The sequence below is a fragment of the Pinus tabuliformis genome, chromosome 7 (genome assembly GCF_031772625.1).
Source record: "Pinus tabuliformis cultivar Carrire ecotype Pingquan chromosome 7, CPIR1, whole genome shotgun sequence".
NCBI lineage: Eukaryota > Viridiplantae > Streptophyta > Pinopsida > Pinales > Pinaceae > Pinus > Pinus tabuliformis.
This window is the reverse complement of record NC_142293.1, coordinates 358,991,845-359,136,023: the sequence shown is the minus strand read 5'-3', so window position 1 is coordinate 359,136,023 and position 144,179 is coordinate 358,991,845. Positions and strand designations below refer to the sequence as shown.

Here is a 144,179-nt window from a genome sequence, read left to right as displayed (position 1 = left end):
TTGTTACTTTTACCAGTTAGATCACTTATGTTTAAAACACAAAATGAACAATAGGAATCAATTTTTTCATTAATATAATATTTACAATGAATCAAGTACAATTTATATTGGGCTCCAACCATAGATGAAGCCACCGATCTTCAAACTCCCAGGCTCCAACCTATTGCCAAGCACCAACTTGGACTTTTTGTGAGGCTTCAATCTTTAGGGCACCAACCCTGTCTTGTCAAGGCACCAACCTTGGATTTAGGAGCACCAACTCCAAGGACACCAATCCTTCCAATTCTAAGGCACAAACCCCAAGGGCTCTGACCCTATCTTTCAAGGCACCGACCTTGTTTGTTCGAAGCTCCAACATTCAGGGCACCAACCCTCTGGGCTCCAACCCACTGCTGTATTTTGTCTAGATATGTTTGATAGTAATTCTTTTCTCCCAAAATCTTCTTCATTGAATTGTGTCAATCTACAATTTCACTGTAGTCTCCATGCTACATCATTAATGACAACCTTGTCTCATAGAAGGTACCACAATTGCTCTTCATTATACCCAAGAAAAATCTCCAAGTCACATCGTGATGACTAATACATCATGGTCTTCAATAGTCTCCACACAACTTCAATGTGTCTACAATGAAATGCACTAAGCTCTGCACACAGGCAACTCTTTGTTTCAACCCTCTGTCCTAACTGTCATAGTAAACTACTTCAGGAGTGAGGCTTTAGGAGTAAATGCTTCAAGAATGACTTCTTTAGAGGAGTGACTGTAGCGGTTTCATATTGTGCATTCAATTAAAAACAACACTGTTAATACTCAGATAATCTTCTTAGATCTGTAGAGCATCCTTTTGAACTGTTATCTGAATCACTATCAAACACAGGTCTGAGTCTTTCAATAAATAACCCAGTCAATAGAATGTTTGACCTTCGGCTTCCTTCTTCTTCCATTGGACCTTCGGCTTCCTTCTTCACTCGATCGACCTTCGGCTTCCACTTTCATTCGCTCGACCTTTGGCTTCCTTTCTTATGCTACTTCATGTTCATGAGTTGTGAATTGTCCTTCTTCTCTGTGATAGATGCTCGAGATCAATGCTTGAGATGAAGTTTTTAACTTGTATATATATGAGTCTCATAAATACCCAAGAGACATGTTTATTGGAGGAGAGGTCGACTTATGATGTCGCATATTAAAATTATATCAAAGAGGCCCTTTTTTTTAATATTCATCCAATAGACTTATTATTTACGAAAAATAAAATAGGAGAGGCTATACCCACATGGAGGTCCCACATCCACATCATCACCTTAATCGCAATTGTAACTTCATGAAAATTGGAGTTATTCCTTTAATCCTGCAACTGCAATTTTCAGAGGTTTGTACATAACATAGTGATTCCACTACTACCGATGGAGCGGATGTGATATGATTTTAAGTAGTTGTTAATAAACCCATCGGGTCCACAACCTTATCGCAATCAGCGGTTTGACATCCCTTAGAAACTAGCGATATTGCAGATGCAATATTGTATAAAGTCATGTTATAGTGGTGCAGCGGGTCCGCAATATTATATTGCAATCAGAGGTTTTACCGTGACATTTATGACCTGCAATATGAAAGTTCATACGATGGATGCGATATAGTATTAAGGTGTATTATAATGGAACCATTGGGTCTACAGTACATATCGCAATTGAAGTTTTAATGCGACATCCCGTTAAGACTTGTGATATGAAAGTTTCGATGAGGCGAACACGATATAACATAACATTGTATTCTAATGGAGTAGTCGGGTCTACATATCAAATCACAATCAGGGGTTTTGTGCGGTGGCATATAATAGAACCCGTCAATATGATATGTTAACTCCTCCGTTTATGCACTGTGAACTTTTAAAAGGTTTCCATGGTTTATTCCTTCCTCTAATATTGCTCCTACTCTTGGCATATGTGATAGATCTACTTTGTCTTGGCTTGTCACTCTTATGGCTTCTCCTCACTCCTATGACTTCCGATACACTGCTCTGATAGCTCTTCTTCTGATAGCACTTCTATGATGGCTTCTGATATCTTTCCTCCCCGGTTCCACTGTTTCTATTATGTCTGTATTCAATCCTTGGATCCTCCATGAGCAATATCAGGATAATGAGCATGAATGGGCAACCTCACATGTCACAAGAATTTTCCATCACAAACATTGCCATATTGAAATCAATGACAACCTAGATTAACAATCTCCCCCTTTGTCATTGATGGCAATATTCTTTTCCTTTCAACATTCTCTCCCCCTTTGACATCAATGGAAAACGGGGCGCTCAAGGACTTCCCCTATCAAACTGCTTCTGTTCTTTATGAATAGTAGATCTTCATGGGTATGTTACTCCCCCTATCATGGTTCTCTTCTTTTTACTCAAGATAGAAGGATTGTTGCCTCGTCATCAACTAGCACATTATCCCTTCTTTATGTCCCAAAAACTACTTTATCATGGCTTCAACGATGCTTAAAGATGCTCCATTTCAATGCTTCCAAATAGACTCCAAATGTTCAACTCCAAGTTTTTATGCTTCTGCAATCTGAATTTTTTTGTCTTCATAGTCAGAATTAAGGAGACTTTATAGTCTGAATCAAGAGAAGATGCCACTGAAATTGCTATCTTTCTTCATATCCAAGTTCATTTGTATCTTTGTGCTTCTCCTTAAGTTACTGAGCTATATTCGATTGCACAACATTCTCCTTTCTATAGTCCTTTTGATGAGTCATCTTTTCCTTGTGTTCTTGTAAAAGTCTCTGCAAGTTATCTCTACTAGCAGATTTGACATCCATTCTGTGACTGTCTTTTGAATTATTTTTACCGATTGACAACTTTTTGCTATGCTTCAGTTTTTTCAGATGCTGCCAATTTCTCTTGCTTCAAGCTTCATTCCCAGATGTATCTGTTTTTTTCAAGGTTGCCTCTATTTATGTCTATAATTTACCTGTTCTCATATCAAATCCTTGAGTCGAAATATTCAACTTCTGTAATAACAACAACATAGTTATTCGCTTATTAGCATTAGATGGCCTTTTGTTGCTCCAATTTCTGTTTAGAAATCAAGTGGAAAATATTTTTAAAAACAGTCCATTGGATAGATAAGATATCATGTTCTTTCAAAGGAGTGTTCCTGAGAAATGATCTATCAAAGAATGATTGTTAATATAGCTCATCAAGGATTTCATAAGGATCCATTCATGAATAACTTCTGCAAGAAATCCTAATCAACATAAGCTCCCCTTAATTGTATGCTTTTGGCAGAAACCTATCATCAATCACTCAGAATATCAAGGATATCTTCATCAAGTCAACAACATGTGTTGTTGGCTGGAGAGTTCAGGAGATTTTCGGATTGTATTTGCTTTCTTCTCCATACTTGTGTAACTTTCTTCTCTGGCATGGTTCTAGATTGTGTAGGTTCCCAAGTCAAGTTACACCCACATGACATATGTCTAATGTTATGACACTTGAAGAACTCTGTGTTGTTCATGAATAAGAATTCATGACTTCTTCTTGCAAAATTGCTTCTCAAAGATTGTTGGGGACCATAATATTTATCTTTGTGATATGCGCTACAATCTTTTGCCATGTGTCCAAAGTTTGTACAAGCAGAACAATAACCAAGAATAAACTTTGGTACCTGAGAGATGGAGATTTCCTTGATGTACTTCTGAAGTCTTTCTTCCTTGAGATCCTTTGATGATAATTATTTCTTCTCGCATCCTTGACATCATTTGCATTTCTTCTTGGAATAGGATTTCCTTCATTGTTGCCTTGACTCTTATCCTTGCCTTTGTTGGAATTGGGAGCATCAACATTTCTTTCTGACTTCCTCACATCCTTTTTGTTTGAAGCATTATCATTCTTGCTTGAGGATTCTCCTTTATAGCCAAGACCTGATTTATAAAATGGGTATATTTGATGGTTGAGCATGTCATCCAAGGCTTGAGATCTTTTCAAGAATTTGTCCATCCCTTCAACCTTTTTTTTGAGGAAGACAATCTCTTCTTTCAATCTTTCACAATCATTATTCTTCTTAGCAAGTTGTTTCTCAAACTCTTCCTTGATACGTATTGAGTTTTAAGGGAGATGATTTTTGATTTCATTCTGAAGATTTCTTCATTTTCCTTAGCTAGATTTCTCCCAATTTCTTCCCTCTGTTCTCCCCTTCTAAATCTCTGTTCCTTGGTTTTTATCCGATTCCTTGGCGGTGGACTCTCTTCCACCAACAATGCACCGCTTAGTTTGCTGGTGACACCTCCCATGTCACGTATCACCTCACTTATCTCTTTTAAAGGTCACGTATATATATGTTTTATGATTTAATAATTCACATTATGTTTTATTAAAGTACTCCTTTTAATATAAACATTATAAATTTATACTTAGTACCCCTTTTAATTAATTTCATATATATATATATTTTAATTATCTTATTAATATAATTTTTATTAATAATGAATATATATAAGTTATGTAGTCCTCTTTTAAAATTTACCCATACATTAAGCAATATGGGTGTTGATGGATGAGTAGAGCCTCTATTCGAAGAAGTTTCATGGTATTTAGTACTTATAGTTAATTTAGTATATAAATACTAGTGCGGTGTATGTAACACAAGCATAAGTAGCTATCATATGCATGCATCGTATGCCTGCTATTATTCTTGTGTTCTCTATATTTATAGATAGGTCATTACAACGGGTTTGCAATATTATATCACAATCAGAGGTTTTACTGTGACATTTATGACTTGCAATATGAAAGTTCATACAGTGGATGCAATATAATATTAAGGTGTATTATAATGGAACCATCAGGTTCGTAGTACATATCGCAATCGGCATTTTAATGTGACATCCCGTTAAGACTTGTGATATGAAAGTTTTGATGATGTGGACGTGATATAACATAACAGTTTATTCTAATGGAGCGGTTGGGTCCGCATATCAAATCGTAATTGAGGTTTTTGTGTGGTGGCATATAATAGAACCCGTTGATATGATATGTTAACTCCTTCGGTTTATGCGCTGTGAAATTTTAAAAGGTTTCAACGGTTTATTCCTTCCTTTAATATTGCTCTTACTCTTGGCATATGTGATAGATCTGCTTTGTCTTGACTTGTTGCTCTTGTGGCTTCTCTTCACTCCTATGACTTCCGATACATTGCTCCGAAAGCTCTTCTTCCAATAATGCTTCTATGATGGCTTCTGATATCTTTCCTTCCCGATTCCACTGTTTCTATTATGTTTGTATTCAATCCTTGGATCCTCCATGAGCAGTATCATGATCAATGAGCATAAATGGGCAACCTCACATGTCACAAGAATTTGCCATCACAAACACTACCATATTGACGTCAATGACAACCTATATTAACAGTTTATTGATATATTTGTAAAATTATTCAAATTTATAATGATTGTATATATACTCTCTATATAATGTTGGCAATTTTTAAGGTAAAATAATTTTATATTGTAAAATTTGGGCGAATCATTTTTATAAAAAATGGAAATTTGTGAAAAAAATCATGGAAAATTAGACCACTTGCGAATATTAGCCCCTAAAATTTTCCATGGGCTCAAGCGATGAAGGAGAGACAAAGCACTTCACTTAGACAAGCCAAACTAGGGCATACTAGACCTAGAGTTTGAGTAATAGAGTGGAAAAAGGAATGTCCCATGGTCAAGGTGTGAAGAAAAGGTTCCCAACAATGAGTATTAGCACAACAAAAGCACATGAAACGTTCGATAAGCCCTCATGTTGAAGCTTTAACCAAACTAAGGTTTTATCATAGGTAAAATAACTAGGGAAAGAGAAATTATGGATGAAAATGGAATTGCCACCAAGAGAAATGATTTGAGGAAATCACTACGAGTCCTTTTATTGAAACCTTCCAATACCAAAAATTCCCCTTCCTAGCTAATTTTCACAAAGCATAATTGGGCCGCTTGGCCTTAAGAGGGCCAAATTAGAGAAATGAAAGAGAGAAATTTAACTTGTGGACAAAAGATGACTTAATTACCAACAATACATGGGTAGTGTCTATTTCTAGGGTTTATGGAGTCTATGGATTCTTAAGAATGGCTAAAACATGCAAAGGATTAAGGAAATTATGATGCCCTAGCAAAAGAACCCTAACTATTACTTTTGTGAGGGATCAAAATTCACATGGGAGAGCTAATGCAACATTCGCCATAGGGATTTTCATTCACATATCATACAATGAGTAATGCATGCAATAATGAGACCCATCATCCATGCCATTGATATTCAACAAATTAGGGTACAAAATAAAAACATATATCATCAATTTATTCCATACACTAGATATAAAATTAGAAATTTTCAATAATAAAGCACTTACAAGACAATATGCATGAACAATCCGGTTATTGATCTAAGGTAATGAGCCCAAGTATCACAACAAGATTGTTGAGGCTCCCAAGGCTACCAAATTTAGTTATCAACCCAAGGTTCATATAAACTTAAGAGGTGTTAGTGTTGTATGAACAATAGCTCAAGTTCTACTCATGCCGCCTTCAAGCAATGGACCATATCAATGCATGCAAAGACAACTTTTCTAGCTAGCTAAAGGAAGGGAATTGCATGAAAAATAAAGTTCCATTCCATCTGCAAGAATGAAAACGATTGCTCTACCTGAAGACATGGAAAATGTCATTCATAAAATGTAAATTCTAACCCTAGTTGCAGGAATGTAAAGGCTATGCTAATTGCATGAAGGAAAGGTACTTGGCTATTTGCATAATGTAAAGCTTGTGCTACTTGCATATCAACAAGCTTTTCCTAAACAAGGAAAATATAAAAGAAATGTTATTAGCATCTAGTCTAAACACATCTAGATAATAAAAGGAAAACCAAGTATGAAAGATAATACAATAAGTAAGATACTTATCTTTGGAAAATGGTGATGGCTCGCTCTTAATCCAATCTTGAGGGATACCTATAACATTAACAAAACCATTCAACAATGTTTTTCCAAAGCATGTTAAACCTATAAGCACTAAGCATCAAGATTAAAAAACAATTCAAAAACTTAGAGTAGAAGGATATAGTCCCTAGAAGTCCCTGGAAAATAAGTATTCTACATTAGATTCTTCCTTCTTGTTCTTCTTAGGTGGTCCTTCATCAACAACATTTGCATGTTCCCTTTCTCTCTTCTTATTTCTCGAATTCTCAAGACAATCACTTTTATAGTGACCCATATTGTGACAATTGTAGCATTAAATTTTAGATAGGTCTATCTTCCTTCTAAACCCTTTGGAATTCTTGAATGATCCTTTTTTCTTGTGATGAGTGGAATAGGCATTTGAAACTTTCTCTTCTTCATTGTCTTTGCTGCTAACTAGAGAAATTCTTTCCTTTTTACTGCAAGCATTCCATAATTGTACAAATGTAGAAGTATCCTTCCAGATCTTTTCTTCTCTAAACTTTGCTTTCTCTGCTTCACTTGATTCATATATAGGCTTCTTTAATTTTCCTTTGACTAGATCCAAATTTTTATTCTTCACGAGGATGAGATATATCCTCTTTTTCCATGCCCTGTAATTGGAGGCTCCTTCTGAATTATTTTCTCCCTTCAATGAGTTAGACATGGTTCTTGAAGATAGTAGGCTTCTCTCCTTATATGATCCCTTTTCTTGAGGACCCTTATTCAAATTCTTAAGACTCCTTATTCTTTTTTCAATAGATCTTCAGGCTGCCTTATTTCTTCTTCTTCACCTTAGCTCTAATACCATGTTGGAAAATCAGAAAGGCATAAATATTTTCTTTGTGTTGATAATTACTTGTGTGATATGGTCTTATTAACTTTCTTGTGAGGCTTATTTTATCTTAGTTCATCAATAAATTACCAAAACTATAGCACAAATATCAAAGACACCATATGTAGGCGGAAAACCATGGAAAAACCTCTATCTAGGGGGAAACCCAGTCAACAACTCTTCCTTAATAACTTCACAAGATAATCAGAAACTCTTGACCTAGACACAAAATTCCTCCACACCAAGTCAACCCTTTCTTCCTTCTGTAGATGATAGCCCTATCAACAATAACTTCGACCTAACATCAATAACTTGCAACAACAACATAACTTCGATTTAGCATAACTTCAACCTAGCTGCAACCCAGCAAAATCTTCGACCCAACAGTTAGCCCAACAACAACTTCAACCCAACAAAATCTTCGTCCTTCTAGCAAATATCCTAGTAAATTCACATGAGTGAGAGAGAGACAAACCCAGAAACTTCAAACTTCCTTCTTCCAACAACTTCACAGTTTTTCTGCTCTTCTTCTTGGATATAGAACTTGAGTGAGAGTGAGTGCTCCAAATGAATTCGAAATGCTTGTATATATACCCTTTTGGTGAGGTCCAATTACCCTATTTGAGGTCGACTTGATCTCCTTGAGGCCGACTTGGTGTGGAGGTGACAAATGACTTACTTAACTCAATAATAAAACTTTTTACATGATTCAAAATCCCAAGTTTTATGGCCTAAATCTACCCCAGGCTGAGAAAGGCAGGTCTAGGGTAACATCAAACGACGCTTAACCTGGTAGCTAGCCCTACCAGGTCGGGAGAGGGCTCTATCCTTTTCAATCTCAGGAAAATATAGAAAATGAGGCTTGAGATGACTGATGTAAAGACTAATTTTAGGCTAGGTATATGATCAGAGGAGTTTGATTGATTTTAATGTTGGTTTGTTGGATCAAATGTGAAAGGAAGATTTGGGTTCGGGGAATGAACTCAGTCTTGCAGAGGTTTCTGTGGGGCGAGGTAGGCCAATGGTTTAGTACTTTAAATCGAGTGAAATGGAGAATCTTAAGACTGGTGAGGAGTTGGAGAGGGCATGAAAGTATCAGGAATCCTCTTCAAACTGTTGAAAACATATAAAACTAAACAAAACCTATGGTAGAGCACTACAAATCAATGAATTCCACCTTTGTACTTGATTCATTTAGGTAAGCTGAAAAGAGAGAGATGATGTCATACATAAACACATGTAAACTTGAATCATAGAAGGAAAAACAATACTAAATCACCTTGCCACAAGAATCCCACAAAATGCTCCAAACCCTAGTCTATTCCTTTGCCAAACTGCAGAGATGAATGTACAATAATGCTCAAAGCATTCACAAGAGTCCAACCTTTACAAATGAATGAAAAAGTACTAGATATAGGCAACAAAAAACTCATGCTAGCATTTATGGGTCGAAATCATGAGTTTAGGAGTTGCTTCAACAAGATCTAAACTAAGCACTGGAAAGTAGGCAGTGAAAAAACTTGCCTCTAAAACCTAGGAAACTGATTCATTCAGTTCAAAACTACCTTTTCATGATGTATCTAACTCCATGAGTGAATTTTCAACATTTTTACATCAAATTACATCAATTTACATCATGAGTTTGACTAGAGAGAGAGAGAAAAAGTCAAACTGAGAAGAAACTAGACAAAAAATAGAGCTTTTTGGCAAAAATGGCAATTTTCCATCTTGTGCACCGCGCCTCTTTCCTTGTGCGAAGTGCCTTTTTTGCAACTGATTTTGGAGGCCTTCTTGTGAAAAAAATTTACTCCAAGTGGGCTTGTTGGAAAGGTATGTCTGTCTACTTTCTAGAACAAATGAAATTTCTGAATTTGGTGTCCATTTTCCCCTCCAAAAGGGAGTTCTCCCAACACTGCTTCTTGTGTGGCCAAAAAGGGGCAGAGAGGGCATTTTTGAGGTGTTTTTTACCCTTTTGGAGGCCCAAAACTTGACAAAAATTTCTAGTAATTTTTAGGTATGCATGATTTTTCATGAGGAATCCAAAAATTTAGATTTTTCCTCCAGAGGAGGTCTGTAGCAAAAGTGAGCCCCGGGTGGCGCTATGCACCAAGCAGAAAAACCTATTTTTTCCTCCAAAAATTAAAAATTGTCAAAAAGTGTACCAAATTTCTTGAAATTTGGGATAAGTGACCTACATCAAGTACTATGTTGGGCTAAGTAAGCTTCAGCCAAGATCTTGAGCTTATGTTGCTCTTTCTTCCTCCTCAAAGTTTTCCTCAACTTGGCCTTTAAGGTCCTTATCCTCGCTTTGCAAATTTTGTTTCTTTCCAAATAGTGATAGGCCATGTGCCTCAACATATTTTTCTCCTTATTTTCTTTCTCAAGAAGCTTCTCCAACTGCATGTTTTCCCTCTCAAGCCAAGACTCCCGATCAGTTTCAATCTCTTGCTCTAGCGATGTCAACTTGAATTTCCTCCTCTTGGCTGCTTGTCAATTTTCCCTTATGTTTTGTAGCTCCATGATTGTCTGCTGGTCTTCCAACTGCTTATTCCTTTGCTCAAGGTAGTTTATGATCCACTTAGCTCTTTCAAGATTAAGAGATAAGCCATGAACGTTAGCTTCTTTTTCCTTGATGATCTCTTTGAGTTTTGAGCTTTGGGAGCTCAAATTAGTGTCTTCATCTTGAATGAGAATGAAATCTCTCTCTTGACCTTCAAAATGCCCCTCATCATGCACTGGTTGTTTCCCTTTGTCGTGTACCTGCTTTGCTGAAGAAGAAGGCAAAGCCCCTTTCACCCCAGGTGAAGATAACATTTGCCTATGATCTGATGACGGAAACGAGACCCCTTCCACCCCAGGTGGAGATAGTACTCATTTGGTTGCTGCAAATAATCTCCTTGTGCCCTTCTAATAAGTGAAAAATACTGGCACACTGGTGGTTTAAGTCTCATGCACCTCTTGTTGATTTGAAGGCCCTCTTGCCTCATGAAATACTGATGGGGTCACTTGAGGACTTGTGAAAATGTCATGTGAAATGAAATCATCCCATGAGAAATTTAGCAAGCTCAACTGATGCAAAACCACAATCTTTATCAATGCAAAGTGATAGATATATTTATACTGCTGATGAGGAGGTTTCCTTTACACAAATGTGGTCATTTTCTCAATATTTCTGCAAATGGAATAGGGTATGTTCATCATCCTCACTCTAGTGAAATGCATCAATAGTCTAACATGATAAGTGTATAAGCGAGAAAATATACCTTCACAGCTCAAGTATTTGATTATGAGCTTCATGAGTGGGGCATATGTGTCCTGTAGGTATTTGAAAGGGAAGACCCTAGTGATTTTCTTCTGATAGCCAACCTTGATATAAGGCTCATAATACTCTTTGTCCACCAACTTTCCTTTGTTCCACTATTCACCCACATTCGGAATACCTGTTTCATCAGCTATAGTTTCAGGTTTCAAAGTGAATGTAACACTTGCCAAATTGACCTGGGTATCGTGAAGATGGAGAACAAAAATTCTGGCAAGCTCATGGTGGTATTTGACTCTTTCCACCATCTCACAAAACTAGTAGCAAGATTGGTGTTTGAAACATGCTACAACAAGAGGACTAGCCAATAGCTCTGTAAGTGTAGTGGGCTCCTCCCAGATGTGTTTTCCTCTCTTGTGTGGTTTTCTTGGTGCATGAATTTCTTGGGAGGAATCACTCACTGTTTCCTCATCTCTTTCATAAGCTGAATCTATTTCCCTATTTGCACTGTTTGTTGTGAAATGATGAGTATGAAGAGATTTTATATTAATAATAGGTGTTTGTTGTTTAATGAATGGGATTGATGAGTGGGATAGTGAATGAGGGATTTTTATGCTAGTTGTAAGGTTTTTGGGAAGTGAAAAGGGTTTGGGTATAGTGGGATAGGATGAATGTGAATGAGAGTGGGGTAAGGGATATGAAATGAGGGGAGTGTAGTGGAGGAATGTGAAAATGATTGCAGGGGAAAAACAACAAAAAATTACAACTTTCAAAACCCTAGACAATTTTTTTTAATACACTGTGCAACAAACTAGGGTTTGAATTTGCACCTATCTAAACACCATCAAGGAGGATGAAAACTCTTGCAAAGTCACTTAGGGATGATTTACTTACTTGTAAAATGGTATGGGCAAAGTTTTGGAGCTTTGGCACGATTGATTGGATGAAATTTAGGCTTGGAAGGCAGGTGCGCTGCACCTAGACACAGGTGCGCCGCACTCAACACATCTGACACACCCTTGAAATTTCTAGTGTAAAATCTACACTCTATGTGGCGCGCCGACCAGGTGCGCCGCGCCCAGTAAGCTTTCACAGTTTTTGCTGTGATTTCTCCTTCTTTGCCTCAAAAACACGACTTGGCTTATTCACTCTCTCTTTGGCACACAAATGAAGTTTATAACGCATGGGAAAATTTACATACAAGTGAATTTGATTTTTCATTTACAAAAAACCCACTCTCTAATGTTGGTTTTTCACTTTGGCTTTTAAAACACTGTTTTGGTAGTTTAAGTTGCTTTTTGACTTTTGATGCACTAATGCTTTGAATTTCTTGTCTCTTTTGCAAGAGCTACAATGTAGGATCTTGGCAAGGTCACCAAGGCTACATTTCCGGACTTATTACATATAGGAAGAATAAAATTACATGAAATTTTACGCATAAAACAATAAAACTCTATTTTTCCTCAAAACAGGGTTTTGAGGAAAAGTCAATCACTGAGCATGTGATTATTGAATTTTTTTATTTTGAAACCTTGTTTGACCTCCTCATGTGCCTCCTGACCATTATTGAGATTTTGGAAGAATTTGATGACAAAACCCTAGACCTAATGAGACCTAAAACCCTAAAAATGGTTTTTGCAAGTGTAAAGACAGAAAATGATTGTAAATGACCTAAATTTGTGAAAATAGGCCAGTATGTAAAGATCATGAGGGAAAATTGATAAAGAGAAACTACCATAAGATGAACCATGACCTAATGGAGTGCAGCTGATCAGATGAGACACCTAAAAATGCAATGCAACAAGAGAATTTTGATCACTCATGGAGGGATGAAGATACCGACACTAACATTGGCTCCAATGGGAATGGTAGCTCCTTGGAGGTGCCAAGAACTACAGATCTCTAGAAAGCAGATAGTTCCTTCTTCCATTGGACTATGGAGTCAATAACTTCAACAAATTAAACCAATATGTAGACTCAAAACTAACTCAAAACTGAACTGACTAAAACAAAAAATGACTCAAGACTGACTTAACTGAAACAAGTACTTACAAAGATTTTAAATGGCAACAGACCATCGATATTTGAGGGCTTCAAATCATGATGACAACCACCTGCCTACTAATGAAATATGTACAATCATGTGAAGTGGGCCTTCCAATGTAACCAATCTAGCAGATGGCTACATACTGAAATTTTGCTCTCATTTTCCCCGAGCAGGCAGAATGATGTACATGTAGGCAACTCACCATAACAATTGAAACCAAGGCTTATGCTAACGAACCAGGCAACATTCATCTTCTCTAATGCTTGCAAAAGAATGCCGAAGGGATCTTGAAAATCCTGAAGCACTAGCTTGTCTTGAGATCCAACAGCAAAAATACAAGTACTCCCTTCATTATGATCTGAAAGAAGAGTTGGTTGTTGATAGATAGAAAGGCATAGAGTAGTGTAAGCTTTTTCTATCTGAGTGCTAGCTGTAAATTCCTCGACCATGAGAAATTCTAACTTGAATTATGGCGTATTGTCTCTCTCAGGCTCATATTCCTCAATTTCATGGTCAAAGCCATTCCTAAACAGAAAACATTCTTCAATATTATAAAACATGATAGCCTTATCATTTTCAAAAGTAGAAGAAGCTTCACCAACACCTTCTTGACCATGTGCACACTGTAGACCTGCATTAGCTTTGGCTGTAACATGACCTCTCAGGAGTTGATCTATCTCATCTTCAGACAGAGGAAATAATACTTTTTGTTTTCTTTTGCTCAAACGGTGATTGTCTTCTTGAAATAACATTTCAAAACATGAAAAATGTGAATGACATTCCTCAATTCCCTGATCTTATGAAATTTGAAAGCATTGTTGATCATATTCATATTACATGGCAATCAAATTATCATTTACCACTGAGTTATCGAAAGAAGATTTTTCACTTACTTGAACAAAGATCTCATCTTGTTTTTCATAAAATGACTGGATTACCTCCTCATGAAGGCTTTGTTCTAATGAAATGAGAACACTTGGGTCAATAACTCTGTCTTCTTCATTCCAGATGATCTCAACAGCAGAGCTCTCCTTCATGGGATTCAGAACAAGGTACTCTTGATCATCACGATCTGAATCTAGATCTAAAATAGCTGACTTGACTTTATCACATTCTAAAATTGAAACTTGACTTTCCTGCATATTGTTTTCTTCTATGGACAGATATGATATAAGAACTTCTCTTTCATCATTTTCCATTGTACTAAAATCTTGAACCTACTGCAAAGTTTCCTGAGCATCTTGACAAGTATCCTCTAAGTTGTCTTTATGCTACTGAAATGGATTTTCATACAGAGCCTCCATGATCTCATTGTCCATGAAATCATCATCTTCATAAACTTTCTCAAGACTTTCAATAAAACAATAAGCATGTCTGCAACAGTTCTGAACTAAATTTAAGCATGGATAAGATTCTTTATACCTGTCAAAGAACATGGTATGAAAATCTTTCAAACAGTAAATACAAGCAGGTGGCAAACTTTCATACGAAGATCGGGCTTCACCTTCCAGAGTGGCCATGAATATCTTCATCAGGCAGTCTTCAGGAAAATCAACCTTCAACTTGCGAATATGAATGTGAAATCTAACCAGATGTAAAGCAGCATCATTCTTATAATCATCTTTAAACATAGGCAAATTCCTTTGCCAATCTACCTTTGGAATTTTATTTGGAAAACCTGGAATGTGATCTCAGTTCATGGGAGCATACCTTCGATCCAGCGAAACCATTTTGATAATAATGAATCCACCAAGAAATTCTTTAGGCTACAGATTCTTGAAGAGTAGAGTCGCCATAAAAAGTACGAACCTTGATTTTCTTCGACACTGGACTTTCTAAGTGAACAATTTCAGCCTTCCGGTGTCTGATCTTTGTTCACCATCAACAATCAGATCTAAACTTGATAGATTTTGCTGAGGAACATAAAACTACGTTCCCCAGTACAATCACCAATATGTTATGGCATGAATCTACCTCAGTTTGAGAAAGGTAGGTCTAGGGTAACATCAAACCATGTTTAACCTGATAGCTAGCCCTACCAGGTCGGAAGAGGGCTCTCTCCTTGTCAAAGCTCAGGAAAATATAGAAAATGAGGCTTGAGATGACTGATGTAATGACTAATTTTAGGGTAGGTATATGCTTAGAGGGGTTTGATTGATTTTAATGTTGGTTTGCTAGATCAAATGTGAAAGGAAGATTTGGGTTTGGGGAATGGACTCAGTCTTCCAGAGGTTTCTGTGGGGCGAGGTAGGCCAATGGTTTAGTACTTTAAATTGATTGAAATGGAGAGTCTTAAGTATGTTGAGGAGTTGGAGAGGGCATGAAAGTATTAGGAATCCTCTTCAAATTGTTGAAAACATATAAAACTAAACAAAACCTAGGGTAGAGCACTGCAAATCAACGAATTCCACCTTTGTACTTGATTCATTTACTTAAGCTGAAAAGAGAGAGATGATGGCCTACATAAACACATGTAAAATTGAATCACAAAAGGAAAAACAATACTAAATCACCTTGCCACAAGAATCCCACAAAATGTTGTAATCCCTAGTCTATTCCTTTGCCAAACTGTAGAGATGAATGTACAATAATGCTCAAAGCATTCACAAGAGTCCAACCTTTACAAATGAAAGTACTAGATATAGGCAAAAAAAAATTCATACTAGCCTTTAGGGGTCGAATTCACTTGTTTAGGAGCTATTTCAACAAGATCTAAACTAAGAACTTAAAAGTAGGCAGTGAAACAACTTACCTCTAAAACCTAGGAAACTGATTCATTTAGTTCAAAACTACCTTTTCATGATGTATCTACCTCCATGAGTGAATTTCCAACATTTTTACATCAAATTCCACCAAATTACATCAATTTACATCATGAGTTTGACGACAAGGAGAGAAAAGTTCAAACTGAGAAAAAACTAGGCAAAAAATAGAGTTTTTGGCAAAAATGGCAATTTTCTATCTTGTGCGTCGTGCCTCCTTCCCTGTGTGTAGCGCCTTTTGCAGCTGATTTTGGAGGCCTTCCAGTGCAAAATTTTTTCTATAAGTGGGCCTGTTAGAAATTTTTGTATGTCTACTTTCTAGAACAAGTTAAATTTCTGAATTTGGTGTCCATTTGCCGCTCCAAAAGTGAGTTCTCCCAACACTTCTTCCTGTGTGGCCAAAAATGGGCAGAGGGGGCATTTTGAGCTGTTTTTGACCCTTTTGGAGCCCAAAACTTGACAAAACTTTCTAGTATTTTTGGATATGCATGAATTTTCATGAGGAATCCCAAAATGTAGATTTTTCCTCCAGAGGAGGCCCTTAGCAAAAGCGAGCGCCGGGTGGCGCTACGCATCAGGCAGAAAAACCTGTTTTTTCCTCCAAAAATTCAAAATTGTCAAAAAGTGTGCCAAATTTCTTGAAATTTGGGATACGTGACCTACCTCAAGTACTATGTTGGGCTAAGGAAGCTTCAGCCAAGATCTTGAGCTTATATTTCTCTTTCTTCCTTGTCAAAGTTTTCCTCGACTTGGCCTTTAAGGTCCTTATCCTCATTTTGCAAATCTTGTTTTCTTGAAAATAGTGATAGGCCATGTGCCTTCACATCTTTTTCTCCTTATTTTCTCAAGTAGCTTCTTCAAGTGCATGTTTTCCCTCTCAAGCGAAGACTGCCAATCAGTTTCAATCTCTTGCTCTAGCGGTGTCAACTTGACTTTCCTCCTCTTGGCTGCTTGCCAGTTTTCCCTTATGTTTTGTAGCTCCATGATTGTCTGCTGGTCTTCCAACTACTTATTCCTTTGATCAAGGTAGTTTATGATCCACTTAGCTCTTTCAAGATTAAGAGATAATTCATGAATGTCAGCTTCTTTCTCCTTGATGATCTCCTTGAGTCTTGAGCTTTTGAAGCCCAAATCAGTGTCCTCATCCTGAATGAGAATGAAATCTCTCTCTTGACCTTCAGAAGGCCCCTCATCATGAACTGGTTGTTTCCCTTTGTCCTGTACCTACTTTGCTAAAGAAGAAGGCAAAGCCCCTTTCACCCCGGGTGAAGATAACATTTGCCTATGATCTGACGATGGAAACGAGACCCCTTCCACCCCAGGTAGAGATAGTACTCGTTTGGCTGCTGCAAATAATATCCTTGTGCCCTTTTGATAAGTGAAAAATACTGGCACACTGGTGGTTTGAGTCTCATGCACCTCTTGCTGATTTAAAGGCCCTCTTGCCTCATGAAATACTGATGGGGTCACTTGAGGACTTGTGAAAATGTCATGTGAAATGAAATCATCCCATGAGACATTTAGCAAGCTCAGCTGATGCAAAACCACAATCTTGATCAATGCAAAGTGATAGATGTTGTTATACTACTGATGAGGAGGTTTCCTTTGCACGAATGTGGTCATTTTCTCAATATTTCTACAAATGAAATAGGGGATGTTCATCATCCTCGCTCTAGTGAAATGCTTCAATAGTCTAACATGATAAGTTTATAAGCGAGAAAATATGCCTTCACAGCTGAAGTATTTGATTATGAGCTTCATGAGTGGGGCATATGTGTCCTGTAGGTATCTGAAAGGGAAGACCCTAGTGATTTGCTTCTGATAGCCAGCCTTGATATAAGGCTCATAATGCTCTTTGTCCACCAATTGTCCTTTGTTCCATTGTTCACCCACATTCGGAATACCTGTTTCATCAGTTATAGTTTCAGGTGTCAAAGTGAATGTAACACGTACCAAATTGACCTGGGTATTGTGAAGATGGAGAACAAAAAGTCTGGCAAGCTCATGGTGGTATTTGAATCTTTCCACCATCTCACAAAACTAGTAGCAAGACTGGTGTTTGAAACATGCTACAGCAAGAGGACAAGCCAATAGCTCTGTAAGTGTAGTGGGCTCCTCCCGAATGTGTTTTCCTCTCTTGTGTGGTTTTCTTGGTGCATGAATTTCTTGGGAGGAATCACTCACTATTTCCTCATCTCTTTCATAAGCTGAATCTGTTTCCATATTTGCACTGTTTGTTGTGAAATGATGAGTATGAAGAGATTTTATATTAAGAATAGGTGTTTGCTGTTTAATGAATGGGATTGATGAGTGGGAGATTGAATGAGGGATTTTGATGCTGGTTGTAAGGTTTTTTGGAAGTGAAAAGGGTTTGGGTATAGTGGGATAGGATGAATGTGAATGAGAGTGGGGTAAGGGATATGAAATGAGGGGAGTGTAGTGGAGGAATGTGAAAATGATTGCAAGGGAGCAACAACAAAAAATTACAAATTTCAAAACCCTAGACAATTTTTTTAATACACTGTGCAACAAACTAGGGTTTGAATTTGCACCTATCTAAACACCATCAAGGAGGATGAAAACTCTTGCAAAGGCACTTAGGGATAATTTACTTACTTGTAAAATGGTATGGGAAAAGTTTTGGAGCTTTGGCACGATTGATTGGATGAAATTTGGGCTTGGAGGGTAGGTGCGCCACACCGAGACATAGGTGTGCCACACTCAACAAGTGCGATGCGCCCTTGAAATTTCCAGTGTAAAATCTACACTTTGTGCGGCGCGCCAACCAGGTGCACCGTGCCACAACCCAAGTGCGCCGCGCCTAGTAAGCTTTCACAGTTTTTGCTGCGATTTCTCCTTCTTTGCCTCAAAAATGTGACTTGGCTTGTTCACTCTCTCTTTGGTACACAAATGAAGTTTATAACGCAAGGAAAAATTTACATACAAGTGACTTTGATTTTTCATTTACAAAAAACCCACTTTCTAATGTTGGTTTTTCTCTTTGGCTTTTAAAACTCTGTTTTGGTAGTTTGACTTGGTTTTTGACTTTTGATGGACTAATTCTTTGAATTTCTTGTCTCTTTTGCAAGAGCTAGAGTGCAAGAGCTTGGCAAGGTCACCAGGGCTACATTTCTGGACTTATTACACATAGGAAGAATAAAATTACATGAAATTTTACACATAAAACAATAAAACTCTATTGAAAAATTAATCATTGAGCATGTGATTATTGAAATTTTTTTATTCTGAAACATTGTTTGACCTCCTCATGTGCCTGCTGACCATTATTGAGATTTTGGAAGAATATGATGAGAAAACCCTAGACCTAAAACCCTAAAAATGGTTTTTGCAAGTGTAAAGACAGAAAATGACTGTAAATGACCTAAATTTGTGAAAATAGGCCAGCGGGTAAAGATCATGAGGGAAAATTGATAAAGAACCACTACCATCAAATGAACCATGGCCTAATGGAATGCAGTTGATCAGATGAGACACCTAAAAATGCAATGCAACAAGAGAATTTTGATCACTCGTGGAGGGATGAAGATACCGACACTAACATTGGCTCCAATGGGGATTGTAGCTCCTTGGAGGTGCCAAGAACTACAGATATCTGGAAAGCAGACAGTGCCTTCTTTTATTGGGCTATGGAGTCAATAACTTCAACAAATTAAACCAATATGTAGACTCCTGAACTGACTAAAAAAAAATGACTTAAGACTGACTTAACTGACACAAGTACTTACAAAGCTTTTCAATGGCAACAGACCATCGAGATTTGAGGGCTTCAAATCATGATGACAACCACTTGCCTAATAATGAAATATGTACAATCATGCGAAGTGGGCCTTCCAATATAACCAATCCAGCAGATGGCTACATACTGAAATTCTGCTCTAATTTTCCCCGAGCACGCAAAATGATGTACATGTAGGCAACTCACCATAACAATTGAAACCAAGGCTTATGCTAACGAATAAGGCAAAATTCATCTTCTCTAATGCTTGCAAAAGAATGCCGAAGGGATCTTGAAAATCCTAAAGCACTAGCTTGTCTTGAGATCCAACAACAAAAATACAAGTACTCCCCTCATTATGATCTGAAAGAAGAGTTGGTTGTTGATTGATAGGAAGGCATAGAGCAGTGTAAGCTTTTTCTATCTGACTATCTAAGTGCTAGCTATAAATTCCTCGACCATGAGAAATTCTAACTTGAATTATGGCATATTGTCTCTCTCAGGCTCATATTCCTCAATTTCATGGTCTAAGCCATTCCTAAACAGAAAACATTCTTCAAGATTATCAAGCATGACAGCCTTATCGTTTTCAAAAGTAGAAGAAGCTTCACCAACACCTTCTTGACCATGTGCACACTATAGACCTGCATTAGCTTGGGCTGTAACATGACCTTTCAGGAGTTGATCTATCTCATCTTCAGACAGAGGAGATAATACTTTTTGTTTTCTTTTGCTCAAACAGTGATTGTCTTCTTGAAATAACATTTCAAAACATGAAAAACCTGAATGACAGTCCTCAATTCCCTGATCTTCTGAAATTTGAAAACATTGTTGATCATATTCATATGACATGGCAATTAAATTATCATTTACCACTGAGTTATCGAAAGAAGATTTTTCACTTACTTGAACAAAGATCTCATCTTGTTTTTCATAAAATGACTGGACTATCTCCTCATGAAGGCTTTGTTCTAATGAAATGAGAACACTTGGGTCAATAACTATGTCTTCTTCATTCTAGATGATCTCAACAGCAGAGCTCTCCTTCATGGGATTCAGAACAAGGTACTCTTGATCATCACGATCTGAATCTAGATCTGAAATAGCTGACTCGACTTTATCACATTCAAAAATTGAAACTTGACTTTCCTGCATACTGTTTTCTTCTATGGAGAGATCTGATATAAGACCTTCTCTTTCATCATTTTCCATTGTACTAAAATCTTGATCCTACTGCAAAGTTTCCTAAGCATCTTGACAAGTATCCTCTAAGTTCTCTTTATGCTGCTGAAATGGATTTTCGTACAGAGCCTCCATGATCTCATTGTCCATGAAATCATCATCTTCAGAAACTTTCTCAAGACTTTCAATAAAATAATAAGCATGTCTGCAACAGTTCTAAACTAAAGTTAAGGATGGATAAGATTTTGTATACCTTTCAAAGAACATGGTATGAAAATCTTTCAAATATTAAATACAAGCAGGTGGCAAACTTTCATACCAAGATCGGGCTTCACCTTCCAGAGTGGCCATGAATATCTTCATCACACAGTCTTCAGGAAAATCAACCTTCAAATTGCGAATATGAATGTGGAATCTAACCAGATGTAAAGCAGCATCTTTCCTATCATCATCTTTGAACATAAGAAAATTCCTTTGACAATCTACCTTTGGAATTTTATTTGGAAAACCTGGAATGTGATCTCGGTTCATGGGAGAATACCTTCGATCCAGCGAAACCATTTTGATAATAATGAATCCACCAAGAAATTCTTCAGGCTACTGATTCTTGAAGAGTAGAGTCGCCATAAAAAGTCTGAACCTTAGGATGGAGTCGCCAGGTGAACGATTTCAGCCTTCCTGTGTCTGATCGTTGTTCACCATCAACAATCAGATCTAAACTTGATAGATTTTGTTGAGTAACATAAAACTACGTTCCCCAGTACGGTCGCCAATATTTTATGGCCTGAATCTACCTCAGGTTGAGAAAGGCAGGTCTAGGGTAACATCAAACCACGTTTAACCTGGTAGCTAGCCCAACCAGGTCGGGAGAGGGCTCTCTCCTTGTCAATCTCAGGAAAATATAGCAAATGAGGCTTGAGATGACTGATTTAAAGAATAATTTTAGGCTAGGTATATGCTCAGAGGAGTTTGATTGATTTTAATGTTGGTTTGCTAGATCAAATGTGAAAGGCAGATTTGGGTCTGGGGAATGGACTCAGTCTTGCAGAGGTTTCTGTGGGACGAGGTAGGCCAATGGTTTAGTACTTTAAATTGAGTGAAATGGAGAGTCTTAAGACTAGTGAGGAGTTGGAGACGGCATGAAAGTATCAGGAATCCTCTTCAAACTGTTGAAAACATATAAAACTAAACAAAACCTAGGGTAGAGCACTGCAAATCAATGAATTCCACCTTTGTACTTGATTCATTTAGTTAAGCTGAAAAGAGAGAGATGATGGCATACATAAACACATGTAAACTTGAATCAAAGAAGGAAAAACAATACTATATCACCTTGCCACAAGAATTGCACAAAATGCTGCAAACCCTGGTCTATTCCTTTTCCGAACTGCAGAGATGAATGTACAATAATGCTCAAAGCATTCACAAGAGTCCAACCTTTACAAATGACTGAAAAAGTACTAGATATAGGAAAAAAACAACTCATGCTAGCCTTTAGGGGTCAAATTCATGCTGTGAAACAACTTGCCTCTAAAACCTAGGAAACTGATTCATTCAGTTCAAAACTACCTTTTCATGATGTATCTACCTCCACGAGTGAATTTTAAACATTTTTACATCAGGTTCCATCAAATTACATCAATTTACATCATGACTTTGACCAGAGAGAGAGAAAAAGTCAAACTGAGAAAAAACTAGGTGAAAAACAGAGTTTTTTGGCAAAAATGGCAATTTTCCATCCTGTGCACCGCACCTCTTTCCCTGTGCGTAGCGCCTTTTTGCAGCTGATTTGGAGGCCTTCCCTTGCACAAAATTTGCTCCAAGTGGGCTTTTTGGAAATTTCTGTCTATTTTTTTTCCAGAACAAGTGAAATTTCTGAATTTGGTGTCCATCTGCCCCTCCAAAAGTGAGTTCTCCCAACACTTCTTCCTGTGTGGCCAAAAAGGGGCAGAGTGGGCATTTTTGAGGTGTTTTTGACCCTTTTGGAGGCCCAAAACTTGACAAAACTTTCTAATAATTTTTGGGTATGCATGATTTTTCATGAGGAATCCAAAAATGTAGAGTTTTCCTCCAGAGGAGGTCCCTAGCAAAAGCGAGCGCCGGGTGGCGCTACGCACCAGGCAAAAAACCCTGTTTTTTCCTCCAAAAATTCAAAATTGCCAAAAAGTGTGCCGAATTTCTTGAAATTTGGGATAAGTGACCTGCTTCACGTACTATGTTGGGCTAAGGAAGCTTCAGCCAATATCTTGAGCTTATCTTGCTCTTTCTTCCTCCTCAAAGTTTTCCTCAACTTGGCCTTTAAGGTCCTTATCCCCGCTTTGCAAATCTTGTTTCTTGCCAAATAGTGATAGGCCATGTGCCTCAACATCTTTTTCTCCTTATTTGCTTTCTCAAGCAGCTTCTCCAAGTGCATGTTTTCCCTCTCAAGCAAAGACTCCCGATCATTTTCAATCTCTTGCTCTAGCGGTGTCAACTTGAATTTCCTCCTCTTGGCTATTTGTCGGTTTTCCCTTAAGTTTTGTAGCTCCATGATTGTCTGCTAATATTCCAACTGCTTATTCCTTTGCTCAAGGTAGTTTATGATCCACTTAGCTCTTTCAAGATTAAGAGATAAGTCATGAAGTTCAGCTTCTTGTTCCTTGATGATCTCCTTGAGTTTTGAGCTTTGGGAGCCTAAATCAGTGTCCTCATCCTGAATGAGAATGAAATCTCTCTCTTGACCTTCAGAAGGCCCCTCATCATGCACTGGTTGTTTCCCTTTGTCCTGCACTTGCTTTGCTGAAGAAGAAGGCAAAGCCCCTTTCACCTCGGGTGAAGATAACATTTGCCTATGATGTGATGACGGAAACGAGACCCCTTCCACCCCAGGTGGAGATATTACTCGTTTGGTTGTTGTAAATAATCTCCTTGTGCCCTTATGATAAGTGAAAAATACTGGTACACTGGTGGTTTGAGTCTCATACACCTCTTGCTGATTTGAAGGCCCTCCTGCCTCATGAAATACTGATGGGGTTATTTGAGGACTTGTGAAAACCTCATGTGAAATGAAATCATCCCATGAGACATTTAGCAAGCTCAACTGATGCAAAACCACAATCTTGATCAATGCAAAGTGATAGATGTTGTTATATTTCTGATGAGGAGGTTTCCTTTGCACCAATGTGATCATTTTCTCAATATTTCTGCAAATGAAATAGGGGATGTTCATCATCCTCCCTCTAGTGAAATGCTTCAATAGTCTAACATGATAAATGTATAAGCGAGAAAATATGCCTTCACAGCTGAAGTATTTGATTATGAGCTTCATGAGTGGGGCATATGTGTCCTGTAGGTATCTGAAAGGGAAGACCCTAGTGATTTTCTTCTGATAGCCAGCCTTGATATAAGGCTCATAATGCTCTTTGTCCACCAGTTGTCCTTTGTTCCACAGTTCACCCACATTCGGAATACCTGTTGCTTCAGTTATAGTTTTAGGTGTCAAAGTAAATGTAACACCTACCAAATTGACTTGGCTATTGTGAAAATGGAGAACAAAAAGTCTGGCAAGCTCATGGTGGTATTTGACTCTTTTTAGCATCTCACAAAATTGGTAGCAAGACTGGTGTTTGAAACATGCTATAGCAAGAGGACAAGCCAATAGCTCTGTAAGTGTAGTGGGCTCCTCCCGGATGTGTTTTCCTCCCTTGTGTGGTTTTCTTGGTGCATGAATTTCTTTGGAGGAATCACTCACTATTTCCTCATCTCTTTCATAAGCTGAATCTGTTTCCATATTTTCCACTGTTTGTTGTAAAATGATGAGTATGAAGAGATTTTATATTAAGAATAGGTGTTTTCTATTTAATGAATGGGATTGATGAGTGGGACAGTGAATGAGGGATTTTTTATGCTAGTTGTAAGGTTTTTGGGAAGTGAAAAGGGTTTGGGTATAGTGGGATAGGATGGATGTGAATGAGAGAGGGGTAAGGGATATGAAATGAGGGGAGTGTAGTGGAGGAATGTGAAAATGATTGCAAGGGAACAACAACAAAAAATTACAACTTTCAAAACCCTAGACAACTTTTTTAATACACTGTGCAACAAACTAGGGTTTGAATTTGCGCCTATCTAAACACCATTAAGGAGGATGAAAAATCTTGCAATGGCACTTAGGGATGATTTAGTTACTTGTAAAATGCTATGGGCAAAGTTTTGGAGCTTTGGCACGATTGATTAGATGAAATTTGGGCTTGGAGGGTAGGTGCGCCATGCCCAAATATAGGTGTGCTGCGTTCAACAGATGTGCCACACCCTTGCAATTTCCAGTGTAAAATCTGCGCTCTGTGCGCCGCGCCAACTGGGTGCGCCGCGCCACAACCCAGGTGCGTCGCACCCAGTAAGCTTTCACAGATTTTGCTGTGATTTCTCCTTATTTGCCTCAGAAACACGACTTGTCTTGTTCACTCTCTCTTTGGCACACAAATGAAGTTTATAACACAAGGGAAACTTTATATACAAGTGACTTTGATTTTTCATTTACAAAAAACCCACTTTCTAATGTTGGTTTTTCACTTTGGCTTTTAAAACTCTGTTTTGGCAGTTTGACTTGCTTTTTGACTTTTGATGGACTAATGCTTTGAATTTCTTGTCTCTTTTGGAGGAGCTTGGCAAGGTCACCAGGGCTGCATTTATGGACTTATTACATATAGGAAGAATAAAATTACATGAAATTTTACACATAAAACAATAAAACTCTATTTTTCCTCAAAACAGGGTTTCGAGGAAAAATCAATCACTAAGCATGTTTTTATTGAAATTTTTTATTCTAAAACCTTATTTGACCCCCTCATGTGCTTGCTGACCATTTTTTAGCTTTTGTAAGAATTTAATGACAAAACCCTAGACCTAATGAGACCTAAAACCCTGAAAATGGTTTTTGCAAGTGTAAAGACAGAAAATGATTGTAAATGACCTAAATTTGTGAAAATAGGCCAGCACGTAAAGATCATGAGGGAAAATTGATAAAGAGACACTACCATCAAATGATCCATGACCTAATAGAATGCAGCTGATCAGATGAGACACCTAAAAATCCAATGAAACAAGAGAATTTTGATCACTGATGGAGGGATGAAGATACCAACACTAACACCAAGAAGGGTCTCTTTAAATGGAAAAGTACTCTAATAACTCAACATAAATCCTAGAAGTCCTCAATGGGGAATTTAACGCAAAACATGATGAACCAAGCATGAAACCCATGCTTAAATAAGTTATATTAATATTAATAATAATAATAATAATAATTTTTCTTTCTTTTGATAAATACATTTCATTATGACCCAAATACAATTTACAAAGACTGAACCTAGTTACATTCTTCAACAGGAAAGAGATTAATGCCTCCGCCTATGAACACAAATATAAACTAGAATTAGAATGGAAAGTTAATCTTGATTCATGGACCATAAATATAGATATGGAAGGTTAATCTTGATTCATGGCCCATAAATACAGATATGGAAGTCAATATACCAAGCACAAAGGAAAAATATTAGAAGAGGGGTATTGATGAGGCAGGAGATACTAAGATGGAGGATGCATCCTCCACCAAGAAAGAAAAGCTCTACGAGAAGACATAGGAGATTGAGGTCAAATTGACCAAGAAGAACCTAGACCAACTATTATTTTAGTTACATTTAGAGGATCCCCAACAAGCTACCACCTCCATTTCAACTGAGGTAGCAATCCTGAGTTCAATTGGAAGCACATTAGTAGCAAGCCCTAAATGGGAGGAAGGGAAGCTAAAAAAGGAGAGGAAAAATAAATTCAGGGATGATATGTTGTCATAGTTTGCCTCCCATTTAGTGCCATATCAGACTAGACTCTTGGATATCCTGGACCAGGAAAGAAATCAGATGAAATTTTCCTTGTATCACCCTTTAGTTTGGTCCCTCCCTTCTGGGCCATAATTTTGAATAATGGACTTTTCTCTGGACATGAATAGTGTCCCCTTGCAAGATAAAATCAAGTTACATAGGAAGGCAGGTGAGATGATCTATAATGAGCTAAGTAAAGAAGCACTGACCATCAGCAAGGTTGAGAAGTTGTTGGAGAAGGAAACTACCAAGATAAAGTAGGAGAAGGCCAAATCAAGAGCCCTCCAGCTCCAAACTCAAGGCTACAAGGATATCAGTATCAATTTGGAGGTGGATCCAAGTGATAAGGCTCCCATAGATGTTATCATCAAGGGGTCATAGTCAGAAATATAGTCACTGGGGCAACAACTTAAAATTCCAGTTGCTAAACATGTACCAATCAAAGAGTTGGCTTGGGTTGAAAATGAGAAGGAAATCGTAGCCAAAAGATTGATAGAAAGAAATAAGGAGGTGGTAGCTCTCAAACTGAAGGTATCAAAAGTGAAACAAAATATTGATTCCCACATGTGTTTTGGTTGTGCTAGACAACCCACAAAACCCCACTGAGCAGTTAACCAAGGTTTTTTTGCTTGAATTCTCTTTAATTAATGATTTTTTCATGTTATTTTCATCCTAGCATATGTTTTTTTCATCATCATTCCCATATCACAAGTGTTGTTTGCACTTTTTTTGTCATATCGCAAATGTCATCTTTTCATGTGGGAATTGCTACCTATCACGTAAAGTGGAGTTTTAAATTGTTTCAAGGGGGAATATTTGTGATAATTAGTTGTACTTATAATGTAGACATTTTTCACACTCATTTTCGAAGTTTCAAGCACTGTCACACAAGTGTCGTCACTGTCATCAGAAATTGTATCTTTTCTATCACACTTGGTAGGAGTAATCGCAAAGTTTTTGCATTAAGGAAGGTATTTTTTCATATGTTCCAAGTGTTCCTTGTGATGTCATCAAGTGATCTAAATGTGTGATCATGCTCAGAGTATCTCTTTTGCTCATCATTATCTCATTGATCTGACACTTAGTCAAAAAAGGAAAACTCCCCAACCGGGCCACTCAGCCTCATTCAGCCCAACCTGAACTGTGCATTATGCAATATCGACCCTTAGGCAACACCCTTGTCCCTTGACACTGTGCAATGTACAGTCCTTTTTCTTCGAGGACTATGCACTACGCAATCACAGTGTTCAAGCTCAACCTATCACCTCCAAAGTTACGCAAACTCTCTCTCTTGCCTAGCCAAAACTGTGAATTACATAGTCTCAAGGCTCATGCATCAACATTGAGCTCCTAAAATGTGCAATTGTGTAATCACCTAGCTTCCTTTGCCTTCCAGAACTATAATATGAAAAATCAGTGCTCAATCACTTAGCTTTGCTCCTACAACCTCTCAGCTGCACAAATAACTTGTCTAGCCCAGCCTGAACTGCACACTACACAGTCACAAGGATCAAGCTTGCCCCTTGAGCTCCTAAGCTACACAATTGCACAATCAATGAGCCCCTTTCTCAGCTTTCCATCTAATCACACTCAGATAGTGGATCATCATGCAACATCTTAGACTAAGGGTTTATCAGACTTAAGTTGTCTTTTCATGAGTGGATTGCAGATAATGGTATTCTTTTGTACTATGATAGGATGATGATGAAGGATATGGAGAAGGAGATCATGCTAGAAGATACCCTTGTAGCTTCAAAGACAAGTTGATTCTTCAAGAGAAGACAGAGGGACATTAATTTGCAACAACAATTAAGGACCAAGACCACATTGAAGATTCCTTATCTTCAAGTCATGAGGAGGAGGAAGAAGAAGAGCATGTTCCATATTTCAAGAATACATAAAGGAAGAAACAACAAAGAGTGACTTGACACTAACATGTCATCATGCATTCCATGTCATTAGTGTCATGTCATGTCATGTCATCAATCATCATGCACCACATCATTCTATGGAATATGTAATTCAAAATTGGAAAATTTATTGTGAAAGTGGAAGCCCAAGAGTCATCCATGTAATGTGAAAAGTCATGTAGGAAATCAAAGAGTCATTAAGAAGTTTAAGCCCCTTTCTTAGCCTAACACCCAGTCACAACTCAGTTAGTGTATCATCATGAATCATCTTAGACTAAGGGTTTATCAGACTGATGTCGATAAAGGAGATGGAGAAGGATACCATGATAGAAGATACCCCTATAGCTACAAAGACAATTTGATCCATCAAGAGAAGACAAAGGGGCATCAGTTTGCAACAACAGTTGAGGACCAAGACCACATTGGAGACTCCTTATCTTCAAGTCATGAGGAGGAGGAAGAAGAAGATCATGTTCCATCTTTCAAGAAGATAGAAAGGAAGAAATAACAAAGAGTGACTTGGCACTGCCATGTCATCATGCATTCCATGTCACCAGTGTCATGTCATCAGTCATCATGTGCCACATCATTCTATGGAATATGTAATTCAACATTGGAATATGTATTGTAAAACTGGAAGTACAAGAGTCATCCATGTAATGTGAAAAGTCATGTAGGAAGTTAAAAATTCATGGAGAAGTTAAACAATCATGAGGGTTGTTATAGACATATTTGGGCACTGCAACCCCAATCACATATGTCCATAAACCAAGGGCTCTCAAACCCTTAAAAGTGTTGCTTCATACCCTAAAATATCAAGGTCAACTGATTACATCATTTCCTAGAAGTTCTCCCTGAAAAATTGCTCAAAACTGGTCAAAATTGGACCATATAGACTGCTCCATGTTGAGGGTGCGATGCATCTCACCTAATACACACAAAGGGTGTGATGCATACTAAAAATCCCTTCTGTAGGGTGCGATAAGTGAGAGCAGACAAATGGCAAAGGCAGTTTGCTAGGTGGAAACTCAAAGAATCTTCTAGAAACTACTCATATGACACTTGCCTCTCTGAATTCGCCTAGGGATGAGTAAGATATCATGAAATCTCCAAGTGGAACCAAGAACTATCAGTGAAATGACACTAATCAAAATCCCAAAAGCTGACTCACTCTCTTGCAAACATCTATATATGGATCCCTCATCTTAGAGATCCAGAGGCTGGAATTTTGTAATTTGTAAGGAAGTGTTGGTTTCTCTTTGAGACATTGTATTGTTGGGTGATCTTGATTTTTATAAGGTGAAGAGGGCTTTCATGCTGGGAGGATGATGTTGGATCAAACAACTTGGTTGTAATCCTCTCTTCTACTACTTCTATCAATAAATCTATTTGAGTTTTCCTCCATATACTTGTATATCTCTAAGTCTTGTATTTATATATGCATTTGTATGGTTAATATACATCTGATCCTATATTGTTTATGGTTATAGATCTCTATGCTTTGATGGTATTTTGCTGCTTTGACTCTACAGGTTTTCTTTGAAGCGGGACAAGTGAGAAAGGAGTGGTGAAAGCTCTATCAAAGGAGAGAGGAAACAAGCAAGGAAACTAGCGAAAGACTGAGGTTGGTACTCTTAGAGGATGACCATTGTGATCCCTGAACACACCTCCATACCCTGCTTGTCCGGGGTTACCTTTGGAGGCTCCGTCGAAGTTGAGTTGAATCATGCCTGCCGGAGGAGGATTCCAGGAGCTTGCTTCCTGTCTGTGCTTATTTGGATTTCTATCTTTAGTTGAGTGATAGTTTATACTCATTTGCCAGTTATCCCATATGGCTTTTTCTTGAGGTAGAGTGGGAAAGTCGTCGGGATGCCATTCCTTGAGCGAGAGAGTCTCCTTGATATTATTGTGGACAAGATTCCACAGTTGTTCCAGCTGCAGCCCTTGATCCTTGAATATTCTACGATTGCACTCTTTCCACAAATTCCACATTAGGAGGCCTGGGATGAGTATCCATAACTCATTGAGAATGGGACTTTGAAAGGAAGCTTGGCTTCCATTATCGATTGTTCCTCTGAGGTCGTTTGGCACTCTTCTTTCCTTTTGACATCGGAATGCTATCTTCTCCCATAGTTTCTTTCCCATTTCACAGTTCTGCATGAGGTGTATTGTTGTCTCTTCCTCCTTTCGGCACATGTAGCACATGGATGGGCCAGAGAAATTCCTTTTTCTGAGTTTGTCCCAAGTTAAAACCCTGTTATGACAAAGAAGCCAAAGAAATGTGGACACTTTCGGCCAGTTGTTTTTATGCCATACTTTTCCCCATACCTTATCTTTGTGCATTTGCCCCTGTATGATTATGTTATAGGCTTCCTTGGTCGTGAAAACTCCACTTTCTCCATGTCCCCATCTTAAGATGTCCGGTTCATCCGAGACTCTTATCTGCCTTTTTTGAAGTTCTGTTTCGAGGAGTTGATGTATCTGTTCTGAGCCATGCGGGAGGAGTTGATGTATGTCTTTCCACTTCCTGTAGTTTTGAGGAGCCTCAGATGTCCAACATTGATTAACTTTGGCTTGATGGTGAATTCCTCTTGCATTATCTGGAAGACCTTGAAGTATGTCATTTATTTTTGGCATTTGTTGCCACGAGTCCTCCCAAAACCGTGCTATATTCCCACTTTTAATTTCCCAGAAGCAGTGTTCTTGGATGAGAGATCGATTTTGTATGGCTGCGTTCCAGATAGCTGATCCCGAGTTTGTCTCAGTCATGCGAAGTCTTTCCTCCAATGGATGGTTGCTGGCATACTTGGCGGTCCAGAGGGAAGCCCATGGTGTGCTAGGATTTGCCAACCATCGCCACCAGATTTTGGCTCCCATTGCTTTGTTATTATGCTCGGGATCTCTTAGACCTATGCCTCCTGCATGTTTGGGTAAGCATACTTTCTCCCACTTTAGAAGAGCCCATTTTCGATTCTGTCCTGAGCCTCCCCATAGAAACCTTCGCTGTAGGTTCTTGATTTCTTTTAGGACCCATTTGGGGGCTGCTAAAATGGAAAAGAGATACAAAGGCATTGATTGTAGAACTGCTTTTATTAGGACTATTCTGCCAGCGATGTTCAGAGATCGATTTGTCCACAGAAGCAAACGGTCTTCTAGTTTTTCTAAGAGATGCCTCCAGGAGGAATGCTTGAGAGCAGAGCTCGTGAGCGGGGCACCTAGATATTTAGAGGGCAGAGAGGTGGAGGTGAAACCCATGATGCGTTCGATAGCTCTTTGAGTGGTGACAGGGGTGTTGAAGAAGTATATTTGGGATTTGACATGATTGATGAGGGCACCTGAAGCTTCAGAGAAAGTGGAAAGAATGGATTTTATGAGGCGGGCTTCTTGGACCGAGGGATGGGCAAAAAGCATATTGTCATCTACGAATTGCTGGTGGGTGTGGACCAGGGAGTTGTGAAAAGAGAGACCTCTTAGCTTTCTGTTGGTCTTGGCTGCTGTAATGCTTCTTCCCAAGCCTTCAGCCATGATAACAAAAAGGAAAGGAGATAAGGGGTCTCCCTGCCTTATGCCTCTAGATGGTCGAAAAGTGGCTGAGGGGATGCCATTAATTAAAACTGAGAAGAAAGCAGATGATATTAAACTGTAGATCCATCTAATCCAAGCGGGAGCAAAGCCAAAAGCCGTTAGCACTTTGTGAATATAAACCCAGCTTAGGCTGTCAAAAGCCTTGGAGAGATCTAGTTTAAGCAACATACCTGGTTTTTTTGTCACCTTTAGAGAGTGAATTAACTCATGGGTGAGAATGATTCCATCTGTGATTTGGCGTCCTTCAACATAGCCAGATTGCTCAGGCGAGATGATGAGGGGAAGAAGCGGTTTGAGCCTGTTGGCGATGACCTTTGAGATAATTTTGTAAATCATGTTACAGAGTGCGATGGGTCTGTATTTGTCCGGTTTGTTGGAGTCTTCTCCTTTGGGAACTAAAGCAATGAAAGTAGCATTTAGTCCTGGATACATCCACCTGAGCTCTCTGGATTCCTCTACCACCTGCCAGACTTCATTGTTTATCAGGTCCCAGAAACGGTGGAAGAAGTTTGCCGTGAAGCCGTCCGGGCCGGGCGCTTTTCCTTCTTTCATCTGTTTTGCCGCCTCTTCAACTTCCTGCATAGTGATGGGTTGAATCAGGAGATTGTTGTGCTCCTCCGTGATGACCTTGGGTATGTTCTGAGTGAGACGGTTGATTGCTGGCATTCGATTAATTTCGGGTTCTTTGTAAGCTTTTGTGAAGTGGTTGGTGAATTCCTTTTCTATTCCTTCATGTGTTTCAATCTTCTCTCCCTGCTCATTGTTAACATGAGTAATTTGATTTATCATTCTTCTTTGGACTGTAGTTTTGTGAAAGAATTTGGTATTTCTTTCCCCGCTTTTGAGCCATCTTATACGGGATTTCTGCCGCCACAAGATTTCCTCTTGCTTTGCTCTTTCTAAGATCTTTGATTCTATATCTTGTTCTTGTTTGGAGAGTTCCTCTGTTCGCCCACCCGTGATAATTGTTTGTTGTATTTTCTTCATTTCTGTCTGGAGTTGAGCCTGAGCTGCAAAAATGTTGCCGAATGTCTTATGGTTCCAGTTTTTGATTTCCTTTTTGAGATTTTTAAGTTTTTGTTGGAACCTGGCCATTCTTGAGCCCTCGGTTGGATTGAAACTCGTCCAGCATGTTCTGACCACCTTCTCAAAATCTGGATGAGTGAGCCAAAATTCCTCAAAACGAAAAGGGCGTCTGAGGTCTCGACCAGGCCTGTTCCATTGGAGTTCTATGGGCCAATGATCCGATCCAGAGCATGGGATTATGGAAGCTGTAAATTCTCCCCCAATATGAGTAGCATTATCAGAAATGAGGAACCGATCAAGGCGCAATGCTATTTGTTGCGCTCCTGTTCTCTTATTTGTCCAAGTGAAGATTCCGTTGCTGGTTGGGACATCCATAAGCCAGTTGCTGTTTATGAAGTTCTTTAGAAAACCGTCATCACTATTTGAGTTTCTTTTGCCTCCTCTTTTTTCGTCCATACTGGCTATCAAGTTATAATCTCCTCCAGATATCCATAGAGGAAGAGGCCGATCTCTATTGAGTTCCGATAATGTATTCAAAAGTTGATTTTTTTGGGTTGTTTCCTGTGGGAAATACACATTAGTTAGCGTTCCATGAGCATTCGTACCTGAGAGATGGAATGTGGCTTGAATGAAGTTTCTATTAGCTTGAGTATTGCTGAGGTGTATTGTCCGGGCATCCCAGAGAATGGCTAAGCCTCCGGATGTGCCATGTGCATCTACTGCTGTTACTAGCCCTCCCGGCCAGGCCTTCGTAGCTATTCTTTCCAGAACTGCTGAGTTACATTTCGTCTCCTGCAAAAAAAGAATGCTTGGTTTTTCTTGCTTCAACATGTTTTTTAGGATTCTTCCTTTTTTGGGGCCGTTAAGCCCTCTAATATTCCAAGAGATTAACTTCATTGAGAAAGGTTGGGGTGGGCATTGAAGTACTTAGTCAGTTTGGCATATCGCCCTGACTCCACCAGAATCTCTCCTATCTTGATTGTTCTTTCTAGGGTGGTCTTCCGTCCCCTTTTTTTGCTATCCTTTGATTTAAACTTGCCGTCCCATGGACTGCCAATCTGTACCCCTAGAGAATATTTCTTCTGTGCTCTTTTTAATACTGCTATTAGATTATCCACCTGTTGTTCCGGGATTTTTTCAAAGTTCTCTGTACTGCATGCTTGTTCTAGACCTGGGATATCCAGCTCCCCGATGTCTAGGGTCTCCAGGTCCTCGTCCATAACTTGGGGCGATTGAAGAATGTCTTCAGTTTCTGTCGAAACTCTTCCACTTAGTTGTGTGTATTCCATATCCATTTTTTCCGTTGACTTTGACATATTATTTTGATGCTCTTTCCGGTGCTCTTGATGGGCGATATTTTTCCCTCCTTGCATTGATGTTTCCCCCGTTTGGTGTTGCCGGGGTGTTTCATCTTTCTCCTGTTCCTCGTCCGAACCCTTCTCAGCTATTTTGTTTAGAGGATCGAATCTATTGCTGGATGCTGCCTTGTAGCCAGGGTTTGCCTTGGGATTATTGGCGGGCTTTCTGTTTCCTCTTCTTCGATTGACAACCTTTGTGAATCCATCAGGAGAATGATTGCTCGATTTATCCGGCATAGAGGTTGGCTTATTTAGTGGGCAATCTCTATACAGATGTCCTATTTCATGGCATTTTCTACAACGAAAGGGAACCTGTTCATAGTCTATGACTTGAACCCATTCAGAGTCTTCGTGAAAGAAGCTTACCGTATCTGGCAAAGGTTGTTTGAGATCCATGTAGACACATATTCGGGCATAGGAGATCTGCTTGCGAAGTCTTGTTTCCTCGGCTATTCTGACAAATTCGCCAATAGCATTGCCAATCTCCTTCAGTGAAGTTTCCTCCCAATATTCCATAGGCAAAGAGTAAAGCCTTATCTAGACTGGCGCTGCACTCAAATCCTCCTTGTCTGGGTTGAATCTTTCCACCCAGCCTTTGAGAAACAGGCCCGCCGAGTTGAAGAAGTATGGCCCTCCTTCTAGGATTCTGGTTCGATCTTCTAAACAGTTGAAAACAGCAGTGAAGAAGCCCTTTGCTCCCAGATGCAGAGTTATGTCCCCTTTTGGATGCCAAACAGTGCTGATCCAAGCCCTTAGAGCTCGTTCTGTGGGCCAAATCCCTATAAACTTGCCGATCAATGCGTGATCCCGCATATACTGTATTCGTGCGTTGATTCTTTCGCTTGGGAAGTACACCTTTGGTCGATTAGCAGCAACAGGTTTGCAGGTTGAAGAACTTGCTTTATTCCTGGTCTCTGTCTCAGAATCTTTATCCCTCTGCTGACTGTTTTGCCCGGTCCCTTTGCTGACCTCATTTAGTTTGTTTCCATCTGTCGTTTGTCGTTCTCTCGCAGTCGGAGAGGGGGGAGGCTCATGGTCCTCCCCCTGAGGGGGGAACATAGTTCCGACGCTTATGAAGCCGTCCACCAGCGCTCTGCTACACCGGTGATTGCCGCAGATCTCTGGCTCGACAGACCTGCCGCCTGCAGGGTACTATCAAAACCCTAAGAAGACCCGTGATGTTCCATTCGCCTCTCTCAATCGTATTGATCTCTTTATATATTATATTCCCAATAAAAATAAAATACTTTAATGGCATACACAACAATTTGATAAAATATATTTATTACTCATTATTACATTCCTAAAAATATATACATATCAAACTTTAAATACTAAAATTCAAAGTATAAACAAATAAATTAATATTAAAAAATTCCTATAAATAAACAAACCCAAATTATTTGATATACGGCATAATAATGATTCAAGACAACGACAACCATCATTTCCATATCATTTGATGGGTGGGAAAACTACTCAATCACAATTAGAGGATTTCATAAAAAGATGCGAAGCAACCTATAAGTACAAATTTTAAAAATAGTTATTGGTTAATTTTTTAATACTAGTTATTAAATAAAAAACCACTTTTACATATATCATAGTTTTATGTTATGAGGTTTTTTTTTTTTATAGTTTAATTTATTCGAAATTTTGTAGGGACTTTTTAATCATAAGTTCAAGTTGTAAAATTTCTACAATCTCAATGTTTTAATGGTTTTTCAATGTGAATCTATATAGTCAAAAATCTATTTTAAATCACAAAAAATAAAATCTGGTTTAAAAAATTGTTGGATTTCACCTAAAACTTCAAAAAATAGGGAGTTGTCTTTACTGCGACTTTTTGGAGTTTCATCTAGCTGAAAAATTTGTGTTGAAATTTTGAATTGTGTTATTTAAACTAATTTTTTTCACTGTATATGTGGATTCAACACCCTCAAAAACCCTTCTGGGGTTACACATCAGACTTGTGATTTCAATGAATTCCTGCTGGATTTTAGAGAAATTAGACCGGAAAAATCCACTAGAAAAACTTCCAAAAATAGCACTAAAAACAACTAGAAAAAATAGCATGTTTAACAATGCCTTTTACAAATATGTAATAGAAGCAATTGAGTTTTATTTTGCTTGCTAGATTATGTAAGTTGTGAGATCACTCACAACCCCAACCTATGGTTTGACAACCCCAACCTATGGTTTGAGTAGCCATGACCCGCGGATATTTAAGCACTCACCAAAGTTGGGCCACAACAACCCTTAACATAAACGTATTTTTGCCCACAAAAATTTAAACCAGTAATCTTTACATCAGATTTTACCTTCACAAGACATCTGCCAATATCTACTATAAATTCGGTAAAGAAAAGTAATTGAAATTAAAATTTATAATGCAAAAATAAATAATAAAATTTGCTAATTTACTATAAACTCAGTAAAGAAAAGTAATTGAAATGAAAATTTATAATGCAAAAATAAATAATCAAAATTGCTAATATAGAGTAGAATAATTTAAAACTAAAAGATATTTAATATAGAGTAGAATAATTTAAAACTAAAAGATATTTAAATATATAAAATTTTCGTTTTAATATTATGTTTAAAAATGACTTCGGTAGATTAATTTGAATGCTGGTTTATTTTAAATGGTAAATTTTGAAGAATAATTTAAAACTAAAAGATATTTAAATATATAAAATTTTCGTTTTAATATTATGTTTAAAAATGACTTCGGTAGATTAATTTGAATGCTGGTTTAATTTAAATGGTAAATTTTGAAAATCAAAAGCTTTAAATAAACATAGGTAAATTTTGTAATCAAACAATAAATTTCAAGATCCCCGTACGGACAAAAATAGAATATCTAAATTTCCTTAAATGCAAATGTGAATATAATATCTAACTTTCCTTAAATGTAAATATACGTTTTAAAAGACAACCCTTATAAAGTTCGAACATATAAGGAAATTTTGACCAGTGGAGACTGGATTACAAAATGGTTTTTAATTTGTCTGCCAATGAAACTATAGGTTTCTCATTATTATATTTGATTGTGGAGCCAATAACATTTATTCGGAAACAGATCGCTAACGACATGACGGGGAAAAGACAGGCATCAATTTCACAGTAATCGAAGTTGAAATATATTATTATTTTTTAATAATAAACAAAAATCCGAGACAGGAGGGGTCGATTGCTCCGTTACACGTAGCCAAAACAATTGGAAGAGGTGTTAAAAGTGGAGAGGTAGGGCTTGGGAGAGACGAGTCGTCAGGAATCGAAAACGGAACCTTCTGGACAGTCGAGATGCTTCGAGTCGAGGTGCTACGTTGAACCTTTTGAACAAAGACTCTAACCCCTCAAACGGCTGCTCTCGGGACAGGAAGAAAAACAAGATTGGGACGGCTGCTCTCGGGACAGGAAGAAAAAGAAGACTGGGAGTGTCTTTTCTACGCCACAGGGAACTTTGTTTCGGTCGGACTCTAGATTTGGTGAAAGGACAATGTAAGAATCAAATTTCTGTGCCTGTTTTTGTTGCAGTTTTCCATTTCTTACTTTCCGAGTTTTTCTTGAAGTTTTGGCTAAATACAGGACTGGAATTTCACTTTGGAAAAGCTGTTGGAAAAATTTGGTACAGGATGAAATTTCAAGTTTTAGGGAGTTTTACCTCAGTTTGATTAGATCGGTGTCATTTGGTTCAAATGTGCACAGTATGCTGGTTTCTTTTATGGTTTTTGTTTCAAGATTAAGATTTGCTTCACATATTTGTTAATAGAGGCAATCTCTGTTTTAAGCTTTATCCTTTTAACAAAGGCAATATTTGTTTAAAAATTCTTATTTCCTCGGGCGTTTTATTTGGCACGATTTTGTCAGTACCAAAAGTTTAAAGTACGGACTGTGTCAACACCAGGAAATTTAAATTATGCTCGGGCTCTGCATTGAGAATCCATAAAATAATCAAAATCTGGCAGATGTGGATCATTTAAATGTCCATAGAAATGCATTTAGAACAAACGTTAAAAGTATATTTGGGGTATGTATTTTTTTAAATGACGAAGTATAGAAAGTGAAGCGATGACATATAGTTCATCTGGTAGAAGAGACTCGCTTAAAAATTAAAAGTCTAAAGAACTTGACAAAATGTCGCTCAGAATTTATTTCAGATTTCTGATGTCCGAACGAAATTCTAAAGATTGTATGTTCAGTATACAAAATTCTTTGAACGAGTGAAAACAAATAATTTTACAACTAAATATATAAATTTATTATTTTGTAAAATCTGGAATTTTAGTCACAGGACGTTCATATGCTCGAGGAAAATAGGTTCATTTAAAAAGCTCAGACATTTCTTTTCTTGTATCGCAGGTTAAGTCATTTAATTATTTTTCTATGCAGATTTCAAGGAGTTTTGACTCTTGGACTCGGCCGATCCCCTCAAATTTATCTGTCTGTTGGAGTATCCATCTTATCTTTTGCGATGTCCGAAACAACTGAAAATAAATCGCCCGGCTGTTCCCCGTTTCAGACCTTTGAAATGGAAAACAGAACTTCTATAAAGCTTGAGCAGAGTCCATCCCATGCAGAAATGCAAGCCGCTACGGCGATTCCAGCGCAAGGGAACGAAGTGGCTTCCATCAGGAAGCAGGTGAGGAGGAAAAAGAAAGGTGAGGAGGAAAAAGAAAACTGCTGAAGCTGAGTCCCTCGATTGGTTTCCCAAAGGATGGGAAACAGAGATAAAATACTGAGAATCTGGCGCGACAGCAGGTTCAACTGATAAGGTATACTTTAGGGTTGTGATGCCTTTGTAAGAAAACCTAGTTCATAATGGATAAAAAATGTCTCATTTTAATTTACACTAATAAAATGGTTGTTTTCTGTAGTATTATGTCGAAGAAGCTACCTGCTATCGATTCCGATCTAAGCGGGAAGTTAAATCGTACCTAGAATCTGGCAAGAAGCCCAAACCGAAGTCTAGGTTGCTGGGAAGTGTCAAAGATGAAGCATCTGCTGCTCCACCGACAACAAATTCACTGATTTTTAGAACTCCTGATTTAAATGCTCCTCCCCAAAGAGAGGCGGAATTGGAACATGTGAAAGCTCTAACGAAATCAAAACAACAACGTCCTGCTTCAGGTATAGTCTCAAATCTAATGAACGTGGAATTTGTTCTTATCAATGCGTAAGATATTCTTGTGTTTTCTGCAATTTTTAAAAACTTTTTTTTTTGGCACCAGCTTATGGTTTGGTACTTCTTACATGTGTAGATGCTGCGTGTCAATATACATTAGTATTTATGATTTATCTTGATAAGATGTTCAAGTTTAAAAAATGATGCTTGTTTATTTGACAAGATTTGAGCATTTTTTTTCTTGGCGAACACTGAACTTTAGCTGCGTAAAGAAGTTTCAAGCTGTATTTAAGCATAGCTAGAATTAGTTATCATGCCTTTGGGAAATGGGATAGGTCATTGACCTTGATATGTTATCATGCCCTAGGTTTTACTACTCCTTGGAACATCCATAGATACTGGTAATTCATCTCTCCCTCTCTCTTTTATTGTACTCTTGCCAATCTAACCTTCATGTCTTTTCAGCCGGTATATACGTTTAATAAATTAAGTTAGATTAGCGAACTTTATTCGTCTGATTAATTTCTAGCTTTTTTCAGATAAGTCACTAATAGACTAAACTGTAACTAGCTACTATTTGTTTTTCGTGCTCGTAATGTATCTTGTGGATAATTAAAGTCAAAAACAAAAAAGGGGCGACTGATAGACGAATCCAGCCATCACGTTCTCATGGACAAGTATCGTTAGAGCCATCTTCCTATGTTTGTGTTTGTCTCTAAAAGGAGAATTAATGTTATAGAATGTGTTTGTCTTCAACACATTCTTGAGTAGTCTTATTTTTATGTTATTTTGTTGTTGGCGCACATCCCATTAGTGCTGTATCATATTGTATCAAACCAGTATGCCTTAGGCTTCCGGAGCCAATCAAGAAGGAAAAGGGATCCTACGGGCTTCCGCAGCCTTTCACAAACAAGCAGTGGCTCCCTCTACATGGGTCAACGGGGATTTGCTTCCTTTATAACCAATCAGTAGGGATCTGCTCCGTTTACAGGATTTCTTAACCCAGCAACCAGGGATTTATTCCCTCCCCTATAAGAATCTATAGCGTATAGCGTATCTCCCGCTGGAATCAGGTCCCTGAGCTCAAATTTTATGTAATGGGTAGTTCTACTTAGTGAAATGAAAAGCAATATACCATATTAAACATTGACCCCATGCGGTGTTCCTTAACCCTTGAGAATTGAGACAAAACCAGATATACAGAGAGACAAAACCGGATATACAGAAAATTAAATAGCAGTGTAACCACAAACAAGAGACAATAAAATGAAATATGTAAAGATGCCCTTGTACATTTATAATCCAAAGAAGAATACATATTTACATGCCTCTTAAGAGGACAAGTGGACGCTTCCACTGAGGAGGAGAGCGCTTCCACTGAGGAGGAGAGCTCTAGATACACAAGGAGAGCTGCAGAGACAATACTACAAAAATTCCAGTGTTGTATCTCTTTAAATAAGTTTTACGTAGCAACACTAATGGTTAACAACTACATAATGGGTCTTATGCATCCTTCTATAGTGACTAACCATCCACTATTATTCAATGGGCTTTATCTTTACATTGAATATCCATCCACCACTATTCAATGGCTTTATTCAAAGATGATGATTGCATACAACAATTAAGGAACTCGTATGTAGCATGAAGTAGGGAGGTTAGGGTGGAACCTCGCCTTTCAAATTAGTGTTGTCTTCAAGGTTGAATATGAGGAGATTGTTTCCTACCCTTGGAAGTCCCATTATAAAATCCATAATGATGTTAACCCATCTACGTGATGGGACTAGAAGTGGATGCAATGTCCTTGGTGCCTTTACCATCTTCTCGTAGCCACATGTCAGTTTTCATCCCTTCCTAAAAGAAATGGTGTTTAGTTAGTACATATGTTTTATGAAATCTAAAGTGGCCTGTTGTAGGTGATGAAGTAGATTCCTCTAAGATTCTGTTTCGAGGAAGTATTATTTACTGTTAAGTTTAGCTATGTTCTATCTTTAGAGCAAATTTACTTCAATTTTCCATATTAGCTCAATATCAATTCCACATTAGCAATCACATTTAACAAGATAGTAAAATGCAGATAGAACTTAAACATAAATCACAAAAAACAAGCCAAGACAAGAGGACACAAGATGTGGCATGAGCTAGGGACAAACCCCAATGTGGGGAAACCCTTGATCAATTCTTCTTATGTTCTTCAATAGTTCAGCAGAGAGAGAGAAAATAGTTGTTAAAATTGGAAACTAGGACCAAACTCCATGTGGGTCATCTTACTTATGGCAGCTGATATTTTCCTTGGATCCCTCTCATCGAGAGGTGTAGGATTGATCTAAATATCATCTGATTCTGATAAGTATTCATGGAGTTATGAATTTATTTGTGTTATAAGCCAATTCATCAAGGTCGGCCAGCAACCAAATAAACCCCACACGTGCTCAACGTTTTAGTATAAAAGGAGATGACTTGAGAGTTATTTCTGACACACACTTCTATCTTGATTTCTCTCCACTTGTCTTGGGTTTTAGTGGAAGAGAAATCTGGGAGTGGAAGCCCTAGACTTTGGAGGAAAAGAGGTTGCCCTGGATGCAGATAGAAGGCAACCCAGTGGAAGGCAACCCTAGACACAGATGGAAAGAAGCCCTAACATTGTCATAAAGAAGCCCTAACTATGTCCTAAAGGAGCCCTAGATGTTGTCCTAAGGAAGCCTTAGCCACAGTCCTAAGGAAGCCCTAGCTACAGTCCTAGAATACCCTAGGCACATTCATCTAAATGAGGTTTGTTCACACTAGGGTAGGCCGCATTTCATAAGGGAAATTCTAGGCCAGATTTGAGGATGGTTAGGGATTGTTGTGTGCCCTAACGAGTCCCAGAAATTACAACAATAATGAAGTGACAAACAACAATGTTTGTGTGGAGGGTTGGCAACAAAGGAAGTTGGGACAACAACGTCACATGGTGCAGCAAAGGAAGATGGGACAACAAGGTCACATGGTGCAACAAAGGAAGATGGGACAACAAGCAATCACAGGAGCAGTAGTGGCACCAGTGGGATAGTTGCTGACTAGTGCAACAAGCATAGGACAGCGAGGTACATAGTGCTATATAAATGCATGGGTACATAGTGTTGTATAAATGCATGGGACAACAAGGTACATAGTGTTGTATAAATGCATGGGACAATAAGGTACATAGAGCTGTATAAATGCATGGGACAACAAGGTACATAGAGCTGTATAGATGCATGGGACAACAAGGTACATAGAGCTGTATAGATGCATGGGACAACAAGGTACATAGTGTTGTATAATTGCATGAGACAACAAGGTACATAGTGCTGTATATATGCATGCGACAACAAGGTACATAGTGTTGTATAGATACATGGGACAATTGTGACATGGCAACAAAGGTACATGGGACAGTGGCAAGCATGGACAACATGAAAAGCATGGTGTTGCAAGCACATGAGACATGTTGTATGACAACATGGTTATGATACATGAGACAACAGTGCAGCAGTATGATGTGTACAACATGGCCATGAGGTCCAGCATTGTGATGATGGGTGCAGCACGGTGAGGTGCAGAGTGATGACGATATGCAACAAAATGATAGGTGAAAGAGTCACCTTGGAGAATCAGTTGAAGTAACATGTCTTCAACTGATCTCATGTATCATCTTCTTAGAGATGATTTATGCTCTTATCTAGATAAGTCGAAGTGTTGACTTCTGTTGTAAATGTACTATCTATCTCTCTCTCTCTGCTGAACTATTGAAGATCATATAAGAAGAATTGATGAAGGGTTTCCCCACATTGGGGTTTGTCCCTGGCTAGTGCCACATCTTGTGTCCCCTTGTCTTGGCTTGTCTTCTGAAATTTATATTAATGTGATATTTGCAGTTTACTTTAATGATGATGTTGTTGGAAATAATATTGAGAGGGGGCGGGGTGAATCAATATTAGCAAGTCGATAATATTTCATTTCCATAATCAGATTCATATATGCTACTTCAGTTAATGGAACTTACATGTATACGCAACTGTATTTAAGGCAACTAGTGTATATCCTGCAAACTTATGGTTCAGTTAATTTATCATATAATCAATGCATCAGAACCATATAAATAGTAACCAGGTGTAGTAAAATAGAAGAGACAATCACACACACATGAATACAAGATATAAGGTGGAAACCCAATATGGGTGAAAACCACCTGCTGCAATAGACTCTATCTTCTTTTAATAAAAAACTTTTTTTACAATTTTTTTACTGGTGCAGTCTTATACCAGTACGCAGGGTTCTACCTACAAAAGGCTACAACCTTCTCCCATTCTCCAACTTCTCCTGGAAGGGAGCTACAACCTCCTAGCTCTTGTAATAGCTAATATGTTTACTAGTATGTAGGTGTTGGCCTACAGAAGGCTACAATCTTCTCTTCCCTTCCAGGGATCACGTTTCATAAATTTTCAGACTGGATCCATCAATAACATCATTCAAACATCAAATACATCTGCATCAATCAATATCCTTTGCACCAACCACAACTGAATCAATCAATCACTTTTCAGAATGTTGTAACCAAAATACAGTAACCAGAAACAATAACCAAAACCCAAAACACTGTAACAACAACCAAAAGTAGCTAAAACATATTTTATGAGGTATATGCTACTTCAATGTGTTGAACCTGCGTGCATATGTACTTTTCTCAAGGCGAACTTGCATACAAATCTGCAAATCAATTTTAAGATGTATACGTTGTTTTGATATGCATAACCAGCGTGTATACGTGCCTTTTCTAAGGTGAACCTGCGTACATATCTATAAATGATGATTTAAACTTTACAACAATTCCAGACTTCAGTTATACCCAAATCATCATATTTATAGTCTACAACATGCGCCAGTTATTTAGATAAAAGATCAAAACACACAAAGATACTTCACTTTAAGCTTTAAGATCTTGACCCATCATTAGATCTTATCCTTCCTCAAGCGCTAAGGTTCATCCTTGATTCAGATCTAGTTGTGCAACATAACCCAATAACCTGTATTCTAGATCTCGCTCTTCATTAGATATTCAATACATGAGTGCCTTTGCTTAATGATCTTCTCATCCTTTTATAGTCTTAGGCCTTACTCAATACCATGGACCAAAACCACTTAGAACCAATACCTTGGACCAAATACCTGGGGTCAACACTTCGGACAGGATACCTTAGACCAATACCATGGATCAAAATACCATGGACCAAATACCACAGACCAAAACTAAGTTTTCCAACATGTACGCGCCTTTCCTTCCGTGAAAGTGCGTGTGTACGCAAGACGCGCCTTTTGGTATGCGAACACGCGTGTACATGCGACTTGGTCAATGAGGAACCTGCGTATACCTCTCTTTCTTCATTCTGGGAGTCTTAACTATCATTTGTCATCTGAGTGAGTTGCCATCAAGGACAACACCTGTGTCATAGTGCCAAATCTGTGTCATAATGCCAACAATCTCCCCCTTTGGATTTGATGGAAACCCCAAGTCACTCTCCCCCTTCGTCATCAAGGGCAAAGGGTTATGCTCCCCCTGAGTACATGTTGAATGCTTTGAAATGCTGAAGAGTGTTGATTGAGATCCATGCTCGAGTCCATGCTCCCACTGAAAATAAGCAAGGTCTACAAAAATATGTTCTAAAAGAAGAACATGAATCAATACATCATAAATGACCTTCCTATCACCAATGACTCATACATACATCCATCTCCCAACGAAGAGGGGATATACCAAGTTTGACTCATCCACCCAACCAAATGGGGATATACCAAATGTTTATACATGTCAAAACAAGAACATTAAATCATCCATCCCATGCATAGTCGGGAACCAAAATAGGTCGTTTCATGACCTTGACATTAAAAGATATACATGACATAGAGACCAAATATCTGACACAAGACCATGATAGTTATTGAAGCAACATTTTTCAATCACCATCTAGACCAACAACCATGATCTCCCCCTGAACATGTTCCTCCTGCATAAAAAACAATTGTGAATTTGTACCAAAATCTTCTAAGACAATGCCAACAATGCATTATTAGAAGTATATGCTCCCCCTATTCCAGATGATCACTGTCGAACCCATATCAGACTCCTTTCATCCTGAGTCTAGCCCACTTTTTTTCTTCAAACCAACATATACGCGACTGTATCCACGGAAACCAGCGTATGTATGTGGATATGCTTCATGGAACTCGCGTATAACCGCTTTTCTTTGAAACGGATAAATTTTAACCGTAAGATGATGCATCAACTATTTCCAGCTTCTGTCTGAGATATTCGAATGTCTCTCTAGGCAGTGGTTTGGTGAATATATCAACAACTTGTTCTTTGGAGGCAACATACTCCAATTTGACCTTTTGTTCAAGCACTTGTTCATGTAGAAAATGATATTTGATGGGTATGTGCTTGGTCTTGGAATGCATGACTGGATTCTTTGAAATACTGATTGCACTTGTATTATCACATAGAATGGAGATGGGTGGAGTACATGTGATCTTAATGTCTTACAATGTTTGCATCATCCAAAGGAGTTGTGTGCAGCAAAATGCAGCAGCCACATATTCTGCTTCAGCTGTAGATAATGCAATTGAACTTTGCTTCTTGCTGAATCAAGATACTAATCTGGAACCCATATAGAATGCACCACAACTAGTGCTTTTTCTGTCATCAACGCTTCCTGCCCAATCTGCATTTGTATATGCATGAAGTGTAAGATCTGTATCTCTAGGATACCATAAACCAAAATTCTGTGTTCCTTGAAGATATTTGAAAATCCTTTTGACTGCCTGAAGGTGTGATTCCTTTGGCTTGGCTTGGAATCTTCCAACTTTTCTCACTGCATGCATGATGTCTGGTTGGGTACCTATTAGATAAAGCAGACTACTAATCATGGATCTACAGGTTGGTTGATGTACTGCTGCTAATTTATCATTTGAGCTGAGACTACATCCTATTACCATAGGGGTACATATTGGTTTAGAATCTTCCATGCCATATTTTTTTAAGATCTTCTTGAGATACTTGGTTTGTGACAGAAAAATACCATATTTCTTTTGTTAAACTTGTAGACCAAGAAAATATGTGAGCTCACCAAGAAGGGACATTTCAAATTCTTGCTGCATTACCAAAGCAAATTTTTTACTCATGGCTTGTTCATTGTTACCAAAAATGATATCATCAACATACACAACAAGTATTAGAAATTTATTATTATCAATCTTTGTATATAGATTGCTATCAGTTGATCCTTTTGAAAAACCTTGTTGATGGAGATATTTGTCAAGATGATAATACCAAGCCCTTGGAGTTTGTTTTATACCATATAGAGCCTTCTTGAGTATGCGTACAAGTTTTGGATCATTTCCAAGAATGAATCCATCTGGTTGCTCAATATATACTTCTTCTTCTAAGTCCCCATTAAGAAAAACATATTTTATATCCATTTGGTATACTTTGAATTTCTGAAAACTGGAAAGAGCAAAGAACATTCTTATGGCTTCAAGTCTTGCAACAGGTGCAGAAGTTTGTTCAAAATCTATACCTTCTTGTTGAGCATACCCTTTACAAACAAGTATGGCCTTGTTTCTAATAACTTCTCCATTTTCATTCAGCTTTTTTTTTAATATCCATTTGGTTCCTATGATATTCTTATCATGAGGTTTAGGAACTAATTCCCAGGTATTATTATTTTCAATCTACTCGAGCTCTTCACTCATGGCCTTGATCCAACATTCATCTTTGCATGCTTCATTTACATTTTGAGGTTCGATGGAGGAAAGCAATGCTAGATAGCTTGAAGCTTCTGTAATAGTTCTTCTTGTCTGCACACCTGCCTCTTTCTGTCCCAAAATTTGAGTCGCTGGATGATTTTTCTTAACATACCTGGATGGAGTCTTTTCTTCTACTGTTATCTGTTCTTCTGGTGCTTCATTGGATTCTTCTTTAGAATTAGTCTGATTTGATGTGGAAGGATAATCCTCATTTTCTCCACAATCTTCGGTTTTTACCTGCTTTGGATTTTTGCCTTCTTCATCAACCACAACATCAATACTTTCAATAATTTTCCCAAGTCTTTTATTATAACACTTATATCCTTTACTTCGAGAAGAGTAACCAAGGAGAATGCCTTCATCTACTCTGGGTTCAAACTTGCCAAGTTTTTCATCAGTCCTTTTTATGTAACATTTTCTTCCAATTTTTTTTTAGTATTTTACAGTAGGAGTCTTACCATACCAAAGTTCGTGTGGAGTTTGAGTGATGTTTACCCGAACATTTGCTTTGTTGAGAATAGTGAAGGCAATGAATGCAACTTCACCCCAGAAGGTTGCAGGAGTTCCAGACTCATCTAGCATAGCACGAGCCATTTGTTGAACAGTTATGTTCATCCTTTCTACCACTCCATTTTGCCGAGGAGTCCTTGCAGTGGAGAATTTCCTTTTTATTCCATGTTCTTTACAAAAGTCAAAGAATTCATCCGAGGTAACCCTCCTCGATTAGATCTGAGACATTTGATTTTGCGATCTGATTCATTTTCAACCAGGGCTTTGAAGGCTTTGAATTTTTCAAATGCTTCATCTTTATGCTTTATAAGCCGTATCCAACACATTCCGGAAAAATCATCAATGGACAATATAAAGTATTCCTCTCCACAAGGTGACTTTTTCCTTGATGGACCACATAAATCAGTATGAACAAGTTCAAGAGGCTTACTAGCTGATCCTTCCTTTTTAGAGAATTGCGACTTGATTTGCTTACCAAATTGACATGATTTTCATATTGTATTTTATAGAATGCTTATATCAGGAAGATCATGAACAACTTGGAATTGCTTGCTTTTCTTATTTGAGAGAAGCTTAGATGCCCCAATCTTCTGTGCCATAGCCAGTGTTCATCATTTTTGCTTAGATAGAACTGTTGTTGTCCTCCCTTGAGTATATATAAGTTGTTTGGAGTTCTTATACCTTTGATCACGGTTTCTCCTGTATCAAGCTCACGAACAACACATCCATTTCATCGAAATACTACTTCATTTCCTTGATCACACATTTGACTGACACTCAACAGGTTATGCTTTAGGCCATCAACATACATAACATTCCTAGCTTTAACTTTTTCTTTTAAAAGAACAAAGCCTTTACCTTTTATGACAACACGAGTGTCATTTCCAAATGAGACCTTCTTTTCCTTTTCTAAGGTATTATATGATTGAAGTTTCTCTTTATCACTTGTCATGTGTTTCGAGCATCCACTATCGATGTACCACTGATTTTCTTTTCCTTCTGCATACAGGGCTATACCACATCTTTCTGTTTGTGCTTCTTTCTTTTTCCATATTTTTGGATTTAATGCAGTTTTCTCCTTCTGAGATGTTTGCTGAAATTTACTCCTACATTCAGATTCTTCATGACCAAAGTTGTTGCAGATAGGGCATTCTATTTCATTTTCAAGAAGAGAAAAGTTATTCTAGGTCTGTTTCATGATCCCCGTCACATTTCTTTGATTTTGTGCTTCTCTAGTCATGATGGTCTTTTAAGCAACACGTTGAGCAGCTTTGTGTCCAAAGTTATGACATGAAAAACATTGGCCATTAAAGAAGTTCTTGCGATCATCGAATCTACTGACCTGGTGATTGTAATTGCAATTGATATTCATTCTTGAGGCAGATTGAGAATGATTTACCTGGGGTTTGTAGCTTCTGTTCATCCTTGAAGTAAATTGAGCCTGATTTACCTGGTGATCTACTTTATGCCTTTGTTGTCGATTGTCAAACTGTTCACTGCTCTTTGCTGCATCAAGATAGATTTTAGTGGAGGTTGATGGCTTCTATGCTTGGGATGCTTCTTCATTGTATCCAAGCCCTATCTTTATCATAAGAGAATGCTACACTTAGATAATTTCATTTAAAGTTTCTGATCCTTTAGCAAATCTAAGATTGAGAGCTTTTGTTTTCTCAATATCCTTTCTTAGACCCACAATTTCACATTCTAGATTTTCATTGTGTTTTTCTCTTTCAGCAAGTTGGAATGTCAGAGTATCTATAATCATATTCTTTTCTTCTAAACAGACTTTGAGTTTAGAGATTTCTTCATAAAGGTCATCTTCATCTAAAGCATCCAAGAAATCATCATCTTCAAAATCCATTAGAAGTCTATAGTCATTACTATTTTTATCTTCATCACTATTTGATAAACCATCACTATCTTCATGAGTATAGTAGCTCTTCTTACTTACACTTTGTTTTCTATTCCATTTTGTTGATTCCTTACCTTTATCAAGCTTATCTTTATGAGGACATTTGGTAGCATAATGACTGACTCTTCCACAAGCAAAACATTTGAAAGGTATTTTACCTCTGAATTTCTTGGAACCTCGTTGAAGGTTCTTGAAAAAGATTGCTTTTTCTTATCCTTCTGAAATATGTCTTGATTCATGGAATTCTTCTCTTCCTGAAGCTTTGAATGCGGCTTCTCTCATATCTGATGGACCTCCTTTTCTCATTTCGAAAGCAGTTAAGATTCCGTGCAGCTGTGTCATAGTAATAGTCTGAAGATCCTGCTTTTCTTCTATGGCAGATACTTTTGATTCAAACTTAGTAGACAAGGATCTTAAAGCCTTTTCAACTAAAGTAACATCTTTTATCTCTTCACCCAAGTTCTTCATGCAATTAACAATCTCATCTATGCGTAAGAAGTAACTAGCGATACTTTCCTCATTGTGCAATTTGAGAGTTTCATATTGAATTCTGAGAGATTGCAGTTTTGCGCGTTTTACCTGATTGTCTCCTTTATAGATTATAACAATCTTGTCCCATATTTATTTGGCAGTTTTGAGCTGCATAACTTTGACAAATTCTGATTGTGATAGACTCCCTAATAATGTATTCACATCCTTGGCATTGGTTTCATATTGATTCTTACCTGCTGTATCTGTAGGAATCGCTGATGGAAATGTATATCCTCCTTCCACGATTTCCCAAACATCTATTCCAAGAGATTGAAGATAGGTTGTAGTCCTTACCTTCCAATAAACAAAGTTTCTCCCATCAAATATTGGTGGTTTAATGGATCCCTCTCTTTCGTAGTTACTCATGATGATAGATCTTCCTTCAAGCGATCAAGCTTCTTCTGAAGGACCTGGCTTTGGTACCAATTGTTGGAAATAATACTGGGGGGGGGGGGGTGAATCAGTATTAGCAAGTCAATAATATTTCATTTCCATAATCAGATTCATATACACTACTTCAATTAATGGAACGTGAGTGTATATGCAACTGTATTTAAGGCAACTAGCGTATACCTGCAAACTTATGATTCAGTTAATTTATCATATGTTGATCTTTACTCAGTGCATTAGAACCATATAAACAATAACCAGGTGCAGTAAAATAGAACAGACAATCACGCACACATGAAGACAAGATATAAGGTGGAAACCCAATGTGGGCGAAAACCACTTGTTGCAATCGTCTTTATCTTCTTTTAATAAGAAACTTATTTTTACAATTTTTGTACTGGTGCAGTCTTATACCAGTACACAAGCTTCTACCTGCAGAAGGCTACAACCTTCTCTCATTCTCCAACTTCTCCTGGAAGGGAGCTACAACCCCCTAGCTCTTATACTAGCTGATATGTTTACTAGTATGTAGGTGCCAGCCTACAAAAGGCTACAACCTTCTGTTTTCTTCCACGGACCACGTTTCATAAATTTTCAGATTGGATCCATCAATAACATCATTCAAACATCAAATACATCTCTGCATCAATCAATCTCCTTTGCACCAACCACAACTGAATCAATCAATCACTTTTTAGAATGCTACAACCAAAACACAGTAACCAGAAACAATAACTAGAACCCAGAACACTGTAACAACAACCGGAAGTAACTAAAGTATACTTTATGAGGTATACGCTACTTCAATGTGTCGAACCTGTGTGCATACACTTTTCTCAAGGCGAACTTGCGTACAGATCTGCAAATCAATTTTAAGATGTATACGCTGTTTTGATATGAAAAACCAGCATGTATACACGCCTTTTCTAAGGTGAACTTGCGTACAGATCTATAAATGATGATTTAAACTTTACAACAATTCTAGACTTTAGTTATACCCAGATAATCATATTTATAGTCTACAACATGCGCTAGTTATTCAGATAAAAGATCAAAACACACAAAGACACTTCACTTCAAGATTTAAGATCTTGAACCATCATTAGATCTTATCCTTCCTCAAGCGCTAAGGTTCATCCTTGATTCAGATCCAGCTGTGCAACATAACCCAATAACCTGTATTCTAGATCTTGCTCTTCATTGGATATTCGATACATGAGTGCCTTTACTTAATGATCTTCTCCTCCTTTTATAGTCTTAGGCCTTACTCAATACCATGGACCAAAACCACTTAGAACCAATACCTTGGACCAAATACTTGGGGTCAACACTTCGGATAGGATACCTTGGACCAATACCATGGATCAAAATACCATGGACCAAATACCATGGGCCAAAACTAATTTTTCCAACATGTACGTGCCTTTCCTTCCGTGAAAGTGCGTGTGTACACAATACGCGCCTTTTGGTCTACGAACCCACGTGTACACACGCCTTGGTCAATGATGAACCTGCGTATACCTCTCTTTCTTCATTCTGAGAGTCTGAACTGTGATCTGTCATCTGAGTGAGTTGCCATCAAGGACAACACCTGTGTCATAGTGCCAAATCTATGTTATAATGCCCATAGATGTGATTGCTAATCTAGAAAAGGTATTGAGCTAACTGTGAAAATTGAAATAAATTTCTCTAGCATAGAACATACCTAAACTTAACATGGTATCAGAGCTGAGGTGAAGACAAAGCCCAAGCAAGAGGGAAAAAGAAATCACTGAAGATAGTTGGGAAAGGACAAAAGGATCAATAGATTCCTCATCCCTCTTCTAATTCACCAAGGGTGAATTCAAAGTAAAGAATATTATCAGAATGGCACAGCGGAAGTTTCTGATGGCCTACCTAAAGATTACTTCAAAGGGAAGTTTGGATCTAAGGAAAGGCTGATGCCTTGGTTGTAATAAGTTCGTCCATTATGCGAAGGAGTGTCCGAGGTAAGGACACATCACTTGATGATGATAACAATCATTCCAAGGACATCTTCAATGATCATAGGAATAACAGGTGATGCAGGTCATCAAGGAAATGGTCAACTCTTTAGAGAAAGAAAGGAACCCCAGGTATGAAAAATCAAATGTTGTTTCTGATAAGATAAAGAAGCATTATCTTTTATTGGCCCTCCCCTTCAGATTCTTTTGGAATCTGGCTTATTAATTGTAGTGCTTCAAGGAACCTCATTGGATAGAAGGGTGCTCTCTCGAATTTGGTAGAGATGGAAACAACCATGGAATTATACTTGGAGTGGATGCCACCAATCCTGGAAAGGGTGTAGGAAATGTTACCCCTCAATTGAATGATGGTAACTCAATTCATTTACAAAATCTCTTTTATGTACCTGATCGCAAGAAGAACATGGTGTCCTTTTCGGCAATGGAAGTCAAAGGTTTCAGGGTGGCATTCATCGATGGAAAGGTACGTGTTTGAAAATAGAATTTTCAAAGATGCTTTTACTCATGGGTTCAGGGTTGGAAATTTGTATCAAGTTGCAGGATGGTCCATTGGGGATCATGTCAATTGACATATCTCATCTATAACATTGGAGGTCTACTTATGGGACCCTACCTGATGTGAGTCAGACAAGGATGCCTGAATTCAAGAAGAGCATGAAGGTACATGTCCAAGATGTACCGAAGGAAAATCTTACAAGGGGACCATTCCCCTCATGTAGCAGGCCCACAGGTTTGGAACAACTCGAGGAGTTTGAGATTCATGATCGGGAATCTCATGTGTACAGGTGGAAGAAATCCCTCTATGGCTTGAAGCTAACCACACCAGGTTTGATAGGAGAGGATTGAAAGCTGTCAGATGAAGCTGAGATTCACTAAGAGTGAAGCCGATCCAAACCATTGTTTAAAGTTTGTGGATGATAGACCTATCATACCGACACCTTTTAAGGATGACCTATTTCTGATAGGTGCAAACCCTCTCACTTGCAGAAGTAAGAGGGAGTTGGATTCCAGATGTGAAATGGTAAACTGCAAGCCAGTGACTACCTCGAGGATATTAACTTTCAGAAGTTATATGGTGGTGATGATGAACCATATTTGGGAAATGACTCTGAGTTTCATAAACTCATTTGCATTGATGTTCTTGGTGAACTTCCGTTTGGATATATGTTTTGTAGTTAGCATGGTGAGATCATATTTGGTTGAGCCTCACTAGATTGGTGCCAAAAATATTCTGAGATATCTTCGGGGCACAATCTCTCATGGATTGAGATACACTACCAGAAATATGAAGCTGCATGATTATTCGAATGTTGACTGGGTAGACAGTGTGGAGGATCACTAGAGCACTTCTCAGTGCTGGTTCTCTTTGAATTCTACTTCCATATCATGGATGAGTAAGAAGCAGAAGTCGGTTGCTATCAACACCACCGAGACCGAATACATAGCTACAAGTATGATCTAGTGTGAAGCTGCCTAGTTGTGGAAGCTCTCAGTGAGTTGTTTGTACACATGATGAATACCACTGTGATTCTCTGTGACAACCAGGGGGGGTTCGATTGTTGAGGAATCTTGTATTCGATGATTGCTCCAGTAGATAGACATCAGATACTACCTTATCTCATAGTTTTCAAAACCGTTTTGAAAAACCGGTTACCAGTCTAACTGACCGGTTAGCAAGGCTGCCGGTCTAAACCGGCCAAAAAACCTGGTTGGGAAGGCCATTTTGCCAATTTTTTTCCCTAACCGGCGAAAACCGGCTGATTTAGGATGGAACCAGCCGATTTGTATCAAACCGGCCGGTTCCGTCTTAAACCGGCTGGTTTTAGGCACGCCCACCGTAACTTGCAAAAAGCATATTTCTGATTGTGGTTTAGGGGTTTTAGGGGGAAACTAAGGGTGTTTTCCCTCCAAAAACACCCTCTCCAAGCCTATAAGAGGCCCCTCTCACTCTCATTTGTCTCACACAACTGATTTGGAGTGTTTGTGAGTTTGTTTGTGAGCTTGGAGAGTGTTGAGTTTTTGCTGAAGTAGTCATCTTGGAGTTGGAGTTGGAGTTGGAGTTTCTGCCAACATTGCCTCTTCTAATCCCACTTCCTCCCAGCCAAGTTCTCAACCCACTTTGGATCAACATTAGAAAAGACAATGCAAAGAAACTTCTCATCAATACATTGCTAGATGGTGGTATGATTAAGATATCCCATTTAATGCTGCTCGCTCACCTTATTACCAAGCTATGTGGGACTCTGTTATAGCTGCAGGAAAGGGCTTCAAAGGCCCTAGTTTGCATGACTTGAGGGGAGCTCTTTTGCAAAAAGAGATATCTTCCATTGATGATTATTTGGTTGAGTTTAAAGATTCATGGCTCAAAACAGGTTGTTCCATTATGTCAGATGGATGGACCGATGGAAAGAACCACACTATCATTAATTTCCTTGTTTCTTGCCCTCAAGGAACCATGTTTTTGAAATCAGTTGATGCATCTGATAAGGTAAAGGATGCAACCCTTCTATTTGAGCTTTTGGATAACATTATTTAGGAAATTAGGGAGCAGCATGTTGTGCAGGTCATCACTGATAATGCCTCAAACTATGTTCTTGCTGGAAAGATGCTTGAGACCAAATATAAGACCATATTTTGGAATCCATGTGCTGCACATTGCATAGACCTCATGCTTGAGGATATAGGCAAAGTGGAGTGGGTAAAAAACACTATAGAGCATGCCATGTGCATTACAAAATACATTTACAACCACTCATGGGTATTGAGCCTAATGAGGAAACACACTGGGGAAAAAGAGCTTGTTAGGCCTGCAATTACAAGATTTGCAACTCACTTCCTCACGTTGCAATGTCTCAATGGTCAACATAAAAACTTGCAGAAAATGTTTTGCTCTGAAGAATGGTTTGAATCTCGGTGGGCTCGTCGACTAGATGGAAAAGAAACCAAAAAGAAAGTGTTAAACACTTATTTTTGGAAAAGGTCTCTAGAGCTTGTGAAAATTACCAAGCCCCTTGTTAAGGTGCTAAGGTTGGTGGATGGGGAAAAATTGGCCATGGGCTACATTTTTGAGGCTATGGATTAGGCAAAGGAGCAGATACGGGCAGCTTACAAGGACAGGTTAGCTAAATATGGCCGTATATGGGAGATCATTGATAATAGATGGAACAATCAACTCCATCATCCTATACATGCAGCTGGGTATTTTTTGAACCCAAAGTATCACTATAAAAATCGGCTAGGAGATCTGCATGATGGGGAGGTCAGAGCTAGATTGATTGATTGCTTGGAGCGCATGGTCCATAGCCATGTAGACCAGTTGGAAATACATACACAACTTATTGTTTTCAATATGGCAGGTGGTACTTTTGGCAAAGATGGCAAGAGATGTGGACCAACCAGGTAAGCAATTCCAATTTCCATTTTGTTTTTCTTTTCAAGTTAAAATTGTTTACGTTCTTTACAATTCAAATTATAAACTAAGTTACTAATTAATGTCTTTTTCTTTGCAGCACATTGGTGGGAGTCATTTGGTGGCCAGTGTCCTCAATTGCAAAGGTTTGCAATTAGAGTCCTCAGTCAAACTTGCAGTGCTTCAGGTTGTGAGCACAATTGGTCTGTTTTTGAGCGCATATACACGAAGAAGCGAAAATGTTTGGAACAAAAATGGTTAAATGATCTTGTTTTCGTGCAATACAACCTTCGACTAAGGAGGAACCAAATGATGAGCAAAACACCTGATCTAGATCCCATTGTGTTGGATGATATTGATCCAACATTAGAATGGGTGGAGGAGACTGAAGATCCTGTGTTTGAGGCTGATTTTGATATCGACATGGATTTAGCGGAGGATGAAGTAGATTATGTGGTGGCATCAAAACCAGGATCAATAGCAGCATCAAGGAAAGGCAAAGAACCAACGCAAGGCACTAGTCCTGCAGGTCGAGAAACTCGTGCTTCCATTAGGTCGACTTCTATTGTCATTGGTGGCATTGATACTGAGGTTGCAAATCAGGTTGAGGCATCCTCAGACCTGACCCAGATGATGTCTATGTAGCTCCTGATGATGATCCTGTGTCTAGTACTGGTGATGACCTTGATGATTGATCATGTGTACACTGTAGACTTGTAGTAGGACTATAGGCCAATGGCCTCATAGCATGCAACATTGTTTTTGGACTTTATAGGCCATTTAGAGCCTCATTTCTTATGCATTTTGCTATTTTGTCGATGATATGTATTGCACTCGGTGCCATTTTGATATATTCACCTTTACATGGTATATAAATGAGCAAACTTTGCATATTTTGTCTCTATTGGCTTGGAATCATGGTTTTACATCTTAAAAATAGTTTTGTTTCATTAAAAATTAATTATTTAATGTTTTTCTTTAAACCGGTTCGTTTAGACCAAACCAGTCCCAGTTAGACCAGTTCCAGTCAGTAAACCGGTTCATTAGGTGGACCGATCCGGTCACTGGTTGCGGTTTTGAAAACTATGCCTTATCTGGGATATGGTAGGTTGATGAGCGAGGAGGCTCCATCGCATTGAGACTAATGTACAGGTCGTAGACATTTTGTCATAGTCCCGGGGAAAGGTCAAATTTGTGACTTTCCCAAATGACTTGGAGTTGTTGAGAGACCTTCGTATAAGGGTCTTGCATGTTGCATGCATTGAGCTCTGGGAGCTCTGGGGGCTTGGGGTACTTACTGGAGCGACATACGACCACATGGCAACTCACCCTCCCTTGGTGGTGCGCTGCATACAGGGTGAAAGGTTCAACCTTCCCTTGTGATACCCCGTGACGACTTTGGGATAGGATGATTAGTTCTCTTGTGGGCCAGGATTATTATTTCTCCTGTGGCGACTGTTGGACAGGATGATTCGTTCTCCTATGGGACAGGATGATTAGTTCTCTTGTCGAGGCATCCTACCCATGCAGTCTGGGACTCATGGGAAGTACCTCTCATCTGATCAATGAGCAAGGAAATGGGGTTAGGGACCATAGTAGTATTATCGATGGCCGCATCGTTGTATCTACTATACTCCCTATGCTAGGATGACCCCCATTGATATGGGATCAATGAAATTGATCTAGGATCAGTATGAGTGGTTTGAGACACTCTCTTGTGATATTGATTCGGGACCAATAAAACTAACTTCGGGTCAGTAAGAGTGATATACACACTCTCTTTAGATGAAACTGACTTCGGGTCAGTAGAGAATGGTATGAGACATTCTCGATCAATTCTTCTTCTTCATGGTTCAGTAGAGCAGAGCAGATATTAGCAGAGCAGAGCAGTGCAAGGCACTGATGGCAGAGATAGTACAATAAAACATATGGATCAACGGATGGAGTCCTCCCTAGTTGAGAGGGAGTGTTAAAATTGGAAACTAGGGCCAAAATCCATGTGGGTCATCTTACTTATGGCAACTGATATTTTTCTTGGATCCCTCTCATTGAGAGGTGTAGGATTGATCTAAAGATCATCTGATTCCGATAAGTATTCATGGAGCTATGAATTTATTTGTGTTATAAGCCAATTCATCAAGGTAGGCCAGCAACCAAATAAACCCCACATGTGCTCAACGTTTTAGTACAAACAGAACTGACTTGAGAGTCATTTATGACACACACTTCTATCTTGATTTCTCTCCACTTATCTTGGGTTTTAGTGGAAGAGAAATCTAGGAGTGGAAGCCCTAAACGTTGGAGGAAAAGAGGCTGCCCTAGACACAGATAGAAGGCATCCCTAGATGTATATGGAAAGAAGCCCCAACATTGTCCTAAAGAAGCCCTAATGTTGTCCTAAAGAAGCCCTAGATGCTGTCCTAAGGAAGCCCTAGCCGCAGTCCTAAGGAAGCCCCAAATGTAGTCCTAGAATACCCTAGATGCAGTCATCTAAATGAGGTTTGTTCACACTAGGGTAGGCCACATTTCACAAGGGAAATTCTGGACTAGATTTGAGGATGGTTAGGGGTTCTTGTGTGCCCTAACTAGTCCCAGAAATTACAGCAGTAATGAAGTGACAAACAACAACGTTTGTATGGAGGGTTGGAAGCAAAGGAAGATGGGAAAGTAAGGTCACACGGTGCAACAAAGGAAGATGGGACATCAAGGTCACATTGTGCAACAAAGGAAGATGGGATAGGAAGGTCACATGATGCTGCAAACACAAATGGGACATCAAGCAATCATAGGAGCAACAGTGTCATAGGTTGGATAACTGCTAACTAGTGCAACAAAGCATAGGACAACAAGGTACATAGTGTTGTATAAATGCATGGGACAACAAGGTACATAGTGCTGTATAAATGCATGAGATAGCAAGGTACATAGTGCTGTATAAATGCATGAGATAGCAAGGTAGATAGTGTTGTATAAATGCATGGGACAACAAGGTACATAGAGCTGTATAAATGCATGGGACAACAAGGTACATAGTGTTGTATAGATGCATGGGACAACAAGGTACATAGTGTTGTATAGATGCATGGGACAACAAGGTACATAGTTTTGTATAGATGCATGGGACAACAAGGTACATAGTACTGTATAGATGCATGGGACAACAAGGTACATAGTGTTGTATAGATACATGGGACATTTGTGACATGGCAGCAAAGGTACATGGGATAGTGGCGAGCATTGACAACATGACAAGCATGGCGCTGCAAGCACATGAGACATGTTGCATGACAACATGGTTATGACACATGAGACAACAGTGCAGCATAAGGTGCAACAGTATGATGTGTACAACATGGTCATGAGGTCCAGCATGGTGATGATGGGTGCAACATGGTGCAACACAGTGAGGTGCAGCATGATGATGGTATGCAACAAAATGATAGGTGAAAGAGTCACCTTGGAGAATCAGTTGAAGTAGCATGTCTTCAACTGATCTCATGTATCATTTTCTTAGAGATGATTTATGCTCTTATCTAGATAAGTCGGAGTGTTGACTTCTATTGTAAATGTACTATCTCTCTCTCTCTCTCTCTCTCTGTGCTGAACTATTGAAGGTCATATAAGAACAATTGACGAAGGGTTTCCCGACATTGGGGTTTGTCCATGTCTAGCACCACATCTTGTGTCCTCTTGTCTTGGCTTGTCTTCTGCAATTTATATTTATGTTCTATCTGTTGTTTCCTTTAATGCTGATGTGATTGATAATCTAGAAAATATATTGAGCTAACTGTGAAAATTGAAATTAATTGCTCTAGCATAGAACATACCTAAACTTAACAATAGTACATATACATCAGAATTCAATATTTTGACTTGACAAAATAAGAGTAGAGATCTTCTCTAATAAGATGACACATGAGGTAGCAAATCTGAACTCAGGTGATTCCATCACCATGTACCTATCACTGTGCTGCATCATGCTGCTCCCATCATCATTGTGCATCATCAATGTGCTACACCATGCTACACCCATCATCACTATGCATCATCAATATGTTGCACCATGTTGCACCCATCATCATTGTTCATCATTAATGTGATGCACCATGCTGCACCCATCATCACTGTGCATCATCAATGTGCTAAACCATGCTGCACCCATCATCATTGTTCATCATCAATGTGTTGCACCATACTGCACCCATCATAAATGTTCATCATCAATGTGTTGGACCCATCATCATTATGCATCATCAATGTGTTGCACCATGTTGCACCCCTCATCACTGTTCATCATCAATGTGTTGCACCATTTTGCACCCATCATCAGTGTTCATCATCAATGTGCTGCACCATGCTACACCCATCATCACTATCCATCATCAATGTGTTGCACCATGCTGCACCCATCATCAATGTTGATCGTCAATGTGCTGCACCATGCTGCATATAAAACACTTATTAATAGCGTCCTAGTGCACCCTAAGTGCTGTGGTTAGGAGCCTCCTTTAGCTATTGTGTGTTTCCTAATATAGCGTGAAAGAGTCTCCCTTTACTACGGATTAGATATCCCTTTGAGGACTGCGGTTAGGGCTTTTATGGATCTTCCTTTAGCCGCGTATAGAGGCTCCCTTTGATAGTGAATGGAAGCCTCCATCATGACTACATTAAGTGCCTCTTCTTGCTGCATACACACCCCTAATAAGACACCGTATTATGGCATCATTTAGTAGTGGTTATGGCTTCTACATACCAGCATTAAGGCTGGCTTCATGGATTGTAATTTAGGGCAGTGTAGGTCTCTTTAGGACAACATTAAGTATCTTCACGTTTAGGCACCGTAGATCTTCTCCATGATAGTGTTAGGCTTGTCCACATTAGGGTAGCGTAGAAATTCTTTAGGACAACGTTAAGCTTCTTCATGTTTAGGCAGCGTAGAGCTGTGTTAGGCTTCTCCACATTGGGGCAGCATAGAACTTCTTTAGGAAAACGTTAAGCTTCTTCATATTTAGGCAGCATAGAGCCTTCTTTCCCATGACAACATCCAGATCTAGGGCTTGTTAGAACAACGCATTCTCTTAGGATCTTCTTCCTTCCACCAAAACCCAAATGAGTGGAGAGGAAGAGATCACATGAGATGAGTGATTAAATTACTTTCAAGCCACCTCTTTTTACAGTAAAACGTTGAGCACAAGTGGGGGCAATTTGGTTGCTAGCGAACCTTGACGAACTGTCCCATAACACAAATAAATCCTTATCTCCATGAATACATGTCAGAATCAGATGATATTTAGATCAATCCTACACCTCTCGAAGAGAGGAATCCAAAAAACATATCAATTGCCATAAATAAGATGACCCACATGGAGTTTGGCCCTAGTTTCCAATTTTAACACTCCCTCTCAACTACGGAGAACTCCATCTGCTAATCCATCTGCCGGACTATACTATCTCTACCATCAGTGCCCTGCATTGCTCTGCTGAACTATGAAGAAGAAGAAGAAGAAGTGATCCAGAATGTATCATACCATCCTTTACTGACCCGAAGTTAGTCCCATATAATAGACAGTGTCTCATACCACTCTTACTAACCTGAAGCGAGTCCCAATGAAGAGAGTGTGTCATACCACTCTTACTGATCTAAAGTTAGTTCCAAATAAAGAGTGTATCTTACCACTCTTACTGATCCGAAATCAGTTCCAAAAGAGAGTGAGTTATATCACTCTTACTGACTTGAAGTCAGTTCCAATTGATCCCAGATCAATATCATTCTAGCGTAGAGAGTACAGTAGTAACACGATGCATCCATCGGTACTACTATGGTCCCTATCCTCATTTCCCTTCTCATTGGCCAGATGAGAGGTACTTCCCATGAGTCCTGGACTGCATGGGTAGGATGTCTAGGCAGGAGAAGGATGAAACACTGATCTTGCTTACATGTTTCCAGGGGTATCCCAGGGGGAGGTTGAACCACTCATCCTGTACAAAAAGAATCACTAGGGGAAGGCTGAACCACTCACCATATGATTGTGTCTCAAAAAGAGCAGGATGGACCACTCATCCTGTCTACATAGCAAACCACTAGGGGAAGATTGCACCACTCACCCTATGGTTGCTCATCACTCCAAGATGTACCCCCAAGCACTTGGAGCTCCTAGAGCTCAATGTACATATCATACAAGACCCTTAGGAGAGAGTCTCTCCACGACTCCTAGTCGTTCTCAGAAAGTCACAAATTTGACCTTTCCCAGGGTCTTCAACAGAATGTCAGTGACCTGCACATCAGTCCCAATGCGATGGAGCCTTCTTGATCCTTAATGTACCATATCCCAGATAAAGTGGTACCTGATGTCTATATGCTTGGAGCGATCATAGAATATGAGATTCCTCAATAATCAAATCCCCCTCTGGTTGTCACAGAAGATCACAATGGTATCCATCATGTGTCCAAATAGCTCACTAAAGGGCTTCCTCAACCAGGCAACTTCACACGAGGACCTACTCGTAGCTATGTATTCGGTCTCAACAGTGCTCAAAGAAACCGACTTCTGCTTCTTTCTCATTCAGAATATTATAGCAGAAATCAAAGAGAACTAACACCCAGAAGTGCTCTTGCGATCCTCCACACTACTTGCCCAATCAGGATTCAAATAATCATGCAGCTTCACATTTTCAGCGGTGTATCTCAATTCATGAGAGATTGTGCCTCGAAGATATCTCGAGAGATTCTTGGCACCAATCTAGTGGCTCAACCATATGTGAGATCAAAATGCTAATTGAAAAACATATATCCGGACAAGAGTTCACCAAGAACATCAATGCTAGAATGAGTTTATGAAACTCAGAGGCATTTTCCAAATCAGGTACGATATCACTACTACATAACTTCTGAAAGTTAAGGTCCATCGAGGTAGTCACGAGCTTGCAATTTACCATTCCAAATCCGGAATCCAACTCCCTCTTACTTTTGCAAATGAGAGGGTCTCTACCTGTCAGAAAGAGGTCTTCCTCATAAGGTGCCAGTATGAGAGGTCTATCATCCACAACCTTCAAGCAATGGTTTGGATCGGCTTCACTCCTAGTGAATCTCAACTTCATCAGATAGCTGTCAATCTTCTCATACCAAGCTCAAAGTGCTTGCTTCAAGCCATATAGGGATTTCTTCCACCTACATACATGATATTCCTGATCATGAATCTCAAACCCCTCGGGTTGTTCCAAATCTGTGGACATGCTACATGAGGGGAATGGTCCCCTTGTAATATTTTCTTTCAGTAGATCTCGGACATGTACCTTCATGCTCTTCTTGAATTGAGGCATCCCTGTCACCATCTGACTCACATCGGGTAGGGCCCCATAATAAGTAAACCTTCGGTGCTAAATGTGTCAACTGACATGGTCCCCAATGGACTTCCCGCAACTTGATACAAATTGCCAACCCTAAACCCAAGAATAAAAGCATCTTTGAAAATTCCATTTTCAAAGACGTACCTTTCCATCGATGAATGCCACCTTGAAAGCTTTGACTTCCATCGCTGAAATGGACACCAGTTTCTTTTTGGGATTAGGTACATAAAGAACTTCTTGTAAATGAATTGTGTTACCCTCATTCAATTGAGGGGTAACATTCCCTACACCCTTTCCAGGATAGGTGGCATTGGCTCCAAGAATTTGCCTTTCCTTCCACCCTTAGATCCGGACTTCGCATTGAAGTGATCTTTAGGTAGGCCATCAGATGCTTCTGATGTGCCACTCTGATAATATTCTTTGATTCGACTTCACCCTTGGTGAATTTGAAGAGGGATGAGGAACCCATTGAGCCTTTTTTTCCTTTCCAACTATCTTCGGTGATTGCTCTTTCACGCTTGCTTGGGTTTGTCTTCACCTCACTTCTAATACCATGTTAAGTTTAGGTATGCTCAACGCTTAGAGAAAATTTACTTCAGTTTTCCATATTAGCTCAATATCAGTTCTAGATTAGCACTCACATTTAGCAAGATAGTAAAATGTAGATAGAACATAAACATAATCGTAGAAAACAAGCCAAGACAAGAGGACACAAGATGTGGCGCCATCCAGGGACAAACCCCAACGTGGGGAAACCCTTGATCAATTCTTTTGATGTTCTTCAATAGTTCAGCATAGAGAGAGAGATAGTACATATACATCAGAAGTAAACATTTTGACTTGACAAAATAAGAGCAGAGATCTTCTCTAAGAAGATGACACATGAGGTAGCAGATCTGAACTTAGTTGATTCCATCACCATGTTGTACCTATCACTGTGCTGCACCATGTTGCTCCCATCATCATTGTGCATCATCAATGTGGTGCACCATGCTGCACCCATCATCAATGTGTTGCACCATGCTGCACCCATCAACACTGTGCATCATCAATGTGCTATACCATGCTACACCCATCATCATTGTTCATCATCAATGTGCTGCACCATGTTGCACCCATCATCATTGTTCATCATCAATGTGCTGCACCATGCTACACCCATCATCATTGTTCATCATCAATGTGCTGCACCATGCTGCACCCATCATCATTGTTCATCATCAATGTGCTGCACCCATCATCACTGTGCATCATCAATGTGCTGCACCATGCTGCACCCATCATCACTGTTCATCATCAATGTGATGCACAATGTTTCTCCCATCATCATTGTTCATCATTAATGTGTTGCACCCTGTTGCACCCATCATCACTGTGCATCATCAATGTGTTGCACCATGTTGTACCCATCATCACTGTTTATCATCAATGTGTTGCACCATGCTACCTATAAAACACTTCTTGATAGCATCTGAGTGCGCCCTAAGTGCTGCAATTAGGAGCCTCCTCTAGCTGCTATGTGTTTCCTAATATAGCGTGAAAGGATCTCCCTTTACTGCGGATTAGATCTCCCTTTGAGGACTGTAGTTAGGAATTTTGTGGATTTTCCTTTGGTTGTGTATAGAGGCTCCCTCATGACTACGTTAAGTTCCTCTTCTTGCTGCATACACACCCCTAATAGGACAACGTATTATGGCATCATTTAGTAGTGGTTAGGGCTTCTCCATACCAGCATGTTAAAATTGGCAACTAGGGCCAAACTCCATGTGGGTCAGCTTATTTATGGCAACTGATATTTTTATTGGATCCCTCTCGTCGAGAGGTGTAGGATTGAGCTGAAGATCATCCGATTCTGATAAGTATTTATGGAGATATGAATTTATTTTGATTATGGAATTATCATCAAGCCGACCAACAACTTATGTAGGGTCAAGAAGCCCTAACGTCATGTCTATTCAACCTATACGTTTTTGGTATAAATAGAAGAGGATTTGATGTCATTTGAAACACACATTCTTGAGGTGATCTCCTCCTCTCCACATCTTAGGTTTTTGGAGAAGGAGTGAGACACCAAGAGTAATACGCTGGCCTAATGGTGATGCCCTAGCCGCAGGTTGATCTATGCAGCAAACAAAGACAGCTATACATTGTCAAATGGAGATTCCTCATACGCTGGAATGGAAGACCTTATACAATCAAACAAAGATACTTATATGCTGGAATGGAAGACCTTATACGTAGTTATGAAGACGTTTATTCACAACCAACGTGATTCCCTAATCCATTGTCAATGGAGACACCTAGCCGTAGTCATGAAGGCATATCAGGATAGTCAATGAAGCTATCTTACATGCTGCTCTTGAAGACACATACGTTGTTCATTATGGAATATTCTTACGCTAATCATGGAGACCTATATATATACATGTTGTTCATCATAAGGATATTCCAATGTAAATAGAGACATACACGTAGATATATGTAGCTGTAAATGGAGACATATACGCTGATATATATAGTCACCTATTCCGCTGTAAATAGTAACACCTTATACGTAGGTAGAGGAAGGATTGTTGTAGGTAACATCATGACAAATTAGGTCTGCTGGCAGCATGATGTATGAATGGACTGCATGATGACATGGAGCATGGACAGAATCATGATGAATGAGAACATAAGCGTGGGCAGCATAATGATCATGGGCATCATGATAGATGGGAGCATGGGAAACATGATAGATGAGATCATGGACAACATGATGAATGGGCTGCATGATAGATGAGATCATGAGCAGCATGATGAATGGGCTGCATGATAGATGAGATCATGAGAAGCATGATGAATGGGCAGCATGATAAATGAGATCATGGACATGAAGGGTAGCATGATGATGGATAAGATCATGGACATGGGCAACATGATGATAATCATGATTAGTGCAACATGGTGCAATATGCAATGGTACAACAAGAGAACCAGATGCAGCATGATGATAGGTGAAGGAGTCACCTTGGAGAACCAACTGAAGCAGTATGTTTTCAACTGATCTCATCATTATACAAAATGATCTGTGCTAGATCTAGATAATTCAAAGTGTTGAATTCTGTTGTAAATGTACTATTTCTCTCTCTCTCTCTTTCTTTGCTGAACTTTGAAGAAAATAAAAGAAGAATTGATCAAGGGTTTCCCCACATTGTGGGGTTTGTCCCTGGCTAGTGCCACATCTTGTGTCTCTTATCTTGGCTTGTCTTCTGCGATTTATATTTATGTTCTATATGCAGTTTGTCTTAATGTTGATGTGATTGCTAACTATGAAAATTTAAATAAATTGCCCTAGCATAGAACATACCTAAACTTAACATGGTATTCAGAGTTGAGGTGAAGACAATGCCCAAGAAAGAGTGAAAGAGTAATCACCAAAGACAATTGGGACAAGGACAAAAGGATCAATGGGTTCCTCATCCCTCTTCAAATTCACTGAGGGTGAAGTGGAAGCAAAGAATATTATCAAAATGGTGTAGCAGAAGTTTTTGATGGCCTTTGTAAAGATCACTTCATTGGGAAGTATGGATCTAAGGGTGGAAGAAATGGCAGATGCCTTGGTTGCAATCAGTTCGGCCATCATATGAAGGAGTGTCTGAATGGAAAAGACACATCTCTTGATGAAGATAACAATCATTCCAGGGACATCTTCAATGATCAAAGGAAATGGTCGTCTCTTCAAAGAAAGCAAGGAACCCCATAATCTCTTTTATGTACCTGATCGCAAGAAAAACCTGGTGTCCATCTCTGAAATGGAAGTCAAAGGTTTTAGGGTGGCACTCATCGATGGAAAGGTACGTGTTTGAAAATAGTTTTTTCAAAGATTCTTTTGAGTTCTGGGTTGTATCAAGTTGCAGGAAGTCCACTAGGGGACCATGTCCACTAACATAGAGCACCAGAGGTCTGTGAGTCAGATGGTAACAAGGATGCCTGAATTCAAAAAGAGAATGAAGGTACATGTCTGAGATGTACCGAAGGAAAATCTTATAAGGGGACCATTCCCCTCATGCCACAGGTCCACAAGTTTGCAACAACCCGAGGAGTTTGAGATTCATGATCGTGAATCTCATGTATGCAAGTGGTAGAAAGCCCTCTATGGCTTGAAGCAAAACACCCCGGGCATAGTATGAGAGGATCAACAACTGTCTGATGAAGCTGAGATTCACTAGGAGTGAAATCGATCCAAACCATCCAAAGGTTGTGAATGACAGACCTCTCATACCGACACCTATGTCTGACAGGTGCAGACCCTCTCATTCATAGAAGACAGAGGGAGTTGGATTCCGAATGTGGAAAGATAAACTGCAAGCCTGTGACTACCTCGAGGATCTTAACTTTCAGAAGTTATACGGTAGTGATGTCGGACCAGATTTAAGAAAGTTCTTGGTGAACTTTCATCCGGACATATGTTTTGCAATTAGCACATGGAGCTCATATTTGGTTGAGCCTCACTAGATTGGTGCCAAGAATCTTCTGAGATGTCTTCAGGGCACAATCTCTCATGGATTGAGATAAACTGTCAGAAATATGAAAAATGCCTGATTATTCAAATGCTAACTGGGTAGGTAGTGTGGAGGATCACTAGAGCTGGTTCTCTTTGGATTCTACTTCGATATCATGGATGAGAAGGAAGTAGAAGTCGGTTGTTATAAGTACCTCCGAGACCGGATACATAACTATGAGTATGACCTCGTATGAAGTTGCCTGGTTATGGAAACTCTTCAGTGAGTACACATGATGAATACCACCGTGATTCTCTGTGACAACCAGAGGTGGGATTCGATTATTGAGGAATCCTATATTTGACGATTGCTCTAGCAAATAGACATCAGATACTTCCTTATCTGGGATATGGCAAGTCGATGATCAAGGAGGCTCCATCGCATTAAGATGATGTACAGGTCGATACACTTTGTTAGAGTGCCGGGGAAACATCAAATTTGTGATTTTCCTGAATGACTTGGAGTCATCGAGAGACCCTTGTACAAGGGTCCTGCATGTTGCATACATTGAGCTCTAGGAGCTCTGGCGGCTTGCGGTTCTTACTGGAGCAACATATGACCACAAGGTGACTCACCCTCCCCTGGTGGTGTGCACTAGGACAAGATGATTCGCTCTCTTGTGGGACAGGATGATTTGCTCTCCTATGGACAGGATGATTCAGTCTCCTGTGAACAAGATGATTCACTCTCTTGTGGGACAAGATGATTCACTCTCCTGTGTAGTAGGATGATTAGTTCTCCTGTGAGGTCTGGATGATGTGTTCTCCATGATGATTATGTAGTAGGATGATTAGTTCTCCTATGAGGCCTGGATGATGTGTTCTCCATGGCGATGGTGTAGCAGGATGATTAGTTCTCTTGTGAGGACAGGATTGATTAAGTTCTCTTGTCAATGCATCCTACCCAAGCAGTCTGGGACTCATGGGAAGTACCTCTCATTTGATCAATGAGCAGGGAAATGAGGCTAGGGACCACAGTAGTACCGATGGATGCATCATTGTATCTACCAGACTCCCCATGCTAGGATGACCTTCATTGATCTAGGATCAATGATACTGGTTTGGGACCAGTGGTAGGAGTTGTACCTACTATGACACTGACTTCGGGACAGTTGAGAGTCGAGACTAGTTTGGGACCAGTGGCACATACTCTGAGACTAACTTAAGGTCAGTGGAAGACTGGTCTGAGACCAGTGGTAGGAGTCGTACCTACTATGACGCTGACTGCGGGTCGATTGAGACTGGTCTGGGACCAGTGGTACATACTCTGAGACTGACTTAGGGTCAGTGGAAGATTGGTCTGGGACCAGTGAGAGTAGTACATGCTATGACACTGACTTCAGGTCGGTGAGACTTGTCTAAAACTAGTGGTACACTCTCTAAGATTGATGATAGTGGTCTGGGACTAGTAGTAGGAGTGGTACCCACTATGACGTTGACTTTGGGTCGGCTGAGACTGGTATGGGACCAAAGGTACGCACTTTGAGACTGACTTCAGGATAGTGGAGAACGTTATGAGACATTCTCGATCAATTCTTCTTCTTCATGGTTCAGCAGAGCTAAGTTGAGCAGAGCAGAGCCAACAGAGCTGAGCACGACACAGTGGAGCCAACAGAGTTGAGTAGAGATAGGAAAGCTGAGTAGAGCTGGGCAGAGCTGAGCAGAGCTAAGCAGGGCAGTGCAAGGCACTGATGGCAGAGATAGTACAGTTGGATATATGGATCAGCGGATGGAGTTCACCCTAGTTGAGAGAGTGTTAAAATTGGCAACTAAGGCCAAACTCCATGTGGGTCAACATATTTATGGTAGCTAATATTTTTATTAGATCCCTCTCATTGAGAGGTGTAGGATTGATCTAAAGATCATCTGATTCCGATAAGTATTTATGGAGATATGAATTTATTTTGATTATGGAATTATCATCAAGCCGACCAACAACTTATGTAGGCTCAAGAAGCCCTAACGTCATGTCTATTCAACCTATACGTTTTTGGTATAAGTAGAAGAGGATTTGATGTCATTTGAAACACACATTCTTGAGGTGATCTCCTCCTCTCCATGTCTTGGGTTTTTGGAGGAGGAGTGAGACACCAAGAGTAATACGCTGGCCTAATGGTGATGCCCTAGCCGCAGGTCGATCTACAAAGCAAACAGAGACACCTATACGTTGTCAAATGGAGATTCCTCATATGCTGGAATGGAAGACCTTATACGCTGAAATGGAGATACCTCATACCCTGGAATGGAAGATCTTATACGCAGTTATGAAGACATCTATTCACAACCAACATGATGCCCAAATTTGTTGTCAATAGAATGCCCCAATCTATTGTCAATGGAGACACCTAGCCGCAATCATGGAGGCATATCAATACAATCAATGAAGCTATCTTACATGTTGTTCTTGAAGACACTTATACGTTGTTCATTATGGAATATTATTACGCTAATCATGGAGACCTATATATAGACACGCTGTTCATCATAAGGATATTCCAATGTAAATAGATACATACATAGATATATGTAGCTGTAAATGGAGACATATACGCTAATATATACAGTCACTTATTCTACTATAAATAGTAACACCTTATACGCAGGAAGAGGAAGGATTGTTGTAGGTAACAGCATGACAAATTAGGTCTGCTAGTAGCATGATGTATGAATCGACTGCATGATGTATAATGATGCATGATGACATGGAGCGTGGACAACATCATGATGAATGAGATCATAAGCATGGGCAACATAATGATCATGGGTATCATGATAGATGAGATCATGGACAACATGATGAATGGGCTACATGATAGATGAGATCATGAGCAACATGATGAATGGGTTGCATGATAGATGAGATCATGAGTAGCATGATGAATGGGAAACATGATAAATGAGATCATGAACATGAAGGGCAGCATGATGATGGATAAGATCATGGACATGGGCAGCATGATGATAATCATGAATAGTGCAGCATGGTGCAATATGCAGTGGTACAAGAAAACCAAATGCAACACGATGATAGGTGAAGGAGTCACCTTGGAGAATCAGTTGAAGAAGAATGTCTTCAACTTATCTCATCGTTATACGAAATGATCTATGCTAGATCTAGATAAGTCAAAGTGTTGACTTCTGTTGTAAATGTACTATATCTCTTTCTCTCTCTTTCTCTGCTGAACTTTGAAGAACATAAAAGAAGAATTGATCAAGGGTTTCCCCACATTGTGGGGTTTGTCCCTAGCTAGTGCCACATCTTGTGTCTCCTGTCTTGGCTTGTCTTCTACGATTTATATTTATGTTCTATCTGCAGTTTATCTTAATGCTGATGTGATTGCTAACTGTGAAAATTTAAATAAATTGCTCTAGCATAGAACATACCTAAACTTAACATAGTGTTAAGGTTGGCTTCATGGACTATAATTTAGGGCAATGTAGGTATCTTTATGACAGTGTTAAGATTCTTCATGCTTAGGTAGCGTAGAGCTTCTCCATGATAGTGTTAGGCTTCTCCAAATTAGGGCAGCCTAGAACTTCTTTAGGACATCGTTAAGCTTCTTCATGTTTAGGCAGCGCAGAGCTTCTCCATGATAGTGTTAGGCTTCTCCACGTTAGGGTAGCGTAGAACTTCTTTAGGACAACGTTAAGCTTCTTCATGTTTAGGCAACATAGAGCCTTCTTTCTCATGACAACACCTAGATCTAGGGCTTCTGAGAACAACGTATTCTCTTAGGATCTTCTTCCTTCCACCAAAACCCAAACGAGTGGAGAGGAAGAGATCACATGAGATGAGTGACTAAATGACTTGCAAACCACCTCTTTTTATAGTAAAACGTTGAGCAAAAGTGGGGGAAATTTGGTTGTTGGCCGAACTTGATGAATTGTCCCATAACACAAATAAATTTTTATCTCCATGAATACATGTCGGAATTGGATGATCTTTAGATAAATCCTACACCAATCGACGAGAGCAATCCAAAAAAAATATCAGTTGCCATAAATAAGATGACCAGATGGAGTTTGCCCTAGTTGCCAATTTTAACATTTACTATAACAATGTAACCCTTTCAGCAATGTATCTAGCTTCCATGTATACCCCTTGGGATCTTCCTTAAGCTTATGGATGAGTTGAAGCATACTGTAGTTGGTACATAGTCAAGCCAACTCATAAAAAGTAAAGATAAGGTGAAAAGGTATCCATCCTCCGCAAATTGCCAATATAAGGCATTAACTATCACATTATCTTACAACTCTTATAGATAATGTATCTACCAAATGAATAAAGTAAAATATGCAAAGATTGAAAGAATATTATTTTTTCAAAGCATGGGTTTCATGCTTAACTTATTTTTCACTAGGTCAAGCATCCATTTAATGCTCTTAGGGTTTACATGAGTTAAAGTGTCCTTTTCATATTGTAAAAGACCCATTTAAGCATTTGTTTCAAGAAAAGAAAAATGATTTTTAATATTGAAGTGTCTAAGAGGCTCCCAAGACCAAGTTGGCTAGCATATGTGAACTCGGCCTAGAGAGGGCTAATGGAGCCCCTTGGAAGGCTATATAAAGATGGAACTTATACCTATTGTAACACACATCCTTCACACATCTTGAGAATTCTATTTGCAATTGGAAAATGATGCGAAGGTATTGGAAGGAAGAAGAAACTCTAGCGAAGAAGAGAGAAGCCCTAGAAAGCTTGGATCTCAAATTATGCTTGGAACAACTCACACTTGCGAGAGGCCTAGGGTTTATGGGTATGCAAGAGGTCATTTCACGAAGGTGTTGCATATTTGGTTGCTTCCCTCAAGATCTTGTTTTTCATTGCAAAAGAAGTTTTGGATGGTTGACTTGGTTCTTGATGATAGTTTTGGGTCTTGTTTTTGGTCTTGGAAGTCTCCTTTGAATTAATTCTATAAGAAGAGAAATTATTTCTAGGTTTTCCCCTTAGAGGGGTTTTTGCCCTGGCTTAAAACCTATATCTTGTGTTCATCATTGTATGGTTGTGATCTTCATTGTTTTGGTGTTTATTTGATGATAAGAACATAAGTATAATCAAGAAGAAGAATATACTATCTTAAATAATTATCAATCAAGCAAAAGTAAAAATAAAATATGGCCTAATAAATTCTCCAACATGGTATCAGAGCTAAGGTCATGACTGTAGGTAGTTGTAAGATCACTAGAAGGATTTTCCATTTCTCCAAAAAGCCAAAAAGATGTGACTCGTTGCACATATCTTAAAGGTTGAAATGACTATAAGTGAAGTCAACCAAGAGAAGGTCATGTTTTGAACATCCTTCTAATAGGACAAACCTCTGAAATTGGGTCAAAGTTTTGTACATCAGACTAAGGGTTTTGAAGAGGTTGGAAACGTTCACCTCTGGTAGTGACCTCATCATTTTAGGAGATCTGAGAAGCAAGTTAATAAGCTTATAATAGGCTGAGGATCCTGTAAGCTGCAAGAAAAGTCGATACTTAAGGAAAGGTGAGACTTTTCATGTGTCCTAGAAGCATCCTTTAAACCAACGAAGAATTCTCCTTGAAGAAAAGAAAGGACAACAATTTTCGGAATGTATTTTAGGCATGTTTGTGAGGTCTTTCCATTAGTTGTCAAAGCCCTAACCAAAGGGATGAAGTCACCATTTAAACTTCAGAAATACCGAGATCTATAAAACTTAATCCAATGCTGCAAGATTTTGTTCCCATATTAAGATAGGCCAAGACCTATAACGTTATTTCTTGAGGAATCCAAGGCTAGAAGTAGCCCTACAGTCCAACGAAGTGAAGTAACCTATAGAAGATACAAAACCATAGGTTGAAGAGGCATTTTAAGCCTAGCATCAAGGATACTATAGTGACTATGGTACGCTTTAACTAGAGGGCCGAAGTTGCATAATGATAGCATAAGGTTAGTTCTAGATCTATCATCAGGGGCATCGAAGTGAGAAAGGATTGTTGAAGCAAAGGGATGTCATAGAAGTCTAGTTTGAGGATCTGTTGCAACATATACAACATACTCCAAAATAGAAGTACTACTACATCTATGAGATCAAGATTTTATCCTTGGGAAACAAATGAAGTCATCTAGAGACCAATTATTTGCAAGAAAGGATAATGTGAGGCTACAGTAATGTAGGTATATTTTTTATACATATTTAGCTTAATTTGAATAAGGGGTCTACATTATGTAATGACATGGATTGCATTAGGGTTCTAGGGTTTGTAGACTTCACCTAGATGGGACTTTGATTAGAAAACCCTAGTTAAGTGAGAAACACTAATTGACTTGTTCCCTCATAGAAGCCCTAGCTCTTATCATCTACGATTTGCAGATAATCAAGGGCATATGGTAAACCCTGTCAAGGGTTGAATTGGCTAAACCATAGGGATAATGTTTCTGATGGAGGTAAAAACCTTATCAAGGATAAGGTCAAGGAATTTAGGGTTTGTACTCAAGAACGCTAGGAGTAGACCCTTAGAGATACCATAGAAACCCTAGATCAATAATGTTAGCATCATGCTCTTGTCTTTGTATATTTTTCTTGGTTGTACTTGTCGGTGAATATTGCAAGTACTTAATAAAGGAAGTAAGATGAGGAGGATGAAAGATAAAATCAAAGCACACTCGTGTTTTTTGATTTCTTGAAAATGATGAGCATGATGGAAGGAGGGAGCTGAAAGGACTCTAAAGGAATGGATACTAACAAAAGAGTAAGCATGCATCATTGCATTTTCTAGAAGAGTCTTGATTTTGTATGGAAACATAGATAGAAGTGTTACAAAATCATAAAGGAAAAAATATTTTCTTGTTCTTGATAATTACTTGTGATGTTTCTTCTTATTATTATTATTTATATCTTCTTTCTTTAGTTCATCAAGCAGTTACCAAAAGAAGCAACACATAAAACAATAGACACCAAATGTAGGCACATGCCAGGGAAAAACCCCCCTTGATGGGAAAACCCAGTCAAGATAGTTCTTCGTTTCAATAGTATTCTTTGAGACTCTTCACCCTAGACCATGACAAGGCCTTTCCTCCACATCAAGTCAGCCTCCCAAAATTTCGACCTCTTTCCAACAACTTCGACTAGGCATCAACTTACGACAACTGGCAACTTCCGGCGACAGACAAACTTGGAAGACTTCGATCTCCCAATCCAGAGCTTGAAACAAAGAAAGAGAAAACACCAAAATTTTGGTTTTCCTTCTTTTCTTAGACTTCCCCAAAATTTCATTCACTTCAGCTCTTTAGCAATAGACTTCACACCTTTTCCCAACTACAAGAGATTTTCGCACGTCTTCCCAGCTACAAGAGAATTCGAACTTGTGTGAGAGAATGATGCTCCAAATGAATTCAATGAGATTGCTTTTATAGGCTTTTTGTGGGGTTTAATAGGTTCCTTAGGCTGATTTGATCTTCTCTTAGGTCGTGGTGGTGTGGAGGTTACATAATTCATATTTGACTCAATACTTAACATTTTTACATGATTCAAAATCCTAAGAAGGGTCTCTTCAAAAGTACAATGACTCTATTGACATATAATAAATCCTAGAAGTCATCAATGGGGACTTTTACTTAAAACATGGTGACCCAAGCATGAAACCCATGCTTTAATAAGTAGTAATAACAATAATAATAATAATAAAACTTTTATGTATTTTTTTGACAAGTACATCACATGATGACTCAAGTACATTAATAAGACCGAACGTAGTTACATTTTCTAGCACTCCCTCTTAACTTGGGAGGTAATCGTAAAGTACAAATACAATGGAAGATGTCAAACTATATGAACCATGAAGAACTTTAGGCATCTTAATGCCATGGACTAGATTCCTGACTAGGGAAATCTATCCAAACAATCACTCAATAGTTTAGTCACCATAATGCCATGGATTAGATTCCTGACCAAGATAATCTATTCATGTGGGACTAAGATGGACCCAATATTTCAGATCCTTTAGGTACCCTCAGGCTTACTTGTTAACCATCAACCAAAAAATCTAGGTGTGTATCCAAAATAGAGCTCAATAACCAACACCATCTTTCCAACTTCAGGACACAGACATCAACACAATGCGCTGGCCAAATGTCCTCTGAGGCAATGCTTCACTCACAAAACCTCAACACTCCTTGATCTAGCAGATCAAGAAAAATAAATCTCTCCCCATCAAACTAATTGGTAGCCGACATGTTATAAGAAAACTTCGAGAGATTCACCTCTACCAACATGACTCCAATAAATAATATACTTTCCCATGTACATAAACAAATACAAACCTCCGTGGTCTTTCAAACAACTTGATGTTGCTTCTCAACTTTTCATAGTAGGACTATCAGCTGAATCTTTGACAAAAGGTTCCTCAATCATATGCTTTCCTTTCCTACTTCTAATGTAGCAACATATCCTTTGAAATTCATTCCTCAATTAACACCAGGAAGCACCCCTTCATTCACAATCCCTCTTAATCTTAAGGAGATCTCTTCTATTCATGCTTCCTTCGCGAGATCAACTTCTTTTTTTGACATCGAAGAATCTTTCATGGCTTCCAACCATTTCATCAGATTTATCATCATCCTCATCATGCTTATCACATCAACGAGCATCTTCACCAAGTTGAAGATTGTGTACCTACACAACTTAAATAGAAAGTACAACCAAATCTATAGAAGCATGATTTTAGCCATATCATAATGACAGAAGCATTTCATCTTTTATATATATATATATATATATAGATATATATAGATATATATATAGCTTTCTTATATTGCCTAAGTTTATCCATCCTATACCTATATAACGTCATATCCATAATATGTGGAGTACTAGTTTATACAGGTATAACAATGCTATACGTACCAGATTAGGTAGGTTACAAACATCTCCATGTTATAGCTTATTCATGGGAATAGTACTCGTTTATCATCATAATTGAACCACTAGCAGGTTAGTGATAGCTCGTATAGATATAACATGGAGATGTTTGTAACCTACCTAATTTGGTACGTATAGCATTTTTATACCCGAATAATTGTAATTTTATTCATAACGAGAAAAATTATATGTTGTAGATGCTAAATAGCATATGCATAATAACTAGATCCTGATTTGCTAGGATTTACAGAAAAAACATCCAACAAACTAATTTATTCTTTTCTACTTTTCTTTTTTTCCACTTTTCGCCTCTACACTAACAACATTCTTTTGCATCTCTTCTAAAGTGGTTGGATTTATTTCTCTCAACTGATAGGCCATGTCAACATCAAAACCATCTTGATATCGACGTAAAGCCAATCATGGAGGAGGCTTTACTTCTATTGGAATAGAATTATAAAGGTTGTTTAATCTATCTGAATAATATTGAACTGACTTTCCTGGAGCTCATATTCTACAAGAATCTGAAGTTGATTCTTCTTAACCTCCCAACGAGAAAGAAAAACTTGATAAAATTGCTGCAAGTTGGCAATACTTCCTACTGCTAATCTCCTATACCATTTTCTTGGTTCACTAATCAAACTTTGATCAAACAACCTTATTTGAACATCATCATCATCAATCTTTTCTAGGTATAAAAAATCATTCAACTTATCGATGTGCTGTTGAGCTGTAGTGGGCCCAATGCCATCAAATTGTGGTATACGTTGTGAATAATTTAGTGGCATAGAATTTAGTGGTTGTTACAAAACCAAAGGGGCATAACGAGATGCCATGATTGGCATATGAGAGGATGATGAAATTGTAGTTGTGATTGATATTAGGGGTGGTAAAGGAGGTGGAATTGTGACCTGCTGAGTGGTCATAAAAGGAGTATGAATGAGAAAAGAAATGGGGATAGTGGAAAAAATGGAAATCATAGGGGAGGTCAATGATGAGGTAGAAGAAGAAATGGTTTGTTGATCTACAAATGGTTTTTAAGCAGGCTGATTCAATTGGGTTACTATATCTTCAAGTTTTTCAAATTGTTGTTCAATGTCTTTATCAGAATCAGAAATGATAGGCTTATGTGCTGAGATATGAGGTTTCAAAATGGATTCATCAAAGACTGTTTCAGGGACAACGCTTTCTGATTTGTTTATGAAAATACTATGCTCAAAAGGTAAATCAAACTCAATATCCTCAACTGTTATAAAACTTTCTAGGAGTGAATTAGATCTCGACAAAGGATTATTGGTTGCTTGACTTTCTGTAAAGCTCTTTTTTCTAATCAACCTCTCGTGATTATTTAAAATTTTGGGAGGATTAAAATCTGGATTGGATCAGATGTAAATCTTTCCGGGAGCCAAATCTTCAAAGAAATTATTTACAACTGGGTATATATATAACTTCTAGGTCAAGAATTTCGCCTAAAGATTTCCTAACTCATTGTCACCCACAAGAAATGGTTTTAAGATTTTGTAATCAAAGTTACCAGGGGATGAGATGAGATATGGCAAAAAACCCTAGACTAGGGGCATATCCCATTTATATGCAAGCACTGCCATGAATACGACCACCTATGTCGAGCTTTTGCACTAAACAACCTAGAAAATCAGTCGTAAGGGAAGAAGGCAAGAGAGGCGATGGGAAGAGAGGATGGGGATGGATTCTAGGAAGTGCACAGAAAGGAAAGAAATCAGAAACCATCTAGGAACCAGAAGGCATACCGAAATGAGGTAGAGCAACGAAACCATAATAGATTTGCTACCCTTTTGACAGATGAGACGGGGAAGACGAGCGGGGAGGCCACTAAGGAGATGGAAGGAATATAGACCAAGGAGATTGAGGGAAATAAGAAAAAGAGACAAGAATTAACTGAAAATCAAAGAGAGGAGAATACCATGCAAATGGTGGAGCAAAATCCAATGGAAATCGACTCCCAGAAAGAAGACTTTAGCGTGGAAGAGCAAGTGATGAAACGACTGCTACATGAGTGGAGACATCTGGACGAACGCTTCATTCCAGAGGATAAAAAACAACTCTATAAAGAAACCTTTCAACAATACAAGATAAAACAAGGATTGGCCATCATAGCCCAGCCAGAGCACTTAGGATCCCATGGCGGACAAGGGAATGAATAAGGAACCTTAGGAAAAGGGGGAAAGAAAAGAGGTAGAAGACCAATGAATGAATCCATACAGATGGTGGGGGAACTATTAGTAAACTCTGGGAGGGTGGTGCCATTATCAGAGGTCTTTCAACAACCCCCAAAATTGTTGAAATGATTATTACAACTTGGAATATAAGAGGCCTCAACAATAGAGGAAAATAGAGATACCTCAAAGAGAGACTAAAAAAAGATAGACCTAGTCTAATGATAATTCAGGAAATGAAAATATGTGAAAGGAAATTGAAAGAGATTTTGGAAAATTTCAAACCCCAGTACCAGGTTATTGGACAGGATGCTAATGGTAGTGCAGGGGGGTTGGTGATCATCTGGAACCCAGGAGAAATATGGTTCGAAGATTGGGTCATCATTCTGAGAATCCTCTTAGCACGGTTCAGAGACATTGGATTGAAAGATTGGGTGCTACTCACAGGAGTATACAAACCTCATATCCCAGGAGAAAAAAGGGATTTTCTACAGAACCTAACAAAATTGAGAAGCTTATACTCGGAGGACTTATGGGTGGTGGGAGGTGACTTCAACATGATCACATCACTAGTGGAAAAAAGGGGAGGTATGAGGAGAATGGACACAAATATGGAGCTTTTTGGGGACACTATAGTAGAGCAATGCTTAGTAGACATCCCAACCATAAACGGGGTGCACACCTAGAATAATAGAAGAGGGGGAAATCACCAAATTTCTTCCAGATTGGATAGATTCCTAATCTCAGAACATGTAATTAGCAGAGATATTTTTATAGAAGCATCGATTCTCCCGAGAATGGGCTTAGACCACTGGTCGATTCGGCTGGAAGTGGATCTGAAAGCAAGTCTAAAAAATCGACCCTTCAGGTTTGAAGCCTTTTGGCTCAGGGACCCAACCTTCATTAAAAAAATTGAGCTCTGGTGGATGCAGAGTGATCAGAAAGGGAGGAACTGTATGCATACATTCCAACTAAAACTCAAAGAAATTAAAAAGAATATAAGCAAATGGAACAAAGAAGACTTCAGACACATCATGAAGGATCGACAACATCTAAATCAGAAGATGATAGAAGTGCAACAAAAAATAATATAGGAAGGGAGATCAGAAGAGGCGACAACAAAAGAGGGACAACTAATCAGCTAACTGGAGAAAACGTGGAAGTAAGAAGAGATCCTATGAAAATAGAAATTGAGGGTTAATTGGTTAAGAGAAGGGGAGAGGAACACCCAGTTCTTCCATAAGGCCATGATCCAACATCGCCAGAGCAACAGAATATTCTCACTTAAAGATGAAGAGGGGAACCGCAGAACACAACATGAGGAGATGGAGGGGCTCTTAGTAAATCACTTCAGAGACCTCCTATCCGAACCTCAAGAAGACAGAATAGAAGCAATTCAAAAAATCTCCCAACATATACCCCACAAGATCAAAACTTAGCCTTGATGAGAGCAGCAACGCTCGATGAGGTGGAAGAAATCGTCAAAGGCATGAAAAAAAAGGACCCAGGCCCAGATGGGTTTACAACAAAATTCTACCAAGCCACTTGGCCTTTCACGAGAAGAGACATTCTGGAAGTCGTGGAGGAATCAAGGTGAAACCAGTAGGTATGCCCTAGTCTTAACTCCACCTTTATTAGTCTCATCCCTAAGACCTCGAAATCGAAAGATCCCCAGGGATTCCGACCTATAGCCCTATGTAATTTCATTTATAAAATTATAGCTACTCTTATAGTCAAGTGGCTAAAGCCTCTTCTCCCGAATATCATCTCCCCGGAACAAACAAGCTTTGTCGAAGGAAGGAAAATTTTAGACGGGCTGGTTACCTCCCAAGAAGTTGTCCATTCCCTCAAGGCAAAAAAGCTAGCAGGCATGATGGTGAAGCTGGATCTATCAAAGGCTTATGATCGATTGAGCTGGGGGTATCTAAGGAGTATCCTTAGAGCCTATGGTTTTAACCCCAGATGGATTAACTGGATCAACGCTATGATATCCACCCTTGTCTTCTCTATCTTGCTGAACGAGACTCCTACCTGAACCTTTAATCCTACTTGGGGATTATGACAAGGTGACCCTTTATCTCCATTTCTGTTCATTATCACTGCAGAGGGTTTGCGCAGATACATCAAGAAGGAAGCTCGTGGATATATGATCAAAGGCTTACGTATTTCAGGGAATGACCTTGCAATAACCCACCAGCAATTCATGGACGACATCATGCTCTTTTGCTAAGTATTGCTCAGAGAAGCCCTTAGAATCAAAGAAATCTTAACACCTTTATGTTGGCATCATAGAGCCAAATAAACAATGAAAAATCATGTACCTTCTTCTTCAATACCCAAGGGAATGTTAAAGCCTATCTGACTAGGATACTGGGGTTCAGTACATGTAATCTCCCCACCAAATACCTGGGTATGCATCTCTCGGAAAATTCCCTAAAACTGGCAAGATGGCAACAGATACTCGAGAAGATCCAAGGAAGGTTGGGAAACTGGGCCTTTCAATCCCTCAACCTAGTCGGAAGAATGGTCCTCCTTAAAGCAGTACTGCAGTCAATACCAATATACCAACTGTCAGGCATGGCAACCCCTAAGGGGGCTTGTACCAAAATGGTTGATATCTTTAAAAAGTTCCTATGGGGCGGGGCTCAACAGAAGAGGAAATGGGCCCTTATATCTTGGCAGGGCTTGACAAAAAAAAATATGGAAGGGGGGCTAGGCCTTAGGGACCCTTACACTTTAAACCAAGTAATGGGAGCTAAATTATGGTGGATATGGCTAGGGGAGGAAGGGACCTATGGAAACAAATATGGACAAGAAAGTATAACATGCCAGAGAGAACTGAAGAAATTCTGCGATATAGAGACCCACCCAAGGGTTCGGCAATATGGAACTTGGTAAGCCAAAATTGAGACCTCATTACTCATTTTCTGGGAAATACGAAATGATAGAACAACAAGATTTTGGCAGGACTCATGGAAGCAAAGAGAAAGACTCGTAGATAGGCAAGACCTCTAAGACATATACTGATTTACATATGATAACAACATCCAATATGTAGAACAATTCTAGATCGAAGAGCAAGGGACAAGAAACTGGAGAAGATGGAAAAAGAAGGAAGACTGGGGACGAGGTATAAAGATAGAGCAATGGGTAGAATTTGACAATTAAATGAGATCAAGACAAATCATGATTAGGAATGACACAGATATTTTGAGATGGGGCCATTCAACAAAAGGAACCTTCACCATCAAAGAAGCGTATGAACTAAAAGAAAAACAAGGACAAGATGGCTAAGCACTTCTTTGGAAAAAATCTGGAAGGGAGGATGGTGGCCAAAGGTTGCCCATTTCCTATGGCTGGTATGTAAAGGGAGGATCCTTACATGGGACCAACTATATAAGAAAGGAATTCGAGTATGTTTCTTGGTCGTGCAATCCCCTTGCTATGGTAACTCTATTTGCTTATGGATGGGGGGTTCGGGAGAAGCCAGGGGAGGGGAAATGGGGGGCTAGTCGGGGAGAACACCGTAGGCTTGGGGTGACTGTGGTCTAGCTTAGTGTTCTGGCTTTGAGAGCCTTGAGTGTTGACTGGGCAAGTAGACATGAAGTTTCTCTTGAGAGCAACAGAGTGAATTCATATGACTATGCTGGTGGAGTGGTAGAAGTAATGTAATGAGGAAGTGTAGGCATGAGGGAACACAGAGGAGTGGCACCGCTTAGCTGGGCAGAGGGGCATGGGAAGGCTCAATCGTGCCGGTGAACCCTTGACTGGGCAGAGGGGAATGGGAAGGTTCACCTGTACAGGGGCACTCTGGCTTGGCCGCGTGAGGGGTGGATCAACTAAACTATGTATGAGTGGCATGGGGCAGGGAACAGAGAGCAACACGACAGGGAAAGCCATCTAGCCTTGTTTCCTGAATGGGTTGTCACCCAACCTGCATCTATCTCTAAAAGCATTAGGGGTAGATGACAGAATAAGCATAACGGTGGTGTTGAAATGCAACACTAGAGGTTAACTCATCGTGCCTGTGAACAAGGAGTCGAAAAAGAAGAGATGGTTTGACCGACAAGAGGAAGAGGTGCAGAAGAGGTGGGAGGGAGCTTGCACAGGCAAATGGACTGATCACCTTGGAACCAAGATGAGGTAGAAAACCAGTAGAACACCTCATCAACGAAGCTGCAATGGCCTATAGGGAGGGAACCGATGCTAGCATTCACAAGTTGTTGGAAGAATGGGAGGGGGAAATTAAACAGGAAGGCGAATTCAAGGAGGAGCTGGAGAATTGGTGGACTATAATTATGGATCCTGGGAATACCAGAGGTAGAATAACCTAGTTTAAACAGACCCTTTATCTATACTAGCTTATGAAGAGCCTTATGGGGAAGGCGATGGAGCAAATATCAGTGGGGATGGCACTGACTCTCCAAGACATGCCTAACTATAAAAAAGATTTGCAGACAATCCAATTTCAGCTTCACAAGTAGGACATTCACCTGGACAGAATTCAAAGGCACATCCCTTGCATCATCGAACTAGCTGAGATGCGTGGAGACTCAGCTAAAGACTCGACAATGGTAGAGTCAACTTCAAAAGAACAGTACGAATAACCAGTTACCTGGGCATTTTTTGTTTTTACGAGTAGCATTTACTTTAAAATATGCATGCTTATGATAGATAGACATATAGAATCTTATCATGAAACTGATACTTATCTAGCTTGGTTAAAATGACTAATACTTTACTATTTTTGGATGGCTTATAATGAGGATAGGTGGCCAATAGACTTGGTTTCCCATTGGGCAAGTTGAGGCCACCTATCTCACATACGTGGTGTAAATTTGTTGTTTATAAATAGAAAAAGAAGGACCTGCCAAGTTTAACAAACAAAAAAAAGTTACCACAGAAAAAGTTCCCTAGTATGGTCACTAGAATGTTAGCACTTTGTAGTTTTCCTAGGATGAAAAGGAAATTGTAGAAGTAACCACAAACCACTTTTAAAGTTGGGATCTAGCCCTTTCAGCTTTAGAGAGGGCTCTCTTTGTATGATTTTTAATCTTAGTGTTTAGATTTTAGGCTAGATATGAAAGGACAAGATATATTTTTTAATGTCTTGGTTGTAAAATGGAAGAGAATTCCATTGGGCATGGAGTCATAATGTTTCCAGTAATCAATTAAAATAAATAGAGCAGCAGAAAACAAGAAAATTTCGGCAAACTCCTATATCTCGTAGAGCTGTTGTGGTGTGGATGAGATGAATAAGAATTAGGATCAATTAAATATAGAGCATACATAGATGAATTCTATACTTAATATTAGAAAGAAAACATTAAAATTTCTTAACAAGCTAGAGCAGAGTACTGCAAGTAAATTCGTCTCTTAATCTTCTTGTAAAGAATTTAAGAAAGAAAACGTTCATGTGAAACTTGAAAGGAAAACATATTTACAAAGAGGGAAACATCACTATTTGATTGACACAAGAATCCTGTATCTAAATTGCCTCTGTATTACTACATTGATTACTTCAAAAATGTATTTTACTGCTTACAATCATAGAAAAATATTTTCTTCTTGCATAATCCAACCCTTATTAAGTCTTTTTACAAAACATTTATAGATTTCCTATGGAACTAACTTCGGATCTCAAAAAGAAATCAATTACAAAATAATATCTATCAAAAGCTGTAGACATTTCTAAAATAGAACTAAGAAATAGGAATTTTGGACAAATTCGGCTGTTTTGTTGACACTTTTGAGGAAAGTTGTTGCCAACTGTAGTTACTTTTTTGCTCCTTCTATTTGTCTATTCCCAAAACCGTAGGATTTTTGTTTGTCTTTATTCAACTAGCTCTAGCAACTTATCCCACCGCTCTTCACTAGGAATGGAGAAATTTATCATGCTCCAAAATTTCTCATCTACTTATGTATATGTCTGAAAAGTTGGCTTATTGAGAAATATATGGTGGAATTCATGTTGAATGTAGAGGTCGTGTTGTATTCCTTCTAGGAAATCCTCTCCAATTATCGTTCCTCTGACCTTGGTGAATTTGGAAGCATCTACAACTATGTTGCATAACTGGTGTTGATAGTTCTCCAATGGAATCAATTTGCCATTAAAGGCTTTTAGAGTTGGAAGTCCCTTTTTCTGCAATACATTAAATTTTATGTTAAATACTTTTACCTATAACTGCAGTTCTTTTCACTTATTCTCAAACTATATCATGAGGTTTTTCTTCGTTAATACTCTTTTTATTTCCATCACTGTGCCTGTTCTGTCTTGAATATGGAGTTCTTCAAACTCTTCCTTAGTTTTAGAATTCAAGATTTTAATAATTCTATTTTTGTATGCTAGCCTGTGCTCTATTTCAATCTTTGTTTGTTCAAATGATGTTTTGACATTCTGAACTAACTCCTCTTGCTCAAATATGATCTGAATGGACGACCATAATTTTTGGATATTTGCATTTATATTTTGCCATACCTTTTGGCCTCTACCGATATCTGAGCTATTAGAGATTGATTCTCATATTTTTGAATCTGCTATGTCAGTTTGAAATTCTTTTTCACCTCTACTAGGTATGCATTATCTGCTTTTATCCTTTTTTTCCTCCATCTTTGTGAGTGATGCCATTAACTTTTCATTTTCCTTATTTGTTAATGATAATTCTCCCAAAGCTTGGACTAGCTTCTCAAAAGAATATGAAGTTGATGCTTGTGTTGTTTGCTGTACCTCCTATTGTGTTGATGTATCTACTACTGATGTACCTATTGCTTCCAATTGTTCATTTTCCTTCAATAGTGCCCCCATGTCCTTTTCCATCTTCTGGATTTGAACATTTTGTTCAACTATTATTTTGAACAACTTTTCTTTTTCCATTTCTAGATTGGTTACTTAGTTGGCCTGAGGGTGCTCTATGATTGGAAGCTTAATTTTTTCCTGAGGGCTTGAATATCTATATTTTTATTTTTAATTATCTCCTTGGCTTCCTTGACATTACTAGGAGCATATCCTAGTTTGATTATTAAATCTTCTAAAGCAGTAGTTCTAGTGTCATTAGCCAGAGAAGACATTCGTTATATCTTCAATTGTGAATGTGTATTATTCAGAGAGTCTTGCAACTTTGAGGCAGCCATGGCTGAAATGGTCAATGTTGAATAAATCATCTACCTGCTTGTTTATGCAAATCGATTTGGTCGATTGCATGAAACTTTTTGGTATCAACAGAAAATATTGAAGCTTTGTAGTCTTCTGCACTTTTGGGGAGTGGAGCTATAGGTTCCGAAAAGGCCATTTGGAACTGCCCCTTTTCTATGTCAAATGCAGACAACAACCTGTGTTGAGTAGTAGCAGTTTGCTTCCAAAACTCTAAATATGTTGAAGCCTTCAATGCTTCATTCTTCTTCTTGATCTCCCTGTATTTGGCAAAAATGTTTTGTTGTGCTAGAATCTGAGATGTAGAAGAGATAGGTGACTCAGTTTTCTCCTCAACATATGGGAATGAAGTGGTGGGAATACCTATCAAAGCCATTGTACTTTTCTCCTGTGAATCCATTTCTTCTGAGTATTATTCTTGCATATTTATTACCTGAGAATCACTTTTAGTATCAGGCTTAGTATTTGTCTTTGGATCCTTCTTTCTCCTCTTGAAAACACGAAAATCCATAGCCTGAGCTTCTAAATCTGTAGGGGACATACTTTCCCTCAACCTCTTGATTTCTTTGTCCTTTGAAATAGGAGTTTGTAGAGATGATTGACTGACAATTTTTTCTTCAGCCTCAAGTAGAGTGTTCTTTGTCCACTACTCCTAATTGGCATACTTCTCTATCTCTGGTCTAGGTGTATGTGCATATGGAGTGGTCTTCTGCTCAACTCTCAACTTTGAAATTATCCCAAATAGATCACAAGACCATGCGAAGATGAGCTTAGACTTCATTTGTTTCAGTGATTCATCCACTTCCTTGGTTGTTGCTCTGATATTGACAATGTATGGCCCAACATGTGATTTCAATTTGAATTGTTCCTTATTTTTACTTGAAACAAAATGTAGATCATACATGTTTAACATTTGTCTAATATATTCTAAAGCATAAATCCTTACTGGTAAAACTATTGGCAATTTATAGGGAGGAAACTCACACCCATAGATTCAAATCTCTATATAGTTCTAGTAGAGATACCAGTATCCCACTTTAGCTTGTTATGTAAGATGCAAAACCTTCTTGATCTCTGGTGAAATCCTTGGTATAATATCGTTGTGAAGAAGACACAAGGATGTATGTAAAAACTGATCCACAAAATCGTTGAATGAATAATCTTTTGAATTCCTTTTGACTAAAGAAGTCAAGTGAATAACTAACAGTGGGCTTCCCTGATCATCCATCTTTCGTAAATGGAACTTGAACCTGCCTGCTTGATAGAATAACATCAAATATACTAAAGATTGAATGGTGTTAGAATGCACCTTTAGCCTTGAATTTCAAAAACTACTCATGTATAGCATCTGATAAGTACCAACTATAATTAAAAATGAGTGATGGTTTCTGACCAATTGAAACACTGATAAAAGCCCTAACACTACCTCATCTACCCACTGGGCTCTGTGATAACCTAATAGGCAAGTAACCATGGAAATGACTTGTCTTGACATCTTAGGGAAAATAAAAGTAGAGTATGAGGGATTTGTTCTAGGCCATTCATAATTTTCAGGCAGAAAACATTAAAAAATATGGGGGAATGTAAGCTTTTTGTATATCTCCATGAGTGCATCAGTAGAAAATGGATGTAAAGAGGTTTGAGCATTAATCTAGACGGCTTGAAAAATGGCTTCTGGGGTAATTGAGAATAGGATCTCATTGTTCTATAAGCAATTATTGCTTTTTGGTTAGGGAGGCACTTGAGGTGACACTAGGTACTGAATTATGGGAAAATATGAGTCTAGGGAAAGATAAACTGAGGCAAGATTGATTCCCATATATTTAAATCATCACTATGGTCTAAATACTTATGTTTTGCCCAATTATGAAGCTCATACAGATCAAACTCACATTGAGTTTCTGCTATGTTGTACTAGGTATCAATCAAAGGAGACCTATCTAAATCAGGGATAAGAGGTAACATAGGATTCTCATCGGTCATTTTTCCCTTTCCTTTATGCAAAGAAATTTTTTAATTATAATGGCAAATACGAAAATCAGTATTACCACATCGTAATTTGATCGGTTGCAGAAAGGGAAAACTTTGTAGAGGGCGTTGACGAACTTAGAAATATTCAATTTGAACTTGCATGGATGACATAAGAAGCAAAGGAGGATAATGCAGGCTGATACAAGATTTTTATAACAAGAATTGAGGGCGATGAATGAGATTGCTACCGTTTTGGAGTGTAACATTTACGAATTTTAGACGTTGGGGGGAGAAAATTTAATGGTCAACGATTATATGACTATTGGTGGGAGATTTGAGAGCTAACAATTATATGATGTGGAGGATGGGTGCCATGGATGGAGCGACAAATGATGGGTGGTGAGGATGGAATGGGAGCAAAGGGGTGAACGAAGCATTGAATGGTGGTTTTCAGGGTTTGGGGGGCGATGGGGGGGGGGGGGGGGTTAGGGTGGTAGGTGGTAAAGGGAAATGATCCCCCAAAATAAATGTGGAGCCGCCACGCTACCTCAGGTGGTTTGTTGTAAACAACATTTCAGATCCCCCCTCTCCTCGCTAGTCCCGAAAGGCCGAGTAGGGCGGTGGGGGGGTTCCGAACATCGTCCCCCGTCATTGATCCAGGCGGGGTCGATCTTAGCCCTTCAAAGTTGAAAATTCTCTATGGAAAGCGACAAAAAACATCAAGTCACCTTTATTCAAAGCTTTAAAACAAAGTTTAATATACTTTAACTATTGGCGACATTTGAACTAGCACGCCCGTTTGGGGTTTTATTATTTTTTATCTATTTATTTTTCTTTTCCCCATTAATCTTTATTTTTTCTCTATTTTATTTTTCTTTTTCGTTGTATTTTTCAATTGTTTTTCAATTTTTCAATTTTTTTTTCTTCTCTTTCCTCTTTATTTTTTTTCCTTTTCAAATTTTCTTTTTAAAGACTAAACAATCCAAAAATGAAAAATAATTTACAATATCAGAGTGGGCTAAATGGCTAGATAACCATACCTTGATTACTATATTTATAGGACCCTAACATAATTTTTAGTAGGGGACACAGATGTGATTGGAAGAAGGAAGGACAAGAAAAGAAGGATGAAAGAAAGGGAAAGGGAAGGAAAGGTAGAATAAGGAGAGAAAGGACATGAAAGAAAGGGAAAGGGAAGGAAAGGTAGAAGAAGGAGAGAAAGGACAAAGGAAGATAAATATAAAGGAGGAGAAAGAAAATGGAAGGAAGATGCACATCACACTAAATGAAAGATTCATGCGATGTGACATACATCATGAAGATAAAATTCGTGTGATACGCCACACAGTTTCAAGTAATGTGATAACCAAAGTGGGAGCCATTACATAGGAGAAAATTTTTGATGGCACAATGTGTTTTGTCAAAAAATTCCTTGGCATGATATGTCACATGATAAAAATGATCAGGGCATGACAAGAAGAGGTGCAAAACTTACTCCATATAACTTTTTCTAAATTGTGATAAGTTGTAGAGAGAGTAAAATGCCTTGATAAACATGAATTGAGGGCACATTCATCCAATTTCTAAGGTGTCATTATATGTAGCCACATCAACTAGCACGTGTGGAGCCACGTAGGCATGATGACATGGTAGAAAAGAGAAATCCACTAGTATACTTTAGAAGGTCTTGTCGTAACTTCTTGCTTGGACTTAAGAATTGAGAAGAGTATAATCATTAGAAAGCTTTTGATGAGTAGAGTGCCTTAGTAAGAGTAGAAATGATCTTAGAATTTTGTTTAAGAGGAAAAAATTGAATACCCAACCTATTTAATATTGTCCAAGGGATTGGGTATATATCAAAGGGATTGGGTCTATGTCAAAAATACCTAATTGAGGCCCTATTTGTTATTCCTTCCACACTTATCAAACTCACATCTAAACCTACTATCATTTGTACTCACTCTAGGGATCCCTAATACACTTATTTTTCCATTTTTATGATCCCTCACAATCTCCTTTACACCTAACAAGAAGTTTCCACTTGAACTAACTTCCTTCTTATCACTAGGGATCTCCTCAATGGTCCAAACCAATGTGGGAAACTTCTCATTCCACTTGAACTAACTTCCTTCTTATCACTAGGGACCTCCTCAATGGTCCAAAGCAATGTGGGCAACTTCTCATGACCTAGTCCTTTTCTTCTCACACTCATTGCCGCATTATCAAAGTGAGGGTTTCCAATATGCTCAAATCCAAAGCTTAATTAATCAAATCAAATGAGAATTGATGTATCCCTAGTAGAACCATCTTGGTAATTCTCTTACGCCTCAAATGTTCTTAGAGTTGAGTCATTGTTTACTTCCTTTTTCCCTTTAACTTAAGTTCTTAATTGCTCAGTCCCATCCTTCTCTCTTCCTTCTGATGCATACCTTCCACTTACCTTCCACTTGGTAGTTTGTTGACCAATATTTTATCCACGTCAATTGGGGATGAAAAGCCTTTTATCCTTCCCCAAATCTCTACAAGCTCCTAATGTGAATTGAAAACCAAGATGTGGCTATGAGCTAATGTGACTTGAAAACCAAGATGTGACTATGAGCATTGTCTTGTCCTTAGTTGACCATCTCAACAGTGTTCCTCCATGAGCATTTAAAACAAAGAGTTTTTCCTAAAGGTCTAATAACCTAAGTATCAAATCTACCAGCGTATAAAAAAGCGAAAAACAATCTACACTTTTCAATCCAAGTTAAAATCATACTTTCTAAGTATCGAATCCACAAGCCTATAAGTATCGAATCCACAAGCCTATAAAAAGACATAAAACAATCTACACTTTTCGATCCAAGTTAAAATCATACTTCTCTTTTTACTTAAAAGTAAACCAATTTTAATGTTACATTCTATATTAACTTATCTCTTTATTTAATTTTATAAAACTCTTTATTTAATCTTATTAAAACTTAATTCTTTATTTAATATTTTAAATTGGTATAAAATTGTATTTCATCATTTTAGTCACTTTTATTTTATTTTAAATATTTATTTATTATTTATCTTTTTATACATTATATTCTCAATAAAATACTTTAATTCACTATACATTGTATTCAATCATTATTACATTCCTAAAAATATATACTTATCGAATTTAAAATACTAAATTTCAATATATAAAAAATTAAATTAATTTTAAAATATCCTAAAATAAGATGCAAATAAACCACCACAAATTATTTATATGATTCATGTCCAAATTATTGGATATACGGCATAATAATGATTAAAGACAACGACAAACATCATTTCCATATCATTTGATGAGTGGCAAAACGACTCAGTAACTATTAAAGGATTTCGTAAAAAGATGCGAAGGAACACATCAGTACAAATTATAAAAGTAATTATTTGTTAAACTTTTAATACTAGTTATTAAATAAACTTTTAATAACACGTAAAACCACTTTTACAAAGACTAGTTTGTTTTAGGTTTTGAGTAAGTTTTTTTTTATTATAAGTTGGAGTGGTAAAATCTCCACCATCATGTAGCAATAACACTTTGTTTGGGCCACACCAATCCCTAACACCCTATCACATCAGAGAAAGTTATCACATCAGAAAAGTTATGAGAACATGTTAGCATTAGTTTCTTGGCATTGTCTTTTTAGGGAGGGGATTTTTGGAAGGTTGGGCCAACTAATCATCAATTTGAATCCGGAAATGGCATTGTCTTTTTAGGGAGGGGATTGTTGGAAAGTTGGGCCAACTCATCATCAATTTGAATCGGAAAATGATTGAATTGCAAAAAGCTGAAAAACAAGGAACTAAGGAACTAATGATCTCTATTTTTAACCTCGTATACCTTAAAATATCATATCATTCCATTTCATTGTCTAATATAAATTTCCATTTCATTGTCTAATATAAAATTTGGTTGGTTTGGTTAACCAAAAGTGATTAGCATTTAAATTCACAATGCAAAGATAAATAATCAAAACTGTTTTAAAATAATTTAAAACTAAAACAAATTAAATATAAATAATCAAAACTGTTTTAAAATAATTTAAAACTAAAACAAATTAAATATACTGTTTTAAAATAATTTAAAACTAAAACAAATTAAATATATAGTTTTTCTTTTTAATATCATGTTTAAAATTGAGTTCGGTGAATTTCAATGCAGGTGTATTTAAATTGTAAATTTTGAAAATTAAAACTAAAATATAATTAAATATATAGTTTATCTTTTTAATATCATGTTGAAAATTGAGTTCGGTGAATTTCAATGCCGGTGTATTTAAACGGTAAATTCTGAAAATTGAAAGCTTTAAATAAACATCTCTTAAATTTTTAATTAAACAATAAAATTCAAGATTCCCATACGGACAAAAAATAGAAAAGCTAACTTTCCTTAAATATAAATATAAATAGGATATCTAACTTTCCTTAAATGTGAATATAAATTTTAGAAGACAACCCCCATAAATGCAAATATAAATAGAATATCTAACTTTCCTTAAACGTAAATATAAATTTTAGCAGACAACCCCCTAAAGTTAGAACACATAACATATAAGGAAATTTTGACCAGAGGAGACTTGATTATAAAATGGTTTTTAATTTGTCACGCAATGAATGATTGTGGAGCCAATAACATTTATTCGGAAAGCGATAGCTCATGACATGACGGGTTAATGGCAGGCAACACTTTCACAGTAATCGAAGTTGCAATATATTATATTTTTTAATAATAAACGACGGTGTCTATTTAAATCCGAGACAGTAAGGGTTCGATCGCTTGCGCCGTTCCACGTAGCGAAAACAATTGGAAGAGGTGTTAAAAGTGGAGAGGTAGGGCGTGGGAGAGACGATTCGTCTGGAATCGAAAGCGGAACCTTCTGGACAGTGGCGATGCTTCATCACATCAAACGAGTCGAGGTGCTACGCTGAGCCTTTTGAACAAAGGCGCTAACCCATCAAACGGCTGCTCTTGGAACAGGAAGAAAAACAAGATTGGGAGTGTCTTTTCTACGCCACAGGGAACTTTGTTTCGGTCGGACTCAAGATTTGCTGAAAGCACAATGTAAGAATCAAATTTCTGTGCCTGTTTTTGTTGCAGTTTTCCATCTTCTTACTTTCCGAGTTTTTCTTGAAGTTTTGGGTAAATATTCGACTGGAATCTCACTTTGGAAAAGCTGCTGGAAAATTTTGATACAGGATTTTTTGCCCTACCATGAAATTTCAAGGTTTAGGGAGTTTTACCTCAGTTTGATTAGATCGGTGTCATTTGGTTCAAATGTGCACATTATGCTGGTTTCGTTTATGGTTTTTGTTTCAAGAGTGAGATTTGCTTCAAATATTTGTGGCAATCTCTGTTTTAAGCTTTATCCTTTTAACAAAGGCAATATTTGTTTAAAAATGATTATTTCCTCGGGTGTTTTATTTGGCACGTTTTTGTCAGTACCAAAAGTTTAAAGTACGGATTGTGTCAATACTAGGAAATTTAAATCATGCTCGGGCTATGCATTGAGAATCCATAAAATAATCAAAATCTGGTTGATGTGTATCACTTAAATCTCCATAGAAATGCATTTAGAAAAGCTGTTAAAGTATGCTTGGGGTATGTATTTTTTAAAATGACGAAGTATAGAAAGTGAGGCAATGAAGCAGAAAATGTCGCTCAGAATCTATTCCAGATATTTGATGTCGGAACGAAATTCTAAAAATTGTAGGTTCAGTATACAAAATTCTTCTTTGAACTATTGAAAAGAAATAATTTTACAACGAAATGTAGAAATTTATTATTTTGTAAAATCTTGAATTTCAGACACAGGACGTTCATATGCTCGCCGGAAATAGGTTCATTTAAATAGCTCAGAGAATTCTTTTCTTGTATCGCAGGTTAAGTCATATAATTATTTTTCTGTGCAGATTTCAAGGAGTTTTGACTCTTGTACTCGGCCGTTCCCCTCAAATTTATCTGTTGGAGTATCCGTCTTTTGAGATGTCAGAAACAACTGAAAAAAATTCGCCCGGCTGTTCCCCGTTTCAGGCCTTTGAAATGGAAAACAGAACTTTAAAGCTTGAGCACAGTCCATCCCATGCAGAAATGCAGGCCGGTACGGCGATTCCGGCGCAAGGGAAGGAAGTGGCTTCCATCAGGAAGCAGGTGAGGAGTAAAAAGAAAACTGCTGAAGCTGAGACCCCCGATTGGTTTCCTAAAGGATGGAAAACAGAGATAAAATACCGCGAATCTGGCGCGACAGCAGGTTCAAGTGATAAGGTATATTTTATGGTTGTGATGCCTTTGTAAGAACCTAGCTCATAATTGATAAAACATGTTTCATTTTAATTTACACCATTTAAAAGGTTGTTTTCTGTAGTATTATGTCGAAGAAGCTACCGGCTATCGATTCCGATCTAAGCGGGAAGTTAAATCGTACCTAGAATCTGGCAAGAAGCCCAAGCCGAAGTCTAGGTTGCTGGGAAGTGTCAAAGATGAAGCATCTGCTGCTCCACCGTCAACAAATTCACTGATTTTTAGAACTCCTGATTTAAATGCTCCTCCCCAGAGAGAGGCAGAATTGGAACATGTGAAAGCTCTAACGAAATCAAAACAACAACGTCCTGCTTCAGGTATAGTCTCAAATCCAATGAACGTGGGATCTGTTCTTATCAATGTGTCAGATTTCTTGTGTTTCCTGCAATTTTAAATAACTGTTTTTTTGGCTCCAGCTTATGGCTTCGTACTCCTTACATGTGTAGATGCTGCGTGTCAATATACATTAGTATTTAGGATTGTCTTGATAAGATGTTCAAGTTTAAAAAATGATGCTGATTTATTTGACAAGATTTGAGCATTTTTTTCCTTGGCGAGCACTGAACTTTAGTTGCGTAAAGAAGTTTCAAGCTGTATTTAGGCATAGCTAGAATTAGTTCTAGATAGGAAATGGGATAGGCCTTTGACCTTTGATATGTTATCATGCCCTAGGTTTTACTACTCCTACTATAAATTTTGGAACATCCATAGATGCTGGTAATTCATCTCCCCCTATCTCTTTTCTTGTACTCTTGCCAATATAACCTTCTTGTCCTTTCAGCAGGTATATACGTTCAATAAATTAAGTTAGATTGGCGAGCTTTATTTGTCTGATTGATTTCCAGCTTTTTCCAGATAAGTCACTAATAGACTAAACTGTAAGCAGCTACTATTTGTTTTTCGTGCTCGTAATGTATCTTGTGGGTAATTAAAATTACAAAGAAAAAAGGGGCGACTGATAGACGAATCCAGCCATCACGCACTCATGGACAGGTTTTAATGGAATAGAATGTGTCTGTCTGCAACACATTCTTGAGTAGTCTTGTTTTTTATGTAATTTTGTTTTTGGCGCGCATCCCATTAGTGTTGTATCATATTCTATCAAACCAGTATGCCTTAGGCTTCCGTAGCCAATCAAGAAGAACAAGGTATCTACAGGCTTCCGCAGCCTTTCACAAACAAGCAGTGGTTCACTCTACATGGGTCAATGGGGATTTGCTCCCTTTATAACCAATCAATAGGGATCTGCTCCGTTTATAGGATTTCTTAACCCAGCAACCAGGGATTTATGCCCTCCCCTATAAGAATCTATAGCGTATCTCACACTGGAATCCGGTCCCTGAGCTCAAATTTTATAAAAGGGGTAGTGCTACTTAGTGAAATGAAAAGCAATATACCATATTAAACATTGACTCCATGCGGTGTTCCTCAACCCTTGAGAATTGAGACAAAACCAGATATACAGAGAAGTAAATAGCAGCGTAACCACAAACAAGGGACAATAAAATGAAATATGTAAAGATGCAGTTGTACATATATAATGCAAAGAAGAATACACGTTGACATGCCTCTTAAGAGGACAAGTTTCCACTGAGGAGGAGAGATCTATATACACAAGGAGAGCTGCAGAGACACAATACTACAAAAATTCCAGTGTTGTATCTCTTTAAATAACTTTAGCAACACTAATGGTTAACAACTACATAGTGGGTCTTATGGATCCTTGTACATTGAATAACCATCCACTACTATTTAATGGGCTTTATCTTTACATTGAATAACCATCCACTACTATTAATTGGGCTTTATTCAAAGATGATAATTGCATACAACAATTAAGGAACTCCTATATAGCCTGAAGTAGGGAGGTTAGGGTGTGGGACCTTGACATGCTCTCACCTTTCAAATTAGTGTTGCCCTCAAGGTTGAATATGAGGAGATTGTTTCCTACCCTTGGAAGTCCCATTATAAAATCCATAATGATGTTAACCCATTTCCTTGTTGGGACTAGTAGGGATGCAATGTCCTTGGTGTCTTTACCATCTTATATGTAGTGGATGTAATGTCCTTGGTGTCTTTACCATCTTATATTTTTTTCATTTGCATATGTCAAATGTGGCCACATGTTAGTTTTCATCCTTTCACCCCTTCCCAAAAGAACTGGTGTTTAGTTAGTACATATGTTTTATGAAATCTAGAGTGGCCTGTTGTAGGTGATGAAGGAGGTTCCTCTAAGATTCATTGTTTCAAGGAAGTATTCTTTACTATAACAATGCAACCCTTTTAGCAATGTATCTAGCTTCCATGGATACCCCATGGGATCTTCCTTAAGTTCATGGACGAGTTGAAGCATACTCTAGTTGGTAAACATTCTTTACGTGGTTAGTCAAGCCAACTCGTAAAAAGTAAAGATAATGTGAAGGGTATCCATCCTTCTCAAATTGCCAAGATAAGGCATTAACTATCACATTCACTTACAACTCTTATAGATAATGTATCTATCAAATGAAGAAAGTAGAATATGCAAAGATCAAAAGAATATTATTTTTGTAAAGCATGGGTTTCATGCTCAAGTTATTTGTCACTAGGTCAAGCATTCATTTAGTGCTCCTAGGGTTTACACCAGTTAAAGTGTCCTTGTCAAATTGTAAAAGGACCATTCACGCATTTGTTTCAATAAAAGAAGAAATATTTTTAATATAGAAGTGTTTAGAAGGCTCCCAAGACCAAGTGAGGTAGCATATGTGAGCTCGGCCTAGAGAGGGCTATTGGATCCCCTTGGAAGGCTATATAAATATGAAACATTTACCTATTGTAACACACATCCATCACACATCTTGAGCATTCTATCTGAAATTGGAAAATTGTAAAGGTATTGGAAGGAAGAAGAAACTCTAGTGAAGAAGAGAGAAACCCTAGAAAGTTTGGATCTCAAATTCTGCTTGGAACAACACACCCTTCCGAGAGGCCTAGGGTTTATGGGCATGCAAGAGGTCATTGCACGAAGGTGTTGCATATTTGGTTGCTTCCCCGAAGATCTTGTTTTTCATTGCAAAATAAGTTTTGGATTGTTGACTTGACATCTTGGTGATAGATTTGGGTCTTGTTTTTGGTCTTGAAAGTCTCCTTTGAATTAATTCTATAAGAAGAGAAGTTCTTTCTAAGTTTTCCCCTTGGAGGGGTTTTTGCCCTGGATTAGAGCCTATATCTTGTGTTCATCTTTATATGGTTGCGATCTTCATTGTTTTGGCATTTATTTGATTACAAGAACATAAGTATAATAAAGAAGAATATGATATCATAAATAATTCTCAAGCAATGAGAAGTAAAAATAAAATATGCCCTAATAAATTCTCCAACATGGTATCAGAGCTAAGGTCACGAGTCTAGGTAGATGGAAGATCACTAGAAGGATTTTGCATTGCTCCAAAAAGTCAAAAAGATTGGACTGTCTACATATATCTTAAAGGTTGAAATGACTAGAAGTGAAGTCGATCAAGAGGTCATGTTACGAGCATCCTTCTAATAAGACAAACCTTTTTGAAGGTGTTGGAAACATTCACCTCAGGTAGTGACCTCATCATTTCAGGAGATTCGAGAAGCAAAGCTAATAAGCTTATAATAGGCTAAAGATCCTGTAAGGTGCAAGTAAAGTTAAGACTTGAAGGAAAGGTGAGATTTATTATGTGTCCTAGAAGCATGATTTGAAGCATGATTTAAACCAACAAATAAGTCTCATTAAAGCAAAGAAAGGACCACAATTTTTGGAAGGTATTTTTGGCATGTTTGTGAGGTGTTTCCATTAGTTGTCATAGCCCTAACGAAAGGGACGAAGTCACCATATAAAATTCAGAAATACTGAGATCTATAAAACTTAATCCAAGTTTGCAAGGTTTTGTTCTCCTAATAAGATAGGCCAAGACCTATAACCTTATTTCTTGAGGAATCCAAGGCTAGAAGTAGCCCTACAGTCCAATGAAGTGAGGTAACTTGTAAAAGATATAATACCACAGGTTGAAGAGGCATTTTAAGCCTAACATCAAGGATACTATAGTGACTATGGTATGCCCTAACTACAGGGTCGAAGTTGCATAATGATAACATACGGTTAATTATACATCTATCATCAAGGTCATCGAAGTAAGAAAGGATTGTTAAAGCAAAGGGTTGTGATAGAAGTCTAGCTTGAGGATCTGTAGCAACATCTACAACATACCCCAAGATAGAAGTACTGCTACACCTATGAGATCAACATTTTATCCTTGGGAAACAAATGAAGTCATCTAGAGATCAATTCTTTGAAGGAAAGGATAAGGTGAGGTTGCAGTAAGGTATGTATAATTGTTTTTACATTCATCTAGCTTCAGTTGAATAAAGGGTCTACATTATGTAATGACATGGATTGCATTAGGGTTCTAGGGTTTGTAGACTTCACCTTGTTCAAGGTTTTTGGTATTTAGGATTTGTAAACCCTAGATGGGACTTTGATTAGAAAAACCTAGTTAAGTGAGAAACCCTAATTAACTTGTTCCCTTATAGAAGCCCTAACTCTTGTCATCTAGGGTTTGCGGATAATCAAGGGTATATGGTAAAACCTAGCAAGGGTTGAATTGGCTAAACCATAGGGCTAATGTTTCCAATGAAAGTAAAAACCTTATCAAGGATAAGGTCAAGGAATTTAGGGTTTGTATTTAAGAACCCTAGGAGTAGACCCTCTAAGATACCATAGAAACCCTAGTTTGATAATGTTAACATCATGATCTTGTCTTTTTATATTTTTTTTTGGTTGTACTTGTCGGTGAATATTGCAGGTACATAATAAAGGAAGTAAGATGAGAAGGATGAAAGATCAAATCAAAGCACGCTTGTGTTTGTTGATTGCTAGAAAATGACGAGCATGATGGAAGGAGGGAATTGTAAGGACCCTGAAGCAATTCATACTAACAAAAGAGTAAGCATGCATCATTGCATTTTCTATAAGAGTCTTAATTTTGTATGGCAACATAGATAGAAGTCTTAGAAAATCACAAAAGCATAAATATTTTCTTGTTCTTGATAATTACTTGTGATGTTTCTTATTATTACGATTCTTTATATCTTCTTTCTTTAGTTCATCAAGCAATTACCGAAAGCAGCAACACATAAAACAATAGACACTAGATGTAGTCACATGCCAAGGCAAAAGCCCCTCCAGGGGAAAAACCAGTGAGGGCACTTCTTTCTTTCAATAGTATTCTTTGAGACTCTTCACCCTAGACCAAGACAAGACCTCTCCTCCACACTAAGTCAGCCTCCCAAAATTTTGACCTCTTTCCAACAACTTCGACTAGGAAGCAACTTACAACAATTGGCAGCTTTTGACAATAGACAAACTTGGAAGACTTTGATCTCCCAATCCAGAGCATGAAACAAAGAAAGAGAAACACCAAAATTTTGTTTTTCCTTCTTTCCTTAGACTTCCCCAAACTCACATTCACTTCGGCTATCCGACAACAAACTTTACACCTTTTCCCAACTATAAGACAACTTCATACTTCTTCCCAGCTACAAGAGATTTTCACACTTCTTCCCACCTATAAGAGAATTCGAACTTGTGTGAGAGAATGATGCTCCAAATGAATTCGATGAGCTTGATTTTATAGGCTTCTTGTGGGGTTGAATAGGTTCCTTAGGCTGACTTGATCTTCTCTTAGGCTGACATGTTGTGGAGGTTACATAATTCATATTTGACTCAATACTCAACCTTTTTACATGATTCAAAAGCCAAAGAAGGGTCTCTTCAAAAGTACATTGACTCTATTGAATTAGAATAAATCCTAGAAGTCCTCAATGGGGACTTTGACCTAAAACATGGTGACCCAAGCATGAAACCCATGCTTTAACATGTCAGAATAATAATAATAAAAATTCTTTTCTATATTCTTTTAACAAGTACATTACATGATGACTCAAGTACATTAATGAAGACTGAACATAGTTACATTTTCTAACGCTCCCTCTTAACTAGGGAGGTATTCATAATGTGAAAATACAATGGAAGATCTCAAACTATATGAACCATGAAGAACTTTAGGCATCACAATGCCATGGACTAGATTCCTCACCAGGGAAATCTATCCAAATAGTCACTCAATAATTTAGGCATCACAATGCCATGGATTAGATTCCTGACCAAGGCAATCTATCCAGGTGGGACTAAGATGGAATCAAGGTTTCAGCCCCTTTAGGTACCCTCAGGCTTACTTAACCATCAACCCAAAAATCCAGGTGTGTATCCAAAATATAGCTCAATAACCAACACCATATTTCCAACTTCGGGACTCGAACATCAACACAATATGCTGGGTAGATGTCATCCGAGGCAATGCTTCACTCATAAAGCCTCAACACCCCTTGATCAATCTTATCAAGAAAAGCCAATCTCTCCCAATCAAACTGATTGGTAACCAACATGCTATAAAAAACTTTCGAGAGATTCACCTGTACAAACATGACTCCAATAAATAATACACTTTCACATGTACATAAAAAATTACAAATCTCCGGGGTCTTTCAGACAAATTGATGTTGCTTCTCAACTTTTCATAGTAGGACTATAAACTGAATCTTTGATAGAAAATTCCTCAATCATATGCTTTCCTTTCCTACTTCTCATGTAGCAACCTAACCTATGAAATTCATTCTTCAATTAACATGAAGCTATTCCCTCGCTCTCAACCAGGAAGCACCTCTTTATTCGAACACCCTCTTAATCTTAGGGAGATCTCTTCTATTCATGCTTCCACCAGGAGATCAAATTCTTCCTTTCAACATTGGAGAATCTTTCGTGGATTCCAACCATTTCATCAGAGTCATCATCATCCCCATCATGCTTATCACATCAGTGAACATCTTCACCAATTTGAAGATTGTGTACCTGGACAACTTAAATAGAAAGTAAAACCAAATCTATAGAAGCATATCAGAATCATGGAAGAATTTCATCTATATATATATATATATATATATATATATATATATATATATATATATATATACTCAAATACCAAAGCAAGAGATAAATACTCTTCAACATCTTGTTAGGGACTTTATCATAAACCCTAGACTACTTCATAACACCTTTCATTCCATCTAGGGTTTCAATGTTTCTTCCAAAGGTATGACATACCTTACTTCAACATATAGAAAACCATAGAAACAATTCACACAAATATAGATCTACAAGGCATCTAACAACCTTTCAAAATACATATGTTAGACTTCTCACTAGGGATTCATACAAATCCTAGATTTCATACAAAAGAATCAATCAAAGTCAATCATAGCTTAGTCATTAACCTGACCAACTTCCACTAGGGTTAGTTGCAAACCCTAGATTTCTGATCAATCATCAAATCCATCCAAAACTCAAATTTCAACAATCTTTCACAAATCTCAAATTATCATATTGTCAATATTCATCAAATATTTCTACTTTGACTAAGGTTTAACTCCAAAACCCTAGAATTCTATTTTCACAATTTCAACAATCTTACACAAATCTCAAATCATCATATTTCATAGATTTTACTTTGACTAAGGTTCAACTCCAAAACCCTAGAATTCCATTTTCACAATTTCAACAATCATTAAATACATAGATCTCAGATTGTTACATTTCACACTAGATAATGTTATTACTAGGATTTAACTGCAAAACCCTAGATTTTCATTTTCAACAATCATTTAATAGATTTTAGTTGTTATATCACACATACTAGATAATTTTAACTTCACTAGGGTTTGTTCATACAAAAACACACATACCAAGGAAATCATTTCTAAGACAATATAAGGGTCTTACTCACACACTCTACCAAATCCTAATGAGCTAGGGTTTGAATGTAGAAACATATCAAACCCAACAATTACCAAAACTTCAAAGGTTCAGAGCTTTAGATCTTATCATTCAATCTTAACAAGTTAGGTTTTCTCGATTATACCAAAAATCCCAAACATGACATCATCAATTAAAAACATTTCACAATATCCCCAAGGATTTTTAGGGTTTCAGACGTTCACATTAGCATACCCTTCAGTTAGGGTTTTCCAAAACATGTCTAGGGTTCTACATAATCAGTCAAGAATATGAGTGGGGTGGGTAGATTTATCAAGTGATGAATCATCCAAAGCAAGAATCACTAAGATTCAATACAGATAGTCATAAAAAAGTTAGTAATAGAATATCAAATGAATAATCCTTTTAATCAATGTATTAAATCATACATTTGTTTCTTGACTAACCTTGTCTTGAGAGATCGTCCTTGCAAATGTTTTTCCCTACTCAAGACAATAGAGGGAGAAAGGTGATTAATATTTAATATAATCAAAACTAAATGAGTACATGAAAACAAAAAGTAAAAAGACATGAGATACTTATCTTAGGTAGTTGTTGGGGGCTCCCTTCAAAGCTTGAGGGATACCTACAAACTTATAAAAACAATACAAAAAATGGATTTTCAAAAATAAGTTAAAACCTATAAATTCTAAAACCTATAAAACAAGATATATAAAGCTACAAGAAAAGGGCGTAGTAGTGTAAGTCCCTAATATTAGGTTCTTTTGGCTACTTTCTTTGAGTATCCTTCCTCATCAAAGTTTAGCTTGATCCCATCCTCTCTTCTTATTCTTTGGATTGTCGGGACAGTCACTTTTGAAGTGACCTTTCTTATGACATTACTAGCACTCTATCTTGGACATGTCAACTTTCTTCCTTGGTCCCTTCGATCTCTTTCCTTTATGACGAGAAAAGTAAACATTTGATACTCCTTCAGGATTGATAACCATTGAGATCCTTAGTTCTTCTTGACTGCAGGCGATCTGTAATTCTTCAAAGGTGGGATCTACCTTCCAACTGTCGGGACCTGCAGCAAATGCAACCCAAGAGGGTGGAAATCCTAATAAAGCAATGATCAAAAGTTCTTTGTCTGGAATATTCTCATCAATGGCCAAGAGATCATCCTTGAGTCTAGCTATCTTAACAAAGAAGGTTGCCACAATATCTTCTTCATTCATCTTTGTATTTCTTAGCTCATTCTTCAAACTTGCTACTTGACCACTATTCTTAATAGTAAATAGCTTCGATAAGGGTTCATACATTTCCTGAGCATGATCAATGTTAGCTATGAATGGGACAAGATTGTCCTTTATCCCTTCTACCATCAGAGTCATGGCCACCAATTCTAATTCCCTGAATTTCATTTTGTCGGCATCATTCGATTCCTTTGTAGGTTTCTTTACATTTCCTCCTACCAAGTCCAATACCTTATTCTTTTCGAGGATTTGGTCAATCCTCTTCTTCTAGGACTTGAAGTTAGAGGCTCCTTCAAGTTTTTTCTCACCCTTGATTGAGTTAGACATCTTCCTTGAATATAATAGACTCCTTCCCTGAGATAGTCCCTATGAATGGATCAAGTGCTTGAGACTGCCTTTTTCTTCCTTCTTCACCAAAGCTCTGATACCATGTTAGATAATCATAAAGGCATACATTTTTTCTTGTTCTTTATAATTACTTTTGATGTTTCTTATTATTATGATTCTTTACATCTTCTTTCTTCAGTTCATTAACTAATTACCAAAAGCAGTAGCACATAAAACAATAAGCACTAGATGTAGGCACATGCCAAGGAAAAAACCCCCTTGAGGGGAAAACCCAGTCAAGATAATTCTTCCTTTCAATATTATTCTTTAAGAATCTTCACCCTAGACCAAGACAAGACCTTTCATCCACACCAAGTCAGCCTCCCAGAATTTCGACCTCTTTCCAACAACTTCGACTAGCAGTAGCTTACAACAACTGGCAGCTTCTGGTAGTAGAAAAACTTGGAAGACTTCGATCTACCAATTCAGAGCATGAAATAGAGAAAGAGAAACACCAAAATTTTGATTTTCCTTCTTTCCTTAGACTTCCTCAAACTCGCATTCACTTCAGCTCTTCGGCAGCAAACTTCACACCTTTTCCTAGCTACAAGCAGTGTTTTAAGATTCAACCGGCTTGGAACCGACTCAGCTAAGTTGGTCCGAGTCAAGGCCTCACTGGTTCGGCCGACCGGGTTATTACCTATCCGACCGAGTTATTATCGAGCCGGCAGAGTTATTACTGAGCTAGCTAAGTTTTCTAACAACTCGGTCGGCTCAGTAATAACCCGACCGGCTCAGTAATAACCTGAACTGCTCAGCTGAGTTTGAGCCTAGTCGGGGCCGGGTTGGATGACAGTGGCCCGTGAACAAAAAAAACATCGTTTTTTATTTTTTTTTCTTTTGGGGGACTCCGAACAGGTTTCTAATTTCCCTATAGTGTATTTGGGATCCATTCCCCTCTCCTAAACCCTATAAAATCCACCCAACCCCTCTCATTTCCTCACAGCCATCTCATACATTTGAGTGAGAGTTTATGAGGAGTTAGTTTTTGGAGCAGCAGTGAGGAGTCTTGCGCAAGCATTGTAGTAGGACAGAGGAGCTTCTTGGGTAGCCATTTGGAGTAGCATCGAAGAGTTGGTTTCTTGGAGCAACCTTGAGGAGGCAGTTTGTGCCTGGAGGTATTTTTTTTCACTTGTAAAAATATGTTTTTGCTTATTAATTTTTATGTGCAAATCTGGAAATTGAAAAGAGTGTTTTTCGTGAAAGAAATGAACATTGAAGTAATGCCATTTTTTTGTTTTCATTTTCAGATTTTTTACTTTCATTTCCAAGTAGAAAAGTGGCACCTAAAGTGAGATGTTGCTTGGGCATATGTTGAAATGGTTGATAGTCAAATGCATTGCAAATTTTGCCATAGAAAAATTAAGGAAGGTCCTGGGGGCATTAATAGGCTGAAACAACACTTGGCGGGGATTAGAGACCAAATTACTCCAAGTGAATCAGATGAAATTGGGGAGATTAGGAAGGAATTGTTAGCCAACTTTGAGAAGTTTAAAGAAGAAAAGGCTAGGCAAAAAGAGTTAGAGGCTGAAATTGGGACGAAGAGGAATATACAAAAAATGCTGGCTACTAACCCCCATTTTGATTTAGAGGGTTCTTCCTCTATCCCTTGTACTGATGCATCCAACCCCTTCCGATATGTTCCTCCCTCTTTGGAGTCTATTTAAGAAAAGGGTAAGGGTAAAATGAAAAGGAAGGGTGATATGAACATCAAAAGTCATTTCACTATCACACCCTCCTCTCCATTAGATGCAAGTGGTCCTCAAGCTAGTAGAATTTTGCAGCCCACTTTAGATGACCATTGGAAGAAAGAATTGAGGGAGACTGCTTGTGATTACATATGTAGATGGTGGTATGATGCTGATATCCCCTTCAATGCTTCCTATTCACCATATTATGAGCCTATGTTTGATGCCATACATGCTGTTGGACAAGGCTTCAAAGGCCATACTATGCATGAGATAAGGGGGTATCGTTTGTAGAAGGAAATTGCCTCCATTAATGAGTATTTGAAAGATTTCAAAAACTCATGGGCAAGAACAAGATGTACCATCATGTCAGATGGATGGACTGATCAAATAAATTGTACCATCATAAACTTTCTTATCTTTTGCCCACAGGAAACCATGTTTCTAAAATCAGTTGATGCATCTGATAAGGTAAAATATGGACAATTGTTGTTTCAGCTATTGGATGAGGTTGTTGAGGAGGTGGGGGTGGCAAATGTTGTTCAAGTCATCACATGTAATTCCTATAACTATGTTCTTGTTGGTAAATTGTTAGAGGAAAAACACAGAACCATCTTTTGGACCCCATGTGCTACACATTGCATAGACCTCATGCCTGAGGATATTGGCAAATTAGATTGGGTCAAAAACACTATAGATCATGCCAAAAGCATAACAAAATCTATCTACAATCATTCATGGATTTTGAGCCTGATGAGGAAACACATAGGGGGCAGGGATATTATTAGGCCTGTCATTACTAGATTTGCTACTCTTTTTTTGACATTGTAATCTATGCTTTAACGACATATAAACTTGCAAAAGTTTTTTCCAGTGAAGAATGGAATCAAATCCAGTGGTCTCACAAACATGAAGGAAAAGAATTGAAAAGGAAAGTTAATGAAGAAATATTTTGGAGAAAGGCAACAAAGATTGTGAAGCTTGCTGAGCCATGAGTTAAGGTGTTAAGGTTGGTGGATGGGGAAACATTGGCTATGGGCTTCATTTATGAGGCTATGGATCAAGAAAAGGAGAAAATCAATAGGGCATACAAGGATAAAGTGGCTAAGTATGGGCCCATTTGGGCAATCATTGATGAAAGATGGAACAATCAACTCCATCGCCCTATACATGCAGTTGGGTATTTTTTGAACCCCCGCTATCATTATAAAGCTAAGGAGATAGGAGCTTTGAAGGGGGAGGTTAGAGATGGATTGATTGACTGCATTGATTGCATGATCCCATTGGAGTGTGATCAGTTGGAGATACACCGACATGTCACAACCTTTAGAAATACCTTAGGTACCTTTGGGAAGAACCTAGCAAAGATTGCAAGGGAAGCAGATGAGCAACGTAAACAAAAATTTCAATTTTCAAATTCTTATTAAATTCTTATTTTGTTAAATTGTTTATAATTTGAAAGTTGGATATAATTTGTAATTTTGTTGAGCTAACTCATTACACTCCTATGTTTTTTGTAGCACAATGGTGGGAGGCTTTTGGTAGCCATTGTCCTGAATTGTAGAAGTTTGCAATTCGTATTTTGAGTCAAACATGCAGTGCTACTAGGTGTGATCACAATTGGTATGTCTTTGAGAGGATTCACACAAAGAAGAGAAATCATTTGGATAAAAAACGGTTAAATGATCTAGTCTATGTCCAATACAACCTCCGGCTTAGACGCAACCAATTGCTGGACAAAAGACATGATTCAGATCCCATTTTGTTGGAAGACATTGATCCAACATCAACTTGGGTAGTGGAGAGTCATCCAACATAGTTTGCTTATGATGAAGAATTTGATTATGAATTACAGAGGATAACATCACTCAAACATAATGTTTAGTTGAATACAGATCTTGATCCACTTGTAACAACCTTAGCCTTAGAGCCAGCAAGTCCTCTAGTTGCAGGCGCTTCCCTTGCTTAGCCACGACAAATTGCATATCTCGTCTATCTCGGCTTGCAGCTATTGCGCAGCCTACCCGTGCTACCAATGCTACAATTTCAATTGGAGATGATGATGTGCAGGAGCCATGGGGCCCCCTGTCTGACTCAGATCCAGAGGTTGATGTGGATGATCCCTGCTCCTCTAGCAGTAGCCAGTGGTACTGGTCACAATTTACTTTTGTTGTAGAGGCCATTTCTAGCCTCCTTGGTTATGTGTTTTTGTTTTGATCTCTATATCATCATCATGTATGTATTGGACAATGAAATGGGTGCCATTTTGATATAATGGATATATACGTGAGCCTACTTTGATCATATGTTGTCTTCTATCTATATTCTAATGCTATGTGTTTGGAAACATGAATGAAAATCTTTAAAATTATGTTTTTTTATATAAAAAAAATATTTAATGTATTTTTTACAACGACGGAGTCATTGAAATTGAGCTGCCCAAGTCGATACCGAGTTGGAGTCGGAGTCGGAGTCGACCCTCGACTGAGTCGGAGTTTTAAAACATTGGCTACAAGACAACTTCACACTTCTTCCCAACTATAAGAGATTTCTCACTTCTTCCCAACTACAAGAGAATTTGAACTTGTGTGAGAGAATGATGCTCCAAATCAATACGACGAGCTTGCTTTTATAGGCTTTTTGTGGGGTTGAATAGGTTCCTTAGGTCGACTTGATCTTCTCTTAGGCTGACATGGTGTGGGGGTTACATAATTCATATTTGACTCAATACTTAACCTTTTTACATGATTCAAAAGCCCAAGAAGGGTCTCTTCAAAAGTACAATAACTCTATTGACTTAGACTAAATCCCAAAAGTTCTCAATGGGGACTTTGACCTAAAACATGGTGATCCAAGCATGAGACCCATGCTTTAATAAGTCACAATAATAATAATAATAATTATTTTCTTTATTCTTTGACAAGTACATTACAAGATGACTCAAGTACATTAATGAAGACCGAACATAGTTACATTTTCTAACAAGAAGCACTTGATAGTAGATAGATTGGAATCTACTTCTTTGATTTTATTTGATAAATATCATCTAGTTTAAAATGAATGAGAAGAACAAGACAACATTTGCATATTTATATTCATCCTAGTATTTTCTAACATTATTGTTGATTTTTGTAGCTTGGAGGTACTCCAAGCCCTACGGTTCAGGGTTTGGAGGGAAAAGCACCACAAGAGTCACTTATGGGCTTGGAACCCAAGCTTGGGGCTTTTCACTCTTTGTGATTTGGGGCAATTCCATGGATCACTTTTGATATGTGATGGAATGAGATGATAGAGGGTGGAAAGGAGAATCCAACGCTTAGATAATCGTCGAATTCTGAGTTGTCCTCACTCCTTGGTGAGATATGACTTTTTGAAGTTTATGGTTGGGTTTGCACATGAGGAGTCTAGGTTGGCTTGGTGTTAAGAAGGCATGGGGCAGTTGTACAAGCCCTATGATGACATTTTAAGGAGCCCTTTCTATGTGTATAGTTAGGAGGTGAGATGAGTCATTTTACTCATCCATTTGTGCAACACATTACAAGTGACAACTTGTTGGAGGAGAGATTAATTCTCTATATTAGGCCATAGCAAAGGAGGGAATTATAGCGTGGGAATAAGAGACTGTTTCAGGCCATGTTAGGGTGACTGAGTTGTTGGAAGGAGGGATGAGGATATTTGTTATAGGGCTTAGGCAAGGAAGGATTCTTTGAGGGTTTTTTGGAGGTGGCATATTTGCTGGTTATGTGAGCCGCAGACCTTGTGGTTATTACAGGGGTAACGCAGGTCTATATTAGGCTTTGTTGGAGGGGTCATAAAACCTATTTCCTACAACAAAACTAGGGATAGCCAGTGTAGGGGAGCAACTATAAGGTGAAGGCAAGCCGCATCAAATAAAGGGACTGTTGTATGGTTTTGTGAGTGCTGTTAGGGACTGTGTTTTGTGCACTAACCAGACACAAATTGCAATAGTCAAGTAGACCTCAAATAGTGAGATGGGGTTATGCAGTTTGGCGCATCTTGTAGGTGTTGGATCCACATTTTGTTGATCATTTTGGATCAATTTGTTTAGTAGCTTGTGGGTGCCATTTGGAGGACTTTTCATGAAGGTCAAAAGTCTATCCTAGGAGCAGAACCCGCGGTGAAGTATTGGGTTCCATTGGTCTAGTGGAGGGTAGCGTGTTGGCTACCCAAAGTAGCCCTAGTCTAGCAGTCTTGAAGTGACAAAGATAACTGAATATTCGGTGAAGTTTGGAACCTTATGAGTAGCTCTTTGATGGATGAAAGAAGCTACTAAAAAATAAGATTGGAGCTCATGTATTGGCCATACTTGAGAGAAGATTGGATCAGCCCATGTACATGCAGTACAAGTGACTTACCGTAATGTTACCGCAATGTTAGGTGGAAACCCTCTTGGAGTCTCAATGTGTTGTCCTTTGAAGGGCTAAGGGGAAGCTAGTGAGCAATACGGGAGCGAAGAATCGACAGAACAAGATACGACATAGAAGTTGCAACGAATATTGTCTTTGTATCTTGTATTTCATAGATTGTTGTATTATTTAGTTTGGTTTAATATAACGAAGATTGGATTGTTCATTATTGTACAATATTTGTTAAAAATTTTGTATACTTTTGCATATGGAAATTCAACAATTATGTTAGAGGGAGCCATTTTGCAAAGAGGGATCATAAAGATCCTATAAGAATCATCATTTTGGAAGGTTCTTGGTAGTTGCATTGTAATTGATATATATTCCATCTAGTTTGGAATCAATACTCTTGAAGGATGAAGAAATGAATATGGTCAAATTTCCAGGCACAAGAAGTAAGCTCATTTAAAGGACGGCTAGATAATTGTATGAAAACAGAAGGTATGCATATTGTAGGCAACTCTTGAGGTTAAGGTTCATATTTATAATAATATTGCAAAAGAGTTGGATATAAAATATTCTTAGTAAATGTTTCCATATGAATGCATGATGTTCGAGAAAAGAAATGTGATATAATTTGGTATGGAAAGAGATCAAGACTCTCTGACAAGATTGCATGATATAAATATAACAATGTTGATCAACATCAAGTAGAGTATCTAGAAGAAAAGAAGGGAGTTAACAATAACAACTCCTAGGAAGATATTACAGCTTGGTAATAACTCTCAATCCTTGGGCAATTTGATGCATAAAGGAAGATTCTTGTGGAGATGAATCATAAGGGATGTTGATGCTTTGATGAGAAGGTCATAATGATGAGGTAAGTTTAATATTAATAATTGTTGTTTGTTATCATATTGTTTTGCTATCTGGAAGGATATTGCAGGAAAATATGAAGAATGTTGAAGCAAACTCAACATATTTGGCAATTATGAAGTCAATATGTGTTCATCTTGGAATTAAAAAGTAGCAACGCGAGAGGATAATGTGAAGGTTAAGGTTCCTACTATAAAGGAGATCACTTTCATGAGGAAACTATGGAAAGACTCGTTGTAATATCTTCATTGATGATGACAAGATGAAAGTGATGTGCAAGATTGATGACCTGAAACCTGCCACAAAATTCAAAGAAGAAGATGGCTCCATGATGCCAAGGAAGGAAGTAGACTCAATACAATAAGATGTGAAGGAAAGAGAGAGCCATGCAACTATGAACAATAGGTAGTTGATACTCTTATGGAGACAAGCAATCAAGCTTGCAATGATTTACTTCCCAAATTAAGAGGAGTCTGGAATCTCCTCTGGATTTGAGAGGGAATAAAAGGATCTCCTTGAATGGGAGAAAGGATCTATTCTTTGGCTGAGAAGAGTGATGTTTGACATCACATGTGCATTCTCTTCTTTATGCATCATGCACTTGATTAAGACTAATCGTTGTAAGTCTAAGTGAATTTCTTGAAGAGAGAATGGTGGAGGTTTCTATAAGCATCTATGGTTTTCTTGAGGATAGAGCATCCAAGAAAGGAAAATGACTGACACTCTTTGAGGATAGGATAGGTGTCCAAGATAGGAATAGTTGAAGAGGACCAATTTATTTGAGGATTCATGATTGGAAATCCAATATGAGAATAGTCCTGAAAGGACATACCTTGTGAACATACGAATGAAGTATGTGTCTTGTAGAGGTAATGTGGTATCATAGGGAAAGCCTCCCAGCATAATTCTCTTGAATAAAGATGAGCTTGTCTAGTTAGGTCTAAAGGAAAGTGATGGTTATAATGTTGATGCTTACAAAAGGTTTATCAATCTGACTCTTCTTATGAGAACTTTTCAAACGAGTATTGTCCTTGTACCAATTGGAAAATTATGAATACCTCTCTAGTTAAGAGGGAGTGTTGAAGAATGTAGCTAGTTTCAGTCTTTATAATTGTCATTTGGCTCATGTCATGATGTAATTCTCATGTACCTATCAAATGAAGAAATAAAATATGTAAAGATCAAAATAATATTATTTTTGTAAAGCATGGCCTTCATGCTCAAGTTATTTGTCACTAGGTCAAGCATTCATTTAATGCTCCTAGGTTTTACATGAGTTAAAGAGTCCTTGTCATATTGTAAAAAACCCATTCAAGTATTTGTATCAAGAAAGTAAAGTTTATTTTTAATATAGAAGTGCCTTGAAGGCTCCAAAGACAAAGTCGGCTAGCCTATGCGAAGTCAGCCTAGAGAGGGCTAATGGAGCCCCTTGGAAGGCTATATAAAGTTGGAACTTTGACCTATTGTAACACACATCCATCACACATCTTGGGAATTCAATCTATAATTGGAAAAGGATGCAAAGGTATTGGAAGGTAGAAGAAACTCTAGTGAAGAACGAATAAGCCCTAGAAAGTTTGGATCTATGAAATTCTACTTGGAACAACTCACACGTGTGAGAGGCCTAGGATGTTTTGGCATGCAACATGTCTGAAATTGCAGGAAGGTGTTGTAGATTTTGTTCCTTCCATGAACATAATTTTTTTCATTGCAAAAGAAGTTTTGGATGGCTGACTTGGTTCTTGGTGATAGTTTTGGGTCTTGTTTTTGGTCTTGGAAGGCTCCTGTGAATTAATTCTATAAAAAGAGAAGTACTTTCTGGGTTTTTCCCTTGGAGGGGTTTTTGCCTTGGCTTGGAGCCTATATCTTGTTTTCGTCTTTGCATGGTGTTGTTATCTTCATTGTTTTGGCATTTATTTGATGATAAGAACATAAGTATAATCAAGAATAAGAATATAATATCATAAATATTTGTCAAGCAATGAGAAGTAAAAATAACAGATGCCCTAATGTTGCCCTAATCAATTCTCAAACAAATCTCATTGTCATACCTAGTAGCTTTGTGGTACACTTATGTTGTTGTAGTGAGGATAACCTTTGTTCAAGAAAGTACTTTATATTACAATGACTAGTCTTGATAATGGAATGTCCCCTAATGAAGTATGGGTGGTAGGTTTCTACAACATGCATGCCAAGTCTGTAGGGCATGCAAGATAGCCATCATCTCTTTCCAATATGTGGATTTACTCAAATTTCATTCTTATTGGTGAATGCCAGAGGGTATTGTTCTTGCATCAATGCTATTCCAAGACCTCCACCCAAGGCATCACATTCCAAGACAAAAGTCTTAGTAAAATATGGTGTAACTATTATTGGAGTTTTGCACACCCATTTATCTTTTAAAGCTAAGAATGTTTATTTCATGGCCTCATTAAAGAAAAAGACAATATTTTTGAGCCATGAGGCTAAGGGAGTTACAATTTTTGTATATTGTTTCACAAATGTGTGGTAGTATCCTATCCTTAGAATCTATGAAAGCACTTTAGGGCTTTGGGATAGGGCCAACAATTCATAATTGAGAGACCAACTCATACTCTCTCGTGGCTTACGATGTCACCCAAATATTCAACCTTTGAAGTACTAAAAGCACATTTGGAGTGTTTTATAGATGATTGGTGGTCCTATAAGAGTTTCAAGGATTATCAACGTTCTTAATGTGGCATTTTGATATTTTGCCATAGATCAAAATATCATTTAAGAATCCTAACACAAGAATACTAGAAAAAAATGTAGAGTAGTTTAAAGATGTTGTTTATGAGGCTCTAGAAGGTTGATAAGGAATTACAAAAGGCAAATTTGCATCATAAAAACTCATAATGAACATCATATGTATGAAAAGCGATCTAAGGGATGTATTCCTCTTTCATCTCTATCTAGTGGTTGCTAGAACAAAGGTAAAGTTTGGTGAAAAAATTGGTTGCATGAAGTTCATCCAAGATGTCATCAATAATTGGGTTAGGGAATTTTTCCTTGATCATCAACTTATTTAGAGCCCAAACTCCATGAAACAAAATCCAAATATATTCTTTAAATTCATGAGCATTGGTGATCAATAAGAGCTAGTATTGGGATGACTCCAACAATTCGTTAATGATACTTTTAATTTCGTTTTTATGTGCAAAAGGGAGCCTATATGGACACACATTGGGTGGTTGACTGACTTCTTGGAATGAGGGGAATATTATGGTCATACCTTACATTGGAAGGTGGTAAATCTTATGGCTTTTCAAAGACTTGTTGATTCTTAGAGAGAACTAATTGCAAATTAGGGTGAATCTTTGGTGGTGTGGTGTCAACTTCCTATATGGAATTAAATTGTGTAATAACAACCAAGTGGTCTTTATTTAATAACTTCTCCATTTGATGAGAGGTTTAGGGGAGCCTAATATAAGCCCCTCTATGGTATGTTTTAACACTTCTTGTGAAGCTCATGTATAATTCTTTGAAATCCTTGGTGCTTGGTTCTAAAGTGCATAACCATTCTTCCATATGAACTACCAAAAATTTCCATTTCAATATAAAACATGTGATTTTTAAGACATTTATAGTGTTTCAATTTCGCATTTGCCCATGCATTTCATTGTGTCACCATTGGAAATCATAATTTGAAAATTAGATATGGGATGTACATAATAATGGGTGCCTTGTACCACTCTCCTATGAATAAAATTGTGTGTTTCTATTGTCAATTAATTGTCACTTTGTGGTTCTTGAAGTGGCCAATTACTTTCAAGGTTTGTGGTTTGAGAAACTTGATAGGTCACACAAAGAAATTTGGGGTTCCTCAAAAGGAGTTTGCAAAGGGGCTTCATCTTCCTTGGTGTCTTCCAAAGCTTTTTTATAAATATATCTTCAATAAGAATGTCCTCTAAGTAGTGATCTGGGGATACATACATTTGTAGTAATTTCTATTGTTACCTTCATGCCCCTTGAAATATCACTCATCCCAATTATAGAAAAGATGGATGTATTGCTTTTTGGGAGATAACTTGTTGATGAAAACTAGTTGTGAGTTGGATGAGTTAGGGGTAGTTATCATAGGGGGCTTAGGGTGAGTGACAAGCAAAGGTCTTCTAGATTTTGCATTGATCACTATCTCAACATCATTATCTCTATCTTAAGCTTCCAACCATGTTTGTTGGAATTGTATCATGACATGTGCCTTACTTGCATCCTTGAAATTCGAAATGAAACGTTTTGTAAAATGTTAATTAGATTAGGTCTATGTGTGGATATCTAGTTTCTTTAAGGAAATAATATGTTCCATAATTTTGCTTCCTTAATGTAATTTTGTTAGGTATCCCAAATGGTGAGTGTCAGATTGAAAACAAGCATAGAGTACTTGCACAAAATGGGTCCAAGCAATACATCTTTATAAGCCTTCCTTTACCATTGCTATCACTACCAACATTCAACATCCAAATATAAGACCCCCACACTTAGCTTTTATAGGTCATTAATCATGTCATGGAGAGAGAAATGATGTTCCATTTGGGTAGCCACCCTTAGCAATTCAACCCATAAAATTTTCTCATCTCAACTTTTGGAAAAAGATGCCATGAATTGTAATCCTTAAAGTGTGAGTGGTGATTATCCTAAAACATGGTTGCAACCAATATTTCAGGGGTAGTAAATTCCTCTTTGGTTGTGACCAATACTTTAGGGATAGTAAATTCCTCTTTGATTGGATCATTGTTTGGATCTCTTATATTTATATTAAAAAAGTCACCACATATTTTTAAGGTACATATTTGTTGTGCCATTTTTTCTCTTATAAGGTGTAGATGCAAAGTTAGCCACTTGTATTCTAGTTGTAAGCATTGAGCCTATTGGGTCTATTATTCATTCTGAGATGGTGGGGCTTGTTGTTAATTCTTTGAGTTGGCCATGTGAGCTTGAACCATGGGACTGCGAAAGATTTTGTGGATGTGTTATTCTCCACTTATCTCATTAAAACCAATAGCTTGAAAGGAGTCCTTTTACATATATCTTGAATCACTATATTGTCAAGCCCACCTAACAAAATATTATTTAAGAGGTATACCCCCATGATAAACACAATGCAAGAAATACTTTGAAATAGTTCTCCCATAATGGTGCTAATAAGACCTAAACCTTTTTTTTCCCTAGGTTCGTAGGGTCCAAGAGACAGAGGAGTGTTAGGTGCTATGAAACTTTGAAATATTTCCCAAAAGTGGCACTTGGCCCAATATCTTAGTACACTAAGGGGTCTTAATTTTTCCCTTATTGATAATAACTTACAACCTAGGTACTAGATAATGATCACCCCAAGTGTTTTCCTTAGTGTACTATAGCAACAAGATATTTGATTGGTTTATCTAGGGTTGGTTTTAGGTCTACCTAGGGGGTTTTTGATATTAATGAAGTTATGTGGAAGTGAGATTCTATATATAGGTTCTATCTAATGTGATACCACTCAAAGTGTACTCAAAGGCATATCAACATGGGTTATAAGGGCTTCCAACAATGTGATTCTATGTGTATTTCCTATGTGTATTCTTATCCAATTTTAGCTTTTCCTATTGAATGAAAAATCATTGTATTAATTAAATATGCAAGAACACATTTTTAGCTTGAGAAAACATTTTTTTTTACTAAATTCAAGGCATGTTGGCTTAGGAAAGAGCTCTTATATGACTTGTAGTCTTCATTAACCCTTGAAAATTGAAACATAATTCGATATATAGAGAGTAATATCATTTCATTTGCAATTAAGAGTCAATAAGATAAAATATGCAAATATGATTGTTTATATTGATAATGTGAATAATTCAATGTTTAATTGCATCTTAAGGTGGGGATAATTTCTTGAGTAAATCACCAAATACACAACACAAGATGAAAATTCCAAACTCTCCCATCTCTTTGAAAAGCTTTTCAATAGAAAATTTCTAACTAGTTGTGGTCCCATCACTAATGAGTGCCAACTACAAAGGGGGATTTGTAAAGTGGAATTTTTTACATCAAATAACTATCCACTAGTGTTAAATTGGCCATTTCAAAGATGATGACTTCATACAACAATTAAATAACTCCTATGTAGCCTAAAGTAGGGAGGTTGACCCTAACAAAACATCTTGGTGCGTATTGGTGGGAGAAATATTAATGAAAAAGGGAAGTCTTCTTCTACATAGAATTAGATGATGATGCAGTGACACCCACTAGCTCTAGACCAATCACCATTTGGCATATATTTTGTGTAGCTCTTAAAGAGAAATTGTATCCATTGTTATTGTGAAGGGTTATGGGCACACTAGCTACAACATAAACAATTTTCAAGCTAGACATTGTAACACTACTTTGAGCTATTTTCTTGACTTCGAGTTTGCCTTGCCATCTCAGATGCATAATAAGTAATTATTAAATTTAACTCTAGATTGATGCCTTATATATGTAATGAAGTGGCTATGGTTAGTAGCTCTATTTATAGGTTAAGGATCACATTGTTGGCCTCAATTTGGATAATAATAATCATAAGAACGTTATTTCTTTTCCCTTGAGAAAAGCCTTGTAATTCTTTATCATTGTTCATGTTGCACCATATAGTCTTGGATATGACAATGTAGGTGCATAATTGTTGTTGGTATTTCAAGCATGTTGCCTTAATTTTTCCATTAGAACTCACTTTAAAGGCACCACTGTGTACAATGTTACTCCACTCAATTGCTTGATCATAATATTAGAAAAACGCTATAAATTTCATTCTTATCACTAGTATGATGGCCACCATAATAACTCTACACTCACAAAGGAGGGCTAACAATTTTTCTTTTTCCCATTGGTAGCTTCATCTCAGGTTATGATGTAGTTCACTAGGTCACCCTACGCAAGTGTTTTCATTTATGCATTCTTTGACAAGACAAACTAGACAATATAATCATATCTACCATCCCCTAATCTGCATCTTCATCATGTTATTATCATTAATTTTCCTCCCCTCCTATCCTTCAGACATGAATCCACCTATTGATGTAATATATGAAATATTAGACATATGTTGCATCTAATCAATAAGACTTTGCAACACTAAAACTTAGTTCAATAGGCTCTCACCATTTGTGATGTCATACCCATGATTCTCCATTACCATATACATTTGCTTCTCCATGTCATGGATGTAACATACCCGCCTTTGTAGCCTTATTTTTGTATATGTGATCACAATTGTGAAAGCCAACGTGGAAGACACAACGAGATGGCACAAATCTTGTAAACAATTTAAGTATCAAATTATTTTCTTGAAAATAATAAAAATATGGAATGTTGGCATGAAGGGAGGGACCCACATATACAATTTTGTGGGAGAAAATAGAAGTAGGATAGTGGAGACATGGAGAATGACACCCTCACCCTTGAAGATGGGGGAGGTGGCATAACCAACCAAGCCACTACTTGAAAAATTGCAAGGGACATGATTAGATTGGGGGGGGGGGGAGGGGGTGCATGGCAATAGTCTTCTTGTTTAGTAACAAAATGGAAAAGAGGCAAAAGCTTTGCATTCACAAACATACAAAGAGATGCAAGTAAAAGATAGTAAAGAAGGAAAACAAAGAGAAAAAAAAGGAATGATGGTGAAAAGGGGACACAACGGGAGAAATATTTCTTTGGACACTAAGCATGGAGTGCATGAAGAAATGATGGAGTTGTTGTTGATCCCTATGCTTTGAATTTGGGGTGTTAACCCCTGTATTGGTGTCATGAGTTCGTTGCACTACATCCAAACCTTTCTACTTAGTGGGAGGCTTAGTGGTTGACTTAATCACCTTGGTGATGTTTGTATGGATATTATCCACCTGGACAAGGAAATCTAAGTCATTCTGGTCCTTGCTGGAGATCACCCAAAGTGGATTCAACCTCTCGGATTAAGTAATGCCCCATCTAGACTTTGGGTGATGTCATGTGATTAGACTTCGAGAAGTAAGTGAGCCACTATTGTGTTTATTGCTAGAGGGTAGTTGAGAAACCACCTAGACAATGGACTCCATCTCTTGAGAGACTACCAAGCTTGGTGTGAATTTTCCCTAAGTAAGATTCCCCTTAGATCTTGGATCTGGATCAAGGGTGGTTAGCTGCAATAAAGTTGTAGTGTAGTTGATCTATGGTTGGGTGGAGAGTTGAAGTCTCTTATGATCTTAATTTTTATTATCTAAAAGTACTTTTTTTGGAATTTCCAATTGTCAACCATCTTTACACATTTAGATAAGTCAAATGAATTGATATATTGAGTGATGAATTACATGTATCTGAATGAACTCTTGTATACTCCTATTAATGAATGCTCAAATGATGAAGATCACTGCTATGCTCATGATTGGCATAACCATCTTTACACATTTAGATAAGTCAAATGCATTGATATATTAAGTGATGAAATACATGTATCTGAATGAGCTCTTGTATACTCCTATTAATGAATGCTCAAATGATGAAGATCACTAATATGCCCATGATTGGCATGTTATCTTGTATGTTGTGGATTTAATATATGCTTAAATTGTGCTATCAAATAACTTGTTCATGGTTGATATAATAAATGGTGTCTTTATGCTCATTCACCTAACATGCTTCTGAATGAATAATACAACTACTTGTAGGTAGTTATAGGTCTGAGTGTTCTACTAAGGGGTCGAAGTCTAGGTACATACTATGTTTTTCAGGAGTATTTTCTTTTGGTTTAATACACCTTACCTTAGCAATTTTCTATATTTCCTCTTTTCTTTAGAGCATTGACTTAAATCCATAAATGTAGAGGTCTAAAGCTGGTAGTGAGAAGCCCCTTTTGTAATGGCTCAGGGTAGAATTTATTTCTAAGTGGAATTGTATTTGGGGGTGTCATCAGTCGTGGAAGCCACAATTTCCCCTTCTAAGTGTTGTTCATACCCAATATTCGAGAGTCTAGGTGTTGGCAAGGGTCATACCTTTGCATAGGCTTGGATTTCTCTTGGACTGGTTTAAACACTAAGCTAACCCATATCTAAGGATTGGGGAATTTGAGGGTGGAAAAGGGCGCACACCTCTTAGAGGCCTAGATATGTCCGAAGCTCATATAACAATCTTCTAGCTTTTATATGGGGCCCTCTTTGCATAACATTGTTGGGGCTTAGACTAGTTACTTTATACAAGGATTGGATTTGAGTGGCAAAGAGTGCACATATTTTGACAACCTGGATACAATTGAATTTAGGCTTTTGTAATCCATATCATAAAAAGTACGAAAACTTTTAGTAAAAATCACATTATTAGAGTTTTGTTGGCGTGTTTCAAAACATCCAGTGTGGTTCATCGTCAGGTTAAGATGAAGAACCAAATCTTGGCATCAAGTTAAAAAGATGAAGAGAAAAAAAATTACTCATTATAATATAACAACTAGATTTGATTAAATAAATATTATTTATTAATAATTAATATTTTAATACAAGGAAATAATTGTTAGAATATAGTTGCTAATATTGAATTAAGGAAAATAATTAATTAAAAGGAACTTTTTTTTATGAAATGAATATCTAACATAAAATAATATTTAGGTCAAACCTAAACCAAGATCTCGTTCTTCATCTTGTCTTGACAATGAACCACATTGGATGGTTTGAAATGCGTTAACAAAACTTTGATGATGTGAATTTTTCCAAAAGTTTTCTTACTTTTATAACCTAAATATAATTATAGTCAGAGTCGAATCTCGATCTTAGTGTTGGAGGGATGGCCCATCGATGAAACTTTGTCATGATTGAACCTTTCCATAGATTATTTGGGAGTTTAGGGATTCAGGGGTGGAAAAATATTACACAAATGTGCAGGCTCAAATCTAGCTGAGGTTAGATACACTCACAATGTCACAGAGGGTTTTCATGGACTTGAGGGATGGCCCATCGGTGAAACTTTGTCACGATTGAACCTTTCCATAGATTATTTGGGAGTTTAGGGATTCAGGGGTGGAAAAATATTACACAAATGTGCAAGCTCAAATCTAGCTGAGGTCAGATACCCTCACAATGTCGCAGAGGGTTTTGTGGACCCTACATTGTGTTGGTTTAGACATGCCATGGGAGCCAAATAGGGGACACATGGATACCATGTGGTAGTATAATGACAATGTGACTTGGTGATGTGACTTGATGTAGCTTGGTGGTGTGGCTTGGTGATGTGGCTTGGGGATGGAACTTACCGAGAATTTGATGGTTTCAACCGATGTTTGAACAAGGCTAGAAATATTTTCAATAGGGGAAAATCACTCTGATTAGCTCATCTACATGGGAAGTGGTATGACCTTTTTTCCTATGGAGTTTGTGCTAAACTATGTGGAAGTTAACTGGGAGAAATCTCTACACCACTGAGATTGATAGTTGAGATCCATTGTGGCAGGCCCCTCATGTTTGAAGTTTAAGAAATTTGGGTAAGGAGTGGTTGGGATTAGTGCCAAACCACCCTCCTTCAATTAACTACTATGATTTAATGAGGGCACCTCTCCCTAAATTCAACACCATTTTTGGTGGGGTTCATGTTAGCAGTTGTTTCAATCTAAGGCTTGGCTGAAGCATAACGAATGTGTGTGAAAAATAAGGGAGTGGGACTGACACGAAACCTTGAGTTTTGGAAGTATGCCATTGGCCCAAAGTGTTGTGTGCGAGGAAAAAGCCTTGATGTTGAGACCTTTAGATGACATGGGCCAACGGGTGCCACCTTGGGCACATAATATGATGAGTGGAAGCATGATCTCATGACATGCTAACTTGAAACCCATCCATGGATGGTGTGGCAATGCCGTATGAGTAGGGAGGAAGGCATGTGAGTGCCAAATGGTATCCTAGTAATGACGTGACATTTGTTAATAGGGAAAAACTTCTAATGGGCATAACTTTTGATTTAGAACTTAGATTGAGGTAAGTTTTATATTGTCAAAAAGCTCTCAATGAGATAGTCACAATGTCAGTGTCAAAATTAAATTTTGAAGACTCACAAAAATGAAGTTTTTTCTAACCCCATTTCCAAAATAAACCTCGAGGATCAAGAGAAATAAGTAAGACCTTCCTCAAATCGATAATCTTTGGTATTGAAAGGGAGGGTGTTACAATGGAGACAATCTTGGGGTGGTTGGTGGCTTGGTGATGATACATCATCAATCTGATATGTCTTGACACATTAATGGCTAGACAAGAAGGTTCCACAAAGTTGGTCTCTAAATCACAACCGACAACCTCTTTAACACATAATTTGACAACAAAAAGTAATGAGGATGTGCACTCAAAATCTTGGCCAAATATTTTTGTCCACCATATGGGAAGTTTTGAAGAATGTTTTAAGCATAGTATATGGAAGTACCATGGTTTTCTTTTCAAAATTTGTAGAATTGGATATTCAAATTCTCTTTTATGAATTGGATATTCAAATTCTCTTTTGTCAATAACATTGCACGTTGGAAATGGTGGATGCTCATTATCCATAGGAGATGTGATGTTATCGATTTGTTTTTTTTGAAGAATTCTTCTTAATAAAAGAATTCAAAGAATAGAGATTATTGATAGTGTTTGTAGGTAATGGTGCAATTACAAAACATTGGCACAATATCTTTAATTTTTACATAGATAAACTTTGCAAATAAAGAGTTTTATTTATGTCCTCATTATCTATTATCTATTATGATGACGGGATGGAGTGTTACTTGTACTCTTACTAGCCACTAAAGATTATGCATTTTGGGTCATCTCTTGGATATAGGAAGGTGCATTGAATATATTCAAGATTGTATCTCACATATTCTTAATGGAAACCACGAAGTTTGGAAGACCATTTTCTTCAATTATGAATTTTGAGAAATGAATTCTAGGGTTTTATTTATTTACTACATGGGGATTTCCCAAGTTGCCCAAACTATGCACAAATCTCAAGTTTTTGGCGATAATTCTAGGGTCAAATTCAAACATGTGTAATTCCATTAAATGGATCAAATGCAAACATATTTAATCCCATTAAATGGATCATGTAGGATTAGTTCACCAACTAGTTTTCACTTTCAACTACAAGTCACTTTCAACCACAAGTAGAGAGACTTCCTATTGAGGAATCAACACAATATTGAGTTACCATGATTTATGAGCTTCAACACAATATTGAGTTATCATGATTTATGATCTTATCACGATTTATGACCACACATGAGTAGAGAGCGATCCAATAAACAATAGAGGTTGGTTTACCTCTTCTATAGAGGACTCTAAATATGAATACAATGGAGTTAATATTAATTATTTATGTTATTATGTTGTTAGCATTTAATATATTTAAATGATTTGCATTTATCATCATCACTATATGAATTTATTCCCTTATATAAGGGGGATTAATGGAGATTAATGGAATATAATGTATATCTATCTTCTTCAACATATTCTTGAATAATATTCTTTGTTATATTTTATTTTGCATATAGCTCATTAGGGTTGTATGAACTACTTTACATATATATTCTTGAATAATATTCTTTGTTATATTTTATTTTGCATATAGCTCATTAGGTTTGTATGAACTACTTTACATATTTTGAAATGCTAAGATAATGAAATGGTTGCAGGTTGAGGATGAGGCAATGTCATATAGTGTAGATGAGAAGTATAACATAAGAAGGGTTAATAGGTTTATCAGGAGTTCTTGGAGTTCTTGTAATAGTTTTAGTCTTGGATGTTGCCACATTAAATATTGGAGACATAGGTATTAACAAATAACAAACACTTAGCAACATCAACTTTGTTTAATTTAATTCTACTAGCATATATCCATCTTAACTCTATATTTTTAAGAGAATGTTAGGAATGCTACCAATATCACATTCCCCAATGGGGGGGATTCTTGAGATTCATGGATGGGTAAGGGGCCATGTTTGCCACCCTGGAAATGCTAGGAGATTTAATGTTGTGGGTGGTGTGGCCACCCCCTCGCATGCATAAGTATGAAAAATAATTTATCTTATAATAGTATGTTTTATGACTATGCGGAGCCGATGAATGGTGGTGAAAGTTGGTTTGGGCACTCAGAGTGATGGCAGGCTATCTCCTTACCCCAAGAGAGAATTCAAGAAGGAATGGACAGTTTATTCTTGTCACGACTTTGTCTTCATTCCATCCCATGTTGGCCTTCCTCTAGCCACTCTATAATTAGTGTCTTAAAGTATATCAGGTCTGGAAATTGCACCTCCTCTATCTTGGTGTTGCGTTTTGTGAGTCTTAACCCTAGAGCACATTTTTATTGGCTGAAGATGGAACACCAACAAATGCAGAATAGGTGTGGGGGAGGGGACCATGGCCCCCATGGCCGCATTAGAGCTCAATAATAATCCGAGGAGGTTGTTGATAACTACCATGCAATGGTCCCCCTCCCCCACTCTGGACCCTCCCCCACTCCTAAAACCATAGGAGTAGAAAAACACAATGTTGAGGTAGATCCTTACTCCTTGAATGGGATGATAGAGAGTATTTCTCCATTAGTCATCAAGCTATTTCCATATCTCAACTTGTTTGGTGAAATGCTCCTACCATGTGTCCTTATAGTATGATGGATAACTTCTTTGTCTCCATATCTTGTTTAGTGAAATGCTCCTGCCATGTGTCCTTATAGTATGATGGATACCTTCTTTGTCTCTATCCTTGGCCTCACATACATAGCACATTGTAGGCCTCACATACATAGCACATTTTAGGCTCATCACCATGAATGAAGTGATGGACCTTTACCAATGGTTTTCTAGTGCTCCACATCTCCTATAATCCAATCCAAAACCTCTCTTGGTACACTAGTAGGCCTATAGCTTGTCCATATAGTTTACTATTATAGAAACAAGCATGCCACTCATATAGAAGAAACATTCTATTCACCTCCAATTCAGAAACAAGCATGCCATGCCACTCATAGAAGAAACATTCTCTTCACCTCCAATGTAGAAACAAGCATGCCACTCATATAGAAGAAACATTCTATTCACCTCCAATGTAGAAACAAGCATGCATGCCACTCATATAGAAGAAACATTCTATTCACCTCCAATGTAGAAACAAGCATGCATGCCACTCATTTAGAAGAAACATTCTATTCACCTCCAATGTAGAAACAAGCATGCATGCCACTCATATAGAAGAAACATTCTATTCACCTCCCATGTAGAAGTGATCGAAGATTATAGTCACCTCCAATGTAGAAAAAAGAGAAATGAAGCTAGTGGATGCACCAACATGATTGTGAGATGCACAAACTCCTCAATGTAGAAACAAGCATGCCACTCATATAGAAGCAACATTATATTCACCTCCAATGTAGAAGTGATCAAGGATTGAAGAGAAATGAAGCTAGTGGATCCACATGATTGTGAGATGCACCAACTCATTTCCTATGAGATGTTTCAAGAGATCAAGAACATACGTACATGATTGGATGCACCAACTCATCTCCTATGAGATGTCTCAAGAGATCAAGAACATACGTATAATTATGTGCATTTGGCAACGCTCCTAGCTCATTCAATAATATCCTCGATTCTTACGAAATTTTCCGATGTACTCTAAAATCATATCAATGTAATGTAATGGGTGGACAAGGAGTATGTACAATATTCCAATAGGTGGACAAGGAGTATGTACAATATTTGATATCTTTGTATAAACAACATAATTAGTACCATTATTAAAAAACCTTTAACAACATTTTGCATATGTATCTCTTGGAAGAACCCATAATAACTACCATTATTAAAAGACCTTTAACAACATTTGCACCCATAATAACTGTGTTTGTGTTTCTAGATGCTTGGATATTGTCGTTGTGTTTCTTTAATATATGTAGATGCTTGGATATTGTCGTTGGAATAATTAAGAAAATGAGAATGGTTTTATCTTTTCCATCTATCTAACTGTTTGACATCACATGACATCACAATGCACTCCTTGATAGATCCTATCAACTCTTCATATGAAGAGCCCTTGTACCCTAGTTCAATAATAGAAACAACTTGAAACATTAACTAGTAGAATAGGTTGTTTAACTAGTAGAATGGGTTGTTGGGTTGTTTTTTAATGTTTAAAGGAATGTTACTCCATTAAAAAAAATCTAGCCATAATCTATCAATTCTTCATAGGAAGAGCCCTTGTACCCTAGTTCAATAATAGAAACAACTTCAAACATTAACCAGTAGAATGGGTTGTTTTTTAATGTTTAAAGGAATGTTACTCCATTAAAAAAATCTAGCCATAATCTTGTTGGCTTATTGTATAATGGGTTGTTTCCATTAAAAAAAGCTCTAGCCATAATCTTTTTGGCTTATTGTTTTTCTTTTTTTTTTTAAGACTTAAAAAAACGTTGTGCCCTAGGAATTGACCTCGGCACAAAGAAAGGTGAGCTCACCATGATATTGTGGTGTAGTCAATTTCCTTGGGTTCCCCCACCCTGAAGAAGCGCTCCCATGCTTTAGTTGTAATTTTGAATCTCAATGATTTATTCTTATATTTCTACTTATGATATCAAGGATTCAAGGATTGATGGTAATATGGACGAATTTTCTACTATGACATCATGGATTGATGAAGGGTAATATTGATGATTTTTGAGGTAGATGTAGGGAAATTCCACTTCATGCTAAAAGGTGGTATTTTGAATTGTTGACTATGCCATTCATTTCCTTCCCACACTAATATCTCGACGTTTGCCAAATGTATCTAAAGTTTGGCCAATTTTGAAGTTCAACTGGGTATACATATTTTCACACTCGGTCTAATGCCTCAACGTTTTTGTAGGGCATATATTAAACTTAGGGAAAAAAATAAATTAAAAACAAATAAAAGCATTCTAAATAAGAAACGGGTCATGATAAACATCAAATCTCACATTAAAAATCAACAAATATTCACAATTTTTTTATACATACTAGAGAATGGTAGATCATAGGAATGGTGGAAACTGAGGAATATGGGAATGGTAGATCCAAATCAATAAAATTACTATCAAAGTACAAAAAGATTGGGCCTTAGTGTAATTGACATGTATAGGGTGATATTTAACATCGATCTGTTATAATATCAACAAATATCGCGATATTATCTCCGATATGAAAATATCAATATTTAAGAATGATAACATCATTATCTCAACCTTACAATGGTAATATTATTTTGTTTAAAATCACACCATATCATCGTGACATTTAGGATATTATTGCGACAATGATAACATTAGATCTTAGTTATAGACAATGGTTTCCTAGCTTAATGGACTTGTTTTACCCCATGCACTAGGAAAAATAAAGCACTAGGAGAATGTAACCTTTTTTAAGATCCATTTTCAAAATTATTAAGCTCGTAAGGATTTATGCTATTTTTAAAAATAGTGATAACACTGTCACATCGAGATTGTCGGAAAAATAGTGATAATATTGTGACATCGAGATTTGTTGAAAAATAGTGATAACATTGTGACTTTAGAGGGCCAATTTTATCCGCTAGAAAATCGAGATGAAATTGTAAAAATCCTCTACATGTTCAGAGAATATGTTTAGGTAGAAATTACTCCCAAGTAGCAATCATGTCAATCTCAAATGGGACTAGAACCTAGGTTCGTAGTAATCATGTCAGTCTCAAATGGGATAGTAATCATGTCAGTCTCAAATGGGACTGGAACATAGGTGGGGATTGAAAAATGTAATGTTTGTTTTGTAATTGCATGATTTAGATGGTTGGTGTTTGAATATTTAATCATTAATGGACTCTCGATGCAACTTCTATCTTTATTTATGTACAATAAGCATATGTTTTAATTTGATTTTCCAAATGGTAATGGACTCTCGATGCAACTTCTATTTTTGTTTATGTACAATATGCATATGTTTTAATTTGATTTTCGAAATGGTAATATAGATGCAAACATATATATATATATAAAACTCTTCTCCACTGATAATTTCCCCTTATGCTCCTAAAAAAAACTTCAGCTTTGTGCAACCTTGATATAAAATGATTTTTATGCATTCTTAACACCGTTTATGGAATTTCATATGACTTTATTAGTTATTGAAGTTTTTTTTATTTTATTGCTTTTTTATTGTTGATGTGAGTCTTGAGATGATTACACTTCTAATCGCAATTCTAACCTGTGGCTTGAGTAGCAGTGATCTAGGAGCATCGAGGCCATCAAAATCACGTAGAATCACACCTAAATTATGCTACACCAACAACATAAAATACTTTAACGAAAACACCTTGTCACCCTCTACTCTATTCTACTCCCATGGGCTCGGGCTCTTACTTGCTTTATTTAGTGTTTCTATTCTACTCCCATGGGCTCTTACTTGCTTTATTTAGTGTTTTAGTGTTTTGTGTAGTTTTACCATGAACAATACCATCTCTTCACACCATTTCATTTTACTTATCTGCACATGGACAAAAACGGTGTTGTTCATTTTACTTATTCTTCCTCTTACTTATCTGCAGATGGACAAAAACAGGGACAACACTGGGATAATCAGAATACAAGTGAAATGTGGGGGCTACATAATTCAGGAAATACAGAGAAGACGCCAAAAATGGCCCACCCTGTAACTGGAAAGGCCCTAGATTACGATTTGGCCAGTTCGTTTACACCAGCTAGCCAGGGCGGGTTTCATTTTCCAGAACAAAATGATAATCTTCTTTCAAAACATGACGGATTAGTGTTAACTGTAGAGACAGTTTTGCCTCCAGAGTTGGTTGTTGATATTTCAAATGAAAGTCCAGAAAATACTGCTTCCAAGCCTTCAGAAACAGGTTCTAGAGCCAGCGAATGGCAGTTTACCAAACAGAGTATGGCGCCATCGGTAAGCGATCAGGCCGGATGCCATGGCTATTTGAATTCTCATAACCAACCGTGCTACCCTATATTGCCATTGGTAAATGGGCTGTTAAACCCTGGCCATTGTTCTACTATTTTAGGAGGATCACTTAAGGCGGTTCCTTTCTCAGGTCCTCCTCGCAGTCCACGCTCTGTTCTTCACCATGATTCCGATATTTTCCACTCTGACTTGCAGGTACAGCACAATCCTTCCAGAGGAAGGCCAAAAGGTTCGAAAAATGTAGGAAATCCTCGAGAAATGAAAAGGCAGTTAGCAGAACAGCTGGCAGAAAGAGGTCGAATGCTGTGCAAACAATACCTGGGAATCGCAAGGAGACCTCCCCCTGCATAATCGGAATCTGAGACAATATCCTGATATTTCGTTGGTGATTCTCTGGGTCAGAGACATTCTCTATGTTTAATTTAATGAATAACTATTTTTTGCGAAAGATTTATCCATTTTCTTGGCCCTTTTTCTCAAGGATGCTTATTTATTGGACAAATGTGTCGGGAGAATTTTACCACTGGTTATAATTGTACTTGCTTATCATTGTACTTGAAAATTGCATCAAAAGCAGAATTGGAAATTGGAACGTGATTTTAAGCTGCTGGCCATTGACCTTGGTATAAAACTTTTGTTAATATATGTGTTTAGCGGGTCTATGTTTCATAATAATAATAATAATATCCATTTTTAAGGTCACAGCCAAGCGAGACACCAAATTGGTGCATACTCTACTATGAGACCCCTTGCTTGTGGGACAAGGGACCCACTTCCGCGCAGCGATTTGACTGCTAAAGTCTACGAAGGCATACATACATACTCTACCCCTCTGGTTTCGAACCTGTGACCTCATAGGAGGAAACACATGCTCTTAACCATTAGCATAAATGCATCCAAGCACTTTCTTCCTTCCCATACGAATTTCAGCTTCACAAAATTAACTATGGGAACTAACTAAACCATGATAATTTAATAAAAAATATTATAAACCATAGCTAATTCAATAAAAATATTATATTATATGGAAGGAGCCACAATCCTATTGAATGCTCATCTGTATTCCTAAGAGATTCTATTTTCTTCTCGAGTTTCTTCTCGAGATGAACACATTTAGGTTCCCCTCAACCCAAGTGGTTCCCCTCAACCCAGGGGATATATGAACACATCTATTTGATCATATACCGAGGGGATATATGAACACATCTATTTGATCATATACCAAAAGTGGTTCCCCTCAACCTAGGGGATATAAGAGAACACAGTTATTTGAACGTCATATACGTAAAGTGGTTCCCCAACACGCAGAGGAGACACATGGAGACTTAGAGTTGAACACACAGAGGAGACACATGGAGAATTAGAGTTGAAGCTGTGGGGGTGTTCATACCCAAATTTCACAATTCGCATTAGACACTTTCATTTGAAGTCAAATTTATGACTAGATTGAAGGCCTTAGGCAGTAAAATTTATGGCTAGATTGAAGGCCTTAGGCAATAAGAGTCTTGAAGAAGTCTTCACTACTTTGAAATATAATTAAAGTTCTAAAGTTTTTTATTATATATGAGTTTTATTTTTTTTCTCAAGCCATTTTGAATATTTTAATACTATTATAATAGCAAAACAAAAAATCGAATATAAGAAATAATTAGTTAATGAGCATCGTGGAATACAAATATTTACCTTTTTAATGCTATTATAATAGCAAAACAAAAAATCGAATATAAGAAAATTAGTTAATGAGCATCGTGGAATATAAATATTTACCCTAGTTAATGAAGCATCATGCCTTTCATCTTATATTATGGATATTATAATATATAACAAGTATATATAAGAAAATTAGTTAATGATGCAGTGTGGAATACAAATATTTACCCTAGTTAATGAAGCATCATGCCTTAAGAAAATTAGTTAATGAAGCATCGTGGAATACAAATATTTACTCTAGTTAATGAAGCATCATGCCTTTCATCTTATTATGGATATTATAATATATAACAAATATTTACCTTAGTTAATGAAGCATTATGCCGTTCATCTTATATTATAGATATTATAATATATATTAGAAAGTTACATAGGATTATTATGGAGTTATATGATTATTATGGAGTTGTGTGATATTATGGTCTTTTACAATGCTCTATATTATGCTACTATCCCTTTACATGTTTCTTGGCATTGAGTATTTGAACCCTTTCTTCTCATTTTGCTAAGTTTCAAATAGGGAGCATTATAGTTAGTATAGTGCTCCAAGCTCCACACTCACACTCATAATATGAAACGTGAAAAATGAACCCTTTCTTTTCATTTTGCTAAGTTTCAAATGGGTAGCATTATAGTTAGTTATAGTGTTCCAAATCCTTTGGGAATTTCTATGATGCTTGAAATCTTTGTGATGTTATTAGAAATCTCTAGTGATTTATGACCTATTTTTGGAATTTTGGTTGATTTCATATTTACGTGACATAAGATTGATTATGACCGTTACCACAATAAGCTCTAGGTTACTATGTTTGCCCCTTCCGTAGACATCGAGAAATTGGGGGGATTTGAAAATGGAATCTCTTGTTACATGACAATTCATTATCATAGTAATCAGCAATCGAACTATCCCCTAAGGGTTGGATTTGTGACATGTTATTAGCTCTTCATATTGAATTACGGTGAACTGACACAATTGTCATTTGGATAGTAGAGAATATTGGATCTTTATCTTTTCAAGGCCATAAATTTTGCATATAAACCCTAATTAAGATGCACAATAATGTATTTCAAAGTTCTCAATGATAAGAGAAATTCTCACCTTCTATGACTCAAGCCTACAACAACCTACATCTACACAATAGATAAGGCTCCCATTTCTTCAGTACTTGAAACAAGGCATAGAGATCCTTGTCTTATGTAAGGTAATTCAATATTGTTCCATGTAAAATCTCCAAATCTTTGTAGAGTGGTTCCCCCCTTGCATTGATATTCCCCTGTATCATACCTTGTTTTTGTACACTATTGGATATTCACAATGGTCATCTTGTCAAAACAAATCTAATCATAAAAATATTACAAGACCATGCTAGAATAGAATAGTGTGACATACGAAATATCTTAGAATAGAAAAAACACACAACGAAATAGATATATTCACTATAGAAACCCATATAGGAAAACAAACATTCAATTAAGGATAGTGCCTTCCATCTTCTTACATTATGGAGATTACATTATAGATTATAATTTTTCCCAAACTTATTATGAATCTATGAGATAATATGGTATTCTATAGTCCTCTACAATATGATTCCATATCTCTTCTCTATTAGTATATCTTGGACACTCATGCTTACACTATGGAACAATTAAAAACTAGTGAAAAAAGTACCCCTTTTATCCATTTTTCTAAGTTTTTTATAGATAGAATTAGGGTTAGGTTTAGAATTTTGAATCCTCATGGAACATCCGTGGTGTTTTTAAAGTCACTAGAGGATTTCCACACATTATCAATTCCCCCTATTTTAAATCTATAGAGCTAATATGATTACCACTTGGATACTTCAAGAATACTTGGATCATTACCATGTAAGGGTCATAACTTTTGCATATGAACTCGTTTAAAATGCAAGATTGGAAATATATCAATGTGAAGAAAATTTCCATCTTGGATGAAGTATACTTAAAACAATATTCATTCAACACTACGTCTGAAAAACATTGTTTAGGGATTTGAAAATGCACAAAAAATTGTTAATTCAAATTTGACAAATTCAACGCTATCTTTGAAATGTCAAAAATTCTAATCTCTTCCATCTAGAGCATGAATAAATTCATATGGTACGTGTAGATCCATTTTGGATCATCCTTCCCCATTTTGGGAGGATTTTGGTCTCCCAAATCTTCAGTGAAAGATAAGGTTTATCTCTTTTCATCCCATTAGGAATGTGCGTTTTGTAGAGTTTTAGATCCTCCATATTTATTACTAAATAAATGCAAATATAAGTTGGACTTGAATAAGTTTGTAAGCATTGTTTTTCCGATTACTCCGATATTTTGAAAGGCCCATATATTAGGGCTTAGAATTTTAACTTTGTTCCTTGTTACCACACTAATTAGCTACATTGCAAAGGTATGGTAAGATGCTAGAATGACACCACACATGACAAGTGCCCACTATCACCTCGACATGAGTACCCACTCTTTAGGTTGACTCCTAAAATACCATGGTGAGGCTTCCATACACAGATGAAACACCACCACAAGAGAAACATACCAATGCCTCTAAATATATATTGGGTGATAGAGTCTAAGAGTTAGTTTAAATGATTACCAATTTGAAAATTTATATTCTACAAATGAAAATAACATATCAACAATTAAAATAAGACAATGAATAAAACCTTGAAAATGCACCAAATTGAGTGCAAGATAGCCCTTACCAATTAGGATTTGATTACCCTTGATTTTTCCTTTAGTATACATATAAGCAATTCTTTTGCTTGTTCTTCTCGATTTGTAAGTCTTATTTTATGTAGAAAAAACTAGGGCCAACAAGCTAGGGCCCACTTTTAGGCCAACCACAAGCAAAAAGATATCCAAATGAAGTGTCACTATAGGTTGGAGGAATTAGTAATCTAACATAACTTTCCAATGATCCTGAAATCACCTCAAGACACCAAGTATTCCGTGAGATATTCAAATTTGGTGTCAAAGTCTCACTAAGGTGATAATCCAAATTTCATTCCTTGATAATTTTTAATCCCAACAATCTTGGGATGGATTTTATGCTTCAAATACTATTCAAATAAATTGGAAAAAAATAAAATCAAAGAGTATTTGGAAGATATACTTTTGGAGGCCTGTTACTACAAAATCTAACAGGCCTAGTGCAAAGCTTCACTTTGAAGATACAAACCTTGTGGCAACAAGACATTGGCCACTATTGTCACCTTAGTAGCCTTTCTTTAGCTATTTAGTGGTAAATAAACCACAAGAAAGTCTTCCTCAAATAAAAATCACTTAGAGGATATTCAATAAGAAGGGTTTAAGGTGATGAATAGGTCTAATGTTTGGGATAGGTTGTTGATGGAGCTAAGGGGTCTAAGATATTCTTTACAAAGTTCAAGAAATCTATCCTTAAACCAATTATAGAGATGTTATAAGTTAGGGTTTGAGACATTTATGGCATGTAATGTCATATAATCGTTGGAAGAAATAATCTTGCAATGATAAACCAACAAAGGATTATTATTATCAATTAGACAAGGTTTAGGGTTTTGGATAATCATGATGCTCAATTCCATCGGTTGGAAGAGGTAGAGCTAGCATCCTTACCTGCTAGGGAATGAAATTAGCTACTTGATCTACATAAGAACATCCACAATCTTCTTTACGAGCTTTTATGGATGAAACATGCATAAAATAGCAATATAATGATGACTTCAACAATAGAATTAGGATTTTACAATGTAGTAAATGTTAGCTTTTTTATTTTTATTTTTTATTTTTTATCAATGATTTAATGCAATCCCTACTAAAAGGGAAATAACAAATGAATTAGAATTTTAATTTTTAGAAATATTTCCAAGAAACCATAACCATAACCCTAAACATCTATAAATTTAGAGAGAAAAGAGATTATTCATAGAAGAGAGATTTATCACCTTCACCTAGACTAGTGCCTTGATATAAATGGGCAATGGAATTACCTAGGGAAAATTTGATGGAGACAATCTTGGTAAAGAGGGTGAGAAGGATAAAGCCTCTTATTACAAACCATAGTGGCTTCCTTAACACAGAGATTTTAAATTCAAGAGATGCATAATTCAAAGTTATCTTTGAGGATTAAAGGAAATCAAATCTACATAGCATAAGAAATTAATATTTTAGGATAAATATAACAATTTCACACATGGCACATAAAGAAACCATATGAAAAATATAGAAAATATGCAACAAAATTACATCGTTTCCATAAGAATATTTTTAATCAATCCCAAGAAACCATCCTTAAGCAAAAATCCTTCTCAAATACCAATTCACTACATAGAATCACATTGCGTCCAAGTAGAAAAGAAGACAAGGGCTAGTGTGCACTTCCAAAGAGAGAGGTGTGAGGATGAATGTTGCTAAATGAGTGACTAAGACTCCCGTCTATTTGTATGAGTTAAAGTGTCTTAGTTCAGTAATTTTACAAACAAAATCCCTAGAAAAGTGTACTTGAGGATTCAACTGGGTCAAATGTCACAAGTTGACCTGAAATAGTTTTAAAACATAACAAAATTCGAAAAATAGCTTGCATGTGTGGGAGAGAAATGGTATCCACCATGACATCATCCTCCAAAATAGGCAATAAGGCATTAAGGAATTGAGGTAGGGGTCCAATAGTTCTCTTCACTTCAAGAAAGTACCAAAGTGCATGTGTACATCCCCAAAAGGTGCATCCTCCACTTTGATGTCATCCAAAAGAGGTCCTACATCACCCTTTTTATGTGTGTGGAAGTGATGTGGAACCTCTAAGGGAAAGTGTTGGCATCAAATAGGGATGTGACAACCCTTTGAAATCATCTCAATGATAACCATCCTCATATGGGATTCAGAACAATGTACCATCAATCAAACAAGGTCACAGCTAGCCTAGGGTTGTCATTGGTTCCTCTATGCACATAATCAAATAGTCTAGCATGCATGCATTAAAGATCAATGTTTTAGAATTTGGAGTCTCATCAAGAGGTGTAGTATAATGTGGAAGTTGCTCAAGGATCAACTCTTATCTTTGGATGGATAATGTTGGGGCCACAAAGTTAGGTCTAGCCTTGAGAAAAGGGAAACATATCCATTGGAAGGTGCTAAATAAGAATCAAACTATCCCTCAAGGGATTTCTATTGCATTTGTAAAACCACCTAAACAAAACATCTCAAGATTAAGTGAGATCGTCTTCATTAGGGACATGAAAACATTAAACAATCATAGTGAATCATATCTAATGTTAGGGGCACAAGTATACTTCACAAAAAAATCATCTTCAAATGTCTAACTATATTAGGATCTATAAATAAGTTGGCTCACTTATGTTAGTGATGATTAGATCGACAATGCCTATTAGGTGCTTGCATCCCCCAAGGGGAGTGACATGTCTCATGCTATCCCATCAATCCATAGGTTTTTGTGATATTGTGGTCATAAAGTGGGACAAACTTCAAGGAATGTGTCACACCCACGAGACAAGCTAATGGGGGGTCCAAAATGTCAAGTGTAATGATGTGAGGGAGATTGTGGTGGCATGGGTTACATATTTCCTTAGTTTTCTCTTTCCATTCCTCTAATGCATAACTTAGGAGCATTTTTCCATAAAATCTAACAAGCCTCGTAGAGGGGTACCCTACAAGGTAACCAATGGGCCAAGTGAAAACAATAAGGTAGTAAGCAATTTTCACCACAACTATTACCCCTTGTTATTTATGGATTTTAACCAATGGGAGGATGGTGAGCACTAGTATTGCAACAATAATGTTGCAACTCCTGGGGCTTCCGAATTTACTTTTATCAACCTGGTAGTTTGTAACAAACTTGGAAGCGACAGTGTTGTATGCACAAGTACTAGCTCTTACTATAGGCTGTCACTTGGTCAGCTGGCGCAAGATCACTAGGAGCTCAAGACAACTTCTATGAGTTCCCAAAAGAAGCTTTTAACTATGATGAAAGAGAGCTAACTCTACAGAGACTATTCTACTTGCAGAAAAAGAAAGAAGAATGAAGTGTAACGCAAACCCTAGCAAACCCTAATTTTTCCAACTAACCCTAGTAACATTTGCAGGAGAAGAGATGAAAAATGATGAAATGAGTTCCATTGACTAATGAAAAGGTAAATTGCATCTATTCAAGCTACTTTTGAAAGGAAATGAGAAGAAAACATCTTTTTGTGTTTTTGAGTGTTTTTATGTGAAACTATTATGCTTGTAATTTATCTGTTTGTGATTGTGGCAGAGGTTTGGTGGTGATGGAGGGTGGATTTGGTTTTTGCAGGGGTGTAGGAAGGTGTGGAGGAGTCCTAAGAAGCCTCTAGCACCCTTCTGAAGACTTCCCTTGCAATTGGATTTCGAAAAATCACTTACAGGAAATTCTACAGGACGTTGCAGGGGATCTACAAGAGGATCTACAGGAGGATGCCGGGAGTTATTTTTGGAGTTTTTGAAGGTGGAGAAATGGTGGGAAAGGGTAGCTGAAGACTAGAGGGGTGTGTTAAAGTGTCTAGAGCTTGTCAAGGAAGATCAAGAAAGAAGAGGATGGTTGGATTTGTTCAAATAGCAGGAGGGAAGATTATGGAAAAAATGCAGAAATTAGGGTAGATTGGTGAAATGTTGCGAATGACTTGGGAAATCTATGAGAAGTGAGTTGATGCTGGCTGCTTCATGGATGTATGGTGAGCAGAGGTGTCCTGCAAGAGATTTGCACATCTACTTACAAAAATTGAACAAAGAAAGGACTAGATATACCATGAAAACATAAATATCTCTAAGTGACCTAATTTCTAACCTAGAAACAGAAAATGTTGAATAATAACCTTTGAACAAAAGAGCATGAAAATAGATCTATTGTAAAAATAGGAAATGATCGTGGCAAACTAAATTTGAAGGAATACATTAAATTTCAACCCAAGTTATCACACTAGAAATTGCATGGAAGAGCAATGTAGGAATTTACAGGGTAAGTTCCTCAGACAGAACACCAAAGGACACCGCTCACAAACAGATCACAGATCAATGCACCAATACTTTTGACATGGTTAAAACCCTCAAAGAGGGAAACAGTCCACGGCCTAAGCCAACGCGGCCACTTCAGGCAATTTATTAATAAAAGAATGAAAATTTACATAAGCTTCTCTCATGGATGGTTAACCTACAAATGACCCTCTATGCTCTTTAAATAGAGATCATGGACCAATCGGGTGTTAAGGCACGGATCAAGTGTCGGTAATACCGAGGAGAGAATGAACCGTCAGATCACTACATATCGTGACCGTTGGATTGTAAGTTACAAAACGTACATAGTAAAGAAACACACTTTACCTAACTCTATACTAGACCAAGTTATACTTAACTATTTCCTATGTGTCGGAATATCCTAACATCCCCCCTTAAGAACAACTTGGGATAGGATTGAAGGATTTACAAATATGACACAATAGGAGAAGGAAGAAGGCACTAGAGCCTCTCCCCCCTTAGTGACAACTTCCTGAACTCCAACCATAAATCAAAGTTTAGTGAACTTCGCCTCTGTGAGAGCCTTTGTAAAGATGTCTGCAACTTGATCATCTGTTGAACAATATTACACTTCAAGAACATGGTCATGAATGAGCTTTCTGATGAAGTGCATGTGCAGTTCAATGTTTTTGATGCGCTGATGTTGGACTGGATCTTTGCATAGTTGAATGGCACTTTGATTATCACACCAAAGTGTAGTCGGATGTTGCTGCTGAAAGCCAAACTCTGACAGGATCTGACGAAGCCACAAGGCTTCCTTACTAGCTTCTACGACACCATGATACTCTGCTTCTAGTGAAGAAAGAGAAATGGCACCTTGTTGCTTGCAAGCCCATGTAATAGGTCCTGAACCAAGAGTGAACACATAACCTGCAGTAGACTTCCGATCATCAGGGTCACCAACCCAATCGGAATCGTTGGAACCAACCAATAGAGGAGATGCTTCAGCACTGTAATGAATCCAAAACTGAATTGTACCTTGAACATAATGAAGTATTCTTTTAGCTGATTTCCAATGACTTTCACGTGGGTTTTTCATAAACCGAGCAACAAGGCCAACAACAAAGGAAAGGTCAAGACGATTATGGGTTAGATACAAAAGTTTTCCTACAATTTGACAGTATAAGGTAGCATCAACGTCAAGAGAAGTACAAGTGACTGAAAGTTTGACTCCAGACTAAAAGGGAGAAGGGGCTGGCTTACAGTCTTCCATGTGAAAATGGCATAGAATATCACAGGCATACTTGGACTGGGAAAGGGAAATACCTTCCTTGGATTGCAAGACTTGAAGACCAAGAAAATAATGTAAGTGTCCTAAGTCTGTCATTTCAAACTTCCTTTTAAGGCTAGTCTTCACATGGTTTATAAGGTTGGGATCACTACCAGTCAAGATAAGATAATCAACATAAAGAACAAGAATGATAAGAGACTTGCCCACTTTCTTGGTGTAGACAATATTGTCAGAATGACACCTAGAAAAGCCATTTTCTAAATGAAAGTTATCCATTTTGGCATACCAAGCTCGAGGAGCTTGCTTGAGACCATAAAGGGATTTCTTAAGCCGACATACAAGGCTGGAGTCTATTTGTATAAAGCCAATAGGTTGTTCCATATAGATTTCTTCATGCAAGAAGGCGGATTTAACATCCATTTGATGGACTTCCCATTTGAAAGAGGCAGCAATGGAAAGAACAAGGCGGATAGAGTTCATTTTGGCAACAGGGGAGAAGGTTTCAGTGTAGTCAATGCCTTCAACTTGTGAAAAACCCTTAGCAACAAGACGAGCTTTATGTTTATCAACTTTCCCATCTGGTCCATACTTGGTTCTGTAAACCCATTTGCATCTAACAAGTTTTCGTCCCTTTGGTAGATGAACAAGATCCCATGTATCATTTGCCAATAATGAATGATATTCTTCATTCATAGCTGCTTCCCAATCTAGATGGCCTGAAGCTTCTGCAAAGGTGTCAGGATCATAATTCATTGAAGCTTGAGCCAGTAAAGAAGAGGCTCTATCAAACTAAGAACGTGTGCGTCGCTGATCTGTAGGATCACCGGCAAGATCACCTGCTGCATCCCGAGTAACATGGACCCATTTTGGAAGCTAAGGAGATGAAGGAGGATCCTGAGAAGGTGGGGGAGGATATTCATCCTCGCTTTCATCATCTGAAGAAGAAACATTTTCAAAAGTAGAAGAGATAGGGAGAGGTGGCACATCCGTCGAACTAGGCTCGTAGGCCGATATATTTTCAGCAAACTTTACATCTCTTCTAATGACAACATTTTTGGACTTAAGTGGAATAAGTCTATATCCTTTGACATCTTCAGAATATCCAACAAAAATACATTTTTCACTCTTAGGTTCTAAAGCTTTATGTTTCTCATCTGGAATATGGGCCCATGTTTCACTTCCAAAAACACGAAAGTGACTTACATCTGGTTTAATTGAGCTCCATGCTTCTTCTAGAGTGATATTCTTTAAAACCTTAGTAGGAGTGCGATTTATTATGTAATTTTCATAGTTAATTGCTTCTGCCCAATAATTAAGACTAAGTCCTTTAGATTGAAGCATACAATTAGCCATTTCCTTTAAGGTGAGATTCTTTCTTTCAGCTACACCATTTTGTTGTGGAGTATATGGAATAGTATGTTGCATTTGAATTCCATTCTCAGTGCAAAAGTTGATGAATTTGTTGTTAACATATTCTCCACCATTATTAGATCTTAGCTTAAGAATTTGATGTCCAGATTGTTTTTCAACAAAGGCCTTAAAGGCCAAGAACATGTTAAATACTTCACTCTTGAGTTTTAAGAAGTATACCCAAGTGCGTCTAGAGAAACCATCAATGAAAGTTAAGAAATACTTGTAGCCAGAGAATGAAACAACTGGAAGTGGACCACATAAATCACTATGCATGAGCTGTAAAGGGGCTGAGGCGTGCCAATAGGCACATTTTTCAAAATTGTCCCGATGATGTTTTTCGAGTACACATCCAGAACAAACACCATCTCTGCAAGATACCATTGGAAGACCTGTCACCATATTTTCTTTACATAGATTCTGAGGAGAGCGATAGTTTAAGTGTCCAAATCGCTCATGCCAAAATTTGCTCACTTCATCATTATGAGCAACAAATACTGAGGGAAGATTTGATGACCCAAAGTTGTGAAACTTATACAACCTTGTAGAATCATCAGCAATGCCAGTAGCTAAAATCTGTCTAGGATATCTTAGGTCCTTAATTACAACATCGTGAGGTGAAAATTCAACGATTTTACCTTCACCTGAATGAGTTATCTGATATACAGATAGAAGGTTGTCGGATAAGGTTGGAACACATAATACATCATTAAACTGACCATTGTCTAGATGAACAGTTCCAGTCCCTACAACACTAAGAGATCTATCATCACCAACATATATATTTTTGGTGTTACAATCATTTAAAGAAGAAAAAATGGCTTTGTTTTTGGCCATGTGATAAGAAGCTCCAGAATCAATGAGCCACTCATGAGAATGAGAAGAAGAAGAAGATACATTTAGTGCATAGCCAAACCGAGATGCTTGACAACCACATGCAGAAAGTGCCATTCCTGAAGATGAAGTTGAAGTTGAAGAGTGCTCCAAATGGATGTTATGCTTCTTCATTGCTGCTTCCAAGGCTTCCATCTTCTTAAAGCATTTGGATTCTAAGTGGCCATCTCGATTACAAAAGTTGCAATGTCTATCAGTCTTCTTCCCTTTGTTTTTATTTGTCTTATCATTTTGTTGAAATGATTTTTCATTTTGAGGCTGAAATTGCTTAGGACCCTTGTTTGGTTTAGGACCATTCCTTTTAGGATACAACTTCTTAGGATTCTTTGGATTTGGTTGCTGCTAGGTGGCTAACGCTTTCTTAGAAGAGTTTCCAAGATTAAGAAGACCAAGGTGTAAGAGTTTTTCTTGTTCTCTTATTAAAGAATCACAAAAAGAATCAAAGGAAGGGGACTTGTAGTCTTGTCCTTGAGAAATGAAGGCTTCTCTTGTAGAATGGAAGGTGGAAACAAACACAGAGTAGGCTGGTCCCAACTTAGTAAGAATGGAATAGATAAGGTTACTATATTCTTTCTTAACCTTAACACCTTCCAAGAGAATTCTAAGGGTCTTGAACTTGGACAAAAAATCTTCAATGCAAGAAAAATTATTGGGGCCCAATGTAAGCAACTCATTTTCAAGTTGATGGGCTCTAAGTTCATTTTTTATTCCAAAAAACTTTAGTAATCTGTTTCAATGCTTCATCAGGAGTATCAAGTTCTGCAATATGGAATCTAAGATCTGGAGAAATAGACATCCCTATCAACCCACATGCTTGATTTTGCATATTTTCCCATTTAGATGCCTTATCTTCATCTTTCAGTTTGGTTTCTTGGCCTGTGGCTATTCTCTAGAGACCTTTACTTCTAAGTAAATCCACAATTTAGGACCACCATTGGAAGTAGTTGGTGCTGTCAAGAATAACTTGGCATGGAATTTCGATTTTAACAAAAAATGAAGCTATAGATGCTGAAACTAAGTGTTTCAATGGAAAGATCTTCAAAAATTAGGTTGTTTCAAAAAAAACGGTTCTGAAAACGGCTTCCGGATGAAGAAGTTATGGCTTTTTGAAGAAAATTTGATGAAGATGTCGACGAAGTGTGGGAATGTGCGGAAATGAAAAATGTGCCCCCACAAAAAGGAGACTTGAACTCAAGACCTCTACTCTCATAAATTAGCTTTGGACCAAGAGAGAGAGAGAGAGAGAGAGAGAGAGAGAGAGAGGGGTTGAAGCTTTGGGTTGCGTGCTTGCTTTGAGAAAGCTCGTTTTCCCTACAAAACAAAAAACACAAAACCCAACACGGACATACAAAAAAAATGAACCTTACGGCTCGAAGTTAGCTTTAGCCGGAAAATAAATATTTTCCTCAATGTTTCTGATTTTCCGAGATCACACTAAGGCGCAGCGGAAAAGAGCATACACATGAGAAAAATCCTTCCTTTCTGTTTCTGATTTGCCCAGATCGCACAGAGTCATGGGGCAAAGAGAATACGTAGAAATGAAAGGTGTAGATATGATAATAAAAAAGGCTAAATAAACCGAAACCGAAATAAACAGAGAGAAAATAACTGTAAACTGCAAATAAACACTGTATACCTCCAGATCTTAAAAATGATGCAGCTAGGGCTACCGGAAACCTTTTCGCGTGAAACGAAAAGGGTTCCGCACTAGAACAGATGCTCCCAAAACAATAGAGCAGTCCTCTCGGCCCGAAAGTAGTCAGAAATGGTAGATCTATGAAACGGTAGTCGGATGCAGTTCTGTCGGCTTCAGATTTGGATCACCAACAGACGCGGCCCTCAAATAGCTCTGATACCATGTAGGAATTTACAGGGTAAGTTCCTCAAACAGAACACCAAAGGACACTGCTCACAAACAAATCACAAATCAATACACCAGTACTTTTGACGTGGTTAAAACCCTCAAAGAGGGAAACAGTCGAAGGCCTGAGCCAACACGGCCACTTCAGGCAATTTATTAATAAAAGAATGAAAATTTACATAAGCTTCTCTCATGGACGGTTAACCTACAATGACCCTCCATGCTCTTTAAATAGAGATCATGGACCAATAGGGTTTTAACCACGTCAAAAGTACTGGTGTATTGATTTGTGATCTGTTTGTGAGCGGTGTCCTTTGGTGTTCTGTCTGAGGAACTTACCTTGTAAATTCCTACAAGCAAAACTGTGTTTTTGGTGGTAGCAATGGTGCCATGACCTCAAATCATGATCCCAAGAAGGGAGAAAAGAGATCAGGGCCTGTTGTTTGCCTTTTTTGAATCTTATCCTATCAATGTGTGAACCTACTTCAGCAACTAAACAAAAGCAGCTATGCAAACCATCAAAAGCAACATAATCTAAACAAGGTAGAATGCATTCATGTAACAACAATTGACTCATGAACTGAAGAAAAAAAACATATAAGTACAAGGCAAGAGGTGCTGGGTAGCTTGGGTTGGGCCCTAACCCAAGAGCTTCAACCCTCTAAAAGAGATTAGTGCTGGCTCAAAAAATGTTTCATCTCCATTATCAAAAATAAAAGTCACATTACATAAATTGTCCTTAAAAAGGAAGCTCAAAAATGAGCTGAGCTGGAGCTGCACAAAAGTACGAAAATTTTACTAATAACTGGCTAACCTACTGAGGCTCTAAGCCCCCTTACTTATACAAATGGAATCCTTTAACAACCCTCCTAAAATCAAGGAGCTCAGCTTCCCAAAACTGCAGATAAACAATAGTCCTTCTTTACTTGCTCGGTTGCCCCTTGGATGCACTAATGTGGCTACTTGTGCGCCGAGTTTCTAATGGAGAATTCGAGGTAATGGTTCATAAATGAAGGGGACAACCCCTATAAATCCTCTTCCCTGTTTTCCTCGAATATTGGCTGCCAAATGC

The 144,179-nt window shown here is 37.7% G+C and overlaps 1 protein-coding gene across 6 annotated transcripts; it reads left to right on the top strand.

Moving 5' to 3' along the window:
• The first annotated feature begins 37,765 nt into the window (after positions 1-37,765).
• Positions 37,766-129,452, top strand: LOC149247432 (uncharacterized). Of its 6 annotated transcripts, XM_089458212.1 has the most exons (8): positions 37,766-38,037; positions 38,929-39,311; positions 39,414-39,666; positions 93,027-93,408; positions 94,257-94,608; positions 94,709-94,961; positions 128,578-129,011; positions 129,150-129,452. In XM_089458212.1, exons 5-8 carry the CDS (start codon positions 94,330-94,332, stop codon positions 129,303-129,305), a joined length of 1,122 nt encoding a protein of 373 aa, XP_089314338.1. In that variant the 5' UTR covers positions 37,766-38,037; positions 38,929-39,311; positions 39,414-39,666; positions 93,027-93,408; positions 94,257-94,329; the 3' UTR covers positions 129,306-129,452. The 6 variants fall into 6 exon arrangements, with proteins under 6 accessions (XP_089314338.1, XP_089314336.1, XP_089314337.1 ...); XM_089458207.1 differs by having other exon boundaries at positions 37,768-38,037; positions 128,578-129,452; XM_089458208.1 differs by having other exon boundaries at positions 37,768-38,037; positions 38,899-39,311; positions 128,578-129,452.
• The last annotated feature ends 14,727 nt before the right edge of the window (positions 129,453-144,179 follow it).

Excerpts from the sequence above, each read along its gene's own strand:
- LOC149247432 (XM_089458211.1), top strand. The coding sequence starts at position 94,330 with ATGTCAGAAACAACTGAAAAAAATTCGCCCGGCTGTTCCCCGTTTCAG. Across the intron at positions 94,609-94,708 it reads CAGCAGGTTCAAGTGATAAG|TATTATGTCGAAGAAGCTAC; the intron begins GTATATTTTATG and ends TGTTTTCTGTAG. Across the intron at positions 94,962-128,577 it reads ACAACAACGTCCTGCTTCAG|ATGGACAAAAACAGGGACAA; the intron begins GTATAGTCTCAA and ends ACTTATCTGCAG.